The sequence below is a fragment of the Falco biarmicus genome, chromosome 3, assembly GCF_023638135.1.
Source record: "Falco biarmicus isolate bFalBia1 chromosome 3, bFalBia1.pri, whole genome shotgun sequence".
NCBI lineage: Eukaryota > Metazoa > Chordata > Aves > Falconiformes > Falconidae > Falco > Falco biarmicus.
In genome coordinates this window covers 32,583,490-32,705,385 of record NC_079290.1, presented here as the reverse complement: position 1 = coordinate 32,705,385, position 121,896 = coordinate 32,583,490, and the positions used below count along the sequence as shown (strand labels likewise).

The 121,896-nt window shown below is 38.7% G+C and overlaps 1 protein-coding gene across 1 annotated transcript; it reads left to right on the top strand.

Moving 5' to 3' along the window:
- The first annotated feature begins 11,416 nt into the window (after window positions 1–11,416).
- Window positions 11,417–81,400, top strand: SLC26A7 (solute carrier family 26 member 7). Its single transcript, XM_056330487.1, has 18 exons — window positions 11,417–11,635; window positions 28,479–28,589; window positions 32,678–32,850; window positions 41,234–41,398; window positions 48,238–48,390; window positions 49,792–49,874; window positions 51,493–51,640; window positions 53,661–53,774; window positions 55,826–55,903; window positions 57,204–57,299; window positions 63,701–63,807; window positions 65,945–66,008; window positions 71,187–71,324; window positions 73,071–73,119; window positions 75,822–75,919; window positions 78,949–79,003; window positions 79,093–79,196; window positions 81,365–81,400. The coding sequence occupies exons 1-18, from the start codon at window positions 11,443–11,445 to the stop codon at window positions 81,398–81,400; spliced, it is 1,965 nt and encodes a 654-aa protein (XP_056186462.1). The 5' UTR covers window positions 11,417–11,442.
- Window positions 81,401–121,896: the final 40,496 nt, after the last annotated feature.

Sequence of the window (121,896 nt, the reverse complement as noted above, 5' to 3'; positions counted from 1 at the left end):
GCATATACAGTGAAAACCACAGTATTCCTGATTACTTTCCAAAATGTATTTGCATATAATCAATCGCTGGTTTTCTGTTTTGGCAATACATGATAAAAATACAAGTCTTTAAACATTTAGGAGTGAGTAGTGGCACAGAATGATCTCAGTTGTCTGTGTTCCCTCACTGTGACAAGGGAGGGTAACAATTTCATAAGGTGTGGAGCTGTCTAGGGGAGATATTGATTATTTTGGAAAACAGCTGAAGTTCTGCCACAGTTGTCTAATAGCAGTGGTGTATTTCTCTTTAAGCACGTTTCAAACTTTTCAAACACCTTAAAAGTCTGATTTAATTAAAGGGGGAACAATTCAGTCATGATGATGAATTAACCATTTCTTTTTAGTGGACCATGGGCAAAGGTCTTATCCTTCTTCCCTGCTCCCTCAAGCAGATCATAGCAGTGCATGCCACAGCCACGCGAAGCACATCGTCCTGTCTTTATCAGCTGTTCTCCACCCTCTCCTTGGTGCCATTTTCATACTCCCAGGAAAAATGAGATGTGTTGTGTTGTGCGATGTGGATAATTTCCCTAGAACCCCAGGGTCTGGGATCATGTTTCAAAGCCATAAGGCTTTTACTGAGAATACATAATTTGCTACTATTCAATGTTAAATTGTCTGACCTGAGCAACAGCTGATACTGCAGAAAGCAGCAAAATGACAGCCTTTTTCTTCATCAATGAGGTCATTAGCCACCACATCAGAAGGGAACAGGAGTATATCTTAACTAGCATTTGAAGTGGAGTTATAAAGAGAGAATGCATTGCTCAAGATCACCTAGAACAGATTTTTCTGCAGTAAAAATAGATCAGTAACAATTAGGGCAAAAATGACAGAGTCCAGACCATGCAAGTCTCATCATACATGGAATTACTTTCTTACTTAATCAGTTGCGTAAAATGTGCAGGTAGCTGCATTTGATTGGGTTGTCATATCAATTATTCTTTATTTTTTATGCAAATTAAAATGGACTTTGGCTTAAGAATCAGGGAATATGGATCTGTATAGTGTGAACTTTGAATAAAATATAGGGACTCATCTGGATGACGTCTTTGAATGAGCACTCTCTCTTTTTTTTAATATATTTTCATGGCTTCTTAAGGATGTGGCATGCAAGTCCTTGTGTTCTGAGTTACTGTGCCCAGTACTGTACTGAGTTCCTGACACTTTGGAAGAAAGTGCTGGAGAAGTACAACAGGGTTCCTGATTTCAGAGCACTTGGCAAGTACACTGGGGGATTCAGTTTGTCTTATTTCTAAGCTGTTGGAATTATTTTTTTTTTTTAATGTGTGGTGGAAACATGTATGGGGTGGTTTAAAATACTTTATTTCAAACTTAAGTATCTTGTGTGTGTGTAGTTCACCAAGTTGCAAGCAAGAATAAGACTTTTTATTGAAGTAAGCAAGATAGTTCAGTACAACTGTTTATTGTGAGTTTTCTGAGGTTACTATTCTTTATAGTAGTAAAGTTGTTTATAAAAATAATGTTCTCATGCCTCTGTATATCTTTCAGGCTTATTCCTGGAACCCATAAAAGTTGATGTTACAATTCAGATTATTAGTAGCACAGAAGTTTTTGACTTCACTCAAACTTCTTAGCCACGAGGGTAGCATTCCATGCAATACACCAGATTTGCTGATGATCATTAAGTCAGTGTGGCAAGCAACAGTTTTGAGGAAGGAAAGCATTTAAGTCTTTCTGGGCCCATCTTTGGAAAGCAACCCCTTTTTTATTTAGTATGCACTATGCATTCTTCATGTGAGACTTTCTGTGAAGTATGCAGACTACAAGGTAGTCTCATAAAACATGTTTTCAAATATTTTTAATTAAAATGATGAAATAAAGGACTACATGAGTATGCTAATGGTTTAGAATAGGCTTTTCAAGGAGTGTTTTAGTTGTCCCACAGGTTTCATGGAATTTGCTTGGCTGTGGCCCTGGAATTCCACTGGTTTGCTGTCTCTGAGGCCAGAAAGATACTAACTGTTTAAATACTAAATTTTAATTATTACACTTCATAGGCTTTCCTTTTTGAATGGACTTACTTTCTGTCACATGTTGTAAAACCTGTTACCACTGCGATTTATATTATTACAGCCTACAGACCTGGATTAATATGCTGCTTTATACATACACTGTTAATTTAGTTTCCTCAGTGAGGTGGTTAAGTACCCATTTCAGCTGGCTGAAATTAAGCCAATGGGTAAAGTATACGGACACTCAAATCGCAGTTTTTTCTAAGTACTTGCATCAAATGATGTGTCTGTAAGTTAGCAGCAGCACAGTGCATTGTAAGAGTGGGTAGAAATAAGACATTTAGAGGAAAACAAGTGTGATGAGATTATCATGGGATGCAAAAGAAGGGATTTGGTCTGCTGAAGGGTCTGGAGGCAAGGTATTGCTGATTATTGAGGCAGTGGTATCTTCTCCCTGCAAGGGTGTCAGAACAAAAACTTGCCATTGAAGGAAGGCTATGTAAATTGGGATAATCTTTGATTTATTATCCATTCTTCTGCTCTAAGATGATGTAACTCTCACGAGAGAGAATGTGGAAAACTTTCTACATTGCCCACAGTATTTAATGTAGTGTACGTTTTTGGGAAGAAAGGGCAACCCAGAAGATGCTATAGGAAAGTGATTCTTTCTGCATCACTTTCAAAGCAAAAGACAGAGGACATAGATATCATATTTCAGCATTATTTTCCTCTTACTTGAAATTTGTTTAATTAATCTATTATATGACTATTAAAACTATTCTTTTTCTTGATCCTGATGGTAGCTAAGGTTTTCCTCTTTTCCACATAGTCACAGGCAGTAGAGTTACTGTGGCACAGGGGTGGCTTTCTTTTTAGTCACAAGTTGCTATTGTTCCACTAAAGTGAAGTTTGTTGCACTTAACCTTTTTCTGTCTGAAGGTTTGGAGTCAACATATGTTGTCTATTGATATGAAAGACAATTACCATTTTGATAAGCTTCATGTGTGTTTATTTTTCTAATAAGGCTGTCTTATTTTTTGAGTCCACTTGAAAGTGAAGTTAACTGAAGCAAAGGAGTCTTATGCCTGAGGAACAAGTAAAGGAATGTAATAGAGAAAACAGAACCAGGCTGTTGTCAGAGTGGAATAGCAGGACAAGAGGCAATGCTCACAAGCAGCAGCAAGGGAAATTCTGTTTGAGTGCACAGTGGGGAAAAATGCAGCAAGGGGGGTTAAACACAAGAACAGTTTGTCCCCAGAGCTTGTGGAATCTCCATCCTTGGAGATATACAAAATGTTCCTGAGCAGCTTGATCTGGCTTTGAAGTTATCCCTTTTATGATGAAGTATTTGGATGAGATGACCTTTGGAAGTCTCTCCCGTCTCAAATTATTTTATGATTCTAAGGATATCTGGAGATAAAATTCTTCAGGAATGCTTGTTCCGTTGTTGTGTTCCCAAATAATTCTCTCGTCAGACAAGCTGTAATTGGTGAGCACCTAAACATTCTGTGGTTGATGAGAACATCATATTCATAAAAATTAACTTGAGGTATGAACCCTTTGGTGGCTTAAGAACAGTGAGTTGCATTTTTTGAACATATTAGCATTTTAGACCTGTCTGCTGTTTGTCTAACTAGTAAGGCTGTTGCACCTAAATTCCAGGAAAAATGGAGCCCTGTCACAGGGGATCAGGTCTGGTCTTCCCAGCTGCGTCAGTGCCTCAGTGTCCCACAGCCTTTGGTGGGCCAGGTCTCAGCATTATCATTTACAGATAGGTCTCAGACACGAGGATGAATGTTTCTTCAAGATATATTTACATTCTCAGTACCCACCAATTCGAAATGAAAGGAGACCTGGAGTGAGGAGAGGTTTTGAACCTCATTCTCTGGTGGTCAAGGCTAGAATTGAAACTGGTGAAGAGCTGCTTCTACACAGAGTGGCTGCTCTGCTCCACAGACTGCCAAGCACCTGCCAGCCCATAAGACATGCAAGGGAAGGGGGTCACTTGAGTTTGGATCTGTTGATTTCCAAAGTTACAGCGTTCTGCTTTCATTGCATGCCTTATAGGCTGATTTGTGCACTTGATAATCAGAAAATCTGGTTTATGTACTCTGTCTTATGTTTCAATAAGTGAAATAACACAAAGAAACAGATGCCTGTGATTTAAACATTTCTTGAACGTGTGTTTTTGGTGCTGAGACCTTAAACAGCATCCCTCTTGCACAGACAAGTTTACGTCAAGACTAAGGATTACCACAAAATATTTCTGTGTTTAATGTCATTGTATGTGTATACATATTTATATGTTTTCCTTATGAAGATGTGTTCTCAAATGTATGAGTCCATAAATCTTAGTTTTCAGCCTATTTGGTAACACATTCCAGTTTAAAAATAAAAAAAAAAGTTTTTGTTTTTTTTTACTAATTTGAAGGTATTTTCAAACTGCTACAAGAAACAACCTTAAAAGAGAAAAAAAATATTACATTTTCTTTACTCATGTTTTCCCCAAGAGATGGACAGTACTGGGTTTTTTAGGCTCATTTTAGATGTGTTAGATGATTTAATATAACTTCCCAAGAACTTAAATTTTTTTTCTTAGCACCTGTGTGACTTTTTATTAGCAGTCAGCTGTAAATATCTCAACAGGAACGGAGTTTAAAAGGATTGTTGCATTATCAGATTATTTTTTGTTTGCCTGTTCTGCACTTGCATTTCTTGTTCATGAGATGAGCTGAGAGCAGACGGTACCTGGGCACTAGGAACTCCTGTCTTAAATCTCTGACCAGTAAATACGTTTGAAATGTAATGAGTGAACCTTTTATTGATGCTACAGGCTTTTGATTTTTAGCATGTTGTGTTCTTGAACTACATAGTTAACATTATCCAGTTCCAAAACCATCATGTCGTGAGGCTAGGTAGTGCTCTTGGGCTCAGCAATAAACAAAGAGAAATACCAAGTGAAGCCACTCGATGTCGGTGTTGCTTCACACAGTTGTGTGGAGCACAGCATCACCAACGGGGCTGAGAAGCCCGTTGACAAGGAGAGTGTTAAAAGCCGAGCCCAAGCCATTTGAGTCAGGTCTGACTTCTGTGTTGCCTGGACACTCACCTTTATCTTGTGATAATTCTGATTAATCTGTGGCAAAGGAGATATTCTGTCACCATAGTGGCTCCTAATCGTCCTGTATGAAGAAAGGATAGAGACTTAGCTTAATCTGTTTTGTGAAGGGCAAGAATCATACCTTTTTTAAATTTAGGTCCACCTTGAAGTATTTGATGATGGAAATCAGGAGTACTTTTAGAGTTAGGTATCACTGAAAATAAATGCATTGCAATCAACCGTGGAAGATATATTGGCAAGCTTCAGAGTTTGTGAATTATGTTCGGGTTTTATGCACCAGAATTTCAGAGGACCAATTTCCTTAAATTTCAGTAGTAAATAATTTGCATGCTTAAACATATGCTTTCTCTGTGGTCTAGTTTAAAATTTTATGTAATATGTGTGATTGATAACCTATTTTTTTACAAATTCTCAACATTCAGGAATGCTTTTTTAAAGGTGTGGATTTTTGTCGCTGTTTTTATGTTGTTCCATTTGTTATCACTCTCTTATCTTTCCAGTAGCTTGTATAATAGCCTCGTGTGCTCTGTTCTGTGATTTATGAACTGCACAGTCTGGTCTCTTTGAACTAGTACCTATCACCCCTTATTTTAAATCTGACTTCCATTCCCATCCAGCTGTGCTTTGTCAAACATACTTGGAATTTTTAACAGGATTTCTCTTGGAATTTCAGCTATCTTTCCTAAAGACACAAGCTTTGTGTGATCAAGATTTTTTTTCTTACATCTTTCATCTAGTATCCTCTTAATCCTTTAGACGTTGTTATCTGTATTTGACAGAACGATAGCAGCATCAAAACTGAGTTCATAGAGATTGTTGGTCAGGGTAGAGGACAAGGATGAATGGAAATCAGTTTCCCCACTGAAGAAAAGGTGAGGAAAGCTCAAACATTATATATTCAGTTGGATCATTTGGTGATATGTACAGTACTAGAATCATACTTTTTTGTGTTTCTCAGAAAAAGCAACTAATAACTAGAAAATAGGCTTTCCTTACATAAGATCATTGAAAAAGCTAATTGTAAAACATCTAACCTTAAAATTGTGTGTGAATATACTGACTTAAATGTATAAAACCAAATGTTCCTCATGCTTCGCTTTTGGTGTTCCAGAGAACGAAGTTTTATATGCCTGCTTCAGGAAAGGAGAGGATCTCATAGTCCTGATATCTCAGGTACATCATGATACAGTTTGAAGTATGACAAATCTGCATAGTCTGGGTGTTTATAGATTATACGTTCATTGGTTAATGAATTTCACCTGGTGGGAAAATGTTTAAACAGGGTGTGTGTGTGATACAATATGTGTTTCAGGATAGTGTTTTTTGATGTTTCTTTAAGATTCAAATGTTAGATTTGTCTAGTGAGGTATAGGCTTGCTGTTATGCATACCTATGCATCTGTTTTCCCTTCAAATTTTTGATTTCTTTTTTCTGGGGGGCTGTAAATGATATGTTGCTTTGTGTCACTAACTAAGAGTACTTTATTAATTTCAAAGTTACAACAAGGAATACTTATTTAAGACTGGCGACGATGTTATCAAGATTTAATGATAATGCAATTTTTAACTTATCTAAGTAACTGTTGGAGTAAAACAAAACTTCTGCACAAATTCCACATCAGCGTGGACATCCCAAAGACTTTGCATGTGCAGTTCTGTCTGCGTCTAACAGGGCTAATTTTCAAGTCTTAGCTGTAAAGATATTTGCCCTCACGCATGCACACACCCATAGAGAGAAACCATCCCTTGTTATTGGTGAGGGACAAAAGTCTGTTGATACAGCTAATCCTAGGAGTTCAGATACTAGTCTGGGATTGATGAAAATTGTCCAGATTTACTGACTCTGCAAATATAAGGTGGGAAAATCTCAATTATAGATTTTTTCGAACAGCTTCAGCATTTTGATGTGAGAAGTTTGAAGAATGGAGAGTATGTTCTTGTGTGTTTAGTGAAGGTTCTTTGGTTTTGTAATGGGTATTGTTTTGAATATTCAGAGCTTCTAGGGAACGTAATTTGTATTAAACAAAATGGGACTAGTCTCTTTCACACAAGTATCCATATTTGGATTTATTTTTGTACATACAAATTATGTATAGATGTGTTTTATTATATTTTTTCCCCAGAAAATGCTATTATAGTTAAAGGTACTGAACATTTTATCAAAACTAAGCACCTCCTGACAGCTGAGTAACTCTTGCTGTATCTAGAAGGATTCCTGTCTACTTCTGATCATTGGAAGTAGGGAAGGGTCTGTGTTGTGGAACACGTGGCAGCCGTAAAAGCCTTGATTATCCTTGAATTGCACTTCCAAGCTAAAAGCAGGAACACACACACATACAAAACCCCAAACCCAAACTCCACATTAAAAAAAACACTAAAGGAAAATACAAAAACCAAAAACAAAAAGAAAAAAGGAATCAATGCTTAGATGCTTATTCCAGTGAAGAGAAGTAGGATAAACCTGTCTTGTGTTTCTTCTATTCTTTAAAAAGTGTGCATGGTTAAAGGATGGGCAGGGCAAAGAGTAAGTATGCCTGAAATAGTTAAGAGTGAGAGTCTGTCTTAAGCAATCTTTTCCTGATATTTCTTTTTTTCTTTTTTCATTTTGCACTTCTAAGAGACACAACAATTGACACCACCTAAATGTCACTAAGTAGAATGAACTGTGGTGCATTTGCCCTTGTGTTTTTCTCCCTATTGCATTTGGAAACGAAGCCTCATTTTTCTAAAGTTTTTTCAGATGAATAATGCTTTATTTTAATCTAAATAATAACATTTAAATGAATTTATGTAAATACAATTAAAATATTAAAAATGCATATTTATTTTTATGCCTGATGCAGAATGGTGATTGAGAAGACACTTCACACATATGATGGACCTTGCATTTTACATTAAATTTCTGTCCCATGCAGAGATAAAAAATACTTAAAGGAAAGCCACTGTGTCCTTGCTCCATATCCGACAAGACACTTAAATGACTTGACATTCAAAGGTCTTCCATGCTCTTATCACTTTGTGTCTGAGTACTGTGTATTGTACACAAGGTACATGACGTTACTAGTTGGCGAGGCATGTGAGGCACGCAGCAGTGGCAACGGTACGTCCTGTGGCTGAGCACTAGATTAAGGTGGACAGAGGGGTTCCTGGAGCCAGGGAAACCCAAGCAAGAGCTGAGAATCCTACCAGGAGCCAGCAGCTCTCATGAGCAAGGCTGATGCAGCTTGGGCATTGCCATGAGATTTAAATGACCCTGAGGGGTGCTACCATCCAGGGCGTGATGTGGCAGTTTGTGTGGCCATTTGTGTGGCAGGGTGCACAGGGAGGGCCCTGCGCCCTGCTAGCAGGGCCACAGTCAAGGGAAGTGCTCTAGGTCTCTGCTATAACGGTTGGGCACTGGCCTCAGCCTGAAAACCAGTGTTTCTGCAAAGAAAGTCCCTGAGATGTCTGGTGCTTCTACCCAGACAGAACTGGTAAGGAAGGAGATATTAGTACAAAAGTTAGTTTGCAACAAGTGCCCGGATCCTTCTCCTGGAGAAAATGTAAGTACATGCATAAAGTGTGCACAGGCTGATGTTCTGTTATGTCAGGTGGCCTAGTTGCAGGGAAGAGTTAAAAGGCTGTGCAGTATCAGAGGAGCCGAGATGGAGATAGATAGGTGGTTTCAGAACCATGTTCCTGTAGCAGACACCAAAGAAATGAGGCACCTTGGACCCTGGGGACCCACAAAAGCAGGGCTCTGCTTCTGTCTTCACCCTCCAGCATCACAACCAAACCAGATATGAAGCCTCAATGGCTATAGGCACCCACAAGCAAGGTCCACAAGGAGAAGCTGTACCAGCAGCGCACAGTGGATACAATAAAAAGAAACCTTGGGTGCTCATAGTAGGTGACTCTTGGTTAAGGGGCACTGAGACACCCATCTGCCAGTCTGACAAGTACTCATGTGAGGTGTGCTGGCTTCTGGGAGCTAAGGTCTGAGATGTTGCCATGAGGGTTTCACAACTTGCACAGACTACTATCCACTACTACTCTTTCATGTGGGCAAGCCAGAACCTGGGCAGAATCAAGGAAGACCATAAAGCCCTGGGGGTGCAAATAAAAATATTGGTGCCCAAGTATCTTTTCTTCCATTTTATCTGTTAAAGGAAAGGGTGCATCCAGAAGCAGATGTATAATACAAATCAATTTCTGGCTTAGTGGCTGGTGCCATCATGAGGGTTTTAGTTTCTACAACAAGATATTCTTTAACGGCTATAGCCTGTTAGGGAGGGATGGGATACACCTGTCTAGAAGAGGCAAAGGATTCTTTGGTGGCAGGCTAGCCAACATGGTGAGCTGGGCTTTAAACTGAAGGACTTGGTGGGAGGGGTCTGATATGGCAACGCTTACACCATCACATCCAACTAGTGAATAGGCCAGGCCAACCAGAGCAGCGATATATGTCCCTTAGCTGCCTCCCAAGATGAGTATTCTGGCAAAACTCAAACAGAAGAAGGAAGTTTACAGGATGTAGAAAAAGGGACAGGCCATTTGGGAGGAATATAGGAATGTTGTCAGAGTATGTAGGTAGGCGTTGAGGAAGGCTAAGGTCCATCTGGAATTAAATCTGATGATGGACGTCAAGGACAACAGGAAGGGCTTCATCAAATACATCAGTTGTAAAAGGATGACTAGAGAAAATGTGGGCATGCTGCTGAATGAGGTGGGCGCCCTGGTGATGAAGGACACAGAGGAGGCAGTTACTGAATTGTGGCTTTGCTTCAGTCTTTACTGCTAAGGCCAGCCCTCAGGTTTCCCAGACCCTGGAGGAAAGAGGGGAAGTCTGAAGAAAGGAAAACTTTCTACAGAGAAGGATCCTGGGGGGCATTAGGAGGAGCATGGCCATCAGGTTGAGAGAGGTGATTGTCCCCCTCTGCTCTGCCTTGGTGAGGCTCCATCTGGAGTGCTGTGTCCAGTGCTGGGCTCCCCAGTTCAAGAGGGACAGGGAACTGCTGGGGAGGGCCCAGCACAGGGCTACAAAGATGATGAGGGGACTGGAGCATCTCCCTTATGGGGAAAGGCTGAGAGAGGTGGTCCTGTTTAGCCTGGAGAAGAGAAGGCTGAGAGGGGACCTTATCAATGCACACAGGTATCTTAAGGCCAAATGTCAAGAGGACGGGGCCGGGCTCTTTTCAGTGGTGCCCAGTGACAGGACAAGGGGCAACGGGCACAATCTGCAGCACAGGAAGTTCCACCTGAATGTGAGCAAGAACTTCTTTACCTTGGGCATGACAGAGCTCTGGCAGAGGCTGCCCAGAGAGGCTGTGGAGTCTCCTTCTCTGGAGACATTCAAAACTCACCTGGATGTGACTCTGTGCAACCTGCTCTAGGAGAACCTGCTTTAGCAGGGCGTTGGACTAGCTGATGTCCAGAGGTCCCTTCCAACTCTGACCATTCTGTGATTACAAGATCAAAAATTACTTGGTGAAGTCTTCATTGAGAGAGCCTTTGCTGCGTGGACTACCAAGAGTAGAAAGGAATAGCTGTGAAGGAGAGTGATCGTCACAAGCATTTTTGGCACTTCCCATGCAGAGCTGATAGCCTGCAGTCCTTCACTGCACTATGAGCTTGTTACATTTAGGTCTGAGGCTTCAGCCTACAGATGCAATCTGTGTATGTTTTTGTCAGTACTTATTGCTACCTGCTGTTTTGCATTTTCTACATAAATAAGCTCTTTACTGTCATTCAGAAGACAAAACATTGACGGAGTAAAACAAATTTGCTAGCACCAGGTTATGGAGGACTTCATGCTTTCCGACTGTGGCCAGAAAATCTACCCCCAGGAGAGGCAAGGCAGCTCTCCTGGGCTTGGCAGGGAGATGCCTGCTCCACTGGGCACTTCCCGCTCATATTAGCATAGCTCAGCCTATATCGCACACACCCCCAGTAATACCTCATTTTGCCACTGGACTGAGGCCAAAAGCACAGGCATTACAAGGAATATAAAGCGGGAGGTTACTGGAAAGAATCACTAACTAACTTGAGACTAGACTAAATTTTTGCAAAGAGCAGAAAATGTGATCTTTGCTACAAACGGTTCTTGAATTTCATTTAGCTCTTTATATGATTGAAGCATTTAATAAGTGTTTTTATTTAGTAAAGTTAGAGAGCAGCTGCAGAATTCCTAAGTGCTTCTGCTCATTTATTCTTTCTCTGTAGTTTTGGAACTGCAAAATCTCCGAAGAAAACTGGAGACTGACACAGATCAGGGTGATTCCTCAGCTGTGCACTCTTCTGAAAGAGGAACTGCTTTTGTGGGGTGGCAATGATGACAGGAGCAAAAAGGAAAAGAAATGCAGTCTGGAGGAAGATCCAGGCTGTTCGCTTTGAAGATGTCAAAGTATGGTGTATGAGAAGGCTGCCCATCTTGAAATGGGTGCCTGTCTACAATTGGAAGGAAAATTTGGTTCCCGATACAGTTTCTGGGATGATGCTAGCCATCCAACAGGTGACTCAAGGTACAGTCAGTTAACTCATTTCAAATTCATATGTTTCAAATCTGGTCATGCTGAATCGGTCTGGTCATCTTTTTCTTTTCTTTTCTTTTTTTTTTCCTTGTTTAGTATTAGCATAAAGCTTTGGTTAAAACAAAGGCATGCTTGTATGTTTAGTGTTGATTTAATCTAAATATAAATATAAAGGAAAAAATATATGCTTTTAACTGTTATGTGTACATACTGGATGTGCAAAAGTGGATAGAAATACCTTGTGTTATTGTAGCTAATTTCTGTGAGCTGGAACTTTGTTATATATCCCACCTTTCTGACAAATTTTCACAGACTTAATATAGAAGATAAGAGAGCAGCAACTGTGTTCACACAGCGTATGGTTTTATACAATGCTTTATCAGTTAAATGACTACCTTTTTCCCTATTCCATATGGAAAGCAAAATACATCTACGTGATAATTGCATTGTAAGAAATGCAGTTTGGGAAGAAACATGGGCATTATACCGTAACCTTTGGAAGCCCAGAGCACAGCAGGAAATACTAACTTTCTGTGCATAAAGGGTGCTCCTGCCAGAGGCATTACCCACAGAAAGAATCTGCCTGCATCCATGGCTTGCGTACTTCTGCTTCTGCGTTGATTTAATGCTGTATTATGTTACCTACCACATCTCTTTTCAAGCAGCTATACAAGGCAGGGGTGGAGCTAGACTCCATTTGGTAGCTTAAAAAAAAAAAAAAGGAAAAGGAAAAACTCCCCCAAAACAAAAGCCTGCACAATTACCTGCAGAAACCTGAAGTCCCAGTAATCTGGGTTTGTAAAGTGATTGCTACTGGGAATTAAATGTTTTTCTCAGTTTTTTGATGTGTCTTTGATAGTGTCACCTTCATTTGGCAATATTTTGTATTTGCCTCAGGTAAATCACAGCTGCTTATCTTGCTCAAATGGACTTTAACTCCTTCCCTTATGTAAACCATGTTGATTCTTTCTTAACAATTTCCCATATTAGTTATGCTTAACTGTCATTGATGTTGTTACATTATAAGCACTCCTTTAATTGAATTATGCTGGAGTTGGAAACAACTAATTTGTGTAAGTATTTGTGCTTTTAAAGTAATTAGGAACATCTGCATTGGCATGATTTAACTTTAAGAACCTTAATATGTAACACTGCAAAGTATCGGATTTCACTAGTATGTGCCTATACAGCAATTGTATTTAAAATGCTGCTAATAACAGTATTGTTGAAATTCATCAAAAACATTAAGTTAAACAGCAGTTCTGCACTACTGTTAGTTTTAGCCAGGATTTTCTTGTTTGAGTCTTGTACCAAGAAGTAATTTAATGTAACAGATAAATTTAAGAAGATCCTGGGAAGATAGAAATACTGGTTTTATCTTTCTAGATTATTTTTAAGTACTCTAGAAAGAATTTTATCCTTATTTTATGCTGTTTAAAACCAAATACTTGAAACTCTTCCCTCCTGCTGATCTGTTTTTCCTTTCTCTCTCCTCACTACTTTTCAAGATTTCAGAATGATATTAGGGGATTCAAAAGGAGGAGAGTTAGATACCAAAATATTTTACCATGTTTGTGGTGCTTTAGCTTAAACACAACATATTTATTTAGACCCTGTTTGCATTAGCTCTTTTCCTAGGGTTGTAAGCCTTCCAGTTATCAGGACTATCCTTTAATGTCTTCACAGAGAGGGTTATGCAAGAAAATAAAGACTCATTTGTCATACGGCATGAAGGGAAAAGACCCTGAATTTTGAGAGGTCTTATATGTGTCTGTTTCATTCCACCCACAAAACAAGAAGTTTTGTAATTAAATGAAAGCAGAAACTCTAACAATGGTAAGAAAAATTTAGTAACCAGTGGTAACTGACATGCAGAGCAGTGTCATTTGGTGTTGCAGCAACATGTTTAAGTAAATTCAAGTATATGGAAATAAACTTGAGTTATGGTAGCATACAGAAAAAACCTGCAAGTTGTATTCGTAAGCAACAGTTTTCTGAGTGATGGAAGCTGCATATTCCAGGGTAGAGAGCAGTCCAGTAGCTTGAGAATAATTAAGAAAGACCTTCCAACTGGGCTGCATTTTTCACATTTTCCTACTGTGGGATTTCTTACTCATCTGGCCTTGGCCATGTTCAGACTATTCAGGTTGGCAGCTGCTCTGATCTGGTGTAATGTGTCTGTGTTCCAACATCTAAGCTAAATTTTAGATGATATAACTGGCTTCCCTTTGTAAAGGAAGGTAGGAAAGAGGAAAATCACTGTCCTTAGTGTGTCGTAGTGAACGCAACAAAAAAAAAATGCTCATAACTGCTGCTTCTCACAGAATTTTCAGAAACTCTTTATGGAGAATTCGTACACAATAGCAGGTTTTGGTTTCTGCCCTGTAAGTGGGAAAAATAAAAGAGCAAAGTAATATAAATACAGCAATCAATGTATGCAGGTAATGTTTTCTCCCAAAAAGTCTTTTATAAAGGTATAGGATAGTTCAGAATAGCTGTTCTTATGCCATCTTTTATGTTGGACTAAGTTTTAAAGAACTACTACTATTCATCATTCTCAGGGTCAAAATTACTGGATTCTAGATGTGACTTAAAGACTTCAGACTCCTGCAAGATACCTTCAAGTCAGCTACTTGAAAATTGAAACACTTGAGCTCATATTTAGGTTTAAATGTCTTCCATCAGGACACACATGAACTAGAAATTATGTCCCGTGGTGACAGAGTCTAGGAACGGAGTACAAGAAAAGCACGCTACCTGAGTAATTATGTACAGTGTGGAAGAAATAGATCTTTAGAAGGTAAGGTGTTACCTTGCCTAGCACTGAACTAAGTGTAAAACCATATGCCTCAGTGCCTAAGGTGTTAACCTTACTCTCTCACAATGTTATCCAATAAAGAATACAATAGCTATCAAAGAATCCACATGAAATTACGTAATAAATTCTGCAGAGAATTCTGCCACTACTTTTCAAATGCTTTTGAAACCTGTTTAAAGCATGCTGTGCTGGTTTTGTCTGTGGTAGAGTTAATTTTCTTCATAGTAGCTAGTATGGGGCTACGTTTTGGATTTGTGCTGAAAACAGTGTTGATAACACAGGGATGTTTTTAGCTGTTGGTGAGCAGTGCTTACACGGAGTCAAGGCCTTTTCTGCCTTGCATCTTACCCCACCAGCCAGCAGGCTGTGGGTGCACAAGGAGCTGGGAGGGGGCACAGGCAGGACAGCTGACTCCAGCTGGCCAAAGGGATATTCTATGCCACATGGTGTCATGCTCAGCATATAAAGCTGGGGGAAGAAGGTGGAAAGGGGGCGACATTCAGAGTGGTGGCGTTTGTCTTCCCAAGTAACTCTTACGCGTGTTGGACCCCTGCCTTCCTGGGGATGGCTGAACACCTGCCTGCTGATGGGAAGTGGTGAATGAACTCCTTGTTTTGCTTTGCTTGTGCATATGGCTTTTGCTTTACATGTTAAACTGTTTTCATCTCAAACTACAAGTTTTCTCACTTTTACTCTTCTGATCCTCTCCCCCATCCCACTGCGGGGAATGAGTGAGCGAGGGGCTGTGTGGGGCTTAATTGCTGGCTGGGCTTAAACTACAACACATGCCCAAGTCATATTTAACCATTCAGAGGGAATCCATTGATCAACAACATTCAGTACAACAAATGGATCCAGTACTGGGGTGGAGGTGAGGAGTCCAAGGAACGTGGGAGATGGGAAGGAAAGGCATGGCATTATCACCATGTGCTGCTTGGCATTTGTGATGAGTCATGGCTGAAACCAAGTAATCATTTTCCAAGTTTTCCTGTAGTTGTTTCACTGACCACTAAAAATGCCAAATTAGTCTTAATTCATGAGCCCCAAAATTCAATGCTTAACTCTTATGTCCTATTAATCTATTGAGGCAATACTTCTATGGTCTCTGTGTATATCCTCTAATTTTAGAGGTGTTTAGCTAATTATACAGAAGATGAAGGAAAGTGTCAAAGATAATTATGTTCTTCAGATTTTTTGAAAATGACCAGTGGAAACAGATCCTCCAAGTTCTAAAAAGCGATAATACAAATTTATACCTTGTTAGGCATTAGGTAATCTGTGTAGAAAAAAAAAAAAAAAGAAAAAAAAAGCCCTTTCAAACGCATGAATTACTGGAAAAATTCTGCTGGAACTTGCACTGTCTCAGACTGTAAAGTCAGTCAGCCATGAATAAAAACCAGTAAAAGAATTTAGGCTTCATTAGTTCCAGCTATCATTTAGTAATACAGAGCTCAACACCTTATTTTTCAGACACAGTATTCTTATTATTACTCTGATACCTAAGGCCGAAAAATAACCCTTGAATCTAAAATGAGCTTTGTCATCCAGTCTTCAAGTTTGCTGTATATTTTCACAGACAGTTAAGAAATTTGATTTTCATGTTTTGGTAATCACTACCCAATTCGTCCGTGTTTCTCAAAGACCTGTTATTGATAGACTGCAGCAAGATGTCTCTACATGAACAAAGAAATCCTTTGCTGCTTGGACTATGACTTCATTGCTCTCTTCTCTTTTCCTTTGGAATTTATAAATACCCCATCAACAATCATCATGTAAAGATTTTTCTTTCCGTTTCATTCTGTGTTCTTCCCCCATACACACAAATTCAATTCCTAGGTCCATGTAGATGTCTCATAAATGCCTAATTTGGTTTTTTTTCTCTCCAATTTGAAATTTTGCTAATAAAACAAACTTTCTGGAGTGTAAATATGTAGTTTGCAACAAGCCACTCTTGTATTTCTTACTAGTCATTGGAGATCTGGTTGATAAGACTTAGCAATTTGCTTATGGAAGTTCGTGAATGACTGCTTTTCCATGAATATTTTTTTTCCTTTTTCTTTTGTTCACTTATTAAACTGTATCTTGACCCACAAGTTTTCTCTCTTTTGCTTTTCTGGTTCTCTCCCCCACCCTTTGAGGGGGAGTGAATGAGTGGCTGGGCGGGTGCTTAGCTGCTGGCCAGGATCAACTCACCACAGGTGTGATTCATCTGACTAAACCTAATCCTTTACTTTGTTAAGTCTGATTGATTATATTGGTAAGATTTCCATGGAGTGTAACAGGCAAGTCACTCAGGTGTAAACACTGATGATGTAGACATCAAAATTTAGGTGAGATGTTTCTCAGCTAGTATATCTGTGTCATTGTGGGTAATAAACAGTTCATGCTCAACATGGTTAAGGCAAGTCTTACTGTTTTCTTTCCTGTAACTCATCCATTGACCTGTCACAATAACACCAGGATTCTTTTTGTGGCTTTTTTGTGTGACCTGGACACCACCTACTTGTATGAGAAGCATACTTTGATCAAGCTGCGTCTGAATTTGTCTCAGTTTCCTTGCATGATAATATTAAGATGCATTATGATGCAGTCTTTCATGTAGCTAAATCTCATAAAGATGTCATTGTGTTTTTTCTGCAGCCTTCTGAACATGTGCTATAGCCCCTTCATATCTCTTCAGAATGCAGCTGCTTAGCTCATTTTCACAGTCTGTGGTAACTTTTTATTGCACCAAGCAAATTACTCATCTTTACTTTCAAGGCCTTTCATAGCTGATCTTTCCTGGCATCATTTATTCATTACCAAGCTGTTGATCCATCTCTCATTAATCCATTTTGCTAGCCGCCTTCATCCAATCTTGTCTTTTTCAAACAAATAGCTTTGTGCCTTCTCTTAGGATTTAAATCATGCAAAGCGTGTTGGCTGGTACATCACATCTCAGTTTTTGCTTTTGGGTTGTTATTTAGAATGTGTTTCTTTGTTTGTGTGTTTGTTTTGGTATTTTTTTTCTGGGTAGAACCACGCATACTGTCCAAAAAGGCTGGCATCTAGAAGCCATGTAGGTAATGCTGCAAACCATCAGTAAGCTTCTCTGACTGTCATGGGCTCTAAAAAATGTAACTCTGAGTTTGTCTGAAAAAGTCTGTACAAATACAAACGTTGTGCAACTGAGTTAATTGATGGAGAACTTATCCCCAGTTAGTCTGCTTGAATATGTATATTAGTGTACATAATTTATGTACATCATTCTCTATATAGTTAGGGGACACAAATATATCTGAAGTACTTCGGTTAGGATATTATATAATATGAAAATTAAGTGCTTTGCTTAACACATGAAGTTGCTTTACTCTTTCTGGATGTAAATTCCTAATGTAGGTATCTAACTTCAGGCATCAACCCTTCCCCGCAAGCTTCTTCCAAGATCTCGCTTAAGATTTTGGTGACTATAACACTATTCTGCAAGCCACTAATGATCAGAGAGACTCCTGCTTAAACAAACCCATGATTTAAATTCTGTTTTGTCATTCACTGGGTGATGATAATACTTGCAACCTGTACTTTTCATTAAAGCATCTTCGAGCTCTTTACACTGTCCAGTAATAGAAAAGTATATGGGGAAAGAAATTAGAAACACAAAAGTGCTTTTTCTTGAAACACAGAAATGCCTCATGCAAAATCATGTATTGATAGTTTATGGTGCAAAGAATACAGGTTTCAATTATTTGCTACTAATATGAATGTCCAGCATCACAACTGAGTTAGATCCTACTCTGGTTTTAACTGCGATAGAGCCACCAGTCGCTGCTTGGGGACTGGCTCGGCCTCAGTCAGTGGGTGGTGAGCAGTTGTATTGTGCATCACTTCATCTTGTTGGATTTTATTCCTCTCTCCCTTTTTCCTTTTTGTTATTTTTTTTCAAACAATATTTCAACTATTAAACTGGTCTTATCTCAACCTGTGAGTTTTACCTTTTTCGAAATCTCCCCCCACCCCCCATCCCACTGGGGCAGGGGGAAGGAGAGTGAGCAAACAGCTGCATGGTACTTAGTTTCCAGCTGGGGTTAAACCATGACAGTCTCTTCTGAAAAACACAAACCCACAAATGTTTTTTCAGCCTTAGAAAAAAGAGGACAAAACCAAGACATGGTACTTTCTACTTAAATATTTGATCTAAACTGAAGGCTCAGTACAAAATTGGGACTTTATCTCAGTTTTACTGAAGGATAATGACTTTGCCCATGAGGGAAATGGTCAAATGCATGGATATGTAACCAAGTTTAAACACAGGAGTTGAAACATACTCAGATCAAGGGCTGAGACAGGTAATTATCATCTCAGAACTCTGAGGGAATACGTAAGTGACATTGCAAGTCCGGTAACAAGTACCTTTGATGATCCTGTCAAATTTGGAATGATATTCTATGATTAGATCATAGTGAGTATAGTGTTGTATCCAAGTTACAAGTCTGTATTGCAGATGAGGGACTGGACCAGATGCAAGCAATATTTCCCTTCAATGATAATAAAATAATATTTGCATGTATAGCAATAAAGGATACCATAGTGATTGAATCTGCCACACAGTTCTGAAACAAGGCTCTAGGACAGCTAGTGGGTTTTGCTTCAGATTTATGTATGCATTCTAAAGACAACTCTGCTGATGCTCTCATTTAGGGGTAATTTTAATGATCTGCTGGAAAATAATTAGCCTATTTGAAAAAAAGGGATTGTTAGGTGGGTTAGGAGCTGCAAAGAGGCTGATAACTACAGGTAGTGCTGACTGTTGATCCACTAGCTGAAATCCAATGTGTAATTTTGTTTGCCTCTCTTCATGGAAGATGATTTTAAGCTTCAGTAGGAGAAGAAAAGGCTAGAAGAAGGATTGGAAAAACAAAGTTTATATTTGGGAGAAGATTTAAATGGCTTGGACAGGTTAATTACAACCAGAGAAAGTTTTTTCCTTATCAGGAAAGGCATTTAACGTAAAAGACAGTTGCAGCACATGATTAAATGAGCATAAAGTAGCAGGAATAAGTTTAGACTTAAAAATGGAAGTAGTTCTAAAAATATTCATTACAATATTGGGATAAAATGATGCATCTGCTTACCACGTAATTGCATTCATAGATGTACTAAATTACATGTTTGCCTGTCATAAGAAGGAAAAGAATACAGAGCACAAGGGGGCTCCTTCACAAGTTTATAGTTCCTTTCAATATCTGCTGATGCTCAAAAAAAATGGGAAGCTTTGAACTGAGGTGTGTCTATCAATAAGTTAAGACAATTCTGTGTGTTTTTTCAAACTGAAAAACTGTCACTGTATTTCTGGATTCAAGCTTTATCTTGCTGAGTTCCTGGTATTTAGCTGAATTCATAAACATTATGTTATTTTTTTAAAATAAACATCTGTCCATGTGCTGTACTGCATATACTCAAAAGTTGCCCATGTGGGAGTATGAGGGTATAAGGTTTGGACTTTCAAATTTATCACATTTAGGACTATAGCAGTTCGTAATTTTTAAAAAAATATATTTTTTTTGTATTCAGCTAGCGCATGGATATACTTCATATAGTATTTATAAGCAGTGTTATGCATTTGCTGCCTTTTCTATGACCTATCATGAGCAAGAAATGCTTTGGATTAAGTGGGTTTTGGTGGGCTGTTTTTTGGGAGGTGGAGGGCTCTTGAGACATACTTCCTCTGAAAGCAAAATATGTAGATGGCATCCGATGAAATCGGTTTTGTTATTCCGGCCAACTTCTTTTTTTCATTCTGCAAGTCCAATAATAACTCACTGAGGATTGGTGTGTTTCGTATGTTTAATTAAAGTTAATTTAATCTTGAGCTGGATTTATTGTTGAACAGCTGATTCCTTAACACTGGCTGGAGACCTTGCCATTAAGAAAATGAACTATACTGCCGTCATGCATTCCAGAACTGGTGCCCAGTGTTTTGGAAGGCATGATGCCAAAAACGTTTTATATATATGTGTGTGTGTGTGTATATATATATATACACACATACATATATATATATTTTATTTTTTTTTTAGCTTTTCATGGAGGAGCTCCAGCTGTGTCTTCTCAAGGGTGGTGGTTGCTAGGGTTTTTTTCAGACTCTGCCCATAAATGTAGACATAAATATTCTCTGAGCAGACTAACTGGAGCTAATAATTTTATTAAGAGGTAGAGCTGTCTTGTAAATATACATCTGGCATACAAATATCATGTGTAGATGAAACTGAATAAGCATATTTGGAAACAGAGCCAGAAAAATCTCCTAGAGAAGGCATTGGAGAATCCATGTAGGTCATAAATTATTCGTGAAAACGTGTCCAGCTGAACTCTGTTACAGTTCTCCCATACGAAGAATAATGCTGTAAGATGATCATGAAATGTAACATGTTAGTAAGCAAATGTAGGGCAATGTTGCATATTTATACGACTTTCCATCAGAGGAGAAAGGCACTAATGCTGCTGTGCATGCAATATCTCATTTCTAACCTCTTAAAATTGTTCCAAGTTACATATGTGCTAATACAGACCTTCTGACAGAGTACTAGAAATGTGAATTCAGCTTCTGAATGACCTCTAAATCCTTTGGGGCCTAATCTCCATGTGCACGTGTCTTAGTATGACCCGATAAGCCGCACAGATGTCCGAGCCCTGTGCCTGGGGGTGCCAGAGCACCATGGACAGGGACTGACAAGTCCAGGGAATGCTGACTCCCTGAAGGAAGAAGAAGAAATGACTTCACCTATAATCTTCCATGTCAGAGAGACCAGGAAAACCCTTTGTGCTGAGATCCTTGGCCACCAATTTATCAAAATGGATGCCCTTTTCAAGGATTTCAAGAAGTCAGGTTCATCTGATTGAGGCTTGTTATCAGTCACAACTGGTCTTTGTTTCTCCACAGGGTTGATGCTTCTCTGTCCTGGTTTTGGCTGGGATAGAGTTAGTTTTCTTCTTAGCAGCTGGTACGGTGCTGTGTTTTGGATTTAGTATGAGAATAATGTTGATAACACACTGATGTTTTAGTTGTTGCTAAGTAGTGCTTACTCTCAATCAAGCACTTTTCAAGTTCCCCATGCTCTGCCAGTGGGGAGGTGCACAAGAAGCTGGGCAGGAGCAGAGCCAGGGCAGCTGACCCGAACTAGCCGCAGGGATATTCCATACCACAGATCATCAAGCTCAGTATATAAACTGGGGGGAGTTGGCCGGGGGCTGCTGATTGCTGCTCAGGGGCTGGCTGGGCATCGGTCAGCAGGTGGTGAGCAATAGTATTGTGCATCACTTTGGGGTTTTTTTTCCTTTGGGTTTTATTCCTCTCTTCCTCTCTCTTCTGTTCATTACAACTGTTGTTGTTATTATATTTTCTTTCCTTTATTAAATTGTTCTTATCTCAGCCTGTGAGTTTTACCTTTTTCCAGATTCTCCTCCCCATCCCGTTGGGGAGAGCCAGGGGAGTGTGTGAGTGGCTGTGTGATACTTAGTTGCTGTCTGGGGTTAAACCATGACATTCTCAAAAGGCTGCCTCATAGTTACCTGCTTGCCAGAAGCTTCTTATGGGTTTCATTCTCTATTTATTCTTACTGAGATGCAGACACCTTTCCCTATAATCCACTTGCAAAATGCCTCTTTAATTTTATTTTAGAGACAATCTCTGTTTGTCTGTCAAGAGTCATAGCTCTTTTTTTCATGAGCTCCGTTAAAAGAAAATAAAATACTAGATTATTTCCCCCTCCCACCCCCTACCCCCATCTGTTTTTGTGTGTATCCAAGCTTTTTTATGTACAGAAGGGTCAAGCTATCTCAAATAGAGAATTCATAAATGGGTCACAGAGCCCACTTGTTTCTTCTACTGTAATACTTACATATCTTTTGTCTTGAACATGAGGATACAAATGTCAGTATCTGGAGATCTGCAAAGTGGCAGAAACAGAACAGTGCTTTCTCAAACATACCTTTGACACAGTTGTCACATGGTACACTGGCAGAGCTGCATTTCAGATAGTGTTAATTATTGTGAGTTCAGGTACTATGACTAATAGAGCTGAGATGCTTAATTCTCATCAGTCTGAAGGAGACAGTTGCATGGGAAGGAGCTGCACTGAAGCATCCTTCAAAAAAGAGAAAATGGTTGCTAACTCAACATTGTGTGGTCTCTTGAAGATAAATGGTACATTTTTTGAAAAATGTCCTCCCAGCTTGCTTTTACATTCTTCATTTGCCTCAGGCTTTGAATGACAGAAGAACTAAGGAATGATTTTAAGCTCTTATCACTTTCTCTTTAAATAAATCAATCAGACAGAAGGTATAATGCACATGCACAGCCCCAGCAAATGGTGCCATTAGGAAAGAGATCTGCAAGCATGAGGTGTACATGTGCACCACCGAGAGAGCTGACACTGGACTTTCCAGGTTTTGGAGGTAAATGACATTATTTCCAAAGGATCATTCTGTGTTAATAACTTTTAACAAGCCAGTGTCAAATAATCTTCCAGAACTGTAGGACTGTATAGGAAAATTGTTATGAAATGTAGTATTAAAAGTGTTTTCTGTTTGTTTGGGTTTTTTTTCTTCAGTGGAAGTTAGCTATCCCAGAGTTAGAAATTAAAGCCTGTGATATGAGCCATTGGGTGCCTGATTTGTAGGTTCTCAAAGAAAAATTGGCAGGAGACTTGTTAAAATGTGTTAATTTTACATTTTAGGGCATCTACAGGAAATACTTTTCTTACTATGTAATTCAGGTTTGTGAACAAAAGGAGAAATTATCTTTTTCTGAAGCATCAGACAGTGACCACAACTGCAGATAGCATTTTGAGTGGGATAAGATGTATCAGTGTAATTTTGGGTTCCCTAAATTTGAGGTTGGACCATCTTAATATAGTCACATTTAAAAACAGAATATTACAATAATAAAAAGTTATTTGAATATATACACTACCAGAAAAACTTTTAAATTTATAGCTTTCCACAGTAAGTAGTAAATGAGACAAATTTTGAAACTCCTTGGATTATCTATAGATGTACTACTTTTCCTGCTTCTTCATTTAAATTTCTGATTTGCATATTGTATTTTCAAAAGACATGGTGTAGCTTTGCTCAGAATATATGTATGTAACATGAGTGTATTTCCAGATGCAGAAAATTGTTAACTAGTTGATCATACTCTGATGATTCATAGCTCTTTCTTCGGAAAACATATTTTTTATTGCTGTACGTTTGGCACTAGCCTACTTATCAGAAGCTATTAAACGGAGACCTTTCTCCTGTGATAGGACATGGCCTTGATTCTATTTGTATCAGGCTTGTTATTTTGTAGTTACCTGCATTTGACATTTACCAGAAGTGGTGCAGCAACTCTTGCTTTTTGCTGTGGCATACTAAAAGATTGTTACGCATCTGATGCTAGTCAGAAAGCATGGTTTTCAATGAGACTGTCACACAATGTTATCTTATGATAAGGAGGTAGTTAAAAGAAAGAACAACAATATTGATGTGCTGTATCTGAACTTATTTTTCATTCTTTGTTTGCATTTCTTTCCATGGAATTTATATACTTATTTGAAAACCTTAATGTCACTGCCATAGAGGCTTCTCCATATTACCAGTGAAGATTATGAGATCCTTATTTTATGATCTGTTTCTTTTGAGTGTTATTACTGTTTGGAATGAAAAATTTAAAATAATGTTTCCTGTCTTTTGACTACTTCTGGAGCATATGGAATGCATTGTGGTGAAGTTTAATATGAAAATTAATGAAATGAGCTGAAATATACTACTGATTATATCTTTAAAAGTATTTGAACCTTTTAGAACGTTATATGCCAAATCAGAAAGCCTGAAGACTTTACTAATTCTGTTTTATAATGCTTCTTTGTTCTTGCACACGATTGACCTGCTTCAGTAATGGGAGCAAAAAGCTAACAAACAGAGCCAGAACTGGAGTCAGAGGCTGGTAATTTTAGCTCTGTCCTGACTGCCATGACCTCACCATGAAAAAAACAGGAGACACAGCTTCTAGAAACTAAGTACAAAAAGATTCTGAAAGGTTTACGCATGAAAGGCAGAAAACAAGGGCTGGGTTTATGTTTAGATTGTCTGCCTGTAAACAAGAGATATTTCTCAGCAACAAGTCTGTGAGTAAAGAAAAATTCCTTTTGGATGTTGGGGCTTTGCTGGGCAGGGTAACCCCTTTTCCACATTTTTACAGGACTCATGCCAGATTTCTGTTGGCCAGTTCTGACTGTAAGGGTTTGCTCAGTTTGTGCCTCTTTGTTCCACTCAGCCCTGTTCAGATAGCTGAGCTGAGCTGTTGACAAAGTTTCTGTGTGGGTGATCTGGGACTGGATTGAGCTTCTTGTGCTCTACCCACAACATGTACAGTTTATGCTGGATCAAACACAGTCTGACTGTAATTGTCAAATGTTTCAGACTCAGAAGGTCTTAGGAAACATAAAACCAAAGTAAACATATGTAGAGAAATAAGAATTGGCTTTTACAGCCAGATGGTGACAGAATATCTTGTGGTAGCTGAACCCTTGTTTTCCTCATAAATGTTGAGAGGAAAGAACAGTGTATGCTGTTCTTAAACCTGGATTAATTGGAAATATTGAATAGTAAAAGAGCTAGGAGTCCCTCTTCTGGAAATATTTTAGCTTAGTATCATGGTTTAACCCCAGCTGGCAGCTGAGCCCCGCGCAGCCGCTAGCTCGCTTACTCACCCCTGCAGTGGGATAGGAGGGAGAATAAGAAAAATAAAAGTGAGAAAACTGTTGAGTTGTCACGAAGACAGCTTAATGGGACAGAAAAGGAAGCAAATAATAAGAATGATGATAGTAATGATAAAAGAATTAGAATACACAAAACAAGTGATGCACAATGCAGTTGCTCGCTGCTCACCAACTGATACCCAGTCAGTTCCTGAGCAGCGGCCCCTGGCCAGGTTTCCCCCCAGTTTACATACTGAGCATTATGTTATATGGTATGCGTATCCCTTTGGCCAGTTCGGGTCAGCTGTCCTGGCTGCGCCCCCTCCCAGCTTCTTGTACCCCTCCAGCTTTCTCGCTGGCAGGGCCTGAGAAGCTGCAAATGTCCTTGACTTAGCATAAACACTACTTAGCAACAACTGAAAGCATAAGTGTGTTATCAACATTATTCTCATACTAAATCCAACCCCCAGCAATATACCAGCTACTAGGATTAACACTGTCCCAGCTGAAACCAGGACGCTTAGCCTGCAGTGTATTACTGTACTCTTCAGTGTTGTTTTGTACAACTTCTAAGCTAGCCTCCTCTTGAACTGAGTGGTAAAGTTGTTTAGGGTCAAAATCAATTTGAACTGAACTGTGTCGATTTTATAAGGAAAACTTCAAGGTGCAAAATTAAGACAGTGGAAGCACAAACTTTACAATGATGTGGACACAATCTGCCTTCCGCAAAATGAACTTGATATTTCAAAATATATCTTCCAAAATTGTTAACCTTTCTTGGTGAAGAGGAAGTTTTTGTGCTTCCCTTGTAATAGCTGCTGAAAAGAAAAAAGTAAGGAGGAAAGCATGCAAAGGAACTCAGCTAGGTGAGTTTATGCATTGTGTAGAAGTTCTGCAGCACGCAGATAGGAAATTTTTGGAAATAGGAATGTTTTCAGATGAAAATGTTCTATATTTGTAATTCTCTGGTTCAGTGTTAGAGAATTCTTTTCATTTAATTAGGATCTGAAACAGAGCATTTTGCAGATCATCTTAACCAGGATTTATAGACCTCTTCCCAGTCGATCTTGTAAAGTACAAACCTGGCTCAACATTCAGTGCTGAATCTTGTGTATTTTCCCTATGCTTGTCCACACAGAGAGGTTGCTTCATTTCAATTATGTTGTTATAATTAAAGTATGACTGAACTCAGACTGATTTTACTGAATCCTTAACTTTTTGGAAAGTAAAATAAATTAGCCTTGCATAATGCTTTTTTTGTAAGCCTGGAATATCTGTGAGTGGTATTCTACTAGTGAATAAATTGCCACGTTTGTGGTTTCATGTTTTTTGTTTGTTTGTTCATAAATTGGTTATAGTGGAAGAGATTTTCAGTGCAAGCCTTAAAAATCTTTTTCTCCTTTTCTTTATTTTTTTCCCCTGTGCTCACTTTTGTCTGGATAGGGTCATGCAGTTCTCTCCTGTGCTGTTTTTATTCTCCTCGGGCACACCCTTCTGTGTTGCTTTTGGGTCAGAACCTTCTTTTATGTCTATTGATCATGGGAACATGGATGTAGAACTATAATTTCAAAGATCTTTCTGGTTCATGATAATGGTGTGCTACAAGAAAAGAGCAGAAGCAATGATTGTACATATGCTAATTAAAAGGCAGAAGGGCAACAAAGTCTATTTCTGTTTTAAAAAGGGCATCAAAGTTTTGAAACATAAATGTTTTAAAATCTCTCCTCTCCAAGCCACAAGTGATAGTGCTGCTTTGTTGAGCGCAGTGTGAGTGAAGATGATCCATGTAAGATCCATCTCAGCAAGATCTTCACAGTAATGTTTTTCTGAGAACAGGTGAACTGTTAGGCCTTGTTTACTTCACAGGGAACTTGATGCCTCTGGCCTTCTGGTGTTTTATTGCCTCCCCCTATCATGTGCTCTTTGTTACAGACTCAAACGAAAATACAAGAGGAGAACTCTTGAATCAAAATTTTGAGAATTGCCACTGAAAGCCTATAAACAAAGATACTCTTTTGGCACTTTGCATATTATTCAAACCCCATACACCAATGTTTCAGGTAAAAAATGCTTTCTGCAGCAGTCAGGAAAGTTTGTGAGAACAATTGTGAGAACAATTAATACTATGCATTTAATTTTCTTTGGAAATTTCAAATGTAACACAGAAGGCAGCCCCATTTCATAGATCTGAATCACCTCTGCCATGTTCATTCTCTCAGCACACACACATATACACTAGCTTAGACTGGCCACTCAGGTTGAAGGTGGACCTTAGAAAAGCATCTTGTGTGTTACAGAAGCCAGTCCTGCCTTCCCCACTGCACGGCAAGGTATTCACCAAGATTTATGGGGCAGCTCTGCCAGGCCATTTCTCCTACTCTTAGTTCCTAGGGGCAGTGAAATGGCAGTAGAGGCTGCTGGTCTGAAGCATAGTCTGGTGAGTGTCTCTTTCTGCTGACTTGCAAAAATTCAGTGCAGACTTGGTCGCTGTCTTAGGTTTCTAAAGTTAAACAATCAAAGCTGCTGCTTTGCAGGAATGTCTCTGGTAAAAGATGATTTCTTGGCATATTCTTAGGCTTTCTAAGAAAAAGATGGATGCTGTCTACAGCTAAGCAATAAAGGTAACTGGTAGGTTTGTAAAGTTAAATCCTAACCAATTCAGTTCATTTCCATCTCAATATGAAAATAAAATACTTTCTGTTTCAGGACTGACAGCTTTACATAATGAAAAAAATGTTAATAGCTAAAGGATTAAAAACTCAGGCATCTAAAGGCAATGAACACTGGGATATTTTTTTATTTAAGAAATTAGAACAAAGCAGACTGAACGCGCTCCATCCAAACCAAAATTATAGGTTTTGAACTGTTTGTAAGAAATAACCATCTGACTGCCTGGAGCCCTGGCAGTCTCAAAGCCATGTTTGCGAGGGTAGGGGTGAAATGGTGCTGCTTCCTCCTGTGAGGACTGGCTAATAAAAAACGTTTGGAATGACTAATGGAGACAACCTGGAAACATGGTAGCTGGTGCCATAGATTGTATCTGTGACCTAATTGTTTCTGCTGGTGACCAGGACTCAGAAGAAAGTGTGAGGTTTTGGTGACAGGCAATTGATGAAAAACCTTCCACAGTCCTTCCTGATCCTAATTGTATAGTAGTTGACTTATGCTCAAGGTTTTTGTAAATGAAGGTGTGTTTTTTCCTGCTCTAATAAAATCGTAGATGTTTCCTCATTTAAAAAAATTGCATGCAGAACATTTTATCTTCATTAGTGAAGTAATGCCATTCAACTTTCTATAGGGCTGGCCTTTGCTGTTCTGTCTTCAGTCCATCCGGTTTTTGGTTTATATGGCTCTTTCTTCCCTGTCATTATTTACGCCATATTTGGAATGGGACGTCATGTTGCAACAGGTAAGTGTCTATTTGCTAAAAACATTTTCAGAAACAAGAAGTTGGAAACCAAAACTTTTTTTTGTGGGTGTTATAAGCCCAGTGGAAGGAAAGTTATCTGAGACTAAACACAAATAAAATGGTTTTGTGCTTCTTTTTACAACTGGTTTTTTTGCCAGTTTAAGTACTTCAAAGAGCCTCATTAAGAATATATTGGAGTTACTCCTGCCATTATGATTTAGTATTCCATTGACACTTCCTTTGTAAATTAGTTTATTAAGGGCATTTGTATTTTAATTCTAGAAATCTGCTTCGGGCTAAGATTTTAACAGAGGGCTCAGCCAACAAGATATGTGCAAACAGGAATGAAAAGGGCTCAATCACTTCTTAAACCACAGAAAACACACATTACTTCTCACCTGTCTGAAACACAAAACCTGCATTTCTCAGGAAAAAAGCTTTCTGTGCCTATTACCTGCTACAGTATTAAAGATAGAGATTCTCCCAATGAGTTCAGTATAACTCCTGTCCACTTGCAGACTAATTAGATGGGCAGTGAAAGGCGTGCCCTAGCTACTATGCTAGTAGCGCTGAGTTACTTGCTTACCCTCAGCAGAGCCAACGGCAGCTGCAAGCCTTGAATGGCTTTGATCTCCTAATAGGTTGGTGAATGCTCTGACTCCAAAGAAACCAAATTATGGATGGAAGTTAGAAATAATACTCACGAGATCTAGCCACAAGCACTTCAGGTGTGCAGAAGTGGGCGCTTGGTGGCCTCTGAAGTTCTCAGGAAGGGTGAGACAGGCCCAGTAGGACTGGGTGAAGGAAGGGAGCCTCTGTGGTTGTCAGAAGATTTTAGCAGGGAGGAGATGTGTTTTCCTTGTGGAGGAGGAAAACTCCTGAAAGGAGGAAAGATGGTTTGGGGTAATCACACACAAAATTAAGTCTGCAGAATCTGATTGCTTGAGTGTATGCTCTTGAGTGTATGCAATGTTTTACTAAGAATTTAGCCACATATTTTGAGCACTTTTTGTTCAAAGTTGCTGTTAAGTTATTGAAAATTGCTGAACAGCTATAAATAGTCTTAGAGAAACAGGAAAGCTGAAGGTTTGTTTTCCCTAGAAGCGCAGAAAATATTTGAGTCTTTTGGTGTTCGAGAAGGATCTGTGGATGCTGTTAGTGATCTGATGCTATAATGAGAGATAGAATGTATTCAACTCATGTAAAAAAAGAGAAGCGTTCCAAAAAAAGTGAAAATTTAGAATCTGGAAAGTAATTTTGACTCTTGAGTAGAGATAGATTAGTATATTTATTAAAACATGAACCTATGTTAAAAAGCTGTTTCAAAATGAATGATTTAGCAGTGTATTATCAGTAGTTTGTTGGTGTAAGATTATTAGGAAGACAAGAATCCATCATATGACCATATGCAGGAAAACAGAAAAGTATCTGGCTGACACAAATTCTAGTAATGAAAATGGATGATAAAAAGGGTAAGTACAAGCTGTTAAGTCTGATTTTTATTCTTGGGAGGGATTCCCACTCAGAGAATGATTTTCTGAGTCCCACAGCTCCCTGGTTGTGTATTCCTGTACAGTCCTTGGTGTGGAACCTCCTTCCACAGGTTTCTATTACAGAATTTAATCTTAAGCAAAAAAAAAACCAACAGAAATGTTCTCTTGTAGTCACGAAGATTTTTTTTAAATAAATGTCTTTGACATATGTTGTTGGTCCTTTCAGTAGAAATGTCTCATGCATTTGTCCCATCAGCCTTGGTTAAGGTGTTACGGTGTGCAGGTTGAACTGGAGCTATACCACCTGCCTCAGATTGCCAAATGCTCCATAATTACTCATGTACATTGATGACAATCTCTTCGCCTGCCAGCATTTTCTGTAAGGTCAGCAGGGCTCTCCATATGTATACAGGCTATAAAAGTGCCCTTTGTTAGTGAAGTCTGCCATGCTAATATGAAATAGAAAATTCATCAATGGCCCAGTTTTGTCAACTTTTACTCACTTGAAATGTCTCTTCTGTGAGATAGATGATTTACTTTAAAAGATTACTCACCTGAGCAACTAACCCCTACACCTTTTTGTTGACTGTTTTTGGGGTAATTGAACTTGAGGCACCTTCTGAGAGCACTTCATCTGTCATCATACCACATACAGCTCTTTGATTTTGGATAAAATGTTATATAAATTGTTTTCAAATCCAATTTTATGTAAACTTTTTTGTTGTTGTTGTTAACGGGCAATCTGAAGAGAAAAATATACAACTATCCTGAGCGTTGCTTGAAAAAAAAATATTATAGGCCCAGGTAAAATGTGTATCATGATGCAAAAAAGAAAATGTGATCAAAAAAAATCCTTCATGGTTCAACAGGAGAATTAAGGGGGATGTCATAAGGAAGGGTTTTAGCACTTGAAAAACGGAAAGCTTGGACAAATGAGATGAGCAGGAAAGCCATGAAATGTAACAGGTCAAACATATACAGGAAGTTAGAAGGCTAAAAGAAGGGATTTGAAGAATGCCATGGAGAGGATGATCCAACTGTTAGTTAAAGGTTCTTTAAATACAACTACTTCAAGACTTTGGGAAGGAAACTGGTAGGATACCTTCCTGACAAAGGTGTAACAGGGACATTCTGTGACATGGTCACAGAATTGTCAAGTTTCCAGTGTAATTTCACTGTCAGAAGGTCTTTGGAAGGTACCCTGGGAACTGCAGATGTGCCTATAATAAAAGTAAGAATTCTGAAATATATGTATAATCAGAGTTTGTTGGAGAGAAGTTAATATGACTCCCGTAAAGGAAAATCCTACCTCACTGACCTCCTAGAGTATTGTATGAGTGTCAGTAAGCACATGGGAAAAGGAAATACTTTGAATATAAGATATCAGAAGGGTCAGCTACTGATAAGGTTCCACACCAAAGGTTACTAAAGAAACTAAGTTGTCCTTGTGATAGAAGAAAAGTCCTTTATTAATTATTAGCAGGTTAAAGGATAAGAAGCAAAAGGTAGGAATTAGTGGTCATTTTTCATGGTGGAGGTGTCCCTGGTAGGTTCCCAAGGAATTCGTGCTAGGAGGTTTATTCTATGAAGTCTGAGGTGAAGGTAGAACTGTGTTCACTGTGCCCTGCAACAGCAGAAATAAGGAGAGCTCAGTGACATGGGAGAGGCATCACTTTAAAAGGCTTTTACAGTATAGATTAAAGAAAATACTACAGCAGATGATGAACTTCTGGAACCTGCTCCCAGAGGACATTGTGGAGGCAGAAAATACAAGCAGGTTCAAACAGAGCTTTGACTGATTCGTGAATGCTAGTCCATAAACAAAATCTAAAAGGGATAGATAAGGATACACTTCCCTGACACAACAGCTATGGATGCTGGGAAATTATGAGGGGACTAGTCTGCAGAAAATGGCCAGGCTTGTGTGCTCTCCCTGGGTAACACCTCTGATTGCCACAGCTGGAGGCAGAGTACTGGGCAAGATGGACCATTTGTCTGACACAGTAAGGCATTTTTCACGCTCCTAGATCTCTGCATGAATGTGTTTGTGCTTTTTTATATTGAATTACCATCCTTATTTATCTGCGTGTCATTCAACTTGCTTTACCTTTCTCAGCAAATAAAAATTTCTCTCATAATCTGCCTCCATTTCTTAGAGTGCAGATTGCTGAGGTTTTGAACTTGCACATCTGCTAACTATAATGGGCTAGGTACTGTATATATAGCATGAATTAATTGCCCTAGAAATTTGAATGGTAAACATTTGGGATTCTCAGACGAAAAGCTGTTTCATCTCATCCAGGGTGAGTTAAAAGCCTTTCTGACAGCTTGAAATAATTGTGGGTTGTGTTCGAACCTCTTTTGTTAACATGTCTAAATTAATATGGTCACCAAAAAATTTACATTTAAATTGTCTGTACAAATGGTATTTTACATGAAGAAATGTGTGTTACAAGATTACCTTAAAAATTGTTCTTATCATGACAGGGATGCACAACAATGGCACTAACGGCCAAGTTTTGAGAAAGAGACAGTGAGTGATGAGTACAGACAGATACAGAATTACTGGTGACTGATGTGTGGCTTTTTTTGTAGGTACTTTTGCCTTGACTTCCTTAATATCAGCCAACGCAGTTGAGCGTCTCCTTCCTTCAGTCAGCACTAATTTCACTACAAACAATAATTCAGAAGTTTTGGGCCTATCGGAGTTTGAAATGCAGAGGATTGGAGTTGCAGCAGCAGTTTCATTTCTGGGAGGAATCATTCAGGTCAGTGGCACATACACATTCTATATGCTACTGATGCATTGCACTGGTGACAGCTATGACTTTTGTAATGTTTTTTTTTTGGGGTTTTTTTCTGAGAAAAATGAACCATGGATCTGGTCCAATGTTCATGAATGATGTAATTAATGTATTTTAAAAACTTTCTGCTCCTTTTTTTGAGATGTAGTATTTATGAAATTTAAATGTATACATGCTCCTAGGGTGTTGCAATATGAATTAAGACCACATTCAGTCAGCTCTAATATAATATTCAATTGCTGTTGGTGCCCTCTTTCCTTCTCCTTCAGAAAAAAAAAAATCATGAATCAGCTCCTGGTAAGCACTGACATATTCCTGAGGTTTTCTATTGCTCTTGGCTTGAAGAGAAATACTATACAATATTCAATAATTAAAAACAGTAGGGAAAACATCTTTAAATTCTCTTTAGAGTTCACACACCCATCATTAAAGGAAAATAAATTAGTAAAACAGATGTCTTTAAGTGATTCCCCAAAGCTTATTCAAATGATCAGAGGTCTTTTAAATTTCTTCTCTCTTCCTATTCTGACCACAAGTGCTGAGTTCCTTTATCCATTGCCAGTTGCTTAGGTCTTCAAAGAAGGTTTCCCTCTTTCCTTGTAAATATTAAAATGGAAGAGATGTTCCAGCACTCAACATTGCAACACCTCCTGGGTAGAAACCTTCTCAAAGAAACCCAGACCCCTGCGCTCGGTGCTTTGAATCCCTCTACTGTGCATGGATGAGCGAAGGAGCCTGGAATGGGATCTCCAGTGGCTGACATGCTTGGCAGGAACTGGGGCATATGCTTATGTTAGTCAGTAGGAAATATCAGTAAGCATGATGATTTCTGTAGCACTTGTTTTCATTCTTTTATTGGTTACAGAACTATGACTTGGGGTAGCGGCATGAGGGAAACCCTATAGACAACGTATGGAGTAGAGCTGGTGCTCATTGTGCCTGGCTGCTGCATGTGTTGTCCCATTGCACCAGTGTGTGCAACACAACACTGCATCCATGTGCAAGGTGCTTGCAATAACAGAGTCCTTTGAGCATACACAGAGCTCTTCATGTGGGAGGGCTGCGTTCACAGCCTGACAATCTCCTATGTTGCCCCCAGAGAGGCCAAAATGCCTCAAGTGGGAAGTTGGTGCCTGCATTTGATTTAACTTCAAAACCTGATGCAGATTTTTTTTGCTTGGCTGCTGCAGAATCCCATTAGGTGTGTAAATCCTCTAGACTTCTTACTCTTTCATTCTGAAAAGTTCTGCTTTTTCACATGCCTCCAGCCACACCAGCTGACTCATCTCAGCCTATGTCCTGTTTAAGCCTGATTGGAATGAGAACTAGAAAATACTCTGCCTGCATCTTCAAAGTGGGTCTGATAGGAAACTGGGCTATGTGCATGGGCTTCTCTCCCAGGTCAGTAATGCCACTTGCATCAGAGTCATGCTGACAAAACTGGTGCTTGTAGTGCCACCACTAGTCATTTATGTGAGCTTAATGGTTAGAGATGAGATTAAAATACTTTTTTCCTAGACGAGTGCCTTGAAACTACTGATACACAATACGCAAGTAAAAGTCTGGATCAAGGCTGTGATCAAGGCTGACCTTGTTATCATCCCAGGTGCTGTTAAGCATTAGACTCCACATTTCTCATCATGATTCCAGGCTCCTGGCTAACAGCTGCTGCAGTTCCCAGATAAGGTGACAGGGCATATCTTACTGTTAATGGGGAGCTAAGTCAGTGACCTGCTTCTACCTATCATGTTAAACTAGAAGCTAATGAATAGCCTGGAATAGATGTGGTATTCTGGCACAAGAGGAATAAGTTGATGCATTTTGAGGCAACAGTTTTCCATTGAAGACACAATGAAATACACAAAGTGGAATTGTCAGTGTAGTTGACAGTTGGGATGGTACTCCTCTGTGAAGGGAGCAGATCTGAGCTATGGTGTCTACTGTTTCATTATTCTGAAAAAAGTGAAAATGCAGTGCTCTAACCAGCTGCTAACTACACAAAGATGACTGATGCTATGACTATTCCACACCTTGAGCAGCTTCCACACAAAGGATGAAATGTCCGTCTCCAAAACAGCTGGTTCCATCTTAGAAATAGTAGGCAAAGACCTGAACCTCCTTGGCCACAAAAGCAATTTGACAGTATTTTTCTAGTACCCTGGCTAAGTACTTTAATCGGCAAATAATGCTAAAGAAAAGAAAGGAAAAAACCAATACAAAATAGTAAGTCATGGAGGGAAGGCAAAGGCAAGAGATGTGTTTTTGCAATTAGCTGCTGTTGCTTGGCTTGTATTTTGTGAAGCCCATAAGTGCGCTTGTGTGTGAGGCAAGCTCTGAGCAGGCTTTGTGAATCTCAGTGCCATCTAGGTATGAAATAAATTAGAACTGGTTTCTGATCATCACATAAGAGTAGGTGGAGCTTATAAGATTTGAAATTTGGGGCTTAGCTGTTTAATTTTTTTTCAAGTAATCGATTTCAGATTGCTAAACTACTTTTTGTATCTAATGTTTGAGGAAGTGTTCATAGAAGAGGGAAGATATTTAGTTATCTTAAGAGGCATTCTGATGAAGATAACAGTATTAAAATAGAAAATAAGCAAACATAAAATAAGACCTGTAATTATCAGAAACATTTAATATAATGCATTCATAGACATAATTTCATTTTTAAAAGCGGAATTGAAGGTATAGTGCAGATTTTTTTATGTTTGTGTAACATACATAAAAAACATATAAACAGGGCATGGAAAGCTAATCAAGTTAATGGAATTATTCCCTGATATTAAATACCTCCGCGGTATTGATGGGAAGAGGAAATGGCAGAACATAACAGATGCCTGTGGAAGAATTTTGTAATTAGAATTGAATGATGCCTTTATAACATTTAAAACAAACAAACACCTCAAAAGAAAGGCTTTTAGGTAAGATTTTTCCCCCTCTTATTAAATTATATGTGCAGGAACGCTTGCATAAATATAGGTGTCTATAAAAAACATCAATATACTAAACTGAAATTCAACATTAAATTTGCTGAATAAACAGAGGAAAGCCACTTGCAGTGCAAAGTGAGAAAAAAATAATGTTCATCCTAGAAAAAAAAGGCTTTATTCTCTTAAGGACTGCAATGCTACAGACTTCAGTTGTGCTACTCTGCTGTAAATGAGAAATAGGTGGTTATTGCATTCGAGTCTTCTACAGTTTCATTGGTAAATTTTTCAGCTACTGCATTATAAAAACTTACATATAATTTGTTTCTAATATACAGTATTGAAAATAGAAAGTATTTCTGGTTATCAGGAGAACAAATTTACATGGTCTATTATCAGTTTACTTAGTAACGAATGAGCACATTTGAAGATGAAGTGTGCTTTTGCAAGGTTAGTATTCATGTCCAAAGATTTTTTTCCCTGTGGGGAAAATTATGCTGCACTATTCTATGTTACACAGAGTTTTTCATGAGGTACAAACATGAGCCTTTGTTGTACAGTGATAATCAGGAAAAGAGTTAACTTTTCTTTCACAGTGGAAATAACTTCTTGCAGGCTTATTGAAAAATACAGGTGGGCTGGATGGCAGTCCTGGTTCCCACAATTGTACAGCATGCTACATATTAGTCCAGAAAGACCACAGAAAGAAGTCTTCTACAGGTCCTGGAGTGAGGAAAGGTCACTCCACACACCACCAGAAGCTACCAAACACTCTCAAGCCATCCAGAATGAACTTCAGAGCTGCATTTCAGAAGACCAAAAGCTAACAATTAGAATGTATATTGAAACAGCCTAAGAAGAATTTTAAATGGATGACTTAGTTAAGGGGAACTGTCTGTGTCTGACTGTTGTCTCCAGGTGGTCCATAGATGTCTTCACTTTTGCAACCTCTGATTTTGAGATAACCGATACAACATACTAAATGAGAAGCTCACAGTCTGCTCCCCTCCAAGAGAGATTCCTGATGGCTGACCTTGTTTTCTTGGCCCATGCAGCAAATTACCGGAAAGAATACCACCACTTTTTGTTCATTTTAATGGTGAAAAAAAGTTGCATCTTCCAGAACATTGAGTTTTGAGGGGTTTAAAATCTATTCTCTAAAACTGGATACAAGCAGCGGGTAACACGATATCAGCCTTTCAATTACTGTGGACAAAAAGTTTGACATTAGTGATTCCCAAAGAGCTGTTAAATGATAAAAAATTTTACTGGCCATAAAGCTAGATTGACTACACAGTGAGAGTGGAATTTTAACAATAATAAACTAAGCGTGTTGTCATGGGAAGAAAGTATTGAAAGTGGACAAGAACCAAAAGGGCTTGAATTAATGAACATAGAGGGCTTTGCTTTTTTCAATTACTCATTTCACTTCTCCTGGCTAAAACCCTGTTCTCTTCTTCTACTTGTCAAATTCCAGAACAGTAAAGACAGCTGCAGGAAAAGGTTCCCTGTGTATTATCTTTCTTCCATTCTAAACTTTAGTTTTCAATATTATTCTATATTTTTGTTCAGAAATCTCACCTTCCACCATTTCTGTCTAATCACTTGGTTTTATAACTTGTTTCCATGACCTTTTCTCCTTTACTGTGCATTAACTCAAGGCAGCTTTTCCTTACTTTCTCCTGTGTTTTATTCCTTTCCCTGACAGCTCCTGATTTCATTCACATTAATTTAATCAAGAATGTCTACCTGGCGAAAGCAAAGTTCATCTCAAGAAAGCTATTTCTTAATGAGCCTTTTTACATAGTATGATGTACTGGAAAAGCTGCACAAATAAACTAGTTATGTGCCTTTCAAACCGTTTTTGTCACTATAATTGTTCTCTCTCTAAAACACTCCTTCATCCCCTAGAAACTGAATTTTGAAAAACAGACAATTCTGGAGACAATCTTAAAATATATGAAAATTTTCTTTCTTTTACAGTTTAAGAAAAGCCTAGTATTAGTATAAATAATGAAAAGAGAAACCCATTTACCTTTGACATTATTTTATTTTTTTTTTAGTTTTTGCTGTTCTGACACTTCACTGTCAGTTTTCCCTGTAGTTCATCTGTAGAAGGAAGAAAAATCATGCCATATATCAGAAAATAAGATGGAAATTCCTCAAAACTGAGCATCACAACCACAATGAAGATAAAGTAGATTGTTAGAAATTTCCTTAAGAATATTTTACTTCCTACATTTTGGTTATTGCTTAGCGGGTGAAACATTTTATGACATAATGCAATGTGATGCAATTTTATGCTGTCAGCTCAGCTTAGTTTCAAACAGTGTTTACCCAAAACGCAGTGGCAGCCAAGCTATGTGCCTGTTGCCTGGCACGGAGGGTTCACTGGAGAGTCAGTCTGGGCCTGTATAAATGCTAAAAATTTTATCTGTCAAGGAAACTCACATGCAACTGGATTTGGGAGACTGGTTTCAGAACAGCTTCTTGCCCCATCTTGATCTAAGCAGTTTCTGTAGATGACTCATGTTGCAAGGACAGCAGGAGTTTCTCACAGCAGCTTATGCTGACAATCCCACTCTCCTCCCTGGGTGTTTTCTGTTCTGGTGCTTCATTATTAGATCTTCACCATGGAAGATACGTGGATGCACATTATATTTATTTAACTAGAATGTAAATAAATACTAAGATGTATGTGTTGATGAAGCTTTTGTTTCTGGAGCTACCTTCTGTAGTAACAGGCGGGGATCAAATGTAGGCTGCTGCTTGTTTAACTGAGAGGCTGCAGAAACTGTCTACCTGAAACCACACAGTTTGGATGTAGTTTACATAACCTACGGTTATAAAAACCCAATAAAAACTAGTTTTGAAATATGACCTTTTAGTTACTATCTGTGAAGCATCTCCCTAAAATAAAATGAAGATTTAAAGTAAAAAAATGAAAGTTAAAAAAAAAGAAGTAAATATGAGTGGTGCTGAAGTTGTGAAGTCCTGCAATCATGTTTCCATGTCACTGTAATTCACCATAATAACTTCATCTGAAATGCTAATATTAACTAATATTTCTCTGTGACATTATGTAGTTCACAGAATTGTCTCTGTGGTTTTGATTCCACAGCTAAATAAACATCCATCTCATTCTCTGGAAAACAAGGTATTACACAGTTAGAAATTTTGCATCCATACAATGCAAACTGATCTTAGAAAACAAACAAAAATTCACTAGGGAAGGGAGAATTTAATTCTTATTGAACTTTGCTACTGTGAAAAATGTTCTAAATACATGAATAGACGCACTATTAGAACAAACATCTAAACAAAATATCTGAAGTTAGTAATTATCAGTTTTAGGCCCAACTAACTAAATTATTACTTACTGAGGGTAGAACAGTAATTATCACTATGGGGGTCCAATCTTGAATGGCAATCGATATTCTGATTGTTCGTAGTACAGTGCCATTCACATGCTATTAGGGGGAGTTAGAAAAAAAAATCTCAGAATTAATCTCTCAGGTGGAAGAGGAAATTGTTCACTAGAGCTTTCTGTAGTAAATTAAAAGCCACTCACTTTGGTATTTTTATATCTTTCGTGCTATTATGGCTCACTGCGTACAGGTGAGGTTCATGATGAAAACACAAATAGTGTTCAGGTATAAAGAATGATAACATTTAGAATTATTCTTTTAGCTTCAGAACAAAACAAAATAAAGCAAAGATGACTGTCACATATTCCAAAAGGATGATATTTAGTATGCTAAACACAAAATAATCCTCTTAGAAAGTATTGTAATGAACAACTTTATGCCAAGAACATGTACCTTTTCAGGCATAAGAATAACAAATGCAAGACTATAGATGTATGAAATTGTTTTTTTATCTAATGAATCTGCAGAACTCATTTTAAGAGGAGATGATTTAAATGTAACTTAATATCTTAATATGGATCTGAAAAGGATTAATTGTTATGCAAACCACAGTAGCACCTGTAGGTATGTAACAACCTTGGTCAAAGAATTAAGAGGTGTCAGATCTCATTCTTCAGAGGAAAAGAGTGATTGCCGTCTAGGATAAGGGGAGAAAATGCAGCAGGACACAGTAATACCTTGGGTATTTGGCTTATATTGCTACAAAGTATCTACAATAGCTGTAGATTCAGCTGTAGTCCAGATTCCTGGATTAGAGAGGAATGTTATTCTTTCATTATATGCTTGTACTCTGAAATAACTTCTGTAAAAATTGCAACAAAGCTGAAATAATTGTCAAGGTCAAATACAGATGAGCCAAAGCCTGCTCTTCTATTTCTAGCAGAGAAATCCAATTTGTATATGTGATTGTGTTTATGAAATTGGACATTGAAGTTTTCTTCCTTTTTTAAGTTTTCTGACTGTATACATATATTCTACTTTGTTAGGTCAAGCATTTGCCACATGCATAGGAAGCAGATTTTAAAGGTCTTTAAAATAGTTTACTTTTACTATAAGTTTATAAAGTTTGTTCATACAGAACACATAACTATATAAACATCCCTTTTTGTCTGTAAAGAAGATAAATATTTTTATATCCTCCACCATGTGAAGCAACTTCTGTTGCTTCCTCACCTGGATACCTGTAAACCCAGACACCTCAACATATGAAGCTGATGTAACTAGAGATAGTGGACTGGTGATACTTGATGTATTTGATATTATGATATTGCAGCATGAGAGCATCAAGTATCATGGTATATTGAACTGTATGTGCAGAGACAGTGGGATATCAGGAGACTAAGGGTCCGCAGGAGGAGCAAAGCAGTTGTGTGACTGCATGAGAAGGAAAACTGATGATGATGCAGCCTGGGGTGGGGCAGGGCTCTGTGGGATGATGGAGCTCTCACCATGGACTCATCGCTCTGTAGTTTTAGCACCTAACACATTTTGCAGCTGTTGAAATTACTAACATTGGGAATCCTGGTATCAACGTGCTGGCAGTTTGTAAGCTGGACAAAGATATACGGCCCTTTGCCTGTGCAGGCTGAATAGCAGTGGGGCAGGAATGAGTCTTAGCATCACCCTTGCCTTTTGAGTTGCTTTACTTCATGTTGCTGTGTTGAGCTGATGTTTTTATAGTGTTTCTTGTGCTCACGTATTTAAGTGGGAGAGAATACTAAGCATTGCATGAAGACAGTTTCTCTGATCCTCTTTTTTTACTAAACTAATGTTAAAGTCTGGTAAACTAGTGATGTGAGTAAGATAATTCAGGTAAACCCACAGAGCTTCAGTGGGTTCTGTTTTCAGGTATTGCTGTCCTTCAAAGGATTTTTGCTTCTTATCTTTATCTTATTTATCTTACAGTTTATTAAAAGGACTCTGGCACATTTTCCTGTCACCAGGAAGCTGCATTTTATTGTAATTGCTGATACTCGTACCTTTGCCTTTTAGGTAGCAATGTTTATGCTGCAGTTGGGCAGTGCCACTTTCTTGTTAACAGAACCAGTGATAAGCGCGATGACCACGGGAGCAGCTACACATGTTGTGACTTCTCAAGTGAAGTATCTGCTGGGAATGAAAATGCCGTATATATCAGGACCACTGGGATTTTTTCATGTGAGTTCAGTAAAAGACATGGGTTATTCCATTAGCTAATACTTTCTTAAATAACTGCACTATTTGGCTATATGTAAGTGTAAGAAATTTGTTAGGCATATGTGTGAATGAATGGAAGATGTAATATCAAAATGTTAATCTTGCTAGGTCTGTTTGTGAGAACAGATTAGGAAAACCTGATGAAGAATTAGCAGAAATGGGTCTTCTTTTGAAAGGATACAGTAATCAATTTGAAATATTTGTATTACAGCACCAATGATTACATTTATTATCCTGAGCAATTACACACTTTAACAGGGAGGATTAACTCTTTCTGGATCAGCATGTGGGAGGGATATATCCAAACACCAATCCAAACATATTTTCTTCATATTTTGCTGAATGACAGCTGACAGCTTATTTTGGGGTAAAAGGAAAACAAACCATGATTTGTAGATCTCCTATGCAAAAGTTACCTTACCTATGTTACTCATTGCTTTATGACATGATACTACTTTGCCAAAACCACAGAAAATGTACAGCTTTAAGGTATTTTTTGTACAATGCATACAGCCTTTCATACAGTATCATGATTACTCCCTTTGGAAAGTAGATATTGTTGGCTGAAACCTTAAAGGGCCAAGCTGTATAGTCTTACTGCGTAAAAGTTATAAGAACATATTCTTTATGGTAACTTATACCAATAAACCCTGAGTTTAGGTGCTGTGAGCATAATCTCTTGGCAGAAGCATTAGTTACAAGAGTATTTTGTTACAAGAGCATTAGTTACAAGAGTATATTGCAAGAGTATTTGTCAAAACGGTATTTTGCTCATAATAAAATTTTATTTACTTGCTGAGGTGACATTTAATTGCATTTATAGCAACAAATGAATTGATTACCAGATGAAGTGAGGCTTCGTCTAGTTAGCCACTAGATTAAGACACCTTATTTAAAAGCACTATATTTTCTTGTAATGCTGTGCTCTTTATTTTTTCCTATTATTTGGGAGGATTTGTTAATGTGAACTCTGTGATGAGAATATGTTGGTTTTAGACTGCTATTTCATAGTATTTTATAAATTTGATAACATTTCTTATGACTAATCCATTGGTAAGTTTTTTACAGGACCAATTTATTAATGAGAATCAGGAGCATGCAATAAATAAAATTTATTTATCTTGACAAGTTATTTATCTTGTAGGGACATAACTAAAAGTGTCATAGCTATTTTTATGAGTAGTCAGTTGGCCTGTAAGACTATTCATCATATATCAAAATATTATTTAATTTTTTTAAAGCCTTTTCATAAATACTTCTTAATATAAAATGTGACTAGCCTTTTTTTCATGGTGTTTCCATGGTGACTATACTTATATATAGGAATATTGTCATCTTTTAGATATGACTGGTGTTAAGCACCACAGCCAAGACATAATCAAAATATACATTATGAGCAATAATAAAGAACAGCAGTGATACGAAGAAATATTTCCACGTTGGTGTGTTGGTGATATCATAAATGAGGTCATTGAAATTCTCTGAAAGAAATCTATTCCCTTATCCCTTGTATTTTTTAATGTATTTGAAGTAAGTTCTTTGCTATTCACTTCACTTTTGAAATGAAACCCCTCTGAACGTTTTCCAAAGAAAATATTTCCTGATTTTGCTAAGGTTCTGAATGGCTCTTTAGAATTGCATGAAAACAAATGAACAAACAAAAACCCCTCTGTACAACTTAAAAGAATAAGAAAAATGTCTCCTTACTTAGAAGGGACAATTTTACCATACAGGTATTTTAAAAGGTTTCTGGTACCTGTTCAGACTTATGGATTGCTTTAAAAAGATCCAGCACCTCAGTCAGAAGCATCAGATTCAGATTTTAATAATAATTTTTATATATAATAAAATAATAAAAATTATACTAATTAGATATGTGTTAGTGTGCACATGTAACTAGAGAGTGAAAGGCAAATTTGGCATGTCTCTCTGGGCATGTTCTTTACTCCAAATTCTTGAAACCCAAAGACTGGTATTTTTGCTCACATTTTCTTTTTCTTTCTCCACTCCAAATCACCTCCCACTCACAAAGCCAATTGCTTTGCCTCAGGCAGCCTTTGGGTTGGCAAAGCAAGAATAAGAATGTTTAATAAAGTGTGATAGGAGAGTTGAAAGTAAGGCAAGCCCGTGAAATGGATTCTTTATAGCAAGTGAGATCATGATTAAATATGTAAAAATGAGCTTTGCATATGGAGAACATATCTACTACACTGGCATTGAGCCTATGGGATCTTTGTGTTTACACAGTTTATGTAATTTATTAAATATCATTTTCGCTGTACGTGGTTTGTAATACTCCAACTGAGCTGCACATTGCAGCATCAATCAGTATTTTGCAAATGGGAAGGACAAGGTGAAGGTAAAGAAAAATGGTGAAGGAAGGTTACATGTAAGATCTAATTTTTACAAGGGAGAAGAAAAGTGTCATCAAGATTTACTTAATATCTGAAATCACAAAAACATATTTTCCTTTTATCCCAGTGTAGATATATTTAATCCTTCCACAGGTTTCTGAGAAAATGCAGCACTGCATAATGAGCTGCAACATAACAAACTGACTTTCCAAAACAGGGTCTTTTGTAGTTGTGTTGAAAAATCCTTCATGTTCCTGCTATTACTCCTTTCCCCCCCCCCCTCCCCCCCCCCAGTTTATTCACTATACAGTTCACAGTAGTCGCCTGCACTTTTTTTCCCACAGTGTGTTCCAATTGTCTAATAAGCACCATAATGAAACATATTTGAAAATGCAGTGAGGTCATCTACTATTAAACTGTATTAAATATTTTAAGTAATATGTTCTCTTAATTCTTTTGTTTACCTCGACATCTATACTCACTTTAGAATCTTTTGGATTTTCATATCTACATTAAAGAAAAAGAACTCAGAGCATTTCATTAGCACATCAGAATACACATAGTTTCTAGAATATAAACCATTACATTATTCATATATGTGATATTGCCCTATGAAAGCAGGTGAAAATATAGTGGATTTCAAAGCCATTAATTTCCCATGAGAATAGGGACATTCAGTGTCAGTATATATATGTGTGCAAAGTTAGAGAATTGCTTTTTCCACTTATGTGCAAATTTGCATCGATTGCCAAAAAGTTCACTGATTCCTCCTATTATTGTCAGATTATTTCCATTAAAAATCTTTACACAAAACTAGCAACAACAATAAAAAAAGACAATTAAAAAGCTCAATTAATATATTATTGCTGTGTTTTAGAATGTTGTTAATTATATAATGACACAACAAATTGTTTTGTACACTGCAATATCAAACTAAATTCTGCTACATGACTTCTAAATTATTTCTGTAAGTGCATCATCAAAATATGTAAAATACTGAATTCATAACGAGGTTTGTGATGAACATTTGTAAGTATTTCTTTTGAATCAGATGCCAGTGCTATGACAAGCTTGAACTTTAGGTCCTTATGTTTAGGATTTACATTTTCGGCTCGGCTGAATACAGTAACTGACTGGACAGTATAACATGTGAACTGTATAGCATAGAGAGATGGATTTAGTATATGTTAGCTACATTCATGTTAAGAACCACACTCTTTCTCTTTCTGAAGAGCCTGTGAGCGGTTTGATTACCTGGGAACAGACTAGTCAATAGAAGCTCTTTAGCCTGGTGTAGTAAATGATTTAATATCTATGTATTACTGCCAGCATTGTTTCAGTGTACCACAGACACTGCAGAACTTGTACGAGCAACAAAACATTGACTGATGTAAACCGTATACTGAAGGGCACAATTTGAAGAGAAACACCACAGAATACACAAGACAGATCATATAAAGTATTTATTGCAAAGTCTGAAAAAGCTGTGACAAAGGTCTACAAGATTTAGCTATATATTTTAAGAATTAAATGGAAGCTTCTTTTTTATAAAGAAGAACAGAAATTATAAAAGCTTATACGTATCTCTTTGTAAGCCTTCATTCAAATCGTATTCACCCAATCTCACTCATGTCTCTCTTTGTCTAGGAAAATTAAATTAAATGCCATAAACGCAGAGAGCTGATACTGACACTTCAGTAGACACCGTTCATTCCAAGTTAAGCCCATATCCCTTTGACTTCAACGATTATCAATCAGTCTATTTCTTCCCTTTTCTTACCACTTCATCTTAGATCTAGCACAGCCTTTCGTGAGTCTGTGGGCGCAGTTTGCAATACAGTTTTCCAGATCGCCTCCTTTTATCCTAATTAATCACATCTTCTGCTTCGCACAGAGCCAAATCCTGTGCTCTCTTGAAAATGTGTTCTTGGAAAATTATGGGTATAGAGACTAGTCCCAAGCCACTCAAGACACAATCCACACATTGTCTGATTACAGTGGGGCCATATGTGGTTAAAAACTGTGGTTTCATTACCATTCTTCAGATTTATGACATATATAGATCATATTATTTAACAAGTAGATTTTGAAATGTTTTCCTGGGTTCTGAGAAATGTTTGTGCTGGGTTATACTGTGCATCCTTAATCACAATTCCAAGGGCTAAATTTCCAAGGCCTGGACTAAAATTTTGTCTATTTGTCTGTAACCAGTTTTAGGTGTTTTTCAAATATTTTTTTTCCCATTGTAGATTATGAAAATATTCTTAGAAAGCATGAGAGAGGAAAGATCAGGAAATTATTTTAATTTACTCATTCTTCAAAATGAGCGTCATCTCTTCAAGGAGTGATAGAATCAGAACAGGACAAAAAAACTTTTATCATCATATTGACCACCTTTCTGCTAAAACAAGGTTCTTTCCTAAGATATTTTTTCTAGTACTTCTCCCTGTGCAATACAAATATATGTATTTAAGCTCCAAACTGTCAAACCATGTTAGCTTTATACATGTATTTGTGAATGGGTTCTCTGGGGCAGAAAATTATTAATGTTTATTTTCATAAAACGACAAGTGTCACTTTTCATTTATTTTAGTGGTCTGAGTCATTACCAGGGAAAACACTTTTTTTTTAATATTATTATTTCAAGCCTCAGCCGCTTGATTTTATTATCCATAATGTTGTGGTTTAAAAAGAAGTTACTGTGATGCAGTCTAAATCTACATCCTAGATTTTAACTTCTCTTCTCTCCGTGGTTTACATATCAGGCTACACAATAGTTCCCAGAATATAAATGCAGAATCCCAGGGACTGAGGCTACCTTGGTTTTTTTCCCCTGCAGCTTTAGTAAGCATGTGTATTATATCAATTTTCTTGCCTCTCTTTTCCTCCAGGCATTAGACTATTGCTTTTATTCATGAAGCCTTAAAATAATTTGTGATGGGGATCTAATTATTTCTTTGTTTATTAGGACCAAGGTTCCCTCTGACTTTCTTCACCTCTTCTAACCATTACAGTAAACTTGCAATTTTTTTCATTACTTTCTGTTAATCTGTTGTCATACTGATTTATGTCTCATTTTCCAGACCCTCAGATTCAGACCAGTACTGAAATTACAGTTCACTGTGTCATCTGTGCTGGTGTGAAGGCAACTGCATTCTTCTAAGGCTGTTACTTACAAAATTGCATTAATCATCAGTGATCCCTGTTATTCATCACTACTGGTCACTCTATTCCTATTCTATATTTCTATTCCACATCTTCCTTATGTTCAGCACCATATTTCCTTTCTTCATCATAGACCTGACTATACTCTTCTAGCCATCTTTTACAGCACACTGCACCACAACTTAACCTTTGAAAAGCTGAAAGCATCCTATTTGCAGCTCCATGTATCTGCTCCGGTCTTCTCGTTCTTTTTTAACATTGTAATCTGCATGCCAAGTGCAGTGATGTATCCATTCCCCAGCATCCCATGGACTGCTGTGGCAGGGCTGTGAACCTTGTGGTCCAGCACGCCCCACCCTTGCACCTGCAATTCCTGCACCTTGCTGTGGACAGTTTCCCCTGGAAAGTACTTGCCACTGATGTGTAAATCACCCCTTCTTCCCTTACCCTCTTTTTACCTTTTTTTTTGCAGCTTTTAACTTACAAGTGTATGCTAAGGAAAGAAACAAGCCTAGCAGATGAACATTAGTTATTTAAATAAACAACAGCATACATACACAAGCTTGACAGCTCACTAGCACGTGCAGCATTTGGATGTGATAAAAGCATGGTCCATGGAGCACTTTTAGTGTAATGGGCAGCAGCAACCAACGGGGAGACTGAGTGGGCCCTGCTGAAGTTATACAGTTACTCTGGAAAAGTATTTGGATGGATTCCCTTGTGCACCGGAGAGGGTGTCCTGAAGAGGATGCTCATCTAGGAAGATTCCTGTTGCTTCTCTTCCATCCAGCCACTACTGCATTTTTCTTTCCCTTCTTCTTCTTCCTCTCTCTCCTTTTATTTATCCCTCCTTTCTGTCTTTTAAAGTTTTTCATCAGAAGTAACTTTTGCTACTAAACTTGACGGATGTTATGAGATATGGACACTGAAAATAAATCTTTGGGTATGGAAGCATCTCAACATTTTTGTGCAACACTCATTTATCTCACTAAATTTAATGAGACTGAATAAGAAAAGGACATGCATCACATTTACTGGAATCTTCTTGGCTTCTACCAACAGAAACTTGTAAATTCATATATACAAATATTCAGTGTATTTTTTGAGTGTTCAAAGTCCATAGTAATAGTAAATTGCTGACTTTCTTCCCTGCAAAATCTTAAGTGTAGGCCAGTTTGTCAGATGACTCAACTCCTGCTGTATCAATTCAGCTCTCACAGATTATTTAAGATGTTATGATATAATTTTTAATCTGTGATTGTTATTTACCATTCACTGTAGATTTATGCCTACATCTTTGAGAATATCAGATCAGTTCAGTTGGAGGCTTTACTTCTCTCCTTGCTGAGCATTGTGGTGCTTGTTCTTGTCAAAGAACTGAATGAGAAATTTCAGAGAAACATTAAAATTGTTCTTCCCATCGATCTTGTTTTGGTGAGTACAAAATCAAATATCAGACTTTTTGCTTACAAAGCTTTTAGCGGTTCAACTAATCTGCTGAAGTTTGCTGTGTTGTCTATAGTTAGCCACAGCCACACCTGCCATGTATTAAATGGATAGCTCATTTTCATGGCTGTATGTTAATTGTAAGAACAGGAAAGAGTTTGGTTAAATAATTAAGAAAGAAATGGCATACGTTCCTAATTTGTTTAACTTTTTTCATGTGTTTACTAGTTTTTGCATAATCACAAGAATACAAAGCCTCGAATATTAAAGTGTAAGAAGTTTGAAATAGAAAATGAATAATTGGCATGTTGTAACTCCAGGCAAGTCTTGTGCTGGGTAGTTGTGGCTTAGATGTTGCTTGCTATTTATCTGCAACAAAGTTAAATAGGTATGCTATTGCTTTCTGTAATTTTACTTACATGGCCTTTCACATGTCATAGGCTAAGTTGAAATTAGCTATTACATTGTAAATCCCTGCTTTAAGGATTAAGCTGTAGTCAAATAATCAGCACCAGCACAGAAGGTTTCTGTTTTTCTCTAGATCTCAAAGAAAATTTAAAAAATGAAGGGTCGGTGCTTTTCAGAGTGGATCATCACAATTACTCTTCTTTCGCTGGAAAAAAATATTTACAAAAAAATAATTTTTCTTGGGCAAAATGCTGGAAAAAGAGGTAGTGTGGTTCTGGTCCCTGCTCTAAGATCTGTTTCTGTGTTACTTTTTAAGCAATATTGGCTAAAATGTACCGGCAAACAGAGGATCATGGACTGGTACCTGCGCCTGTTCTGCTGGGATTTGTCTGCTCATCTCATTGAAAGTGTAGGAAGTGAGTTTGAACCTTCTCAGGGACAAACTGTTCACTCCCTCCCCAAGATTTATACCTGCTGGAACATAAAAATAAGAAGCAGCCCCATTTTTTGCTGTGTTTTGTGTCGATGTCGACACTGCCCATCTGGATTAGATGTGCTCGGAGAATATCAGCTGAATCAGACCACTCAGGAGCACCTAAATTATGAATCATTCTAAGCTGCTTGTGTGAATGGCAGTGGTCTCGGGCACATGTTGCACAGAGGCTGTGGGGACACTGATTGGCAATGTTCCTGGGGTTTCACACAGAATCGTACAGATCCCTTTCATGAACAGAGAACATACAAACTCCACCATAGTTCTTCTTCAGCTATCTTTTGCAAATTAGTTATTGCATACAGATTTTAGGGTTTTTTTGCATCTCTTCTATGTTTGCAAAATTTTTTGTGATAATACTTCATTGTCTTACTGGATTGATCTAAGGATAAATGAATATCATGTGCTTAGGTATGGCAATAATAGGGACCATGTGATAAGTAAAATGCAATAGAAACATAATGTTTTTTTCTATGTTGAATCAATAGATAATTGCTACATCAATTGCTTGCTACTATGCTGATATGGAATACACCTACGGGCTTGAAGTTGTGGGACATATTCCTGAAGGGTAATGTGTTTTTATTAGCTCGTGCCTTTCAAATATGTTTACTTCTGAGAACATTCTCTGAAGAGGTCAAAGTAGTTTTCTGAAATAAAAATTGGCAAAAATCCATTATGTTTATTTCCCATCTCCTCAAATACTGTCCCCCAATTCAACCCCATGTTAACAAGGTACATCTGTATAGATATCATAGAAATGCAGACTTTTCTTGCACATTTTCATAGATTATTACTTTATGGAATGAAAAGTAGGTACTAACTACCTGTTGATGGCTGATGGATGTATGACAGGAGGGCAGAGCACTCTCTACAAGATTATTGCAGGCTGCTTTTTGAGGGTTACCTTGGGTTACTGTAGCAGAAAGGACATGCAGTGAGATAAGGCTTGTAGATTACTCGACTTTGTTCTTCTCTACTCACTTATATAGTAATTTTAGGAAATGTTGTTTCTGAGGAAATTTAAAGGATTTAGATATGCTTAATCTAGAAAAGGGCATTCTGACTACAGATAGCATTACATTTTTCTCCATGACCTTGAAGAGAAGGAAAAAAAAATATTCACAATAATTAGCTGGAAAGAGAAATTAGATTAGATGTTAGAGAGGATGTTCAAATTCTAAGGGTTAGTAAGGAATAGAATAGCTGTTGTGTAATCTCTCCTTTGGAAATTGCAGGGTTTCCCTCAATTTCACAGAGTACAAGTCCAAGACAACATGGGTGCATATGTGGTAGCTTGCACTGATAAAGTAAAATAAGTGAAGTTCCTGAGAAAGAAAATTGTGTTAAAGTATTTAGGGCATGCTATTACATGCAATGTATCTGAAGTTAAAAGAGAGCTAAGTGTGGGTTTTTGATATGTGCTAAATTAAATAACTTCAGTTAAATTGTATTAATGTAGACTCAATCAGGAACTAATTTTTTTCCTAACTAATGAGAAGATTGTGTAGTGTTGAAAAACAGAAGTAGAGCCTGGACCATTCCTATGCGTTTTTAGGCGTTTACCTGAAATACCTAACTGCCTTGTCAGTGGAGAGTATGAAAAACCTTAAGAGCTCAATCTGGCTCCTAGGCAGTTTGATTTGTGCTCTGGGGAGAGTGAAGTCTCTTTGTGGAGTACAGAGGCAATCTGGGGTGATTTGGTTCTTAACCGAGGCGATTCATTGCAGTCCCAATTAGAAGGTCTCATTAGATGAAATAAATGTCCATACTGTTCGTAACCTACAGGAATACTGTTTAAAAGATTTAAACTAAACATTACAGAAAAGTCAACTACAAAAAAGAAAAAGTATGCAGTAGAGTCTCTTTTATTGAGCATTACAAAATTAGGGAATGGTTGATGATTTCATCTGTCAGCAAGGAAGATAATTTAATCTTTTCATAGTTTCTCAGATTGACGTTTACAAATGGAATACTCCATCTGAAACTAGTTCATCTTCTACAAGTTTTCATCTGCAGTTCCCCATAGACTCAGATCTTGTTAATCTAAAATATTGAAAAATGTCACAAGTATTACAAAAATTAGCTGGCTGTGTGTGAAGATTGTTTTTCTTGTATTTTCATGAATTGCGAGCGTATTGAGGCTATGTATCAGGCTTTGTAAAAAGGACTGTCTTTATTTTTTATAGGTTACCATCACCAAAACCACCACCCATGAACGTCCTGCCTGAAGTAGTCACTGAAGCTTTTGGAGTAGCACTGGTTGGTTATGTAGCATCACTATCTCTTGCTCAAGGCTCTGCTAAAAAGTTTAAATACACTGTGGATGACAACCAGGTAAAGCTTTTTCTCCTTGCTGTCAGTAAGCCTTGAAATTGCTTCACCATTTTGGAAATGTCTTATAGATGAATGCCCAGTAGGAAAGGGTATGTTCCATGTGAGATCCTGAGGCCTTGCTCTGCAGAACACCCTAATTGGTTAAGCTACTTCTTTTGGGGAAACGCATCCTTCAGGATAATCTTGTAATGCTGTATTCAGTGCAGGCCTGGGGTGTTAATGTATTTCCAGTGCTCTAAGATGAGACATCTTCTCTGGCAGCTGAGTTCTTAAAAACAAGCTAAGATGTTAAATCAGCCACTGACTGAAGCAACAAAGCAGTTCTAAAACCAAACCAGGTACTTATAGCCCCGGGACATAACATTTTATAACAGGTTATAAAATTAAGTTTACGCCAAGTAGAAGTCTCATCCCAAATAAAGATTTATTTTTATTAAAGAAGCAGAGTGGGTTCAGACAGTGCTGCCTGAAATTTGCAGCCACAGAAGCTTTCTGTGCAAAGTTAAATAAAGTGGGATGCTTAAATAAAAGTAAGATGTTACCTTTTGCACAGCCCCACTGCTTGTCATGGCGGGTGATTAACTCCAAGTCAAACTGAGATCCACGGAGACAGTAATTCAAGCACTGTGGTAAGAAAAGCTCATATTTAGGTGACTAGCAATAGTGCGGTGTGGTAAAAATGCTGCATCCACCTTTCTCCTAAGTGATCTGGGATAAATGAAGAACAGTTGGTTTTGCAGGTGGAGGTCTATTTGAACACCCTATCTACACAGGTTGGTCTTCCTAACATCCTTTCATGTCCTTTACAACTCTTGCATCATTGGAAAATCTGGTGGGAATGTTCTTGTCTACTCAGGTCTCAATTGCTTTTCAGAATGAATAGAATAGGTCATTAATTTCTGTTGATGCTTCAGAGCCATATTTTCTAGGGAGCAAAGGAAAAATGCTTGGAGCTCAATACAGGTTAGACTTCAGGGTGATATGCTGCATTGGCTCAAGAGCACTGAATGGAGCACAGCAACCTGTGTGTCTTTCTGCACCTTCAGAGATCTTGTGGCTTGCACAGCTTAATTACTGAGGTGTTGGAAACTATGTGTGTGTCTGCATTGAATTATGGAGCGAAAGAGCAAAACCTCTATGAGAACAGAGATGACAATGGCAGTGGGGTGGTATAGCTGCACTGCATTCAGAGGCCAGGCACAGGGCTCTGTGTGGTGGCATGTGGGTGTGTGAGGCTGTCTGGGGACCTTTAAGGTGATGCTGTCCTGTGCTGTGAAGACAAACTTATGACCATGGCTGGACACAAAAACATTTGTGTCCTAAGCACTTCTAGCAGTACTGACTTCTTTTCTCCTTGTAGTCTGGGGAAGAAGGCTGATGTTGGGTAGCTAAGTTGCTGTGCTTTCTGTAGAAAACACTGTTCAGATTAGGCTGCAGATACAAGGTGGCTTCTCCACTTTTGCTTCTGTAAATCTTTGTTCAGACATAGCTGCAATTTGAGTGTGAATAAACACCAAATACATTTGTAATGAAAGACAGCATGCAGATAGTATTGCTACCATACTTCACTTTCACTAAAGCATGCTTTAAAAGAAATAAAATCAGTGGCTGTCTTTTTCCAGTAGAATCATAAGCCAGAAACAACCTGGACACCGTCCAGATCCCACTATTTGAGACTCTGGCCTGTTAAAAAGCAGATATGGATCAAGATGTAAATATTTTGGTTGAAGTTCATCTTCAAAACTTAGCAATACCATTTATTCTGTGAACAAAATGTGCCTCCTGCTTTTGATGACTCTTGCTCAGCAGTTCTATCATTCAGATTAGTTCTGAGTTGTAAGAAAATATATTCTGTTGGGAGATCTTTTATGATACACATATGTGATTTTTTTTCCCAAAAAAACATGGCCATCCTTTGTCATTGCTAATATTTGCAATCCCTTGTTGACAAGAAGCATTGAAATGACAGAATAGGAAAAAAAACCATATTCTTTTTAACATCTATTTAATAACTTTGCAGGAATTTTTGGCTCATGGCCTCAGCAACGTGATTCCTTCATTTTTCTTTTGCATACCAAGTGCTGCAGCAATGGGGCGGACGGCACTTCTGTACAGTACAGGCGCCAAAACACAGGTAACGTGTTACAGTGAGGTACACAGGAGAATTAAGGCTATGGGAACTGCTCACTGGAACTTTTACTGAATTTTATTCGTTGTATTTCCCTATTCTCCCTTTCCTTCTGTCCTGGGAAATGACTCTGCTCTGTTATTTCTAACAATCTGCATGGAATGCAGCAGCTGTCTTACTGGAAAAGCTAACGGTTCCACTTATTCATTTTTACCTGTTTGATTCAATATAGACTTTAAAGTCTGTGGCAGTAAGGAGGTTTGGAGTTGTGTTGTAAGACTGCAGGAAACTACACACAAACCCTTTCAGTTTTATGTGATTTAGTCAGCACTGTAACATAAGTGCCCTCTAATGGTGTTTAATGGATTTAATGGTACAGGCTGAACTAAAGTTTTAGAAAAAAAAATGGATTTAATTTAGTGCTTCTATCTGATTTTCAAAATAAAGTGGAAGTAACCTTAATTGCTACTTGTTAAAAAAGTCCAAGTAATCTCCCAGCTTTGGCCTTTGACTACACAGACAGAACTAAGTTTACTCTGGCATATGTCATGAAAGAAATGCAAAATTCAGGGGCTCCATGCAGCCCTTTTTTCTCTAACAGCTATATCTGGGATTCAGTGGTGTAATTTATTCTTCAGTGATATATTTTCCTGGGAGAAAACAGAAGTGACGGACTGTATTATTCTATGATTCTATTTTTTACAAGGACATGTAGTGACAGGACAAGGGAGAATGGCTTTAAATTGAGAGGGTAGATTTAAATTAGGTATCAAGAAGAAATTCTGAACTGTGAGGGTGGTGAGCCCCTGGCATAGGTTTCCCAGAGCAGCTGTGGATGCCCCATCCCTGGAAGTGCTCCAGGCCAGGCTGGATGGGGCTTTGAGCAACCTGGTCTGGTGGAAGGTGTCCCTGCCCATGGCAGGGGGGTTGGAACCAGGTGATCTTTAAGGCTCCTTCCAACCCAAACCATTCTGATTCTGTGATTCTATGATCATGGGCTAGAAGTGTCCTTCAAACGGAATCAACGATTTTTTTCTTTTTCCTCCTCTTGGGAAGATGGAAAGAGGGAAAAGTTCCTTGTGACTTTACCAGCAGATTTTGCGTCTCTTTTCCTGTAAACACTCTGTCTATCCTTCTTGATGGTATTTTTCAGTACACCATGGCTTTAATTTTCTAGTGTTTTAACAACTTGTCTGGTTTTGTTTTTAACAACTTGTCTGTTAAAATGAAACCTGATTATTTTAGTAAAGAAACATATTATCAATACAAAAATAAAGTAAGCATCTGTCTACTTATCGTCAAAAACCTTCTGTGAATCTGAACAGTATCTTAATGAGACCAGAAGTATTCTGCTGTGTGAGCAGTCAGAGTGGAGTAGGAGAGTGCAATTTTACTGTAGTTTTCCATGAAATTAATATCTTACAATACTGTGAAGAAACATAGTTCTTAGACTGTATATTTGTCTGGATTCATGTCACCTGTGTTAAATATAATTTTTAATATATAAAAAAAATGTTCCTACATTTTCTAAATTAAAGTCTACTGATATGAACATGAAATCATTGGTGGTTTCTGACTTAACACAATAATTTCCTTTTAGTGTTGATCCCAGTAAAAGAAGTTAAAAATCTTGTGCAAAAATGACAACACATGACAGATCTGTTATTTAGTGCAGCATTTAGGGTGCATGATTATAAATATGTTACAGAATGACAGTGGGTGCTGCAGAACTTCTGGGATGAGATTCTGCTCACACACACTCCATTTGATAACCAAGTGTGTAAGTGATGCTGTGGTCTGTGTCTGTGTGATGTCAGCGGAGTCAAGCACAGATGTTGAAATCTCTTGTTTTCACTGTAGTTGGCTGAAGATAATCACCAGAGAATAAAACTAAAATCGTACGCATCTGCAATCCATAGATACATTAATAGCTACCATCTTCAACATCTCATTCTTGACTTTGTCTGCAATATTTGATAATTAGTCCTTTCCACATATTTTACTTTTTTCCTTTTTTTTTAGCCTGAATAATCTGTTTTTCTTGTTTATTGTTTTAGGTGGCTTGCCTTATCTCTTGTGTATTAATTCTTGTGGTGATCTATGCAATTGGACCTATGCTGTACTGGCTGCCTATGGTATGGTACTTACCATCTTTTTAAAAGATTATATTAAACATTTGCTAATGACTTCATTTCTTTCAGGAAAAGATTGTGCTACTTCTAAAACAGCTCTAATTTTAATGGGGGAAAGAAAAGTAAGGGCACAGCAAGTCTTGAAATCATAAAATACAGAGGTGACAACATAATACATACAGATTTTACACATGTATAGTTGAATATATAGGCTATCACATAAGTATATAAGAAAGCATTTCCTTTCTACTTACTTTTGGCACATAGTTTATGAAAAATATACATCCAGATTGCTGTGGATTTGTAAATTGACAGTGTGGTAGAAATTAATGAAGATCCTCAATTTTTCTTTAGTTATGCATATAATGGATGACTTTGCTTTTCAAATAAATTTGACACAAATGATTGTAGACAGAGATCTAAGCTTAATTACAGAAAGATTATAAGGTATTCTTATCTCTGTCATAGAACACATCTGCACTAAGGCTCTGAAAAGCAATGTGGTGTGTTTTCACATAAGCCATATCTAGCTTGGTATTACAATTAATAGTGAATTTTAATTAGAGGCATGTCAAAGATGCAAAATACATCTCCATAATTATCTGTAATTTTGCCGTGTTTGTACATTAAATTTTAAGTCAACAGTGTTTTAAATTCACTTTGTGCTATTGTTTACAGTGTCATTTGAAAGTTCTCACTTTTCAAACACAGATGCTTTCATAGCTTATTTTAACCATGCAAAGCAAGGACACTTGAAGATGGGTGCACAATATGTCCTTTTTCTTACTATCCTGCTTTCCTCCCTTCATTTTTTGTACGGATTATATGTAAATTTTAACTGTTTTCCTGTAGGCTTCTTTTCCCATGGTTTAAAAATCCTTTTCTGTGTTGCTTTCTTAATGTTTTATTTCTTTTTTATTCTGCTTTTTTTAGCCCTCCCCACCTATGCACTGCAAGTCCATCGTTTTGTACTCCATCATTTTTGGTTCCAGATTATTTCTTCAGCCATCTCCTTCCCCCTTCTGATTCAGAGATCAATAAAGTATTTTGTTTGCCTCAGAGTTAATTGATTTTTTGCCTTTAATGTCTGTCATTTTTGTCTCACAATTAGGTGGCCTATAGGTTGTCTTCAGGAAGAGAAAAATGGGTTTGATACTGTTACTGCTTGTGTCACAAGGACACCTGTGTTCATCCCATTTTTGAAACACTAACTTCAGATTTTTGATAGATGAATTACAATATTGACCACTAGATTGAAAAAAACCAGTTCTGAAAACAGCCTTTGTTTTTTATTTCTATGCAGTGTGTGCTAGCAAGCATTATTGTTGTGGGCTTAAAGGGGATGCTAATGCAGTTCCGTGACTTAAAAAAATACTGGAACGTGGATAGAATAGACTGGGTAAGTGAAACATAACCTAAGGTGGTTTTCCTGAGACCCTATACCTGCTAAATAAACTTTAATAGTACCGTGGCCCAGAAGAGATAAGTCTGAGCCATTATTATTAAGGGTTTTGTGTACTATTGGCTTATTTTCTTTCACCAAATAACAGTATCTGTAATGTCAATTGTGTTAAAAAATGGAATTTTAGTGAATGATAAAGAATCAAACCTGATTTAATGCTAAAGATGTGTATATGGACAGATCAGGTTAATCTGAGCAGATGTGTGTCTAATTTTGTGTGCATTCTCTAAGTGGTTAGCATGCTTTTGCTATTGTAGTATTATTGAAGAGATTCTGTTATCTCTGTCCTCTGGGGCTATGGAATGGTACAGGTACAGGACAAACACAACTGGGAACACTAGAGATGCAGAAAGATACATGTCTGAGGGTGCTGTGAGTAAATTGCCTTAACTTTTTCAGATTTTGCAGAGTGCTACTGTTTGATCGTAATGAAAGACTCTGCAGTATGAGAGGAGGAATACATCAGAAAAAAGAGAGAGATGGAAAGAGACATAGTATGAAAATCTAGTTTAATGCAAATTCTGAATAGCCTGACATACATTTGCACAGAATACCTAGCAAATGTGAAAGATGAGTCCAGGTTTAGGAGGACTCCTAGACCTCTCTTCTAAGGGAATTTTTAAATGTATTGGATGATTAGTGGAACCAAAAGCTCTAACCACTTCCATAAATACATACTGACATCTCATAAAGCTTTTGGAACTTCTGTTTTATTTAAAAAGTATTCAGAAAGGTATTTTGGCCATATCCTCCTTCTCTGTGGTGAGAAATATAGTTTACTGGAGGTAATATTGGACTTCATTGGACTCACCAGTGACTTATTATTCTATAGCAGTAATGTTAGGTTTAGACTGAATAAAACCTTGTGTTTTTGTTGGTTTTTTTTAAGAGTACTGGATTTCAGCATGAAAAGCAGCACTAAGTAAACAACATCAAGTTTGGCTATGCGAGATTTTTCACATTTCATTGCAGAAGACTATGGTGGGTTTTTGTTGTTGTGGGTATTTGTTTGGTGGTTCATTTTTTTATCATCCAGAAGAAAAGCTCTGTCTTTCAGGAAATCTTGTGTTCCTCAAGCAGCAAAATTTTGAAAATATTTTCTATCACTTGTACTGTATTGATCTTCAACTTATCCCATATTGCCAGTGACGCAAATGGTGTATGATGTGGATCAGGAATTATTTTGGGGACAGTGGACTAAAGAAAATCGGTAGTTATGGAAGAGAGAGATAGCTTCTCTATTAATGCATTGAGATAATAAGTAGATAAGTTTTCCAGCAGCATATTCTGTAATCTCACTATGTTTGATGCATCTTCACAGATAGACTAGCCTGACTGATTTTTATTTTTGTGGGTTTGGCAGGAAAGAATGGGTGAATAGTTAGTTAGTACATCTCTGACATGTGTCATTATATCTCAAAGAGAGGTTATAGAGTGGGGGAGTTTGCTGGGTTTATCTTTTTGAATGAACATACCTGAACAATAATTTATCTTCAAGTAGTTATACCATGAGTTCTTAGCCTGACAGGGTAAATCATCTTCCTTTAAGCAGTATAATCTAAAGTAAGGCTATAAACGTTGATCTTACATTGCTGCCTGGTCTGAGGAGCCCCACCAAGCCCAGGCATTTGAGTAACTACATTGGTGTTGGTTTTGGCCTGAAAAGGTTCACCCCAGCAATCGACAACACACTGGAAATGAATCCGTTCCACTACTCAGGTTATCCAAAGTGTTTTGAAGATAGAAACTCTAACAAAACATTTGGAAATAATTAGCAGCTGTCCTTTCTGGAACTGATTCTTTGAAGGGTGTGTGTCACGTAGCATAGAAGTCAGGTTTGTTACGCTTACAGGTCTGGTAAATGATAGTGCAAGGAAACAGAATATCATGGGGTTTGTTACCTTGCTCCTTCATGCTTCTTTAAGCTTCTCATTGAATGCAAACAGGATGAGTAATATTCATTTGTTGATTAGTTCTTTTTAAAACATAATCCTTTTAAATGTAGAAGTATGTAAGGATGTAAAGATGATACTAATTCAGCAGTTAAAGTGGATCCAACAAGGAGGGTCACATTTTTGACAAGTAGCCTCCAAGATCTTGCCAGTGTGGGTTTCTGAGACATGGATCCAACCACCCTGTCAAACTATTTTGTCAAAATAGTTGGAGGAGGGGACCTGGGAGGGTCTTCCATGGAATTTTGGAGCAAACTGGTGCAATTACTTGTATTTTTAGAACTTTTTAACATATTATCCTCAGTAGGCAGATGGACTTTTAGATTTGTTCAGCTATTCATCACACAGGGGTCCCAGTTTGTGAGAGGACTCTGAGAGCTCTGAGGGCTCTGCTATATAAACAATTTTCCACAAAGTAGGAAGCTGTCTCTTCTATGATAGTAATTTTACATGGATACTTCTAGCTTATGACATCCTAGGGCTATGGAGATTTTATATCTTTCCTGCATTAGTGAATATACTACCCTGAGTTATAATACTTTTGCTGTATTTAGTCTCGGTGGGGTGGGAAGGAATTTACAAATGCTTAATCCGTTGGAAGTATGATTACCATATAAATTCTTCTTAAAGAATATTATTTATATCAGTCCATCTGTCTCCAGGGCAGCTTGCAATCAAATACCCTCTCAACCATTGTGTATGGAATGCTTGTGAAAAATTATATTAAAGAACTACTATATACCACTTTACTATTGAGCAGTTCCTGCTGTACAGCTGCAGTGGTCCTCACTTCAACACTTCACAGAATCACCAAATCACAGAACGGTCAGGGGTGGAAGGGGCCTCTGGACATCAGCTAGTCCAACGCCCTGCTAAAGCAGGTTCTCCTAGAGCAGGTTGCACAGAATCATGTGCAGGTGAGTTTTGAATGTCTCCAGAGAAGGAGACTCCACAGCCTCTCTGGGCAGCCTGTGCCAGAGCTCTGTCATGCCCAAGGTAAAGAAGTTTTTCCTCACATTCAGGTGGAAATTCCCGAGTTGCAGATTGTGCCCGCTGCCCCTTGTCCTGTCACTGGGGACCACTGAAAAGAGGCTGGCCCTGTCCTCCTGAGACTCACCCTTCAGATATCTGTGTGCATTGATAAGATCCCCTCTCAGCCTTCTCCCTAGGCTAAACAAGCCCAGCTCCCTCAGCCTTTCCGCATGAGGGAGATGTTCCAGCCCCCTCATCATCTTTGTAGCCCTGCGCTGGACCCTCTCCAGCAGTTCCCTGTCTCTCTTGAACTGGGGAGCCCAGAGCTGGATGAATCATAAGTTTTGAGGAAGGGTACCCTGAGGATGTATGCACACATCAGTCACTTGCCTGCAGAAGGATGTAGAAGCATGGGTGTGCTACTCAGCCTCTGTGGAGCCAGACCCTCCTCCAGGACTCCAGCATCTTCCTTGCCAAGGTACTCACTGAGTGAACAGGACTTCAATAAGATTCTTCCTTTGGCTGTGTGCTGGTGACTGCTGCATGGGCCTCTGTTTAGAGCAAGCCATCACAACCTCACGTTACAGACAGTACAGAGCTGGTCAGTCAAGGCATGTTAGGGTATGATTCATCTCTTCCTCAAGTAGGCACCAGCATAATCAGGTGGGAGTTAGATGAATGCATCCAGATTTCTCTTCACTCTTATAACTAAATCTCCATTGATTATGATGGGAATGTGGACAGCTCACCCAGCTGTAGGCATCTGTACTGTAGATCGTTAAGCCAAGTGAAATGAAGCCCTACCCATTCAGGCAATAGCTGATCATCTCCTCAATCTGCAACAAAAAAGGAAATTTATAATCTGATTTTGAAGTGCTACAGAAACATTTAGTATCACAGTACTTTAGTATTGCATTGTTTAGCCATTGGCTCACAGAGTATTCTCCCACTTCTCCTATTTATATGTTTTTTTACTAGCAAGTTCCAATTTTAGACTCCCCTCAGTGGTGTATGTGTAGACTCTGTGAGATGAAAAGCTCTAGGTGGAAACACACTGTCCACCGAGTTTCAGAGGCAGCTGCTGTATATAGACAGTCACTGTACCTCTCAATGCTTCTAACACTTTCTGATATATGCAGGATTCAACATAAATCCCTGTCTTCTGCTTGTTTAGAATTTCTTTAGATATTTTTTTTTTTTTAATTTTTACAGTACAGACATACTTTGAAGGTGGATTTTGTTTTGACTTTTAAGAATAAAATGTGCCTGTAACACATTATTGCTGAGATTTGAAGAATGATTACGTTCTATCTGTCCTGGAGTCTTTAATAGTCATCTTGAAATAAGTTGCTAAAGAGAACTTTGATATTTTTATGACTTCTTTGCTGAACCTAGTGACAACCTATGATTTAAAAAAATGTCTGTCATATCAACATAACTTTTTTCTACCAGTTTGATGCTACCCTACCTTAAAAAGTTCTGACTCCAGGCCAGTACAAAGCACTGAACCAGTGACCGACAGATGAGAATATGATTGTTTTGGCTGGTCCTCTACAACAATGGCAGTCTCTGTTTACATTTAAGATGTAAGATATTAGGCTGCTGAAGACCCAGTCAACTAACTTTTGCAGTACTCAGCAGTACTTAAACATTTTGGCTTTGATTCTTCTTATATAGACCTTGTATTTGCATGCTTTCCATTTTATTCTGAGACAGAAGAATTTTGCAGGTCTTGCAGCAGTGATATAGTTACATGTGATGAGGCTCAGGTCTGCAGCTGAAGTGGATTGCTTGGTCTCAGGTGCTGGGAAGGGTTCACGCTTATCAGGACTGATAGTTCTTGATCCTGCCTGAATTTCAGGTTTGTAGTACTTCCCTTAGCCCTTTCATGTCCAGTAAGCTCCTTCATAAATATATATTTGATTTGTAAATGTTATAATTTTCTCACTGATTAATCAGAACTCAGTATTTGTTGCTTATAAAGGTATTCTTTGCAAATATATATGCAACAATTTGTAAAAGATGTAATTTTAAAATATAACTGGAGGTCAAGCACCATTTCAAAGAATGAACTAACTCTTTACCTAGCAGCTGTGCTGTAGAAGAGACTGCAAAAACCTTTTGCAACGGCTTAGAGTTTTGAAGACGGGGGAGGAAAAGGTTTCTTGGTAGAGTCATGTAACACACTGTCCTCTGTGAAGCACAAATTAGTATGGTATGACTTATACTGTATTATTCATAAACTAACTGTTCTGAAATCTGCTTGACAAAATTCCTGTGGTTAAGCTGAAAGTATTCTATTGTCTCTGGCTTTCCTGAGCTGAGTGAAAGCATCAGAAAGGATAATTTTAACACTGATTGTGCCATTGTAACATGATCTGTTCCTCTGCGAACATTAACAAGAAGTGCTGTAATTGTTGAAACAGGCACCTGTGGAGATCAGTATATCTAGAGGAGTGAAAATACTTTCCATTTTTCTTTAACACTTTTTATATAAAGATTATGTGGCAGTCTTTGCTTAAGGCTCCCTCAAGGAAAGAAATTTGTGCTGACATTAGGTTGCTATCAGAAATCAAGTAATTTGTTCTTTTCTCCTTTGAATCATATCTGGATATTTCTCAGCCCTACACAACATTGATGCATGGAAATATAATTGGTCATTTCTGTTTAGAAAATATTTTTTAAAAATTCAAATGTTAAAATCTTTTGGTTTTTTTAATATTTTAAATTCCTTGCCAAAGTGATGTTTGTTTCAGATACTCTTCTTTGTATTTTTTTAATTGTATTTAAAATTAACCCAAAGTTTTATTAATAAATATTGAAAGATGGGGAAGTAATCTGAAATCTCACCATTTCCAAATGAAGAAATTAATTCCCCGATACTTTTTATTTGTTATAGAATTGGTTTAGGCAGCTGTACTTTGATAAATGCCACTTTTAATTAACCTCTTTGCAAATTATGATTCTCACTTACACAATTAGTGGAAGAAGAGCTCTCTGTTTTTGACCTTTAGGGTACCTCATTGTGTAAAAGGAAAGGAGGATTTTAAATGGGTGCAGTGAAGAAACTGACAAAACCTTTGAATGTGAAAAATAAATACAGGTTTTACAAAACAACTAAGTTCGTTCTGAGTCATGCTGTTAGTGCAACTACATATGCTATTTTAAGTAACTCTGAAAGGAGCCTCTGTGAGCATTGGCATGAGTAGCGCCATGTCATATGTGTTCTCCCATAGAGGGGCATTTTTTCAAATCACTAATTCAGTCTGCAATATCTGCCAGTTCAAAGATCCAAATGTTCACCTCTGAGAAACTATCTTCATTTTTAAAATCTTTATTTCTGATTCATAAAATGCACATTGTTACAAAAATGAAAACAACTAATCACCTCTTTCTGTTTCCCTCCTTTTAAAGATCATATGGGTTAGTACCTATGTGTTTACAATATGTTTTGCTGCTAACGTGGGACTGTTGTATGGTGTTGTCTGCACTACAGTAACCATGATTTTCCGCTTTCCCAGGTGAGAAACAATTTATTGAAATGTTCTAGTAGCACATCATTATGTCTTCTTTCTGGTGCCGCATTGCTTCACAGTCAGGATAGACATACGGTATACTAAATTTAACAATGAAACCAGTTTTTTAGTTGCAGAAAATATAGTATACTACAATTCAAAAGAAGTCAAACGTGTATTTCCTGTAGGCTAAGGATCTCCAAGACATTTCATACTATGGTATTATTTTGTGATTTCTCTTAGTATTATACATCTGTATGATTCATTAGGTAAAGGTAGCATAGGATCAACAGGAAGATCAATAAAATTATTTTTTTCCATTAGATATTTGTTTGCTCCTTAAGGAGAAACTGTATCTGGCAAGTCTTAATAACTAGGCACCTTTGTAAACTCCTAGGAACTATGTTGCACAGGAGTTGATCGTTGACATTTGCACTTCTAATATTTATTGATGAAACATAACTGCACAACTATTCTAACACCTAATAAAAAATATACGTTCTATGTATGAATTAGAAAAGTGAAGACGAAGAAACAAGCAAACAGAAATTCATATGTTCTTTTGCATGCATTACAGTTGCTGCTTTGGATCATGAGTAAAGGAAAATATCAGCTAATGTTCATGATCATTTTGTGCTACACAATTAATCCATAGCTCACCAGTACTAGAAATGACTTGCTGCTTGCAGGCACTTGTTTGCACGAACATTGAAATTAAGCACAATACAGACAGCTCGATTTAATGCTTGTTAAAGTTAATAGCTCTGTTCTCATAGGGTAAGTTGCAGAACTACCATGAAAATAGCTCAAAATTGCACAGCAATTACAAATTATAGAAGAATGGTTTCTGTTAAAATCAATCAGTACATTTGTGGTAACCTTCTTCTACTCAGCCAACTAAACTTTTGATAAATTCTGATGGTAAAGGAAAAGGCAAGTTTTCACATTGTTTACGTCTGAGGTTCTCCAACAGCAGAAAGGGAGGGATATCTGACACAAAAGACTGTGGTCCTTTGTTGCCTAGTCTACCAGAGACCTCAGTCTGAACGTGCACTAATTAAAGTAAATAAGATTGTTCCCAGTGTTTTCTGTTCTCTTCAGTCAGGTTGCACATGATTGTCCCTGCAATCTAAAGGCACTGAACAGCTAATAGACCTAAAATCTGTACTGTGCTGATGAGGTTAGCAGGAGAACATGTAGTAAGCCATGGGTAAAGGTGTCAGCAAAAGCGAAGCAAGAAAAATACCATAGATGATTTATTGTGAAGTTTCTGCTCAGATGCCAGAGTATTGGACGTAGTACATTATATATCAGAATGTATTAAAACCAGCAGCAGCTACAGCTTGATTTATGCAAACGGGAGAGAACAGCTGACTTTTGCAAGCCTCATTTAGCCGACCCCAGTACCTGCAAATACTCCTTGCACATTGACGCATCTAGTAAATGTTTGTATTCTGGTATTATTTCCATTACCTGCTTTAGGCACAGAGCTGTTGATAGCTGGTTTTGTAGTCTTCTTGTTCTGCACAAGGGATGTATTGAAGCACAAGGTCCTACACTGAGCTGCCTTGTCAAGGCAACGTCCTCTTTTCACTGGCTGTGTAGAGAGCACAGGGGTACTGGCTTTTCCAGTTAGGTCCCTCACTTTGGTAACTAGAGTGCAATGTTTAAATGACAAATAAAATGTCCTTAGTTTTCATGGCCCATAGCTCTCTGTTATCTTTTCTTTTTTTTTTTTTTCTTTTCCTTCCAATATGATTTTGCAGGTAAAAAAATATTAATTATACCTTTCTAATTTTGAAGCCGTGGATTATGTTTTAGCTACTTTGACTTAAGAATAGCTCTCTGGCCAGCTACAAAACAGAAATTTAAAATTAAGATTTTATTTACCATAAATTTCCATTATTCATATCTTCAAAGTGATATATTGCAACTTTAAAATGTGCCTTTTACTCTTCAGCTGGATCATTATCACACACAAAAAAAAAAAAAAAAAAAGCTATGTATGCTTGAAAATATGTATGGATTCATTGCCACAACTTTATAAAGTTCTATGCTGTAGTTTTGGGATGTGTCTCTTGCTGCTTCTGTTCCAGACTGCTAACAATTTGCCTTACAGAATTTCTCTGTGTATTGATTACAGAGCAAAGACACTGAACTTGAAAAATGTGAAAGTGGAATATAAATACAAAACAGAAGATAATTGTGTAAGTTTTGTGTGTGTGTGTGTTCCACTCATTCAGATTTATGTATTTTCTCTAGTTGGTTACCAGATTGTAATCAGTGAGCCAAGGGAACATTTTTATGGTATGACCATTTGAAATCTAAAGCCAGTATGAAGTAGTAAATACAAAAGCAGTCTGGGAATCAGAAATTGGAATATTTTCCTGGTTCTGTTTTTGGTGTACAAAGTGAAGTTAGGCAAGTCCTGTTAGATCTGTCTATCTTTGTTTGTTTGTTACTTTTAAGTTAGGAATTGCTCTTTGTAAAAGTTTCTTAATCCCAAAGTCTAAGGAAGTGTCTTGGCAGCAAGGGCAGGGGCCATCAGAGCAGACAATAGCTGTCTTTATATTCTTATCAGACTTCCTCATTTCCTGAAAGTCCTTTGATATTCTCATCATCTGCAGTCTCTTTTCTGACCCCTTTTCTGCCACCAGCCCCTTGGGATCGGACTGTCCCAGAGGATACTGTGTGTGGCTGGGGAAGGAGGGACAGCAGCATGAAGTTGTCACAGACTGCTCCACACATCTCGCCACTGTACCCAAACAAGGGTACCCTCATGTGAAAACTGAATGGAACAATCTCTCCCAAAGACGGTGCTTTTAAAATGCGGTTTCTTACAAACTTAAACCTACCAGTCAGAGATTTTAAATTATTTTGGTTATTTTCATTGCAATTATCATTGAAGTTTCTTGTGGTCATGCCTATGGTAAGAAAAGAGGGGTAATGACCCAGAGAGGTGAACTCCCTCCTCTGAAATAAAATGGTAGGTCAGCAGCCAAGAGAGAAGTAGAACCATGTGTCTTTTCAGTGCAGAGCTCCATCATTAGGACATTGTGCCTTCTCACCGTAGCAGTTTCAACTATGTCCTCTTTCCTAATGCTTATGAAGGGTCTTACGTATCAGTAAGCAACATGCTTAGCAGTTATTATCTCACCATTAAGAAACTGTCCTCTAAAGAACTTATTTTTTCTGACAAATGTTTTCCATAAGATCTATCTGGGGTTCAAAATCTAAACTTGGCTCAGAGGCATTTACTGTTTTGGCATGTTGAACAATGATGGAATGTGAAAGGTATATGAGGATGGGAAGGACTCTGAAATGTGAATTAAAAACACTGTTGTTGAGGTTGGCCCAGATGTCAATTATTAAATCACTTCTCATTCTTAAGAAAAATGTTGGAGTAACTTTGTCAGAGATGGGTTACCAAAATTTGATATGCACACTTTTTTTCATATAAGTTCATAAAATACTTTGTACAAATCCCATCCAAATGTATGTCTTTTTTTTTTTTTTTTTTTTTTTCAGCTAACTGCTCCCCTGGTTTTTTATCTTAATCATTAAGATTAATGCAAGTAACCAAGTAATAACACATTAGTGTCTGCAGGCAGTGGGGAAAATAACATCTTGTTAACAAAGCAAATTGCTCAAGAGCTTGTTACACAAAACAAAGAAGGAAAATATTTTCAAGCTCTAGAAAAATGCCTTTAATTGAATTTAGAGTCACTGAGCTGCAGCAGGCATTTAGAGTAATTTTTAATGTATGAATATTTGACTGATCCCAGTTTCTCTGGTAAATAACAACTTAGACATAAACAACAGGACTTTTAAACATGAAAATATGCAAGCTTAATGATCTACTCTGCCATTAAGGTCTGTGGATTTATAGGGGTTATTTCATCAATAAGAGAAAAGACAATTTAATGTGGAAAAAATCAAGAGGGTATTTAGAAGCTTATGTGAAACACATTGCATCACAGGCATTCACTGAGCTGAACTCTTACCCAAGCCCAGACAATGCTGTGCAGAGTGCATGGGGCAATTGCCAGTATCCTTCTAAGTGGCAGCGGGGATAGGTCACCTGAGATAATTTTCTTTCCTAGTAAGGACATGACAAAGTCTATTTTTCTCATAACACTTCTTATTAAGAAAGGAGCTAGAACCAAGCCAGAGCCAGAAATAACTTAGCCAAATTTGGTACAGTTGTCCTTGCCCATCTTGGACAAAAGATTGTGTCTAAGTCTGCCATCTGCTTGATTTAGTCTCATAATTTAAGCCTTTCCAGTTTTCCACCTCGTATTTTTGGAAGCTTATCAGCTTCTTGATCATACAGGCTTTGACCTTTGCACATTAGTCTTCCTTTTTCTTAGTTTTCATCTTCCATTCTGCCAGTTCTGCTATGGCACCAAGATGCTCCCTTGTATCCGCACTGAGCTGTGTATAACTGTTTTTATGGGAATCTGTGGGATGTTGGAGTATTTCTCCATTCAAACATATTGCCCTCCATTTTTCACTTACTTTAGATCTTTCTTTCATATAATCTTAGCTCTTTTAATTGCCAGTTAGGCTTTGCCACTTGATTGACCAAAGTATGTTGGTGATGTGATATTTACCACAATCACATTTATAGGTAAATTGCACAAAGTCCCTATACATAGTCTGAGGTTCATTGACTCAGTTTTGGATGTTTGAAATGTTTCCTTTGTGGTGGTGTCCAAGACATCATCTGGTTCCCAGAAGTCTGAATAGAACTCTACAATAAGGGGGTATCTTGTGTGGTTTGTGGTGAAGTTTTCCATTCCTGTTTTGCTTGAAGGTCTGTTGGGTAAACTGCGTATCTTCAATGCAATCCCACACATTTTGAAACTACTTTAAAAAATAGTCTGTGTCAGCTTCACTTACTTGTATTTGAGTGTGACCCTGTTACATGACTTTTGTTAGGAAGAAGAGTGGCTTTTTGACCTGTATTCTCTTGCAAATTCTTGGGTTTTGCTTCCTGATAGCCATTGCCACAAACAGGAGAGCTGATACATAAATCAGATATTTTATTTAAGTAGTAAATGGATATTTTCTGTATCCAGACCCCTTTTTGCACTTAGTGATAGCATACTTTATTGCATATAGCACTTTTGTGGACTGAAATCCTTTTGGAGAACTTCCTGGAACCAGATCTGCTGATGTGCCCTCACAGCCTGCTGCTGACCTGCTGTGGTGTTGTCAGCTGCAGTGTATGCCCATTACAATCAGCAGAATGGTGTCTTTCATCCTGCTCTCATTCTTCAAAAGTGAGCAAAGTTTTTTGTGAGACTGTTGAAGCTGATGATAGGCGATACCATTTTTTGCATGTGAAATCACCTAGTGGGAATCATTGCTGTGCAATGCGGTAGTGCGATCAAGGACCCATTTTTCCCATTTTCCACCTGGAAGAAGAATATTCTGAACTTCTACATGTAACCTAGAGATAGCCAGCTTCCATAAAAGATATGCCTGAAAGGAAAAATAATCCTATTATGTTTTTGGCAACTGGCATTTATGAACAGTGTTGTTGTGACTATTTAAGATTCTCTAGTTGCATGCATGCTGGTCAGGTAGAGAAAGAAGAAAATGCTACTGAAAATATTAGTAACTTTTACAGGCCACACATGATCCTGCTTATTCCTGTTTACAGCAATAGATGTGTAAAAGCTTAATACAGTTATTTATTGGAATATACATAAAGAACTTTATAAGTAGATGTAATATCTTTTACTAGATCAAGTAGTACAACTGGAAAAAGTAAGACCGCAACAACCGACAGACTTTTCCTGAAGTCTGAAATAGAAGCAACAGAAATCAAAGCAACTGTGGTCCACATTGAATTTCGTCTGTCTCAGACCTAATTTGCCTGAGGAAAAGAGAGGCATCTTTCACAACCTGTGGAAAATTGAGAGCTTAGTAGAATTACCTTAATTCTACCTACCTACAAAACCAGTATTTCAGCTGAGATTGTGATTGTTGATATCCAATATATTTATATATAAATATGTGGTGGTTTGACCCTGGCTGTATGCCAGGTGTCCACCAAAGCCAACACTCTATCACTCCCCTCCTCCAACAGACAGGGGAGAAAAAACATAACAAAAGGCTTGTGAGTCAAGATACGAACCAGGAGATCACAATTACCATCAGGGGCAAAACAGACTTGACTTGAGGAAATTAGTTTAATTTATTACCACTCAAATCAGAGCAGGGTAATGAGAACGAAAAACCAAATTGTAAAAACACCTTCCCCCCACCACTTCCTTCTTCCCAGGCTCAGCTTCAGTCCCAGTTCCTCTGCCTCTTCCCTGTGCTGAGTGGCATAGGTGGACAGGGAATGGGGGTTGCAGTCAGTTCATCACATGTTGTTTCTGCTGCTCCTTCCACCTCACACTCTTCGCCTGCTTCAGCGTGGGGTCCCACCCACTGGAGACAGTTCTCCATGATCTTCTCCAACATGAGTCCTTCCCATGGGCTGCAGTTCTTCACAAACTGCTCCAGTGGGGTGGGTCCCTTCCATGGGGTGCTGTCCTTCAGGAACATGGCTTGTAAAGGTGCTTTATAAGTCCACCTTGAAAGAAATAGTCCTTTTTTTGTGGGAAAGGTTCTCTTCTGGAACCTGGGGGTTTCTGACCTCTATCTGATGCCCTTCAGAAATTGTTCTGCTTTGCAATGTCCATGTTATCAGCTACACAGTTTCATTGAAGGTACCTGGTGAACTGGTTGAAACTAATTCAAGGAAGTGCAGAGATGGGACTTGGGTCAGCTGATCGTTCTCTTGTAGATTATTTATTGTGTTGGTTGTAGATATGTCCTGGCAAAGTTTGAAATGTGTCACTCAAGCTTGGTCTGGAACCACTAAGTATTTCCATGGAGAAATACCCCTGTTGTACCAAAGCCATCTTCAGATGACCAAGATGAGCATTTCCAGTGTCCCCCAAACCATTCACAGTGTTTGTCCCAAAACCTTATGCACTTTTTCCAGTACATGTGTTTGTGTGATAGAAAATCTTCCCTGTCTGCAAGCCTTGTCTTGCCTACGTTTGGGGATCATACCAACTGAAACAGTGCTACTATTATTTGCCAGATAATAGGTCTTAGTATTATGCATCATAGTGAATATGATTTTTCTTTCATGTTATCTTGAATTAAGGGTATTTTCCTTATAGGTTACTTATATTTCCTTTTTTACTTCAGTTATGTGTGAAGACTGATCAAGATAGTTATCTGTTAAATCATTTTCACAATCCAAAGCTCCTTCTAGGTTGTTATACAGAAATTTTCAGGATTTTTAAAGAAATTAGTTTGGTTTTTAGTCTCCAAACCCAAGATAATCTTTTCAGCATTATGTTTATTTCATTCCACAGGAATCATTAAAACAGGTAAAGATAGTTTCAGTCAACAACCCGTTAGTCTTTCTGAATGCCAGGAAATTTCATGCTGACCTGATAAAGATAATCCAAAAGGATAGCACCAGCAGCCAGGCATGTGAAGATGTAAACAAGGTAAGATGTGCTATATGCTTCAGTAATCATCATGACAATGTTGAAGATCATGATTGCTTTCTTTGCATTTCTTAGAGACTGCAATGAGATACTGAAAGAGATAAAAAAAGGTAATATTGCAAATGATTAATTTAGAATAAAGTTAATCCTTATCTTAATCAGATTCAATATGGATTATTTTCTTATTATTGCTTGAAAAGACTCTCTCTATTATTTCTGTATATGATCTTGTAAGAGACATTAAAGCACTGTCCCAAAACTCTTTAAAAATTTCTGGCAGAACGCACATAACCTCAGCTAATACAAAGCTGTGATTTTAAAAAGACAATGATGAGCTACAAATCTACTTGAACAGAATGTGTTGGGTTTTTTTCCCTGGAAATAAGTCCATAAGAGAGACACTTCATTTCTGTTTCTAACTATAAATAATTCCAGGAGACTTAGAAAGAAGGTACAGACTGGCTAAAGTTTTTCTCAAAGGTAGTTTTTCATTTTCTGCACTGATTGCATTGGAAAAATTAACAGTATACAAATAACATATAACTTGATTTTAGAGAAAATCTTTGTAAGAATAGTATTTTTTGAGTTTATCTGTACATAACTACTGTGACTTCCTACAACATTCCCTAAAAGGGGGAAAAGTGTTATTTATCAACCATTTTGATTAATATATTCCAATACCATACAATGCTTACTGTAGGCAATTTCATGCAGTTTGGTAAATTGGGCTACAAAATTCAGAGCTATTTCTTAGATAGGTTGTTAAGACAGTGTTCAGCAATGTGGGTCTACCACCTCTGCCGTCTCTTGCCAAAGAGTTGTGCTACCCCAACCTACTTTGATGGGTGACTTCTCGTTCAGAAATTCAGCTCAGAAATTGTGCTGCTTTTTTCCTTGATTCTACTAGGCCAACTGATTTGGTTTAGCATGATAACAAACCCCCAAACAGAGGAAAATTACTGAGGATTTGCATGGAATTAATTTATGACTTAATAAGTGTAATAAGTTAATTTAATAAGTTAATGTATAAGTACTTAGGAAGAAAATTTTTATGCTTTGTCTCTTTTGTAAGGTTCTTGGCAGTAGAGCTGCCTGAAATACTGTGCATAAATATTTTTTTTATGGAATAAGAGTCTTTCTGTAGCACCTAATGGAAGTGAAAAAAATTGCATTTTGCATTTTGGTTTTGTGCTGTATTTCTGGTTTTAACATATATTTCTCCTGTGAAATTAACAGTCATATTGAAATCATAAAAACATTTATCCAGGTAAAAGTAATTCCTTAATAAATTTACTTGTCAAAGTGGTTTCACTGAAATATTAGCATAGCAGATGAGAATGCAGCAAGAAGAAAAATGAATCAGAAGATACTCTTATAAAATCACTGTCTAGAATTTATCTTTTCAAGAACATCTTTCCCACTTTTGACCACTTCTTAACCAACCCCTGCTTGCCCAAAAGCATCATGTTCATTATATGCTTTCTAGTGGATCCAAACATGACAATAGTTTGAGACACCTAAAAAGAAAAGCAAAATACCAGTTTGGTATGACTTTAGAATACTGACATACATACCAGCGAATATTACATATCCAATAGGCTGTTGCGTAGAACATGATTTTGGAGAAAAGGAATTAACTTTGATATTGAGAAACAGAATTCCTATGGATTGCATTGATTTTTTCTGGTTACTTTGCATTGGACTAGTTTTCCTTGGTACGTTAATAGTTTGTTGCTTTTATTTCAGTGTGACCAGAACACATTGCTCTGTTCATTTTCCAATGGAAGTTGTCATGGTGAGTTAATTATCTATTAATGATATTAAAACCAAGACAGATGTAAGTGTGCAAAATGGCTCTATACTTTTCTATTTATTTCTAGGTGAACTTAAGTTGTCTGGAAACTAATATTTTCAGTTGGATGAAACATTCAATGAAGCATGAGTGATAAACAGTGTTGAACTTTGTTAACCTTGGCCTAACAGGTTCTATTTTTTTTCTGGTTTTGAATGACTTTTGAAGATTTCAAAAGCAGGAAGCCCATGACAATACCTTTTCTGCAGGAGTCCCTACTTACTTCACAGGAACCACTGTGTGTGTACTGAGACAGGTACACAGTGGTGGGAATCACTTCCCACTTTACTGCCTGGGTTGTCTTCAGACGAAGGCCTAAGAGGCTATTTTGCTAAGTTCTGGTCTTGTTTTTTTGCATTCACAGTGAGCCTTGGATATTAGTATGCAAAAGTAAAAATAGGACAAGATTACAGCTGTGTTAAATCTTTGTGACCTTTAAAGCCACTTAGGAGAAAATCTCAGAAAATGTCAACTGAATTATCAGTGACACAATGGGCACCAATATTGTACAATATATCAATAAAGTATAGAATAAAGAAAAAAACCTAAGGGTTTGCTTTCAATTAAGGATTAAGCTGGATAATTCCACTCTTCTCACACATTGAGAATATATATATATATAGATATATATATATATATAACAAACCAAAGCACATACATTCCCACAGAAGAGCTGCAGCAACCTTTTGCAGAGGATACTTTATACAGATTACTTTATTACGGATGGAATTAAACCACTGTGTTTATTTAAAACACTTATAAGCATTAAGACCACAGTAGAGAATCTGATTTGGAGGCTGTTGTCTGAATGTTTACATTTATTAACTAGTATCATGACATTTGTATGATATTACAGTGTTTAGTTTACTTGGAGGTGACAGGGTGTTTTTCTGTAACCCGTAGCAACATAATGGTAATGGCTACTGAAGAATATATACTATACTGTAAAATACTAAAAGACTGCACAGCACCCTATGTGTGAGAAGATCTTGACAGTACATATGTCAGTCTTTTTTTAGATGAACTGGTTTCTCATGTTACAGAACTGACAGACAGCACAAGACCTCCTTTCTGATAGCATAAGTCCTACCCTGAGGACTTAAATGCCCTGTTGTTCCTTGTACAAACCAGCCTATGGTGACACTTCACAGAGGCTTTAACACATCCCCCCCCCCCCCCCCCCCCCCAAACCCAGAAAGAATAAAGAAAAATTCCTATAAAGAGAAAAACAAACCGTGGAGCTTAAATTTTCAGGAAGGATGGGAGCAGGAGGGCAAAATCTTTAATCCTTAATGGCAGTCATCCTGGAAAATGCAGCAACTTACATGTTTGTCAAAATCTTTCTCCCTCTGGGGAATACCAATTTGCCATTGGTCTGTATCAGCACCAAACTAAACAGCTACTGTTGCCCTTGGCACTGGTTCAGGGGGGGAGCAGGTCTGCCCCTACTCCCCATTTAGAAGCCAGGCAACCTCTACTGCAATGCAGGATGCCAGCTGGGTGGGAAGGTAGCAGGGGTAAGTAACAGGGAAAAAGACTATGTTCTTTTGTTTTGGAGGCAGAGGAAATGTATACAAATGATTACAGTGAGCAGCTAGGAGTTCTCTTACGTCCCTTCTGAGTTTCCATTACAGTGATGTCAAGCAGGAGATTCGCTTTAAAATTCTGTATATTTGCTCGGTATGTATCTGTTAATGTATGTTGGACAGTACAAAGGCAGTAAATCTCTGGAGGTGTAAGTCCAAAAGGCTTTCAGACTACTGTCAGAAAGGAGTTAGCTCCATTTTAAACCTACACCATGGGGAAATACTGTCCCCTCAAGAGTTTAAAATCTTTACCTCTGTTTTCTTTACATTCAGAATTCCTTTTTTTTTTTTTTTTTGAGTTTTGTACATTATGATAACTATTATGAACATTTGTTCACAGAGAAATGTAAATAAGATGTACATTATTTTCTAGTTTTCCTTTCATGAAAGCCAGGAATCGTTTAGCTATGTGTTAGTTCAGGACACATTTGGAACAGTGCAGGCTTAGCTTACGCACAAGGTGGCCTGAGGTTGAAGTATGAGTATAAGGCCTTCACAAACCATACTAGCATCTTTTTTTCTCCAGCATCACTATGTGATATTATATTAAAAAAAATTAACCAAACAAAAACCAGCACAATAAAACCATAGGAAAATGAAACACTTCACTTTACATATTTTTCTTCATTATGGGCAGATATTAGTTAAGCCATAGACAGGTGTTTAAGCACTACAGAAATAAATGTCATATCAGAACTTAAAAGAGAGCTATATTCCCTGTGTATCCTATGTAAACTCTTCCAATCCAGCCAAGGTATTATCCTGACTCATTTAGAAAATCAATTCTAAAGAAGCAGTTCTTAAATTCTTGAAAGACTATTCCTGTCTAAAACATCTCACTAATAATATGTTCTGCCCATCATCACTCCATCTCATTGCTTTGAAGGTCCTCCATTTGTGCTTGTAAAATATGCCATATGCTTAATGATACCCCAGTACCTAATAGTAATTTTTAATTGTGATATTCTGAGTTTATTTTGTTGAACTATCATTATTCTTATACACATTTCTTGACTATTCTCCCTTTTAATTAAAGTTTTTCGTTTATCAAATGTGTAGGTGAGTCGCAGTCATGTCACACTGAGCGATGTGTTTTGATACTAGACTGCAGTGGACTGGATTTTTTTGACTACACTGGAATATCAGTGCTGCTTCAGGTATTCATAACATCAGAAAATTCTGTACATGGAAATATAATTATACATATGAGTTATTGGGGCAAGCTTCTAGTCACTCCACCTATATCAGTGGATAAACGTGTCACTCATGGAAAATATGAACACAGATTTGGTATTAAACTGCACTGTGTTTATATATAAAATTATATGAAAAATAATTCTAAAGATTTTGAGTGACATTCAGTGCAAATATAAATATCTGTATAGAATGGAGAAGTGTTTCTGAACTTTTTTTTTGAAGTTTTAAAGATGTTTTAGGTCATATTTGACCCTGTCATGTCAGCTGAAGTGGAGCCATGTATAGATTTGCTCCTTTAAAATTTCAGCTTTTAATTCTGTGATTTTATCTGTATGTCCTGCTTTCTGCTAAGTCTAAGGTCTTAAAAATCTCCATGTTTTCTCCTGTGGGCTACATACCTAGCAAGTTGGGTTCCTCAGGCATTACAGGAGCTCCAAGAAGCTCTCAGAAGACTAAACCCAGTAATCATTGGTTACTGTGATGAATGGAGTTACATCCAGTTGGCAGCTGGTCACAAGTGCTGTCCCCTGGGGCTCAGTACTGGGGCCAGTCCTGCTTAATACCTTTATCAGTGATCTGGATGAGGGGATCGAGTGCACCCTCAGTGAGTTGGCAGCTGACACCAAGCTGGGGGGAGTGTTGCTCTGCTGGAGGGCAGGAGGCTCTGCAGAGGGATCTGGGCAGGCTGGACCGATGGGCCGAGCCCAGTTGTAGGAGGTTCAACCAGGCTCAGTGCCGGGCCCTGCCCTTGGGTCACAGCAGCCCCAGGCAGCGCTGCAGGCTGGGGCAGAGCGGCTGGGAAGCTGCCTGGGGGAAAAGGGCCTGGGGGAGCTGGCTGACGGCCGGCTGGGCATGAGCCAGCAGTGTGCCCGGGGGGGCAAGGGGGCCCACAGCATCCTGGCCTGTATCAGAGAGTGTGGCCAGCAGGACCAGGGCGGTGATCGTCCCCCTGCACTGGGCACTGGTGAGGCCGCACCTCGAATCCGGGGTTCAGGTTTGGGCCCGTCGCTGCAAGAGGGACATTGAGGTGCTGGAGCGTGTCCAGAGAAGGGCAACGGAGCCGGTGAAGGGTCTGGAGCACAGGTCTTGTGAGGAGCAGCTGAGGGAGCTGGGGGTGTTTAGTCTGGAGAAAAGGAGGCTCGGGGGAGACCTTATTGCTTTACAACTACCTGAATTGCAGCGAGGGGATTGTCAGTCTCTTCACCCAAGTCACAAGTGACAGGACAAGAGGAAACGGCCTCAAGCTGCACCAGGGAAGGTTTAGATTGGGTATTAGGAAAAATTCTTCACTGAGAGGGTTGTCAAGCATTGGCACAGGCTGCCCAGGGAAGTGGTTGAGTCACCATCCCTGGCAGTATTTAAAAGATATGTAGATATGGTGCTTAGGGCCATAGTTTAATAGTGGGCTTGGCAGTCCTGGGTTAACAGTTAGACTTGATGATCCTAAAAGTCTTTTCCAACGTAAAATGATTCTATGACTATGATTCCACATAATGAGCGATTCTATATAGTGGATGAAAAATTGTGTTCAAAAGCTTTTTCTTATGTTTCCATTGTTGTGTAGCAGGTACAGGTTTTAGTGGATATGCACAGTTGGATTCATGCAATTTTTCTAAGATAGAAGACTAGATTTGGACTTGGGTTTCAGCCCAGGCCTTTGCTTATCCTAAACATCTTCTCAGTTTACTGCAGTGATTAAGCAGTGAAGTAAGTGCTGCCTCAAAAATGTTAAATTAAAACTACATATATAGGTGGGGATATATTCAAAAAGAAAATTGGAAAAATAAGGTTAGTGGGAGTTACTCTTTACAAGATCACCCCTCAAAGTATAGGGCATTCAATAAAGCATTAATTATAAAAAAATTGTGAAATGATTTCCAAAAGGTTGAAGAGAGCTCGGAACTACAAATTATGTCAAAGAAGTGTTTGACATTTTTTTTGACAGGTAAGCCTGTTGTGGGCTGTGAAGTGCACAGGTTGGGAGTGCAGCCTCTGAGTGAATGACTGGTCCAAAACTGAGTTACTCAGAGGAGGAGCACATTCAACATGTCCTTGTTGTTACACTCCTCGAAATATCATCACTACTGCTAGGGTTGGAGAGATTTTTAGACTAAGTCAGGCTTTTGGTTTATTTTTAAAAATAGAGTTTTCTCATGTGGTTCTCATTGAATCTGTTCTCTCAGCATGGTTCCACTTTACATGGATTATTTAACCGTTTTTTGAAGCAGGGACTGATTTGGATGTTCCTTATCTCCCAGGAAAAGGCCCTATGCTGGTTCTAAAGTTATTTTCACTTTTTCTTTTTTTATTTTTACTTTCTAGCTTACTGAATACTTAGTCTCTGTAAAGTTGAACATTTCACAGAATCACAAAATGGTCAAGGTTGGAAGGGACCTCTGGACTTCAACTAGTCCGACCCCCTGGTAAAGCATGTTCTCCTAGAGCAGGTTGCACAGAATTGTGGCCAGGCGGGTTTTGAATGTCGCCAGAGAAGGAGACTCCACAACAGTTCTTTGTAAAGAAAGAATAAAGAACAACTTACTGTAGAATGTAGCATGATGGTTATGGTGCTTTTCTGATAGACTGACAAAAGTCTTAAAGTTTCTTAGATCTGATTCCTGTCTTGTGGACTGGTAGGTAAGCATAAGGAGAGGAGATGGGAAAACTTGCTAATAAAGAAGATAAAGGAGAACTTGGGGAAAAAAAAAACCCTAAAAAATATAGTAAAAAATGCAAAATTGTCAATCAAGTTCAGATTTATTTTTCAGCAGAGCCGTATAGAGTACTTTGGGGAGCGGGGAGGAAATTGGTGTGGATTCGTGGTGTTTGCATTATAGAAGGGCTCGCTCTGGTGGCTGCTGGCAGTATAGCTTCAACAGCAGCACTCCATGCACTCTGCCTTGCTTTGAATATGTTATTTTTTTGCGTATTTTATTCTCTGTTGGTATTTTACACAGTTTTTTTGAATTTCATGTTTTCACACATATAGATTTACATGGACTGTAAAAGCAGACACATCGATGTGTTGCTAGCACACTGCAAAGGCAAGTATCAGCTTACTGCAAAATTCTTAACATAATGGTTTATCTATCCTCACTACCTTATCAGTACTCATATGTTTGTTTTATTGCAGCTTCCTTGATAAAAGCAATGCAGCATGGTGGAAATCTTGAATCTGAAAAACCTGTCTTCTTTGAATCTCTTTCTTCAGCAATTGATGCCATTCAAATTCACAGGGTGAGACTTACAGCAGGGGTAGGTGAAGTGGAGTGCTTCTTCTCCACACATGATGCTCACAGCAATTTCTTAAAGTCTGGGAAAATCTTATTTACCCAGTGTTCCGTTTAGATAGAGATTTTTTATCTGTCTATTCTCTACAACTGCTCCTCAGCATCTGGATTGCAGTTACCAAATTGTTCCTGCTAGCGCTCTCTTCCCATCACCATCTCTCCTTTAACAACAGCTTCTCAGTCTTCTAAATCCAGAGATGCTGTGTTGTGGGGCATCAGTCTGGGTGCATTCTCCACTGCAAAGTGTAATGTCATCTAGAAACACCTAATACAGCCTCTCAGGGAGGCAAACTACCTCGCACCCAGTTCTGCATTTTTGAAACTACACTCATCCCTTCCTCAGCCTGGCTTGCTTAAATCAGCTTCACACAGCACTGCACTGTTCTGACCGTGATGCTTCTGGAGCCTTAGCAAGTTTGTTTCAAGCTAATAAGTTTGTCACTATCCTGTACTGTAGTGTGCTGTGCCTGCTCACTGATGGATAAAGGGGAGAAGAGTTGCATGAGGTGGAAAAGAGAGCTAGACGGAGAAGGAAGGCTTGGCTCAGAAACTGAGGCTTGAGGCTTGAATATGCATTTGCTTGAACATGTATTTACTTGCTCAATAATTCTTGCATTCCTTGTTAAAAGGCTGTAAACCTGGGCTTTCCTCATAAACCACGTGAGCCTTTTCCATTGTAATCCCAACGTAACTGAGCATGCATTACAAGTAGTGTGCTTTCCTATGGTTTTATTTATGATTCCAAACATGGCTAGAACTTGGCTCAGAGCCTTCTCCAAGAGACATTAAAACTCATAATGGTCTGTGGTTTAGGGTGGGTTTTTTTCTTCACTTTATATTTTACTAATTGAATTAGAGTTGCTTATGGACAAAATCACTTTCCATTGATTTATCTCGATAAGGTAAGTTGCACAGCTGATCCAGTGGATTGACCAGAAAAAACATGTTCTTTTCAGAGCTTTTCAACATTTTTCATTTTGTTGTTCTCAAAAAATAATTTACTGAAATGGTAACTGCAGGGCAAAAATAATGGGGATGGCTGTTGAATATTTTGTCTGGGTCTGATTAGATGAATTAGGATGATTGTTGTGTTATAAAATGTCTGCATTCTTTATAGACATTAATTAATGTTCCTATATTGTTGTAAGATATTTATGTGCTAGCATTTCCATCTTACAAAAATGGGATAGGGACAGACCAGGACAAATGTTCAAAGAGAAAAGGCGGAGTTAGAGCTCAGAAGCCCACTTTTCTAGGAACTGATCACGTGTTTCTACCAGAGCTGCTAGGCAAATCAAAACTCTGAATAGTGGTTTAGCAGATTAATCCAAAAGGCTCACTCACAGCCTCAAATTTTAAATGTAATTATGAACTGTGTATATGTGCTGCTGATACTTCTTCAGAGTATTCAAAGCATGTGCTTTGGGGTTTTTTGTGTGTTCCTTATGTTTAACACCTGAAGATAAGCTGAACAGGAGTAAAAAGGCAGAATGATTGCAATAGCAGCACCGCACAATAACTGACACAGTCTGTGTACCTCTCTGTGTCTTTTAAAGATGCTAAGGTCAATAGGAATTTTGAGTATTTCCATGACGGAAAAAAGGCAGGATAGAATGGGATGGGATGGGATGGGATAGGGTAGGGTAGGGTAGGGTAGGGTAGGGTAGGGTAGGGTAGGGTAGGGTAGGGTAGGGTAGGGAAGGGAAGGGAAGGGAAGGGTAGGGAAGGGTAGGAGGAAGGAGTTGGAGATTTAGGGGAAGTCTTTCATTCCAATTTACATTTGAGCCTCACCCCACAGCAGGAAATAGTCTTTCACTGGCAGAAAGGCAGAGGCAAGAGGCCTTCATGGTTCCTTTTAATCTCTGCTGCTGTTTGGAAATGCAAAGGTGCTCTTATCTACATTCTCCAAGGATAATGTTTTGTAATGCTCGTGTTTATGTTGATAAGTTGATGAGAAACTCATCTGTTCATCCTCATCATAATTTTTTTAATTTATTTATTAGTCTTTATAATGGTGGCATTTTCAAGCCAGCACTGCTTCATTTGCTAATTTTGCATTATATTCTAGGAAAATATTATAATATGGTTTTTTTTTCCTGTTTCTCCCCTATTTAGAATTACAGCAAGTTTAGTGAACAGAGTGAAGTGTGATGTCAACCCATTGAATATGGCTAGTTTAATCTGCTCATATTCAGAATGAACTACACCATGGTTTCTCCTTAGCTTTTTTCTCCAGGAGATCTCGTAGATGATCTTTTGTATGCCGTATGTATTTGCTACATTCACTAATAACTGATCTGCCATTCAGAGAAAAAAAAAAAATCTTTCAGCTGCCATCACTTGGAGAATGTTCATGCAATTCTTCTATAGTGGTTTTATATAATATTTTTATATACGTTTAGATACAAATTATTAGAAAGCAGACACGAGGTACTGACTGCTTACCAGTGAGATATATTCTTTTAGATATCTTCTATTGTAACATTAGTTGTAATACACATCTGTATTTTTGTGTATGGAATAATGAGATGTTATGAACTCTTAAAAATAGTGTGTTATAATCAATACAGTAGATGCAGGAAGGCACAGAACAATGCATACTGTTTCTAATGGCTTTACTTACCCTTCCTTCTGTTCAAGACAGCCATTTGCAGGAACAGCATTGTATCACAGCTAACGTATGCTTCCATTTTTCATACTTGGTTTTGTATGCTTTTTAATGCCTGCCAGGGTCAGTGGGAGCACTGTATATTCAGAGAAGGTAGATGCATGTTGGCTAAGTGCACTGACTTGCCTCCCCCTCCAGTGGCTGTCATGAGTTATTATTATGGTTTGCTACATTTTCAAAGCCACAGGTATTCTTTAGCTCAGATTGAAGAGGAAAAACTGGTAATATTCTTCCAAAACTTGTTCTGCATTTCCATTCTGAGCTATGATTTGTTCGGTGTTGAAATCTTCAGCTGTGGTAGCTGAGATGATAGCGGAGAGACACATATGGTGTGTGCCACATTTCAGCCCAAATCCTGATGTGCAGTGCTATGTGGAGCACACAAATGGGGTGGAGGAATTCACAGGTTGAGTATTTGGCTTGTAACTATTGCCAGCAATCGTATCAGATTATGCTGTCATATCAGCATCATGTTATGTGGCAACATGTATGATTTTTTTCTTCTTGCCTTTGTTGCCATACATGAACACTAGCAGTAAAACATGAGTTGAGCAAAAAGCAAACAAAAAACGAGAAAGGATGAGGAAGTAGGATTTTTCCTCGCTGACTTAAAAAAACTATGGAAGGTAAAAGGTAAATGAATATGGCACAGCCGCAATGGCCATCTTAGTATTACAGAGAGGAGAAGTACAAGGGTGTTTCGTGCACCTGGAGCGTATAGACAAAATCTAATGCTAAGTATCCTGTTTTCAGCAACAGTTACATATGTATGCTTGTCTGGACTCTCCTTGCTCTGTCTGCCCAAAGCAGCTGCCTGCTTCATAGAGTGATTTTCACATCTCCGCATAGTTGTGTTAAGGCTTTTCTTCTGGTATTGGTGAGTCCACGCTTCTAGAAGACAACGGGAGAGAGCCATGGGTTTTTTTACCCTTTCAGTCATAGGTGACTCTTGGAGTTATTCCCCACTTTGTCCCACAGATGACCAGAATTGTTCTGTACATGTTCTTCTGAGACTGCCTTCGTAATTAATATGCAAAGGGTTGATTAGTAACTGTGAGATGCTTGCTGTACACAGGAGAAATAAGTTCTGTATGTTGTCCCAAGTGCATTCATTTCAGATGCTGTAGTTGAATGCAAATGACTCATTACATCCTCAGACTCAGTAACAGACCATAACATTTGATTAATAATTTCCTCAAACAGTTTTAGTAATTTATTAACTCTTCAGAAACTATTTACAATGTACTTTCATTGTAGAAGCATCAATTTTATGTCACAGCTGAATGGAGATCTCTACCTAATTGCAAACTGAACAAATGAATAAATGGTGTCTTCTCTACCAAGTTCAGTATTTATTCTTTGATGGCTAAATGTTTTTTTCTGAAAATTTACAGATAAGTTGATTAATGAAATTGTTAAAAATAGGTCTTTAGCAAAGATAGCTTCTACCAGGGGACCTCTGGTTTTGTTCTGAATTATCTTGTAAATGGAACAACACAGATACTATTTGTACTATTAGCCCTTGATGAAACCCACTGTATCTCTGCATCGAATTAACAATTTTGTAGTGCTAATCAAAATGGCTCCCAATTCCCACTGCCTTCAATAAGAATAACTTTTCCCAGCTAAATGGCTGGTTTGGGATGGACATTTATTTCCCATTAGTTCAAAGACCTTCTTGTGACACAGTGTCATTTTTAAAAGTGTTTCATCAGTGTAAGACTTCAAATTTAAAGTCTCCTAATGATGTGATTACTGCTTGATTGCCTCTCAGGGCAGAATCAGGGATGAAATACGTGCCTTTCCTTAAAATGTTTAATCATAACTCTAAATTTCCTAACCTTTCAATACTGGGCTTTGGGATACTTGTAATATTCCTGTAACATATTTTACCTTATATAATTAACCTAGATTTCTTTCTATTTCTGAGAATATACATGGTTAATTAGATTCCCTTTCTGGCAAGTGACAGCACTTAGAATAGTTGTTTCTTAGCAGAACAGAGCATTCAAGGGACTTGTGACTATAGCTGCCCTTTTAATTGCTTCTAAAACACCTGTACTGAGTTTAAGCTCCGTCAGACTAGAACTGCTTTACAGAGCCATGGTTAATGGGTGAGGGAGGGTAATTTCTCTTTTGCCATTGACCTAGGTGGGCTAATTACTTCACTACTGAAGAATTTCTCCATCACTACCCCTCTGAGCTATTGACATTTACTAAAACTGGTGATTGCACGTTGCCTGTCTTCAAACGACCTGGTTGACATGCCATCAGTCCTCATGCACTGGTGACTGGGCACCAGGAGATCGCTAGGTGCTCTGCTGGTGGGCTGGGAGTTGCTTAGCGTCTTGCCCGAGTTGTTCTTTGCAAATCCCTAGGGGTGGTGGTGGTGTGTTTCCTTCATTTGCGGAGTCAGCTGATAAACAGCTGCTCAATTCTTTGGTGAAGATTTGAAGGAAATACCCTAAACCTTCTAGATTAAATTTTGGAGGATGCTATCTGTTTCAACCCTTTCCTCAATGCTTCTTTGTATAGACTGTCCACTGGCCTCCCTCTGGCTCTCAGGAAGAATTACTATGTAAATATACAGGAGCTTAACCCAAAACTTCCCAGTTAGTTTCACTAGAATAGAATAAATAGAACAGAACAGAACAGAATAGAATAGAATAACATAGTTCGGTTGAGAGGGACCTACAACTATCATCTAGTTCAACTGCAGTTATTATAAAATAATAGAATATTACAGAATAGAAAAGAATAAACCATATTTATTCTTCTGATTCAGAAGGGCTGAGTGAGCCAAACTCGCCCTGTAGCAAAGAGGCTGCACAAAGTCTGTGTCTCCTTATGGCGGTGCAGACCCCGGTCTTGCCATCCACGTGGAGGTGAATTACAAGACAGTAAAAATAAGGGTTGTCGTTACTGTGCCCTCCTGAGGCAGGCATTCATCTTTCTACTTTCTAGCCTTATTTACTTGAATATCCCTAGGGAGTTTTGAGAATAATGCAAAGTTTTATTAAGTGTGCCTGTGTACATAAGCTTGTGCCATGTTAGAAATATGGGCAGAGTCTGCCAAGTGGGGAGCGCTCTCTGTTCTTACCTTCTTTCTAACGGCGTGAGGGAGAGACTGCACCCTCCAGCAGAAGCTCAAAGAAGTCTTTCATTTATGAACAGGTTTCAGCTAATAAAACCAACAAGTTTAGTATTCTGGGTAGTAAGCAATTCTGAAAATCTAACCATTCACTTTGATTCCCATAGGTATAATTAGGCACTCAGATTTTACATTCCTAAACTCAAAAGGTATGGCTCACCTAGTTTATGAAAATCATTGTTTCGATTTTGAACATTTTGGGGTTTTGTATTTTTCGTTTTGGTGTATTCTGCACTTCCCAGGAAAACATTGATACAAGATTGTTTTCAAGAGATGGCCCAGTATTTTCAGACATTATATTTGCTTGATGTGTTTAGGAATATTTAGCTATTTTTAGGAATTAATTCTAAATATCAGATAGTACATTATGTGAATGAAGAGTTTTCCACAAAAATTAAGATGTGCTAATTGAAGTATATTAAAATGGCGATCTGATCATATGCTTCTTACAGAATTTGTGTTTCACACGTTCCAAAACAAAGCAAGCAATGAGGAAAAAAATAGAGTGCAAACTGATGTTAAGAAATGAATATAGTGACAATTATAAATTAGGCATGAAATATGTAATAAGGGAAACACTGTTAACATTATATTTATGCAAATTAAATGTTTCCAGTTCTCATCATATGTCTTTCATTTTAAAGGTTATTTGCCCTGATTCTATGATTCAAGTGTCACAAGGTCTGGCTTTAGCTGCTTTGACATAATTTATTTGACAGCTCTGTGTGTCATAAATATATAATGTAACAAGGAAAGGTATCTTCACTGTTGAATGAAAACATTAATGCATCAATACTGTGTACGAATATTGTTTGACATTTACTAGTTACTAAAATAAAATACACAGTATGCTTTGAAAATATGGCACTCCTATTTTTGGAAGATACTTTCTTTGTCTACAGAAAGTAGTGTCTCATAAATAAATGAAGGAGTGCAGTTCCAGAGTGGATGCTAAATGGTGCTTTCATCATTAAGATGGATTTTTAGTAAAGATCACATAATCTGTATGTTTCCATATGTTTTACGATGCATTTAATTTTTTTTTCTTGTTTAAATTCTGTGTATTAGCATATGCAACAATAAATTTCTATGGAAATAAATTGGAATATGAGACAATTTACATGTAGCAGGAAGAAAATGCCCTCATTATTTCGATACTTAAAAGACTTTTTTTTACGTTCTGCACTAACCAGTCTGTAATGAGATATGTTGCCTTCTTCAACCTCAAAATGTATTAAATCTTAATAAGGAAAAAGGAGAAATTGTATTAACATTCATAAGTTTGACTACCTCACAGTTCTTAGAGGTGTATGGCATATAACAGATGTTTTTACCTCCATAAGAGACATAGAAATCTTGGGGCAATTTTTCCAATATTGCCTCTATGCATATACAGTTGTTTGAATATGTCTTTTTGTCATTTGCATCAGTAAATGGTGCACCTTATATCCAATTTGTACATACTGATGGTATTGCTTATATATAGTCTGTGGCTTACCCGAGTAGAGAGGAAATTATGGGTAAACCCTCCTCCTCTGCCAACAGTTAGGATGGCATTAATGGAAAATATATTGACATATTTTTTTAAAAAATGGCCTTGAAAGTAGCAGCCTAATTTTTCAAGTCTGGTAATACATGACGGCATTTGCCTCTACCAAAATTAATGCAACCTCTACATTTTTAATTTTACAGTGGCTTGCAAAAGTATAAACAATTTGCCGTGCCATAAACTCCTAGATGCTATACAGCTAAATGTTCTTAATGATACACTTAAAGATAAAGGCTATTTTCTAGAGTTATACTTCTCAATTACACTCACACAATAGCAAGGAAACCACCTTGGAGTGAGATGGCCAAGCAACATCATTCTTTTCATTCCCAGAATGTGCATGCAAAAGCCCAAGATGAGCTCTCACCAGGGACTTGAAAGGTAACTCAAGAAGCAAGTCCTTCCCTAACAGGAATCCTCTGGCTCTGCAGCATTTCTGTAGAGCATGACGAGCAAAAGCAGAGAAATGGCTGGTTAATTTTTTTCTAATATGCTCTCCAATAAAGAGGTGTTTTGTGCTGGATACATTCAGGTGGTTATGAATTAAGAAAGACCAAGGGAGTGGCTCGTAGTGTTGCACAGATTGTAATTTAAATCTGGGTTTTTGCTCTGACTGACTCAGTGGTGGTAATACTTTTTGTCCCCACACTTTGATCGTGATGCTGTCACAGTTTAAACTCTTAGGAACTCTTAAAAACTCTACAATGCTGTGGAAATTTTCTTAAATATTACTTAAATAGTTGTAAGTTTTGGGTGAAAGTACTTTTTGCACATTTTTTGCTTTGTTGAGTAAATCATAAACTTTATTAAACAATGCCATCAGCAAATAGAAAAAACAGGCTGTCATTTGTAGACCCAGGTAGTATAGTTAAAAATGCTTGCTGCTTGTTAGTTCAGAAATTAGGTGTCTATCAGTCCACAGGCAAAGTGATGGAGTGTCACAGAGTGATACATAACATCCCTTGGATGGTTTCAAATTTGCACTACTTGTAGCTTCTGGGGTGATTGAACCAATAAACTGATAGAAAAAGTAGATGATTTTACAAACAGAGGACTGGAAAGGACCTGTTCCATCATCAAGTTGCCTTTTCTGTGCAATCCGGTAACCATGCTTTATAATCACAAAGAATAATCTTTAAAGCCATCACTGCCTGGGACTTGACTTGCTGTTTGAAGCCTGAACAGGCTATAGTGATTATAGCAACAATTCAGTTGTGGTAGTTGGCGGATGGAGGGTTTTTTTCAGAAACGAAAAGTAATGTTACCCAAAGAGTAGTCATACAACTCTATCCTGAAGTACTTCATACACCTCCGCTTGCTGTTACCTGCTCTAATACTCATCGACCTTCATACACGCATGTTCTTTATGCAAATTCTTTAATCTGCAAACTCCTGGGTCAGCCTGTAAATCTGCCTATGAGCTGGGGGGAACAAGATTCCTGTCTTTTGCTCTTGTGTATAGAAGGAGGAAGGAGCAGATGGTATTTGCTCATTCAGTCTTGAGAATAAAGTAATTGGCAGATCATGTCCATCCTGCATGCTCTCTGTGACAAAGGGGGAGTGCAGAGTTTTGTTAGTCCTGCAGTTTTGAGGAGGACTGTCCATTTGTATACACCAGGGGTCCTCAAACTACGGCCCGCAGGCTGGATATGGCCCCCCCCAGGGTCCTCAATCCACCCCCCGGTGTTTACAGACCCCCCCGCCCCCCCCCCCCCCCCCCCGCCCCCCGCCGGGGGTTGGGGGGGGGAAACCAAGCAGCTGCAGATGACTGCCTGCCACTGCATCCGCGCGCCGGCCCCCTGGTTAAAAAGTTTGAGGGCCCCTGGTATACACCATGCACCAGACACTGAACATCATGTCTGCCTTAGGATCCAACTCTCTGTGGTATCAGTGGTCATTATTTTGCTGTAACATCTATAGCTAATTTTCCATTCTGCCTTTATGGACCTGCTGTGTTTACATCTCTGTTAGTAAAGTCCTAAAATATATTTTGAAATAACATCATGACATTTCCTGTCCAAGAGAGTTTAATAGTCACAGTACTGGAATTGTCAGTTGGCTCCCCAGTGTGGTTTGTTTATAGCCCAGTACAAACTAATAATTTCAAACACTCTCAGCATTTTGCTTCAAGTTCCTTTCTCTCTTTGCTCTCTCTGCAACTGTTTTTAAATCTCTGGAACTTCATTGCTTTCTGTTTTAGCTTGTTTCCTATAGCCAAATTCTTAATTCAGAGTAACTCCATAAAGGAAGACATGTTTTGAAAGAATGAGAGCAATCCTAAGTGATAAGAAAAAAAAGTGCACTTTTTTGGTCTTGGAGTGCTTCCAGATTTGAAACAGGTTTTGGAATATTACATTTGAAATCTGCAATTTGTGATCGTTTTCGTTTTATTTTCAGTAGTAAAATTGTATTTAAATCTGCCAATCATAGCTCAGGTTCAGCACTGGCCTGGGTCCACTGTTGCCCCCATTTCACACATCTTCAGTATGCCTCTTCAATTCCCAGTCCCATGAAACGGAGATGTGACCTGTAGGGGACTGTCTTGGTTTAACCCCGGCCAGTAACTAAGCCCCACACAGCCACTTGCTCATTCCTCCCACAGTGGGATATGGGAGAGGATCAGAAGGGTAAAAGTAAAAAAACTTGTGGGTTGAGATAAAGACAGTTTAATAGGTAAAGTAAAATCCGTACATGCCAGCAAAGCAAACCAAGGAATTCATTCACCACTTCCCACTGGCAGGCAGGTGTCCAGCCATCCCCAGGAAAGCCGGGCTCCATCACACATAACGGTTACTTGGGATACAAACACCATAATGCTGGATGTTCCCCAGCTCCTTCTTCTTCCCGCAGTTTATACACTCAGCATGACGTCCCATGGTATGGAATATCCCTTTGGCCAGTTTGGGTCAGCTGTCCCAGCTGTGCCCCCTCCCAGTGCCCCGTGCCCCTCCAGCCCTCTCGCTGGCAGGGCGCAAGGAACCCAACAGTCCTTGACTTGGTATAAACATCACGAGGCAACAACCAGACCCATCCGTGTGCTGTCAGCGCTGTTCTCACACCAAATCCAAAACACAGCACTGCACCGGCTACTCAGAAGAAAATTAACTCTGTCCCAGCTGAAACCAGGACAGGGACCCATGATGTTCTCCAGGCCAGTGGACTGCTTGCTTTGCTCCTTCCTCCTTCCTATCCCTCCCAGCAGGAGACAGTCTGCTCTACACACTGCACAGCCCAAGTGCTAATGGGTGCAGTATTGGCTGAACTACATGTGAGACAGTGCAGATGCAAAGCTGGAGACCAGAGCTAAGATATTGGTAGCCTGTGAGGCTGTGGTGCATGGGACTGGGAGGAGAAGGGCACTGGGGTGGGCAGCAGGGTGTGGGAAGAGGGTGTATGGATGAAGAAATCTCAAGGCAATGAGATTGTGTGATATTGTGAATGGAGGAAAAAGCTGAAGAGCACAGGGTGCAGCTGGGATGTCAGGCTGCATGGAGGTGTTGGATGAAGGAGAAGCAGACAACAAAAAAATTTAACCAGTTGCTATTGGCAGGCCCTGGGTCAGCATGCGAGGTCATTTTCTTCAAAGTGCAGTTTGCCTCACACAAGGATAGTTTCCCCACAATGCCATTGATCCTGCTAATGTGCTTTGAATAACATTTCAGTTACATCATATCAATAACAGAGTTGTGTGATTTTCTAGAGTAAGACTTCTTTTTCAAACAAAATGCAGCATCATAAGTGTTTCATCCGTATAAGCATGAGATACATGTATAAGCAAGCTCACATCTGCCTCTTTTTAGCCTCACAGACTACACTTTTTCAGGTGGTCCACAAGGAGGAACAGGTGTATCCCAACCATTACCACTTCTGTGTTATGGACAGTCATTGCAAACACTGTGTTCAAAGCACTTCAATTGCCTCTCTATCAATGTCACCACCCAGATACTTCATCAGGAGCCAGCAGGGGTAGTGGCAGCTCTGTTCATGGCATTTGTCCAAAAAAATTTAGGATAGGAGTCGAGAGAAAGGTCAAGGGGAAACATTTTCAGTTGAAAGGTTAACTCAAAACTGCGATAATGGTTTTAGAATAACCTGTCAGATAGGACTAGTCATCAGTTAGCTAAGAACAAAGCTGATAGAGCTTCATGGGGACATGACTCCCTGTGCCTTGGTGCGTGTCGCCACTCTGCCCACACAGGGGAGTGTAAAACGAGGTGGTACAGTAGACAGATGTCTTTAGTACCCTCCATGCACCCTCAGAGCTGCACTGGAGTACCCTGGAGATGTGCAGGCACTACACAGAGGACTACTGCGACCCACTTAGCACAGGGCAGCCAGGCATTACTGTAGCCAGAGGCATTACTACACTGTTTATCAGGAGAGAGGCATCTGTGTGGTTTTGAACAGCTGCTGAATCTGTCTTCTACATGGTCCTCAGCTTGGAAAGGCAGCATCCTGCCTGCCTGGGCTGTGTGTACCACGGTGTGGTCTGAGAGCTTAAAGTGAGTATCACCAGATCACTAAAATCTACTGTGCCCAGGTCTGGGCTTCCCAGCAGAAGAGGTGGATGTATTGAAGTGAGTTCAAGAAAAGCCATGAAGCCTGACATAGGAACAGAGGCTGATAGACCCGGGGCTGTTCAACCTGGAGAACACAAGGCTCAGGGGGATCTTACCTGGGTGTATCTGATGGGGCAATAAAGAATCAGACCCTTCTCAGTGGTGCTCAGGAACAGGACATGAGGCAACAGGAACAAACTGAAGTACAGGAAATTCCATTCAAACATGCTTTTTACTATGAAGGTGTTCACACACTGGAGCAGGTTGCTCAGAGAGGCTGTGGAATCTCCATCCTTGGAGATAATCAAAACCCAACTGAACATGGCCCTGAGTAACCTGCTGTAGCTGACTGGTCTGAGCATGGATGTTGGACCTCCAGAAGTACCTTTCAACCTCAGCGTCTCTCTGAGTCTGTGTGCCTGAGGGACCACAGCAACTTTGGCCAAGTGTGCCTTCTTGCTACACATGCTGGCTGCCACCCTGCCTCTCATCAGCTCTTGTACAGGCGCCTGGTGGCAGCCCTCTCCCATCTCCAGACAGGCAGCAAAATCTGATGCAACTGATATTGCAGTCTTAAACACTGGCTATCAGCCAGTATGTAAACAAGGACACAGTCAGGTGGTCTGGACAGTCTTATGTGAATATTGTTCAAATATAAAGCACATCCTGGGTTGTGGAGACCATGGTGCAATAGCCCTCATTTCCCAGCCTCGGCTTCATGAAGGTGGGTACTGACTATTTTCTTCTAACAAAGTAAAAAAGGTTCCCTCTTTCCTTTTCAAGACACAGCTGGAGAAGGGCTTAGGCTTTCTGTGCCCTTTTACATGTTCTCATGGTTTAAACAACCTCCTGAAAGCCAAGATGTCCAGATTTAATCACTGTTTCTGGCTGGATATTTTCAGCCATGCATTTCCTGTTCCTCTCTTGGGAAGGTGCCTTAACTCTTCTACAATTTCTCCTTCCTATGGACATTACCCTTCTGCATGGAAAAGAGAGCAACAAGATTCATTGGGGTAAAGGCAACAGAGGGCATGAATTGGCCATCTAATGTGGAGTTCCTGGGATCTGGTCTTTGTAGTGGTGGTTTAACATTAAATATATAAATTGTCCTGAGAAGAGGGATTGGTGCCCAGGAGCTCCCCATTCATATGGCTTGACCAGGCACTAAAACAGAGTCTCTCCTTTTCCCACACTACCCAAATTCAGGCTTAAACTCTTCTTAGTATAGCTTTGGTGGAATGTATCCTATCTCACCAGTGAGAAGGCTATTCCCCCGAAGATAAAACATAGATTTTAATCTTATTAGCCTGAGAAGGAGTTTGTTTCTGGATTTCTCAGCTTATAAGGTAAAAAATGGGCTACTGTACTGAAGGAGCTGCCCTAGCTTACATCTGAAATGCGGGCCACCACTAAGGATTTTAGCTTTTTGTTTTCAAAATGGTGGAAACACTGAAAGAGCAATGAGGAGCATCTTTATATTTCTGCAAGGAGTAAGGGAAATGCTTTACTGCTTGGCCTGGTCAGTGGTGGGACAACTGTGGTGCCACCAGAGCCACAAGTCTGAACAACAAGTAAAAGCAAATAAAGTGCTCTAATACTGCAACACCCCCGAGAGTCAGGAGCAACCGCCAAAACCTTTACCAGGTGTTGGAGGTGCTGCCTCTGCCCATGCAGTTGTCAAAAGGGATCTTTCCACAGAAATACTATTTCCTTTAGCCAGTACCAGAAAAAAAAAAAAAAAAAAAGTCATGTTTAATTCTGTGGCATGTAAAGTGTGTCTGTGTGTCTGCATCAGTGGTTTCTTCCCCATGGAAAACAGCAGGTAGGTTTTGGTGACAGTCAAGCTTAGGCTTTTATTTTTCCCCTCCAGTTTCCTGGCATTTGTAAATTTAAGATAGATCCTTAATGTTATATTAACATAGATTTTTATGTGTCAATTAACAGATAAATTCATTATAAAAACTCATTTAGGAGAAGGCTGACACCAGACAAAGCCTTGAGGCAGCTGTGGAGTGCTGGGATGCAACATCTGCTCCATCAAATCGCACTCAGATGCTCCCATTCCTCGGCTGTTTGCTGCTGCTCCTCAGCGTCTCAAGCAGCAACTTACCTCCCCAGGACATACAAGTTCGGACACAGACCCACAAAGGCCAAATGTCTCCATTAATTCTCCCAGGCATAACCAGCTAAAGAAAGTTGTCAAGATACACAACCCTTTGACATCGTCAAAGAAAAATTCTGAACAAGCTACATACTGTGTTGATTTGTCATGTGAGATTTGCTTTCATTGATTTATTTACTCAGTATAGAATCTGACATTCATCTGAAATATTGAATCTACCTTTGGAGCCCACGTATTTTCTATGCTATGAACCTCATTTGGCAATTTAGGTAATATTAAAATGCCTTCCATTACTAGCAGTGGTGCTTCTCATGACATAACAGAAACTGACTCAGAAAGTAGCATATGCTGTTATCACCCATAATAGATCAGCCATATCTCAAAGACTGGAAGCCAAAATTACCATTTGGCGTGTCTGTAAATTCAAATATACCGTCTGTCCCAAGTTGAAAATTAATGGAATTTTATCTATTTTATATATATATATCAAAGACTTTGCTTTCACTACTGCCATGAAAGATTTTTCATTTAGTATTTGTATTATAGTAACTCTCCATGGGTGTTTAATGTTGTTGAAGAGCTCATCAGGCTGCAATTTGTAAAACACATCCCCTTCTGCCTCTCTGCAGACTGTTTCCTCCACATCGAGGTTAGAGCTTCCAGAAACACAGAGCTGGGAAAGGGACCCTGAGAGGCTCTTCAGCCATCTCCCTGTCCCAAGACAGGACCCACTAAACCATTCCCAAGAGGCATTAATAAAGAAAATAAAAGGCAATACTAATATATATACACATCTTTCCATATATGTGTAGTATATGTCAAAAATTCCTCCATATGAGCTGGCATTATGTACCCTTAGTTTTAAAGGGCTGATAATTCAGAAAAGGACAATTACTGAGGAGGAACCATGTCTGCACCTTTTTGGAGCAGAAAACTCCCTGACAGCAGGCAGATTTCCAGGCATACACATGGCAGGATCAAACCTTTCCATGGGTAGCTCATTTCTATACCTGCAGTTGTGGTGCATTTTCAGCCAGCAGAGAAGTTCCTTTTGAGGGTGTGTGGTGGGTTTTTTTGCCCAATTGAATTCACAGACTTTTTTTCAGGCAGCCTCTGCCACTCAAGTGTTTTTCATGAAGGCTTCTTTTCGACAGCTACAGTTTCTAAAAGGGACAAATTATGCGTCCAGTCCTGCAAGCCTGCCTGTGATGAACGCCTTTAGAAATCAGTGGAGCTTTCACATGGCAGATGGCTTCCTAGGATTGAGCTCTACATAATTTTGCGATATTTTAGCTGGGGATATTTTAGTGGCTTTTTCCCTATGCATGACAGCACGATTTGCTGGCTGCTAGAAAATGTCATCAGACCCTTTCTCATTCCACAATGAAACCTTTGAATAGTTGTTTGGGTTTTTTTTAAGAGCAAAAATGTTTTCTTTCCCTGTTGTACAGGACGCTCCTATCTGATGAAAAATATTTCCAGCTAAAAACAGTGACAGTAGAAGGGTAAAAGGGCAAAAAAGCTATGTTATGTTTCAAAATAGACCTAAAGCCAAAAGAAAGGGGGAGAGGTTTCTCTAACAGCCTTTAGGCAAATGTCCTACTATTGAAAATACTTCTGTCCATTAAAATCCTTTTGGAGGACTCTCTCATGATTTCATTTGTGGTGTCATCTGATTCCTCCTACAATGCAATAAATGCAAAAATGTAATAAATTCACCAGGTTGAGCTTTTTTTGCATTCACTCAAAAAGGGTAGTTGCTTAAGCAAAAAATTCAGTGATTGCAGATCTGTCCACAGCCAGCCTACTAAAACACAGCAAAAGAAGAAAAAAAAATTAAAATCACTGTCAACCTCCCTTTGTTTTGCCAACATTTGTCTCAGTCCCAGAGAGAATTAATTCATTATCCCTGGCCAGGCCTGTATCTGCATGCAGAGATTGCAGCAGATTACTTTGCACTAGTTTTGTTGATAGACTTTGCAGTGTAGATACTTCTCCTTGAAGTTGGTCACACAATTGGTTAGTGGTAACAAGACATATTCTGAGCGGCTACTATATTGCTTAAAATGGACTTGCACACCCAACAGATATTTAAGTTCAAGATACCTGTCACTGAATGAAGCAACGGTTGCCTAGTTTCTTGGGCAGTCTATAGAATGACATAGGAGCCCTATTTGGATAGCTCACATTTCCCAGCATGTCGTTCCCGTAGAATGCATGTGTAGCTATGACTTATCACCTCTGGCTAGAAAGATTGATTCTGCCATCAATTTCTTTGAAGATATGTGTAATTTTAAGCAAATATGTCTGTATTATAGACCAACATAGTCTGAATACATCTCGCTTCTCCCTAGACCTAGGAGTCTGTAATATCATTTGCAGCATACACAAATACACAACCCTCTTTGTATTTTTTTCATTCTGACCTTGTGAATAATTATTCCCTTCCAATGTTTCCACTTGTTTTCATTAGGCATTCATTCTTCTTTGACCCTTCACTATGATGGGTATTCAACAAAACTAAAGTTAATGTGGCTTCCTCATCTCCTTCTTTATACAACAGCATAATCAATAACACCAATTGATCTCTGGAGCCAGGAACTTCTAGTTAACCTTCCTTGCCTCTCTTGGATGAATAGTTGCCTAGCTTTTCAGGGTGTAAGACATAGTAAATTACAGAAAAGATGTGGTTATCTTTAAAAATCTGGTGATACAGCAGTGATTTTAGCAGCAGGATGTTTTGATTCATTGTTCACATTCATTGTACACATAATAAACACTTCAGGATTTGAGTCTGCGCTATTGAAGAGGGTTTTTTTGTTCAAAATAATTCTTAACCATTGGGCCAATGATACCCTGAGCCAGACACTAGATCAGAAAGGCCTGGAGGCTTGGGGGAGTATTCAGAATCCCACCTGAGGTTTCCATGCAAATTTCATGTGCTGCCCTGCCTAAGCCTAGAAGTACAAATGGGAAAAAAACTCCCCAAAAATGCAGTACTAGGCATGATGTGGGATCATTCTTTCCTTTGCAGGATGATACTGTGTCAAACAGACTAGAGAAAGTTATAAGAAAGGAAAACAGATATCAAAGAATTTGCTTTGGCAGTTGAGAATCATTAATGTTTTTAGCATCTGGTAACCAATGCAGCCAGGGGGGAAGAGTGTTCGTTACTGCACCAGTGACAACAAGTCAGTGTGTGAAGAGGTAATAAGCCCAATTTGAGAAAAGTAGGGAAATGTGACCTTGAGGAAGCACTCTAAGGCATAATATGCAAAGCCATTTTTGCTGATCAAAGAGGCATTGCAAACTTGGCTGACATTTGCTTTAATGAAAGACTTTCATTGTTGTCCAGTGCCTCCACAGAGCACAAAACTGTGTAGCTGAACTCCAAATTATCTAATATTTTGTGCTGAAGGACTGGATTCCTTTTGCCAACAGAGAAATCAATGGATTATGAGTTCCCATTTTTCAAACTGTGTCCAGCCAGTGTGGGTGACCTCTTGCTTACATTCATAGACTTGCAGACCTGACATAGTTCACGAGGATGAAAAGGGAATTAATTTTGTAATAGGATGAATACAACAGAATTAACATTATTTGCACAAACTTACTGAACCAGACCATTAAGTTCCTCTTTATGTCTCACTATAAAAAGCCCACCATTTCCTAAATATGCAAGCATTGTTCTCCATATTTTGGAGGAGTCTGTTTTTTGACGTCTTAATATATTGTCATCTAAGCAGTAACTTTCACATACACATGTGCTAAGCAATACTCCAGAAAAGAGCCAATATCTTGGTCTCCTTTTATATTCCAAGAACTAAGTTACATATTAGATTGTAACATCAAAACTGATATATCTATGAAAGATAGTCTCTGCCAAACATCCCTAAAAGGTTTAGTTAGTGTTCACTTACATCAAAATTCAGTCACAAAGGAAAGAAAATAGGGAATACTTGTTATCAAAGGTAATATTTTTTGGAATTGTCATAATTTTTATAATAATATGCTTTGTGGAATCACATCTGGAAGAAAGGCAATGATGTCTTCTCCAGTCTGTTATTTGAGTGGAGCTAGTCCTTGCACTGGCAGAAAAGGGAAAGCATACTTGAGACACCATCAGTTTGCTGGTGTCGCGGTTTAACCCTGGCTGGTAATTAAATACCACGCAGCTACTTGCTTATTCCTCCCTCATGCAGAGGGATGGGGAGAAGAGTTGGAAAGGAATGTAAAAACAGTAATAATAACAATGATGACAAAACAGTTATAATGAAAAGGGGGAGGGGAAGAAAGAAATCCAGAGGGAAAGGAAGAAAGGAACACGAGGTGCACAACGCAACTGCTCACCGCCCGCTGACCCATGCCCAGCAGGTCCCCAGGCAACCCTCTGCCCGCCCCGGCCAGCCCCTCAGGTATATATACCAGGCATGATGTCCCATGGTATGGAATTCCTCTTTGGCTAGTTTGCGTCAGCTGACCTGGCTGTGTCCCCTCCCAGTTCCTTGTGCCCCTCCAGCCTTTTTGCTAGCAAGGCCTGAGGAACAGAAAAGTGTCACACCAAAGCCAAAACACAGCACCCCACTAGCTCCTAAGAAAATAACGAGTCCATCCCAACTGAAACCAGGACACTTGGTTGTTAAAAAATATCATTGAAGATGTGACAGATTCATGGATTAACCCTTGAAGAAGAGCTGGCGTACCTGAGATATTCCCTGCCCTGCCTAGAAGGTGAATTCTGACACTACCCAACAGCATCATAAACCAGAGATGGTTAAAGAGAGGATAAGATTGTCAAAACAAATTAATTCTTACATTTTATTCTGAAAAAAACCTTTACCTCAGTCTTTTAGGTTGGACTGGGGAGGGGAAAGAAGTTCTTTAGATGAAAAAAAACCCAACCCTTGTTCCACCAGTTATATTGATCTGATGCCTAAAACATGAAAGTAAAGTGCTTTTTGCCTGTCAGTGACAGGAAACATATTTAGATTTTCCATGTGAATTTTTGTACCACTAATTAAAGGGATGAAGCTTCTTGAATTCTTTTAGTAAAACTTTCATGTTAATTGCAAAATCATTTTTCACAGGGGAAAACATTTTGATAGAAAATTGTCAGTTTAGCCTGATGTAAATGGGAATTAAATCCTTCCATGTTGGTGGAGAAAAACAATGTTTTAAATGAAATTATAATCTACTGGGGAAAAGTAAGTTTAATTTATGGGAGGCAAGAGCCTCAGTGGTGGTTCAGCTGAAAATCCTTAACATCCTTCCAAAGGCTCAGTCTGAGTTGCATCCGATGTTTTAGTTGCTTATGAGATCCAGATTTTAATTCAGAAAGCAGAGCTGTCTTGACCTAAACTTCTGCAGTGTTGTGTTTCCAAGTTGTTACCCATTCCAGGAGATGCTAATCCAGGCAGATTGTGAAGACCTGACACCTTCCAATACTTTGATGCTGTTTCATGGACATTAACTGAGCTGACTTAATTTTATTTTTTTCATCTTCCAACGATGATAAACAGGAAACCCAGTTAATTAATCCATGTATTTAATAGAGTGTCAATATTGAAAAAAGATGAGTTTTGATCGATATTTTGCGTCTAATTCTTACTAACATTTGAAAAACAGACTTGTACAGATGTTCTACTGATGCAGTATACTGTACAGACATTAGTGAGTCTGAAGTATGCACAGCTGTGGTTGGACAATATTTGCAAGAATGAAATAAATAATAAAAATACTCTTAATCTAAGAACAAAACCAATGTAATTTGATTGCTTTATTTATACTAGATGATTATAACAATAATGATTATACAATGTATGCATTATTATATGACCATAATGAATATTATTGATTCCATTAATTTGTTGTTATTTAAGTAGACTTCTCCTGAAAACTGTTTGCACTTGATTTGTGTTTGAAAATGTTTTAAAAAAGCTGAACTAAAAATGAATGACAAACTGTATGTGAATTTCACTGACTAACCAGACTTATGACTTGCTATCTAAGAGTACCACTGCCTAAAACCAGATTTATAGAACAGCTTCCTGATAAAAGTGTAGTTTCATTATTTTCAAAATACTTCATCTATTGATTCTGGGAAAATGTAATATGAAAAAAGTAAAAACAAGATTTATTTCTTCTTCAATTGGTTTAATTTACTATCCAATTCAAATTCCTTGACTATTGTATTATATATAATTAATATTTTAATAAAAAATAAAACCCAAACAAAATATCTAAAATGATAACTGGAAACTTGGAATTTTTCCAATTTTAAGTTGAGGGAATTTTATTTTGTTAGAATGATGTTATTGAAGTCAGAATAAAGCAACACTAGATAGATTGCTAAAATAGATTGCTTCAATGAGCAGGTAATAAATTTTTCTGGAATTTTTATTCCATGAGAAATTTTGGAATTTCAGCTTACCATTTCAGTTAATTTAGAGCATAGGAAAAGGAAAATATTGCTCGAAATTGAGTGGCACTACACAATAAATGCAATTTAAAACTATGAATAAAGAAAACAGAAAATCTTGGTCTGTGAGGCTGTACTTACATGCATAACAACTGATTTTACTTATTATATTAACAAATCTGTATATCTGCATACATTAAATAAAACCAAGGATTTTGATATGACACTTAAAATATTCAGTAGTTCGTCCTCTGTATTGCCTTAGCTTGTATATTTATCACTTTTATGAGGACACATAATTTATACCTACTCTTCACTTTACCCGAGCCACTAAAGCAAATGGATTACCATCAGTTCAAGTCAGTTTATACAAAGACTCTTTTCACTGACAATGTGCTGCTCCAGCACAATAACCTAACAAAGGCCCCACATAGAAGACTTTGTAGTGTATTTTTAGGACACTTTGTATAATTTTGATCTACTTCAGTATACTCTGCATACCTTCTGCGTGTTGATATTATTTGAGTTTTAACTACAGTGGGCTTTGTATAAAACGACAGAGGAACCAAACAGGGAATTAAAGAAAAAAGAAGAATCCCTTCTATGCTTTCATTTGTGGTCAGTCACCACTGTACTCCCTCTCACTTCTTTTGAGATTTGTAGCCAAGAGCACATCTACGGCCATCTGTTTTTAATCTGCTATTCAGGATGATAGTCTGTGGATCAATGAACTCTATCCATAGTGTATAGAGAAACTGCAAATCTTTTTGGGATAATTTCCAGAGGATAATAATATTCACAAGAGACTTCTTTTGCCTTCCTTATCTCCAACTACAGTTTTTCATAAAGGAATGGTATCATAGCTGCCTGTTCCAACAATTGCTTCTGTCATGATGCATTATTGCCAGTGAGCTAAACAATTGAAGTCATAAATCTTTGAGCTTTTAACTATGCTACCACTGCCCAAAGGAGATTTTGTGAGACAGTAGTGAGCTAAAGAGAGTCAACTGACTAAACGCAAGAGGGTTAAATGGGACAGACAAGCTTTCCTTCTAAAATATGGTTTGGATTTTCTAGCAAGAACATAGCATGAGATAAAGTTCCTTGGCAAGTCTGAAATTAAACAGGGTGCACTTGCTTCAGCTATGTCCGATAGACACTAACCATACTGACATAGGTCAGTAATGCTCCTGACTGTACATTGCACTCAGGAAAACATTTCGGCAGAAAATAAAAACTACTACTTGCTGTCCTGGTGCCTGTTGACTTGGCATCTGCTGAGAATAAAATGCACAAATTCATGCACTAAAAAGTGTTAATCTGCCTGGCCATGGTATAGCTCACCTGATAACACTCCCCTACATCCACACTTCTGCACATGACCTGCAGCCATCCTGCCAAAGCCAAAAAGTACACGGTTTAGTGAATCCCTGAGAGGGGTCTGCAGTGCTGCAGCTTTTCCCCTCCTTGTCCTGAAAAAAAGTGGGGAGATTATTTTGAGCTGAAGTAGATACAGGTTCTCCATTCTCAATGTGAATTCACTACAATACTGCTGGACAACAGAGTAGTCACTTCATACTTGAAATCCCTTGACCCTAAAGGATGCTCATTACCACATGTGAATTGTCATTACTTGCAGAAGCGCATGAAGACAAGTTATCCCCCCAAACTGCTCCAAATAAAAATAAATAAGCAGCAGCTCTCAATTGTTAACTCTACCAACATGCTTTTTTATTTCTTTTAGAAATCCATCCAAAAGGAAACCAGCATAAACTCAGGAACGCTTACTGATCTGAAATGCAGGCCTCTGAATTGCACCACTGCACTTAAAAATCCTTTCGATGTGAATACCCATTTTTTCAGATTTTTGTTATATACCCCCAGTAAGTTGCAGCATCCTCATGTCTCTTGAGAAAAAACTAAGCTGACCATTCTTTCAGATTCTTGCAACATTAAGTATGTTGAAATTCTGCATTTTAAATATGAACAGCTGAATCCTCCCATTAGATACAGAAATGCAGTTCCCACTGAAATCAATTAAGACTGTCTTGAAATCTCACAGAGTACCCTAAGCTTTATATCCATTATATATTGGAAGTAATTGGAGATATATTATGTGAATTGTCTAAACAAATGATGAATCGCCCTCATTTCACTGTCTGGAAGGAGAGTTTAGATACTTGATCCACAGCTATTCACTTGCTCTAAATTTTCAGAACTGCAGCTTCTCTGTACACCTCCAATTCTATAAATTATTTCAATTTCATGGTGCTAATCCTGTTATTTGTGAGCTTTATATGAATTTCCTGCCAAGGAAGAAAGAAATTGGGGAGGGGGGGGATTGTATTTTAATTTTTAACCAAGGCTACTTATATAAAATATTTCTACTCTATGGTATTACAGAGAACATTTTACAACAAACCAGATTTCCTAAGAAAGCAGAAAGACTATGATACTAACCTGGGAAGTATTTGCCAGAGAAATGACTACAGTGATGGTGATTCAAATTGTTGGAGAGTAGTGCTTGCCCTGTCCAAGTCAATAGAGGGTTTGCCACTAATTTCTAATTTATGTGCTGGGCAGGATTTCACTCTGCTCAAAGGGTGGGACTTCTGTCTTGCCAGTGGAATCATTAGAGCATCTGAGAAAAAAAAAAAAAAAAAAAAAAAAAGGAAATGTATATTTCTTCCAAAATACTGTTTTAAGAGTGCCTAGAAACACTGATAAGTGTGTTGCTGATTCTAAAATGACTCTTCCAAGCTGTCTCTGTTTTCTATTAAAAATACTAAAGATTTTAAGGTTATACAAAATATTCAAAATTAATCACAGAATATTTTCTCTGAAGCAATTTCTGATGTTATTTTTTTTTTTTTTTGTTTTAACAGCAATGTTTTCTTGGTTTGAACTGTCTTAATTTAGATTGAAGTAAAGTTAGTTTGGGGTGGAAAATCCATTTTTAAAGACATATCTGGCTGGGAGACATAAGCACAGGTCAGAATCTATCAGTAGTCCTGTTAAATAGCTAGTGGAAAGCATAATTGTTGAGAATGGGAGTGTGAGGAGCCCTATAACCAGGTGGTAGCACCTGGAGCCAGGGACAGGGGAAAGCAGCTTTTCTGTCTTCCTTTCATTTCTACCACAGAGCTAGTTAGTTTCAGCTTTACATAAGAAATCACCTTCCTGGCCATATTTTTAATAGGACAGCCATAAACTTTTAATTAAGGGATAATCTGAATGAAACAGAGTATTTTCGTAGAGTAATAGTCTCCTGCTGTCAGACAGGCAAGGCATTTACTGAAATGAGATTTATCTTCAAAGCAGAAGATATTGATCATGTGCTATTACAAGAACAGTATTATTTCTTTTACCAGGTGATTGATGGTGACACAATGATTGTGATTGATGGATGTCAGTACACAAGAGAGACAGTGGTTTAATGCACTTACTCAGTAGTAGACCTCTGAATAGTTCAAATCATAATTGCCCATTCTGGGGGTCAGAAAACTAGGAAAATTTTAGAAAACAGTGGATATTACTTCTATAGAACAAATTTTCCATTTAAAACACCATATGATTAGGGTACTTCTTAATCAATGGGCTTATAAGTACTTAATTGCAGTAATTTTAAATTCTTTCAACAAATTTTTCCTAGCAAAAAATCAATTTTACTAATAAAGTGTAATAAAGAATAATATTTTACATTCATGTTCAGAGTTTCATCCAAGATTCATGAAGTGTTTCTATGAACATAGAATGCACCTGCTGCAGTCCTCCCACTGTGTATTTTTGAGTGTGACTTCATTTGTCCACAAATTTTCTGCTGGGGTTTCTGGTGCACCTCTCTGGAGCGTACGAGAATCTCAATTATCTCTTAAGATCAGTGAGTAATTGTGTGTGTGTCTGTGAGGTGGGGGAGACACTGTCTCTCCTGGTCCTCATTCAGCCCTGCCTAATCTCACTTGTGTCATCCATTTCCTCCTTAAAACGCGCACAGTTTGTTCATCCTTTCTCAACATATATGGAAAGTATATGAAAATATAAGACAGGTGGGAAAAAAACAGGTTTCTTTTATGCTGACAGGATAGCCTTTTCAAGAAATATGGTAAGAACTCTAGTTTACCCTCTTTTTTCAATTTATTTTATATCTTGTTCCTGAGGACTTGGTATATCTCACAAACCAGTGAATCTGTCCTAAATATTGTGGTTTATCAGTTTTCCAAAGCTTTGGGCCTTTCTGCCCTAACAAAACAATATAATAACATTGGGTAAAAGTGCTTAAGCTTTTTTATCTTTATTTCTACTTCTTTAATTAATTTACTGGGGTTTTAGCAGCTGTGGAAAAATATTTGTTTCCTGTAGGCTGTTAGATATTACGGTGGGTTGGTAGCCTTACAGAAAAAATGAGAAGTGGTGCTCATCTCCATTTTCACAAGTCTATTTGGTTGACTCCAAGTCCTCTGTATTTTCAAAGAAAAACAGATATAAATATAAACACAAATAAAGCATTTTTAAGTTTGAAAACACTATTTTGCAAAAGATGGGGCATGACAGGTCTGTCACTGTCTGCCAAATGTAGGTCCATGCTGTGGGTACCTGATGAAACAGTCCTGCTGAACTCAGTGTTTTTATTCCCCAAAGAAGGGACCAAAAGAGGTAAGTAGCTTTGAAGATCTCCAGAGGCAATTTTTTCTGGCAAGTTGAGTCACTCGATGAGTAACAGCCTCCCCTCTGGGGTCCTGAAAAGGAATCTAGAGTTACCTATTGATTATGCATGGTATTGCTTTAGCCAGACAGACTATGCCAAAGTTTAGGTGCCCATCTTTGGTGATCCTTTTGACCAAATGTCGCAGTCCTCCTACTCCTGCTGTAAGAAGGGAAGGGCAAGGACAAGGACAAGGTGCATGAGCCAGAGTTTTGGCTTTCACAAAGCATTTTCTCAGCACACATCTCACTCTCTGTGTCTCCTTTGGTATTGACCAGTGTGTGGGCTTGTGTTGTCACATAATAGCTGTGCTACAGGGAGACATAGGGATGTGTTAGGGCATGAAAAGAGGAGCTAGGATACAAGTGAGAATGAATACAGGACTTCCCTTCTGTTTTGAAACCTATCTTTGTTGTTTTGCTAGGCAGGATTGAAGCTCTTGATGTTTCAGAGCTTCAGGGAGTGGCGTGTTTTACCTCCTGCCTTGCCTGGCTCACAGGGCTCTCCCTGACAGCATCGGTAAGGATGTGATGGGGCCCTGGTAGCTGCCTGTCCACTGAAATCCCACAGCCATCAGCCCTGCCCTGCTCCTCTCATCCACAGGGGAGAGGTAAAGCAGACAGCTCTGTGTCCTCAGGGGTGGCAAGGGCCAGCCCCTTCTCCGCTTCTTGACTCCTGTCCACGCAGGGGCCTTCGGTGCCTGCACCACCTCCTGTGCTGCCGGCTGGGAGCGGTGAGGGGCATGTGGAGGGTCTCACCCGGCTGCCTGGCAGCTACACCAGCTCTGGGGGGCCGCAAGGCTCTGCACGGGGGCACACACGCTTCCTGGCACCATGTTGTTCCCCTCGTGATCAGCACCGCCGCCGCCACCGCCAGGGAGGCCGCCTCTCCCTCCCCGGCCTCACTGCCACTCGCACTGCAGGCGCAGCTTGTCCTTCATTTGAATAAAACCATCATCAAAACCATTCGGTCGAGTCAGCTATTAAACCACTTAATTCCAAAATCCATACCATGGGTGATTTAGAAAGGACAATTAAAAAGCCAGAGAATGGTCTCTATGGTTCTTTTATTGTGAACTTCATCAGCCTGGAGTGCTGCCTGCCATCCGCTTTGCTAATAAAAGTCTTGATACACAAATTGAAATAGTGTTTTATAGGTGCTGCTTTGCTTCCCCTCCTCTACCCCAGTCTGTCAGAAAATGCTTTCTCTGATATAAATCACCATTTTATTTTATTTCATTTTGTTCTGACTGCAGATTTAGGGCTAGATTAAGAATGGCCACGACATAACCAACAGAGAGAGAAAGGCAATGAAACAGTCACCCAGTGGGTGCAGTGTGGCTCTTCACAGCTGGGTGCAAGATCAGCCCTGGCTGTGCTGTGAGCTTAACACCCTTCTCATGGTCAAAGGACAGGGGAAGCAGGGCTTGGGAATGAGCCAGCTCCATCACAGCTCTGCTACCACGACAGCAGACCCTGAACACAGCCCCTCCTCAGGACCGGGACCAGGGGTTCAATCACACCCTTGCCATCACAGACAAAGAAGATAGGACTGATATCTGCAATTAAACTGGGCAAAATTCTGCTTCAATATCTATTAATTCTGCAGTAGCAAAGCTGAGAGGAGAGTGACGGAAACAAAGGAGTTGCAGCAGGATTAAACTGAAGTTAATATTTTGTTCTCATGTTGTCCTCCTGGCTGCTTAAAAACAAACAAAAAAAAAGCCTAATATCATGCTAGTGTTCCTTTTCATAGACACTGCATGAAACTTGCCTGTTTGCATCCTGCAGTGTTTGAATGAGAACCTGGCCCAGATCGTATGTTCTGTGGCTCCATCTGTGCTGGTGGGTCAAACTGCTCTGTGAAAAGAGCTCTCCCATAGCTCCTCATACTCAGCTGAACCAGTGAGAATCTGAAGTGCCAGGAATTTGGATTGCACTCAGCTTTCCTTTTGATTAAAAAAATCCTGACAAACTCACAACTGAAAACCTTCCCCTCTTTTCCCAGGTGAAAAGGAAGGCGAGTTGGAGCACTGAGTGGGAAGGGCTTTGCCATAGTTCCTGGAGTGGAGCGGGGGGACGGTGCTAGAGCAGCAGGAGTAGGAGCTGCCTCTCATGCCTAGGGCAAAACTTAGCAGATAGAAGTCCCCAAAAGAGTTAATCCAGCCCACAACAGAGATCCCTGACTGAGCCTCCTGCGTGTGTGGGCCTTTGTGAAGACACTTTTTCCCTTGTTCTCCTCTTTGACAATGTGCCATCACGGACAATTGACAAGGCAGCGCTCCTAGCTGGATAGCTTAGTGGAGGTGTGTTTCCTTGCAGTTTCTACAGCTGTCTGGTTTTCTACTTCTCTCCCCCTTTCCGTTTCCTGTTGGCACTGCATCCTAAACTCCTAACTCTTACACACATGCACATTTTTTTTCACTTGCTGGGGGAGGTGCTGGGCAATGAGATCCGTGTAGTGAGAGTTCAGTTGCCTCATGTCGGAGCACCGCATACGCTAGCCAGTTTTCTCACCCACACCCCTCTCCATGGGATTTCTCAGTACACTTGCTTCCCAGATCCTGCACTCAACATGTGGTGCAAAGTGCAGTGGAATATCCGGGTCTGAGGCCCTGCACTGTACAGGAGGACTCTTCCTGGCTTGTATTAATATTGCTGCCAGCGAAATCTGTGGCATTTTGATTGCTTTGGAGTTCCAGTGCTGATACCGTGTTTCTCTCTGCTTACCCATATGACTTTCCTTTCAGCTTTTTGTCTTCACATGAAAGAGAGGGCAAAAAAATTCTTTTGATGTTTTTGAGAATATTGCAAGATATTCTCAAGAAAACACCATTTCATTTGCTCAGACTCTTGTTCATACAGGCTTTCATGACTTCCAGGATTGACTATTTTAATTTGTTCCTGGTGGTGTTCCAGATTGTTTGCTAAACTGGCTGCAGATGGTTTTGAATGTTTCTGCTGCCAGAATTGTTACTAGGACTTGATCTACAGATCATATTTCTCCAGTCTCACGTTCCCTCTACCCTGGTGACTGCTAAGCAGCATATGGCTTTAAAATTCTTTCACTGACTTATAAAGCTTGCACTGGCCCTGATTTTCTTTACCTTCCTGACCTTTTTTACTCTTTAGACTTTGGCTTAGGCTCACTGCCTGTCTGAGGTACTGTCCACTGACAGTTCAGAGCCAGCATCCAGAAACCAAGGTCGTGTATGGCTTTGGGTTTTGCTCCTTGTCATGCTTTTCTGTAACTTCAGTGAAATGAAGGAAGCGGGTTGATTTTTCACTTCTGTTGCCTAATATCCCAAGCTTTACACTGAACTTCTCACAGACAGATTTACACACAGGCACAGGCACACAGAAAGTCAACTTATAAACAGTATGCTGCTCCTTTAAATTTGAAAAGTGCAATCAAAAAGCAGTTTGATTCCCAACTGATGTACAAGAGAACTGGTCTAATAAACTCTGGAGAGCCACTGCCTGACTGCACTGGGTGAGGAGTATGTACATGGCATGAAAAAAATTGAAACAGCACCTTCTTTTATTGGCATGCCCTTGGGGTACTTTGGTGGTTACTGAAAGCTCAGGAGTGCCACTCTTAGCATTCTATCAATTCTGTGTCACCTCAGCTGAAAAGCAGGTATGCAAAAACACTGCCTTGTCTGGGTATATTTTGTCACACGGTATTTGGTTCCCTACTATCTAACTAGACCTTGCTGCTGGTTTTCATCCCAGTCAGATGGAGAACTAAGGACAACAGAAGGGAACTGGGTTCTTTTCACCTGTAACTGGATGTTCTTGTAGAGCTTTTCTTAACAGTGGTATAGCACAAACGCACAAAGGGTGAAATCTGGTATTTACTGAAATCTGTGAATTTTGTTGATGATTTTGTTACAGCCAAGTCTTTAAGGAGTGAGGCTTAGAAGGATCTTGGATTGCTGAAGTTGGCAAGTGCATGGGAAGAGTTCTTTCTGTCAGTTACCTAAGTCAGGATTGCTCTGGATTGCCACTGAGATATGGTCAGGGAGTGTCATAATTTTAGAGCCCCTTTCCAGAGAAGAGCAACTCTGCAAGCCTAACCAGTGGTATTTATTTATTCTTCAAGGGTTAGTTCAGAGTGGATTCCTGTCCTTTTGCTAGCCTTGAGTGCCTCTGGAGCACTGAGATGTTTGTCTCCATCTGGAAGGAATTGGAAGTGTTCCTTTCTGCTCCCACCTCAATGTGCAAGACCGAACCAGGACCACAGTGCATTTCACTCCTTTGCCTTCACTGACTGCAATGCAGTTATTTCTGAGAAGATATGTAAGAGCTTCTTTCATCCTAGTAGCTCTGATTTTACAGATTTCTTTTTCTTCTTAGTCTCCTCAACCTGATTCCCTTGGTGAGTCCCTGTATCTTTTGTACTTATTATTTACTCTGTCTTTCTACAAAGTATAAAGCAGAACAGTTCTACTTCCCTATGGAAAAACATCCCAACCTTTTTTGCTCCTTTTGCTTCTTCCAAAGTTGGTCATAGCTGCATATTATATTTTTCTGCAGAAATGAAGAAAAAAGACAGGAAAATTGAACTAGAGAAAAAAAAGAGGAAAAAAGAAAAAAGGGGGGAAATAGAAGAATTTGAAAACTTCTCTCCACTGCCCTTTAATCTGAGTGAATTCTGGTTGTTTTGCTTATGTATTGTTCTCTCTAAAAAAAAAACAAAACAAAACAACAAAAAAAACCAAAACAAAAAAACCCACCAAAAACCAAAACATAACAAAAAACACGGGGAAAAGAGGGAAGAAAGAATGGACACGTCAGCACTTCTTTATAAAAAACATTCTCTCAAAAGAATTGTATATTTTATGGAAAAAGAAGTCAAAGTTCAGATTACTTTTTGGAGTATAGAATATATTAAGTTTATTCCTGTATGGTAAATTTGTCAAGAGAGAATTGCGGTACTCTATAAAAAGTTAGAGTGCCCTAGTAGAGTTCATGAAGTGTACAGAAAGCAACTGAATAAGGCAGGGAACATAAGACACAGGGCATGGAAACTGATTAAAGTTCACCAGAATTTACTGCTGTGATGCTGAGGCCAAATGGCTTACGAAGTCCCCAGGTATATAAGCAGGTCAGTGACAAGTAGAAATTAGGAGTTACTTTTCCTCTGTGTGTGCACTGTAAGACATGAACACATAAGAACATGGCACATGGGTCTACAGTCAGCTTTTTAAACAAGATACTGAGCAACTGGAAGAGTAAAGGAAAATAAGGAAAAAGAATAAACAAAATTATCTGAGCGCTAGAGAAGTTACTTTGTTTTCACAAACTTGAAGCTCAGTTTGTTTATTTGAGTGAAAAGATGGATGTTGAAGTAATCTTCAACTGTGGCCAAACAGATATGGTCACAGCAAGAGTTATGGCTGGAAGCTTGGGCCAGATGAAGTCAGATGAAAACATGAAACATACTCTGAGCAGCGAGGGCAAGCAACTGCTGCAGCACAATACCAAAAAAACCAGTGATACTGCCTAAACAGGTATGAATACTTTTCTGGAAGACCTGTGTTTTCTCAACACAAGTTTTACTTTAGTCACACGCATTACTGAGCTCACTCAGTATGTGAAGACTGGATGAAACATTGTGCTCTGGGATGTGCAGGAGAACAGACTAAAAGAGGTGTTGGTCCATCCTGACCTTTAACTTTAGCATACTGGGAGGTGACTTTTTGAGGCAGGCCAGGTTTCTTTTACCCATTGCTTCACACAGAAAGGCAGAACAACAACCTCGAGAGATTATTTGTCTTTGTTTTTATAATGAGGAAAACAATGAAAATCAATCGTTTTACACAACTACTTAAAATGCATTTCAGCAGATCCTTTACATTCCTTTGACTGAAGTTAAATGCCTTAATATTTCAGAATAAAAATGTCTAATTTTGGTTTGTTGACTTGAACATTTTAGTTCAGGAATCAGAAGGACATTTATTCCTTGTGGGATCTGTAGTTCAAATGCAGCATTCCCATTTTTCCACCATGGTTTGGGGTCTCCAGCTCAACTGGGTCTTGACTGATGTTTCAGCTTCAGGAATTTCTATGGTGTAGCTCAGACAAGGAGGCTTTTGCAAAAAGAAGAACTGGGACATGTATGATCTGAACTAAACTCCCGTGAGACATTGCTATGACTTTTGTGACCATGAGGTAAAGTCTGACCTGATGTGAGGTGTTTTAACTAACAAAACTGTTTCCCTTGGAGTCAGCATTGCCTGGTGAAGATTCAGAAACTTCAAGGAATATTATTAATATTTCCTCACAGTAAAGTACAGTTTTACAGAAAATGCATTTTCTATGAGAAGGTATTCATGGAAATTTCCCGACTAGTTTTATGTAAGAACAGAGAACCAGCTCTTAATTGAAAGGGGGAGAGTGCCAAATATTAACACCCCCAGGGACAGCAAAACTGATTAAATATGTGTCTAATGTTCTGTTTTTAATCCAAGGGAAACTGCATTGACGGCATACATGTTGTTTTAAGTTTTTTTCATTTTCCTGAAAAAGTGTCTGAGTAAAACAGCATGTTCTTTATGCTGGGGTCTCATTCCCTCAGGTTACTCTCATCGTGGTCGTGGTGCGTAAGTGCTGCTTTTTTCTTCGTGTGAGCAGACACACCAGCAACGAGAGGACTAGAAGCAACAATGAAGAAAAGTGAAGTGGTCCTTGTGTTTGCCTGACTAACTGCTAGGTCATGAGTCACGGTGATCTAGAGACCTGAGTTTTCTTACAAAGGCAGGGTTATAGTTCCCATTGACTTCCTGCGCAGTGCTCACTTTTTCTGTCTTACAGTGCTGGCAGTGGCAGTGAAAAAGTCAGGCCATAGTGAGGCTACAAAAAGACAATTGTCCTCAGTCGACTTGTCCCTTCCTGAAGCTACAGCTGTTATGAACAGCCACACATGATAAATAAAATGAAGGGTGTGGGATACTAAAAATAGCAGTTTTGCTGCTGAAAAATCCAGCTTTTTTTCAGAATCACAGAACCACAGATTGGCTGAAGTTGGCAGGGACCTCTAGAGGTCATTTGGTCCAATCCCCCTCACTCAAGCCAGATCATCTAAAGGCAGTTGCCCAGCACCATGTCTAGATGGCTTTTGAGTATCTCCAAAGGTGGAGACACCACAGCCTTTCTGGGCAATCTTTGTCAGTGCTTGGTGACCCTCACAGTAAAAAAGCGTTTCCTGATGTTCAGAGGGAACCTCCTGTGTTTCACTTTGTGCCTATGGACTCTGGTCCTGTCACTGGGCACTGCTGAAAAAAGCCTGGCTCCTTGCTCTTTGCCTTCTCCTTTCAGGTATTTGCATACATTGATGAGGTCCCCCCTGAGCCTTGTCTTCTCCAGGCTAAACAGTGCCAGCTCTCTCAAGTGTCTTCTCATAGGAGAGATGCTCCAGTTCCTTAATAATCCTGGTGGCCCTTCATTGGACTCTTTCCAGTATATCCATGTTTCTTTTGTACTGGGGAGACCAGAACTGGACACAGAACTCCAGGTGTAGCCTCATTAGTGCTGAGTAGAGGGGAAGGATCACCTCCCTTGACCAGCTGGTAATGGTTTGCTTAATGCATCCCAGGACATCTTTAGCCTTCTTTGCCACAAGGGCACATTGTTGATTCATGTTCAACTTGGTGTCCACCAGGACCAGCAGGTCACTTTCTGCAATGCTCTTTTCTATCTGCGTGGCTCCCAGAATATAGTAGTGCATGGAGTTGTTCCATCCCAGGTGGAGGAATTTGCACCTGCCCTTGCTGAACTTCATGAGGTCTTCCTTATAAAACTAGGTGTTACCAAATAATAATCTTTGCTGGACAGACACAAATAACATTAAAATATTGTAGATAATTTAAAGAAAATAATTCTGAACTATCAGCACTTACTGTTTATATGTCCATAAACAGCACTATCAAAGTCATTAAAGTATCTTACCTCCTGCTATACCAAATCCACCTTTTCCAGCAAATGCGCATGTTATGGATCAATATACTCTAACAATGATGAAATTCTAAGGACGTGGAGCTCTTGAGACTACCCTTAACACTGAAATAACATATACCAAAGCTTTCAAATCTCTGCTGCCAATAGGAGAAAGCAAATGCCTTGGGTTTTATCCCGTGACTTACTACCATTACTGCATATGCTGAGAGGCACAACGTATCATCTCTGAAAGCAAATCCACGTCTCTGTAGTACAGACCTTTAACTTACAAACAGTGATCAAATGGTCTATTGCAATACAGCTCGGTGTCTTAAGGAGCTATGGATCATAGTCTTGCCTTGGTAGCTCTAGCTTCTCAATGGTTTTAAATCTGTAAGATGAGTTATAGCAATATTATTGTAATTACTGTAATATCAGTTGTGTTAGTGCTCATTAATCTACATCAACCTGCATGATTTTTCTTGAAATATATTGCATATTTATGTCTGTGTGCATATGCAGTTTTTAAAAATTATATTTGTAAGATGGCCAGCTGACATAAATCTAGGTATAGTGCCACACTCTTCACTGCTACATATTTCCTGGAAAGGCTGATGAATTATTGCAATTCCAGCAAATATATTTGCTTAGGTGACTCTAAGGCTGAAAGCCGTCTTTATAATCTGAAGTGTTAAATACCTTTTAAGAAAAAAATATCTCATCCTAAAATCATGTGCAAATGTAGGCAAAGGTTAAATCAGTTCTGAAGCTCTTTAACAGTACAGAAATGCAGAACTGAGGTCACATTAAAACCATGATCCAGTTCTGTAGACAACACCCTGAGAAAAAGCAGAAATTCTGAGAAAAACTCATCCATCCATAACAAGTGGGTTCTTCTCATCGGTAAGCACAAAACCAGAGAAGCAGAAAAGACCAGCAAAGCATTAGTGTAATTTTGCCACTAATTTGTGGATGACTAATTGGAGAGCACTGTGTGACAGCAAGCAACAAATGCTCAATGTTTATATCAAGTAATCCAGTGAAATAGTCAAAGACAAGCCAAATCATTTACAGGAAGCTTTCAGTGTGGCAAAGGGTTTCAGAGTGGCTTTGCCAGCACACAGCTAACCTCTGTCGGAGACGCTGTGTGTAACTGATTCTCAGCAACTGATCCTGGGCTCTGCATACAAGAGTAGTGACCATGTCTGCCTGCATAAAAACATTAGGTTTCTGGCTGCTGCTCTCTCTCAAATGGTTAGAAACATGGAGTTGGACCCTTCACCCTAGGAATGTCAAATACAGTCTCTAGCAAATAAATGCATTAAGTATTTCCTTTCATAAAGACACCTTTAAAATATGATACAGAGCTAATAAATTTTGAAGTCACTATGAATTAAAAATGGGAAAAGGAGGGAAACCTCTTTAACAGCAACATTAGAAGAAAGATAATCATAATAGTTCAGTGTGATGGGGACAGGTAGTACACCTTTGATCTATAATGTCAAAGACATGCTTAAGGAAGGAAGCAGAAGAGCTGCAGTGGTTGGCACTTGTTTCCAGATCTGCTCCTGGATTAGATTGGGACTGCCATATCTGTGACAAGGGTTTCCTGGCCAGAAATATATGTGCATGCACCACCCAGATGGCCTACACATGGACTGGAAGTGCATCCCAACCTCAACATGTCTGATGTACTGTGCATGTGCTATGCAGCTGTGCTCACACAGTCAGTCAGATGGATCCAGTACATGCTGCATTTACACTGTCATCTGTACAGTCTATAAACTACTGGGGGAATGGGACATATGGCACATGTACACAATGTAGGATTTCTGGTTGATTTTGGACTTCCTACATCCTAAGATTCATCATGGGGGTAAAAAGAGGACATGCCTGGGACAACCCAAACAAATGGAGAACATTCTTTTTTTACGTGTGATTTATCCAAAAGGTGATTTTGTAGAAGCTGGGAGATACCTGTCACACGTTTACAGGCTGGACACACAGTATGAGCAAACCCAATGCTTTGTTCATCCAGTGAAAGAAAGTGTTTAATACATGACTCCTGGACCAAGCTGAGAATGAAATCATATCAAAGCAAAAATGCACCATTCAAACAATGCAACATAGCTCCCAGATGCATAAACCTTTGGTGTAAAATAAAACCACATGATCCCCATTCATAAAAGAAGCCTTTGGTGGCATTTGCTCTGCCTTTGACTTGCAAACATTCAAGTGTGAAAGCTTTTGTTCATGAGGATATGTGCAGGGCTGTGAATACTCCTACACGTACACTGTTGTATTAAAAAGCATATATGTATGCAAACCTCTGTGTAAATAGGCATCTACAATAGTGATTATCTTGAATGCTTCTCTTTGGTTTGGGAGTCTGGAAGCAGGCAGTTTATGGCTTTGATGAGCAAATGCAGGGTTGGAGGAACAGAGCAGATAAGCAGTTCATATAAACTGCTATTATACAGAATTATCTGAAGAAATGTGTGAAAATCAATTCTGCACTTTGGTAAAGCACTGTCTAGGAAAAAGAATGTAATGGAGATGATATATTGCTCATAGTGATAGGTGTGCACAGTTTTCAGCTGTGTATAAGTTAACATTTTATTGTGCACAAGGAGAGAGGCTTGAAAGATTTACAGAAAGGAAATTCACAATAAAAATGCAGCGAGCATTTTTGCCAATAATAGAACCTCTTGCAGAACACTTCTTTCCCTTGTCATTTCAATTCAAGACCTAGATGTTATTCACTGACACGCAAACTAACAATGACATTTTAAAGCTTGCACAGTGCACATGCATCCAGCTCCCCTAGGAAAAGTCAGACAAACACCTGATGCCTCCTGGGATTTTCGCTGTGGGTGCCAGACAGCTGCTGCCCATCAGTGTTTCCAGGTGTGCTTATTCGGCTGGGAGGTTGCTCCAGCTGCAGACACAATCATAGCAGGGACAGAGGACATGCTCAGATTTTGCTGCTTGGGCTGCCTTGGTTTTGCCCTGATTTAGAGCACCTGGCTTGTTGCAGGATGCAGATGTTTGTTCTGTTGCCCAAGAACCAGCACTTCATTCCCTTTATAATGAGCACTGTGACCTGGGGGAGTTATTAAATCTCTGGTTCAAAGGAGTCTAGTTTCCCTCTCTTTTTGTTTTACAGCTGACAGTCTAAAGTTCACAAACAGATTAGTAGAAGGAGTATATAGAAATTAAAAACTTAATTTTCAAACTCCTCTGAGTCATATCTATTTGACAATTTGAATTATAGCCTGCCCTGTTCTTTGTTTCATTTTTATTTAGGGAAATCCCTGGTTATAGTTTTGCTTTGTCCTTTACTATAATTTTAGAAGCCTGTATTTAAAAATTATTCTGGAGCAACTTCTGGAGTCTGAAGCAATTTTAGGGCTACTGCAGTGTTGGTGTGAGACCAGGCAATATTCAAAACTGAAGAGATTATACCTTACTCAGGAGACTAGGTACCTTTTTTAAGACCATCAATTTAATTAAAAATCACAGGCACTGTATTAGCAGCAAGCTTATGGATCACCATATGCCAGTCAAACATAATGAAATACATGCAAATGTTAGATGGCATATTCTTTTGTCTCTGAAATTAACAATCTCACTGAACGCTCTCCACGCCATGCGGGGGGATTTACTTATTTATTTGGCTTTATATTAAGAAAAGGTGCCCACCCAAGTGTGTACCTTTTAAATGATAAGAAAGGTAATAAATAATCCATTGGCAACAATGCTTTCTTTGTAGTTTGTGGTTTGGCGTTCTCACCTTCCATCAAGGGTGTCTGCATCTTGCACAGCACTGACATCGAGTCAAGGTGCCCCATTTCCTATAAACACGCTTTTGCCTTTGGAGATTATTTGCATTGAAGGGGAAAAAAAAGTCATGAAATTGAAGCCCTGGAGAAAATCACTTATGCTCAAGGAACACATTTCAACCTTTCTGTCTGAACAGGTTTATTTTCTTTTCCAGCTTCATTCTTCATCATTGTCACCCATCCACTTGGCCATTTGTATCTGGGAAGTCAGTGGATGGGAGAACATTTGCTCTTTGTATCGCTGACACCATCAAGAGCTGTAGCAGAAACAGGAGAGCCATGATGTAACAGTTCCAGTGACCATGTCTCTAGGAATCTTGATGAAAAGAAACTAAATTTAAGGGACTACCTCACAACTGAGAGATGTGCAAATAGCACAAAATATACTGGGAAAAAAATCCAGTGTGTGAATTTGACATGATTTATACATCTGAAAAGAAAACAGAGTATTAAGAAAAGTTCTTAAGGATGTCACTGGTATATGGTGTTAAGTTTATGGCAAGGGGAAAGTATTCTGTGTTCTTTTCTCCTGTAGAAATATGATTTTGATACTATTGCAAGGTCTTTGTGGAGTTCTGTTGGCATCATTTTTGGTATATTATGTTAATTTGTTACAGCTCTGTCTAAAGACACTGTATCTATGGGATCATCAGGAGTTCTGTAATGAACAAAGTAATATAGTTTAAAAGGGTCTCATGTGATGAAATTACCTTTTAAATCAATGCATCAGAATAATTTCTTTTTTTTTTTTTCTTCATGAATATGGTCATTTTTCGCTCAATTATTACATTTGCTAGTGCTCTCAGCTCACCCTGGAGATATGCCATCATATTCTGATTAAGGTCTATTCCTTCAAATTCATTCTGGTAATAGTGGTAATCAAAGCATTTCCAAAGATGGTAAGTCCTGAAGGCATTTATGAAAGAAAGTGCTAGATTCTAGGCCTGCTGTGACTTTGTTTTTCAAAAGCCACTTTTCACATCTATTTTAAAATTATTATCTAAATTATTTTCTATTATCGTTATCTATTTTTAAATAGCCTTAGTCTATTTTGACTAGCGTGAAACTAAAACGTCACATTTATCCAATGTCTTCAATTTCCTGTATTCCTACATATAAGGAAAGCTTATTGGACTTGCAAAGTGCTGTTTGAGACTATTGAATCAATAATTTTTTTCATAGTCAAAATTTAGATCGTTCATGTGAAGTTATATGAAAAAGAGAAAGGGTGATGATAAAATATACATTTCTCCTACATTTGAACCACAGGATGTCACTGTTTCTCTTTCACAAGAAACAAGCTTCAGATGTGAAAGTAGACCAGATTCTTCTTAAAATGACAGAAATGCACAGAAATGACATAAAAAGCACAGAAATTAAGTCAGACATTTCCTTTGTATGTGTGAGTCAACCTAGGCAATGTGTTGCCTATGTAGAATAACAATTTAATATTCAATTCAGTCTCATAATGTACCAAGATTGATATATTTTTGGTACATCCCTCCAGACAGAACTGACACATATCAATATGTCCCATATTGCATAAAGAGTCAGGCAGAGCTGAATAGAGTTCAAGAGAAAGTTAATGTAAGACATTAAAACTTCTTGTAGCCTTCCCTATTTAGCACTGAATTTCTAAAATTTAGCACCCTTCACTACCACAAAGCTGGATCTTGACAAACACATGCTGCTGCTTGAGATTTAAGATGATCCCTCTACAAGATCCTTGGTTGCCTTCATATGTAGGGTTGCCCATCCTAGATGGCCCAGTGGGGTGCTGGAAACTCTCTTAGAGAGGCTTTAAGAGGTTGGTGTGCTGTAGGCAGTATTCTTCAGGAGTCTCCGAGGGCATTGCAGAATAAAGTCCTTTTCAAAAGGTCATCTTGATGCTTCCTTTTACACAGAGAAGTCTTTCCTCATTGCAGTACATGGGGGGACTCCCTCACTCTTTCCAAATCTTCTTCCAAAGTACCTTGTTCTAATATTGATCTGCCAGTTCTACAAGCTCAAATGCTGTTTGTTTATTTTCTTACTGTTGGCTGTTGATTCCACTTTTAGCTTTCTTGGGATTTCTTGGGGAGCCGTTTTGCTCTTTCTGATTTTTTTTCTCTATCCTGATCACACTGCTTGCATATAACAAATAAGGAAGGCATTGTATTAGTGTCACAGATTTGTCTTATACTCTAAGGTCTAGTGGCACAGGTTTTAAGAAATATTGTGTGTGGGAGATGGCTGCTCCCTGGTTCTTCTGGAATGGCTTGTGTAAAACTGAGACATTCTGGCAAACTTTACTCACCTCTCTGATTTCTATCCTCTTCTCACAGCTTCAGTAGAAGGGACTCTTCTATTTTCATTCCTTTTGTGGGATGACATGTGAAATATATGGAAAACGTGTAGGAAGATTTTTCACAATTGCCAATTTAATCCCTGCAGCCCACTGAGATCTCGAACTGAATCACACCCCATCTTCTACATGTCTGAAATAATTCCCATGCTATTCTTTAAAATGGCAGCCAGGAGTCAGTGAGAGGCGGGTGCAATGACACGAAACAGAAGAGAGTGCAGTACCTGCAGAAATCTTTTTTCTGAAGTCAGGGACTAGATCATCTGGCATCTCTGAAGTCTAAAATTTCCTATCACTGAGGAGCTCCTAAAAATAATTATGTTTTTAATCTTCATTATAAACAATGAGGGTACTTTGCATGAATCAGTCTCACTAGTTCTCCTTCCAAAAAAGAAAGGAGCTAGCAGTTTGGGGTAAGGGATTGTGTGGTGGTTAGCGAGACATATGGTGTGCAGCATAAGGACCATACTGGATGCAACTGAAGGCAGTAGCAAAATTCCCACCCACATCAGCAGATCTGAACCTGGACCATAAATACTTTCTTTATTTGATAAACCATAGTATAAATGACTTTCTATTTTATAAATGGGCTTTAAAGAGGAATTATGAATGCCATTGAGCTCTCCCATGCTAATGGCATCCTCGTTGCCATAGGAACTAATGTACTCGAAAGGTGGGACAAATGTGTGGGGATTAAGAAGAGTTTGTAGGACAGGTACCTAAACAAAATATGTAGTAACAAGCATTTCCTAGAAAAATTTCCACTGTTTTGGGAAATATTTAGCTGAATTAGGCAGAGGTATCCATAGGCTGGAGGATAGGGATGTGTTATTTTATCTATTAATATGGGTTGGTTGGATGACACATTTGTTCCTCGAGTTTCCTGTTTCCACAAACTGCAATGAAAACTGCCTCCAAATACCAAATCTGTGGAAAACTGCCTCCAAATACTAAATCTGTGCTCCCACTGGGTCAACTTCTGCTACTCTTGCAGAGTAACCGAGAGTCTGACAGCAGCGTGGACAGACACATCTTCAATAACCTCAGCAAGATTAAAGCAGCAGAAAGGAAGATGCAGCAGCATGGACATCTGCACAGGCTACCAGCTAAACACTCTTCTCATATGACAAAATGAAACCCATGGTCTTCACTGCAGTATTACTGGGTGGTTAAAACACAGCATCTTTGATGCAGTCATACCTTTGGGCACAGTAGTAAATTGCTCTGTGACAGCACTTTCACTGGAGCTTCTCTCCTTATACACTGTTGGCAGAATATGCAGACTATCGAACACCCTTAATTCACACCAGACAGTGGAGTTATGGCAGTAATATTTTTCACCCTGTCCAGACCATGTGTCAAATTTTACTTTGCTCTGAATGGAAGGAAAGTTTTTTTCCAGAAGAAAAGATAGGGGAGATCCTATCAGATAGAAGACAGAACACAGCAGGGAGAGTGAAGGGGTTACAAAGCTCTCCAGCGTCTTCTTTTTAGCTGTATTGATATTTTTTTTCCTAGTTTCTATTTCATTTTAAATGAATAAAAATAATTTGTAGGCCTTAGGACCCTCAGGGATACTGAAGCCTGCAGCAAATTTAAGCATACTTACCACTTCAAAGTGAACTGGGCTTTCTCTTACAGCAGAGTAGTTAGCATTTTGGGGGAAAAATTGCAGGGTATTTCTCACTGGAGATGAGTGTGGAGGAAATGTACTTGGCTTCCAGCAGAAATAAGGTGTTTTTGAAATGTTACCATTTTATACAGGGCTGTTCCCTTTAATATCTTCTCAGTCTTCTGTTGTCCAGACAGTCACAGCTTCAGTCAATACTGAGCTGCAACATTCAAAATCTCTCCAAATTTGGACAGATGGACACTCTGAGGGCTCTTAGATCGGATGACTTCTGGTTTAGATAATCTTAGAGATTTGCGGAAAGCTGTTCTGATTTGAAGGGACAGTTATTATAGGGGGTTTTGACAAGCTGTGGCTGCACTAGAAGATCCCAGCAGAGATCTGTGCCCAGCTGTGCCGTGTATGTCTTTGCGTGGTCAGATGAGAGTAGATGTGAGGTCTTCATCAGTAAGGTAGTATCTGAAGCCACGTACTTAGAGATTTCTGTGTTTACATATTGTTCTGGTGGTGAAGCAAATTAAGAACTTGGATGGAAAATCCTAAATTTAACTGAAAGTGTAGCTGAGAGTGATGACTGGGGGAAAAAAAAGATTTCATGGGGGTTTGAGTGGCAAAAATTGGAGGGCCAAACCCCTTTTTGTGCAGCTGGAACAGTGGTATGGACCCATGGAGGTCACAGGTGCTTGATTGCTGCCTCCTTGGGAGTTCTGCCAGAACTTCAGAGACAGAAAATTTACTTGGCACTGACAACATGTTGGCAATTCCCAGTGTCAGACACTTAGTAGCCTCAGTACCTCAGACACCTACAGGATAAAGGACCGAATGAGGGGAGTAAGTCTAAAGGAGTAGAGATAGGTGCCAAGTCCTTTCATTACTTATGACTGAAAATGTCACAAATAATTTTTTCCCAGCTCCTTTTTCTCCAGTATCAAGCCTGTATTGGATCAGTAAGTCATATCTTTAAAACAACTGATACCTGTTTAAAACTGTCTGAACAGCTGAAAAATGCCATTTGTATTGTGCTGAATAAGATCAGTTCTAAACTGGGGACAATTAGCAACAAGAACACAGCGAACACCTTGGTTCACTTCAAAACCCATGGTGAAGCCATATCAACAGCTTCTCATGTTTCTCTCCACTCAGAAGTACACAGGCTACCTTCTGAAGATCAGAACTTCACAGGCTTCCTGAAATAAACAGAGTACAGAAGAAAAGGGGAGAAAACGGGTGGCTGGAGACTAATGTCCTTCTTGCTTAAGCTAGCAGGTCTCATTATGAATTTGCATAACTTTCAGCTAACTCTGAACAAAGTCCAGCACTCAATGATATTGTGCTCATTTATTTTATAGGCTAGATCTCTATGGGCTCATAAAACAAGGACTGGATAATGCTTATTCTTAGATTTATTATATTTCATTTTCTAGTATAAAAGTACAAGGAAGTACATGGAGTACTCCAGGCTTCTTTGTCATAAATCTAAAATAAAAACAACATAAAACCCAGCTAATTTCAGTCATCAGCAAAAAATATCTTTCATTCATTCTTTCAAGGCCTTCCCTGCAACAACCCCCAAGCCTTTAAAGGGAAGCACTGCACTGGGAAGATCATTAAAACCTTCCTTTCTCTCTCCCTCTCTCTCTCTCTTTCTCTTTTTTGACCAAGTGGAGGAAGCAGGTTCAAAGGAGAAGGCTTCCCACAGAGAACAAATTATTCTGTGAACAT

What these genes read in the sequence shown, in the direction of transcription:
- SLC26A7 (XM_056330487.1), top strand. Translation starts at nt 11,443, where the DNA reads ATGATGACAGGAGCAAAAAGGAAAAGAAATGCAGTCTGGAGGAAGATC. An exon ending in ACACTGTGGATGACAACCAG is followed by an intron (nt 51,641 to 53,660) that starts GTAAAGCTTTTT and finishes ATAACTTTGCAG; the next exon opens with GAATTTTTGGCTCATGGCCT. An exon ending in GTTGCTAGCACACTGCAAAG is followed by an intron (nt 79,004 to 79,092) that starts GCAAGTATCAGC and finishes GTTTTATTGCAG; the next exon opens with CTTCCTTGATAAAAGCAATG.